This window comes from Mustela lutreola, chromosome X (genome assembly GCF_030435805.1).
Source record: "Mustela lutreola isolate mMusLut2 chromosome X, mMusLut2.pri, whole genome shotgun sequence".
Lineage (NCBI taxonomy): Eukaryota > Metazoa > Chordata > Mammalia > Carnivora > Mustelidae > Mustela > Mustela lutreola.
This window is the reverse complement of record NC_081308.1, coordinates 57454412-57598590: the sequence shown is the minus strand read 5'-3', so window position 1 is coordinate 57598590 and position 144179 is coordinate 57454412. Positions and strand designations below refer to the sequence as shown.

General features: G+C 39.6%; 1 protein-coding gene across 3 annotated transcripts; it reads left to right on the top strand.

The window, feature by feature from the left end:
- Positions 1-25957: 25957 nt before the first annotated feature.
- On the top strand, positions 25958-93609 carry ZC4H2 (zinc finger C4H2-type containing). Of its 3 annotated transcripts, XM_059157805.1 has the most exons (6): positions 26004-26139; positions 26977-27032; positions 88930-89101; positions 90997-91169; positions 92051-92213; positions 93348-93609. In XM_059157805.1, exons 3-6 carry the CDS (start codon positions 88946-88948, stop codon positions 93459-93461), a joined length of 606 nt encoding a protein of 201 aa, XP_059013788.1. In that variant the 5' UTR covers positions 26004-26139; positions 26977-27032; positions 88930-88945; the 3' UTR covers positions 93462-93609. The 3 variants fall into 3 exon arrangements, with proteins under 3 accessions (XP_059013790.1, XP_059013789.1, XP_059013788.1); XM_059157807.1 differs by lacking the exon at positions 26977-27032 and having other exon boundaries at positions 25958-26139; XM_059157806.1 differs by lacking the exons at positions 26977-27032; positions 92051-92213 and having other exon boundaries at positions 25967-26139.
- The last annotated feature ends 50570 nt before the right edge of the window (positions 93610-144179 follow it).

Here is a 144179-nt window from a genome sequence, read left to right as displayed (position 1 = left end):
CCATTCCATGGGTTGCCTCTTTGTTTTGTCAACTGTTTCTTTTGCTGTGCAGAAATTTTTTATCTTGATGAAGTCCCAAAAGTTCATTTTCACTTTTGTTTCCTTTGCCTTTGGAGATATGTCTTGAAAGAAGTTGCCATGGCCAATGTCAAAGAGGTTACTTCTTATGTCCTCCTCTAGGATTTTGACAGATTCCAGCCTCATGTTGAGGTCTTTCATCCATTTAGAGTTTATCTTTGTGTATGATGTAAGAGAATGGTCAAGTTTCATTCTCTTATACATAGCTGTCCAATTTTCCCAGCACCATTTATTGAAGAGACTGTCTATTTTCCACTGGATATTTTTTCATACTTTGTCGAAGATTATTTGACCATAGATTTGCGGATCTATATCTGGATCTACTCTGTTCTAGTGGTTTATGTGTCCATTTTTGCGCCAGTGTCATGATGTCTTGGTGATCACAGCTTTGTAATATAGCTTGAAATAAGAAAATATGATGCCCCCAGCTTTGTTTTACTTTTTCAACAATTTCTTGAAAATTCAGGGTCTTTTCTGTATCCATATAAGTTTTAAGATTGTTTGTTCCAGCACTTTGAAAAATGCCAGTTTAATTTTAATCGGGATGGCACTGAAATATAGATTGCTCTAGGCAGTATAGATATTTTAACAAGGATTGTCATTCTTTTTTAATTTCATTTTATTTTTTCAGTGTTCCAAGATTCATTGTTTATGCACCACATCTAGCGCTCCCTGCAATATATGCCCTACTTAACACCCACAACTAGATTCACTCAATGATTATTCTTCTGATCCATGAGCATGGAATACTTTTCCATCTTTTCCAGTTTCTTTCATGAGAGTTCTGTAGTTCCTTGAATACAGATCCTTTACCTCTTTGGTTAGGTTTATTCCCAAGTATCTTATGGTTCTTGGTGCTATAGTAAATGGAACTGATTCTCTAATTTCCATTTCTATATTTTTACTGTTAGTGTATAAGAAAGCCACTGATTTCTGTGCATTAATTTTGTATCCTCCCATATTACTGAATTGCTCTCTGAGTTGTAGTACTTTGGGGATGGAGTCTTTTGGGTTTTCTGTATAAAGTATCAAGTCATCTGTGAAGAGAGAGAGTTTGGCTTCTTCGTTGCCAATTTGAATACTTTTTATTTATTTTTATTGTCTGATTCCTGTTGCTAGGACTTCTAGCACTATGTTGAACAACAGTGGGGAGAGTGGACATCCTTGTGTGCCTGATCTCAAAGGGAAGGCTGTCAGCTTTTCCCCATTAAGAATGATATTTGCTGTGGGTTTTCCATCGACAGATTTTATGAAGTTGAGGGATGTTCCTTATATCCCTATATTTTGGAGAGTTTTAATCAGGAACAGATGCTGTATTTTGTCAAATGCATTTTCTGCATCAATTGCGAGGACCATGTGTTTCTTATCTCTTCTCTCATTGATTTGTTCTATCGCGTTGATTGATTTGTGAATGTTGAACCACTCTTGTCTTCCAAGGACAAATCCCACCTTGTCATGATGAACAATCTTTTTAATGTACTGTTGGATCCTAATAGCTAGGATCTTGTTGAGAATCTTGTCATGTATATTCATCAGGGATATAGGCCTGAAATTCTCCTTTTTGAGGGGATCATTGCCTGATATGGGATCAAGGTAATGCTGGCTTCATAGAAAGAGTTTGGAAGTTTTCCTTCTGTTTATATTTTCTATATTTGAAACAGCTTCAGGAGAATAGGTATTATTTATTCTTCAAATGTTTGGTAGAATTCCCCAGGGAATCTGTCAGGTCCTGGGCTCTTGTTTTTTGGGAGGGTTTTTTTTTTTTTTAATTTATTTATTTATTTTCAGAAAAAACAGTATTCATTATTTTTTCACCACACCCAGTGCTCCATGCAATCCATGCCCTCTATAATACCCACCACCTGGTACCCCAACCTCCCACCCCCCCCGTCACTTCAAACCCCTCAGATTGTTTTTCAGAGTCCATAGTCTCTCATGATTCACCTCCCCTTCCAATTTACCCCAACTCCCTTCTCCTCTCTAACACCCCTTGTCCTCCATGATATTTGTTATGCTCCACAAATAAGTGAAGCCATATGATAATTGACTCTCTCTGTTTGACTGATTTCACTCAGCATAATCTCTTCCAGTCCTGTCCATGTTGCTACAAAAGTTGGCTATTCATCCTTTCTGATGGAGGCATAATACTTCATAGTGTATATGGACCACATCTTCCTTATCCATTCGTCCGTTGAAGGGCATTTTGGGAGGTTTTTTATCACTGCTTCAATCTCATTACTAAACCTTGGTCTATTCATGTTGTCAGTTCTTTCTGTTTCAGTCTTGGAAGTTTATAGGTTTCCAGGAATGCATCCATTTCTTCTAGATTGCTTAACTTATTGGCATATAACTGTTTATAATAATTTCTGATGATTGTTTCTATTTCCTTGGTGTTATGATCTCTCCCTTTTCATTAATAATTTTATTAATTTGTGTCCTTTCTCTTTTCTTTTGGATTAGTCTGGCTGGTGATTTATCAATCTTATCGATTCCTTCAAAGAACCAGCTTCTTGGGGCACCTGGGTGGCTCAGTGGGTTAAGCCTCTGCCTTCGGCTCAGGTCATGATCCCAGGGTCCTGGGATCGAGCCCCGCATCTGGCTCTCTGCTCAGCAGGGAGCCTGCTTCCTCCTCTCTCTCTGCCTGCCTCTCTGCCTACTTGTGGTCTCTGTCTGTCAAATAAATAAATAAAATCTTTAAAAAAAAAAAAAAAAAAAAGAACCAGCTTCTTGTTTTGTTGATGTGTTCTACTGAATCTCTGCTTTCTAACTCATTGATCGCCATTCTAATCTTAATTATTTCCCTTCTTGTGCATGGGGAAGGCTTAATTTGTTGTTGATTCTCCAGTTCTTTAAGGTGTAAAGACAGTTGGCATATTCAGGATTTTTCAATTTCTTTCTTTCTTTCCTGTTCTTTTCTTTTTTTTTTTTTTTTTTTTTTTTTTTTTTTTTTTTTTTTTTTTTTGAGCGAGGCTTGAATGGCTATGTATTTCATCCATAGGACCACCTTTGCCATATCCCATAGGTTTTGGACTGATGTGTCTTCATTCTAATTGGTTTCCATAAATTGTTTAAGTTCTTCATTGATTTTCTTGTTTATCCAAACATTCTTGAGCAGGATTTTCTTTAGCTTCCAAGTGTTTGAACTTTTTCCAAACCTTTTCTTGTGATTCAGCTCCAGTTTCAAAACACAGTGGTCATAGAACATTCAGGGAATGATCTAAATCTTTCAGTATCAGTTGTGACCTAATTTATGTCCCAATAAGTGGTCTATTCTGGAGAAAGTCCATGTGCTTTCGAGAAGAATGAGTATTCTGTTGTCTTAGGGTGAAATGTTCTGTATATATCGATGAGGTCTATCCAGTCCAATGTGTCATTCAAAGCTCTTCTTTCTTTGTTGGTTTTCTGCTTAGATGATCTGTCTGTTGCTGATAGTGGCATTTAAGATCCCCTACAATTAATGTATTCTTATCAATATGTCTCTTTATTTTGATTAACATTTGGCTTGGGTAGTTGGCTGCTCCCATGTTAGGGGCATAAATATTTATAATTATTAGATATTCTTGGAGGATAGACCCTTTAAGAATGATGTGGTGCCCTCCTGTATCTCTAACTACAGTCTTTAGGTTAAAATCTGATTTATCTGATATGAGAATCACTACCCCAGTTTTCTTTAGTGGCCTATTGGCATGAAAGATGGTCTCCATCTCTTCACTTTCAGTCTGGGTGTGTATTTAGGCTCAAAATGAGTCTTTCGTAGACAGCATATGGATGGTTCCTGTCTTATTATCCAATCTGCAACCCTGTTCCATGTTATGGAAGCATTTAGGCCATTCTCAATTATCATATTGAGAGTGATAATTGAAATATATGTTTTTATTGTCATCATGTTGCCTGTGAGGAAATTGGTTCCATAGATTGTCTCTGTGAATTCCTGTTCTATATCACTCTAGGGGTCTTTCTTCTCTTATGAAACCCTCTTCCTATTTCTTGTTGTACAGGCTTGGTGGTCACATATTCTTTTAGTCTTTGCCAGTCTTGAAAGTTCTTTGTCTCTCCGTCCATTCTGAATGTCAGCATTCCCAAATAAAGTATTTTGGATGCATGTTTCTCTAATTTAGTGCCCTGAATATGTCTTTCCAGCCCTTTCTGGTTTGCCAGGTTTCTGTGCACAGGTCTGATGTTATCTTGAATTTCCTCCCTCTCTATGTTAGGAATCTCTTCCCCCTAGCTCCCCTTGTGACAATTTCTCTGAATTTGCAATTCAGGATTTTCACAATTACATGTCTGGAGGTCTTTCTATCCTTGTTGGTTTGGGGAGGGGTGTCCTCTCTGCCTCTAGGACATCAACACTTGTTCTATTCCCCAGATAATATTAATTCTCATCTATGATTTGCTCAACTATATCTTCTAGTCCTTTCTCTTCACCCACTCAGGGATCCCAATAATTCTGACATTGGAACATTTTATGGCATCATTTATTTCCTTAAGTCTGTTTTCATTGTATTTATGCTGTTTGTTCCAGGCCTCCTCCTGATCCTTCTTTTCTATCAGTTTTTCTTCTAGATCACTAATTCAATCTTCTGCCTCATTTACCCTAGCTGTTAGAATATTTAGATCAGATTGGATCTCACTGATAGCATTTTTAAATTCTGCAAGATCAGCTCTTACTTCTGCCCTTAGAGATTCTATGTTGCCACTAATGTTTTTCTCAAACTCACCAATGGTCGGAATAACTGTTACCCCAAATTCTATTTCCAACATCTTGCCTGTGTGCATATTTAATAGTTCTGTGGAAGAGGTCACAGTCTCTGAATTTTTCTCTGTTGGGGATTCCTTCTCTTAGTCATTCTGGTGAGAGGTGGTTGAGGGGATGTATCACTGAAAATAACAAATGTAATCCAGGCAAGCTGCGCCCTGGAAGGTTTTGGAGCATTCAGAAGTCACCACTAAAAAGAAATATGAAAAAGAAATTAAAAAAAAAAACAGCCAAAATGAGCCCCAAGAGTAACATTTATTAAGTACAAAAATGAGAACAAACAACAAGAACAACAAATAAAAAGAAAAAAGAAAAACCCAGCCAAAATGAACCCCAAGAATAAGATTTTTAAGGTACAAAAACAATACCAAACATACAGAAAGACAGTCAAAAGAGAAAGAAAAAAATAAAAACACAAAATAAAAAGGTAAGGGTGATGGGAAGCTGGTTATAATACCTTGACGTGAGTAAGGAATGGTATTTCAGTTCTTCCTGGGTCTTGCTATCTATATTTTGATATATAGTTATATCAATATCGATATATCTATATCTGTGTGTATATATATACATATTATATATATATATATATATATATAAAGAAAAAAGTATATGTATGAAAAAAGTTTAAGTTAAAAAGTTCTATGGAATATGTTGTATTAAACATCTTATTGAATAGGTAAGTAGATAAAAATTAATTAAATAAGTAAAAGAACAAGAATCATGAGAATAAATTTAAAAAAAAAAGAAAATTTGTATCTAAGAAATATGCAGACTGTGAGGCAATACCAGGAGCTTAATATATTGTTTTCCCCTGATGTTGAGGTTTTACAGTTTTATGGGGACCCTGTGGTTTTGTCCTCTTGTTCCTTTGATTTGTCTTCTGGCAGAGGGGGCTGTCCTATTGTTTTTCAGTCAATCCTGCTTAGCTGAGCTCTGTGGAAACTGGTTTTTCTGGGATTTTGCTCTCTGGAGGTTTTTATTTTCTCATAGCTTTTTGTGCCTTTGCAGAGGGTTAGAGCAATGTAAATGGTCTGCAACCAGACCACAACTTCAGAGAAAAGCCACAGTCTGCTACTCTCTGCATGGTCCAGAGCACACAGACACCCCCTGCAAATTCTGTTGAACACTGCAGCCTCCCACAGGCAGTGTGCACCCCAGCCACCATCTCAGTGGTTTCCCAAGGCCCCTGCTTGTCTCTGTACCCCCATGCCACCAAAACTGAAAGTGGTACTGGTCCAGGTGAGCCTGCTCCTGGCAGCTGCCTTTCCCAGGACCACTAACTCCAGCCCATGCCAGGTGCGTTTAGCCCCAGTGGTGGTGGAGGTAGTGGAGGTGGTTGTGGTGGTCACAGGCAGGCCCAGGGACCACTGACTGGAGCCCACAATGGGCCTGCTCAAGTATGGGCAGGTACCAGCTGCAGGAGGGTGCTTGGAGGAGGAGGGTACCAGGTGCAGGAGGCGGTCCTGGGACTGTGGACTTGGGTCTGTGCCTATGGCTGCCTGGTCCCAACAATTGTCCTGTAAGTCCCTTTGTTCTGTTTGAGTGTTGTTATCAGTCCCTTCCTGACTCACAGCCAGGTTATTACTTGTTTAAGTTATTACTTGTCCTCAAGTGCAGGCACTTTCGCATTGTTGTATTACTTTCTAAAGGCTCCCTTCTGGTGGCTCCTTCCCCCTTCTATTTATCCTCTGATATCTGCCTGCCCACTCCCAACCTCTCCATTGATGATTTTGTGACCCCATAAAGATCCAAAGGTGTGTAATCTAACATCTCAGGTTGAATACATGGGTGTTCAGAGTGCTCAAATAGATATCTACTTTAATTCAGGGGACTGGTTGAAATAAGGTCTCCTACTCCTCTGCCATCTTGCCCCTCCTCAATCTCTGTCCTTTTCTTATTTTATGCATTTATTTCCCATTATTTCTCTTTCTTTCTCCTCTTCATTTATCCAATTTTTTTTAAGATTTTATTTATTTATTTGACAGAGAGAGATCACAAGTAGGCAGAGAGGCAGGCAGAGAGAGAGGAAGGAAAGCAGGCTCCCTGCTAAGCAGAGAGCCTGATGCGGGACTCAATCTCAGGACCCTGAGATCATGACCTGAGCCGAAGGCAGCGGCTTAACCCACTGAGCCACCCAGGCGCCCCCATTTATCCAATTTTTTAACAATGTGTGTATCTCTGTAAACTTCATGAAATTCTTTTTGTGGAAGGAGGTGAGATATAAATAAGAGAATATGATTAAAATGCCAGTATTTTCACTTACTACCTATCCATCTTAAAACTGGGAAATAATTCATCTTAAGTATCTGTTAAGATCCTGTTGCTTTAACACTATTTAAGGGCATCAGTGAAAAAAGAAAGCCTAGAAGAACACAAAAAACATGGCTTAGCTAATAATTCATAATTGTGTTTCTGAACATGTCTTTCAACTAAATGTCCATAAGCTGGGATAGATGAAGATTACTGCAACAACTCAGCAATACAAGAGTACAAAGTTTCTGGACATTGACTAATATAAAGAAAAATGCATCTTGGATCCCTAAGAACACCCCGATTTTAAAAACACAGACATAAGAAACTAAAATTTTATATAACTTATTCATATAGAGTATTACATAGTGTTAAGTATATGAGCCCTTCACCCAGTTTGCCTCTGTTTGATCCTAGGGGTGTCACTTATCAACTAAGTGATCTTGGACTAGTTATATTATCTACCTCTCTCTGACTCTGTTTATGCAGCTATAACATGAGTATAATGGTAATGCATAGTTCATGAAGTTCTTTTAAGATAAATTTATTTATACATTGTGCCTAGAATAGTAAGTACTCAATAAATGTTATTATTCAATGATGAATCATCATGCAAAAAAAATGAAGTGATATTTCCATAACTAGCAAACAAAAAAGTTAATTTTTAAAACGAAAACACAAAATTTTAAAAATTCTGATGTAGACCCCTAGTAATGACCCAAGTAAAGGCACTGGTAAGCAATAAAAGCAGGGTGAAGAATAATGAACCCTGGTAGTGCTTTGTATCTGTGGGAGGAAAGGAAGGAGTGAAACTTGGCAGTATCAACCACAGCAACCATCAAATACAAATGGGAAAGTAGCAGAAACTTAGCTCTACAGATCTGAGCAAAAGTAGGGCAGAACCAGCAAGTTGGAGTTAGGGAATGAGATCAATGACATGACCAGGTCTGGTCCCTGAGGCCACTGGGTCATTAGTATACCTGGGAGAAAGAAGGCTTGGGACAGTCAGCTATTGTGAAGGAACACCCAAATTTGAGAATGTGAGTAATTCTAAACCCCACAGAGCAGTGGGCAGAGATATATGTCTTGCCAAGTGCTCAGAAACAGGCAGTTTGGAGCCTAGATAGCAGCATTAAAGGATTCAACTACAATTTTAACAGACATGTGGATGGCATACATGGAGGGATTCTCAATCACAGCCTAACATAGGACAGGGTCAGGAGGTATGGGGGATGAGAAGACCCATTTGGCCTATAAGTCACATTCATGTAAGGTCTTAAGTTGAGAATTTTGGCATTATCTCCAGATATGTTTAAATACTGTCGCTGGTACAAGACATGATTTGACAATGTTTTTTGAGATATAATTCACATAACATAAATTTCACCCTGATGACATTTAACAGGCTCTGGAAATCACTTAAATGGGTACAGAAATAAAAGAATTACAGAGGAAAAAAAAATTTCACCCTTCTTAAAATGTACAATTACTTTTTAAATTCAGTGGTTTTTATTACATCTACAGTGTTGTGCAACAATTTCCATTGTCTAATTCTACAACATTTTCATAACCACTGAAAGAAAACCCATACCCATCAAGAAGTCACTGTATTCCTCACTCCTCCTGGCAATCTACCTTCTGTCTACAGACTTGCTTATTCTGAATATTACATATAAGTAAAATCTTACAATCTGTGGCCTTTTCTAGTTGGCCTCTTTCACTTAGCATGTTTTCAAGGTTCATCCATGTTTTAGCAGGTTATAAGTATTTCATTCTTTAATGGATAAATAATATTTCATTTAAGGATAGACTATATTTTAGTTATCCATTTGTCAGTTGATGGACTTTGGGAGCATATTTCTACCTTTCAGGGTTTTATGAATAATGCTGCTATATTCATATACAAGTTTTTCTGTGGACATAGGAATAGGTTTTCATTTCTTTTCTTTTTCTTTTTTCCTTTTTTTTTAAATTTGGTTTTCTTTTCTCTTGGGTGTATGTCTAGGTGTGGAATTGATGGATTACATTGTAACTTTGACTTATTGAAGATCTATCAACTTTTCCTTTTTAATATTTCCAAGAGGCTTCAAAAATGGAATTAAATCTGAGACTCTTCACCACTGAGAAATCCTATCCTTAGTCAGTTTTCACTACTGGGATGATCTTCGGGTTCCAAAAGAAAGAACTATACCAATATAACACTGCCATGTGCAAATGGGGTCTTACTTTCCTTCTTCCCATACATTGTCTCGTGTATCTATTTACTTCACAGAGGTAGGGAGGTGTAAAATGGATTTTTACATGTCTTTTAGATACATTGTATTTTCAAGCTTACAAAACTTTTCTGACAAGAAGGTCTTATTATTCCCATTGGGCAGATGAGGAAACTGAGTCTCCTAGAGGTAAAGTGACTTGTCAAATGACCTAAAGTACTGAGTTTCTGGTCTTGCATTAGATGCTAAGAATTTCAACACTTGGTCGAGGTTCCTTTACACTAAAATGTATGCCTTTTAACACCTCTAGAAGAGGTGAAGATCACTGATAAATTTGGGCTCATAAACTGAATCCAGATTGCTTCAACAATGTTGAAAATTGATCTTTATGCCAAAAGGAAAATAAATAAACATGGACAGAAGGAGACAAGGAATTTTGTTTTTCCCTGTGAAGGTAGAATTACTAGGAATAATTTATCTGAAGGAAATTATTCACTCCCCACCTGTACAGTGTGAATCCACTGAAGGCCTGGTCTATGCTAGGCCATGGGATACAGAAAAGAAAGTAAAAGGCTGGCCATAAGGGGAAATGAATGAGGCTTTTGTTTTGGGAAGAATTTTAAGGGGATCCAACAAACAGAGTAATCAAGATAAACCATATTTTTTTCTTATTTTTTATTTTTAGATAATTGTAGATTCATATACATCTCTAAAAATAACACAGATAGATCCTGGGTACACTTTATTGTGTTTTCCCCAATGGTAACTCCTGCAAAATATATAATACAATATCACAAAGAGAATATTGATGATACAGTCAAGATACGGAACATTTTTACCAGTGCAAGGATTCCTCATGTTGCCCTTTTATAGTTACACCCACTTCCCTCTTTTAATCTTGGCAACCATTTATTTGTTCTGTTTCTATAGTTTTTTCATTTCAAGAATGTTACATAATAGAACCATATAGTATGTAACCTTTGGAGATTGGCCTTTTTTTCACTCTGCATAATTGTGTTTTTATTGCTTAGTAGTATTCCATGGTATGAATGTACCGTAGCTTGTTTAAACATTCATGTGTTGAATAGCATCTGGTTTATTTCCATGTTTTGGTTATTAAAAGTAAAATGGTTATAAACATATGGCTTTAGTGTAAATATAAATTTTCACTTTTCTAGGATAAATGCCCAAGAGTGCAATTACCATATTGTATGATAATTACATGTTCTTTTTTTAAAAGAGACTTCCAAACTGTTTTCCAGAGTGACCATATCATTTATATGCTCACTAGCAATAAATAAGTGATCCAATTTCTCTGACTCCTTGCCAGCATTTAGTACTATCACCATTTTTTAAAAATTTAGCCTTTATGATCAGTGTGTAACAGTATTTCATTGTGGTCTTAATTTTACTTCCTAAATGGCTAACGATGTTGAACATTTTTTCACTTACTTAGTTGTTATCTGCACATCCTCATCTGTGAAATATCTCTTCATATCTTTTGCCCATTTTCTAATCAGATTGGTTGTTTTTTACTGTTGAAATTTTTTAAAATTTCTTTTCAGCATAACAGAATTCATTGTTTTTGCACCACACCCAGTTCTCCATGCAATCCGTGTCCTCCTTGATACCCACAACCTGGCTCACCCAACCTCTCACCCCTCGCCCCTTCAAAACCCTCAGATTATTTTTCAGAGTCCATAGACTCTCATGGTTCCCCCCCCTTTCCAATTTCCCTCAACTCCCTTCACCTCTCCATCTCCCTATGTCCTCCATGTTATTTGTTATGCTCAACAAATAAGTGAAACCATATGATAATTGACTTTCTCTGCTTGAGGTATTTCACTCAGCATAATTTCTTCCAGTCCCGTCCATGTTGCTACAAAAGTTGGGTATTCATCCTTTCTGATGGAGGCATACTACTCCATAGTGTATATGGACCGCATCTTCCTTAACCATTTGTCCGTTTTTACTGTTGAAATTTGAGGGTTCTGTATATAGTCTAGATGCTAGTCCTTTGTTGAATATATCATTTTCATATATTTTCTTACAGCTTGCAGCTTGTCTTTTCATCTTCTCTTAGCAGAAGTTTTAAATCTTGATAAAGCCCAATTTATCAATTTCTCCTTTTATGGTTTATGCTTTTGGAATAAATATAAGAAGTATTTGCCTAGCCCTAAATTCCAAGGATTTTCTCCTGTTTTTCTTTCCTAAAATTTTTATACTTTTACATTTTGCATTTAAGTCCATCATCAATTTTGAGTTAATTTTTGCATAAGATGTGACGTTTAGGTCAAGATTAATTTATTGTTGTTGTTTTGCCATTGGATGGCCACTTGGTCCAGCATCGTTTATGGAAAAACCCATCCTTATTCCACTGAAATGCTTTTGTACCTTTGCCAAAAACCAGTTGGGTGTATTTGTCTGAATCTGTTTCTAGGCTTTCTATGTTTTTCCATTGATTTCTGTGTTTATTCCTCCACCAATACCACAGGGTACTAAAGACTGTAGCTATTTAATAAGAGTTGAAGTAGGTTATCATGATTTCTTTCACTTCATTCTTCTCTTTCAAAATTGTTTTTACTTCTTCCAGTTCCTCTACCTTTCCATACCAATTTTAGAATTATCTTGCCTCCAGCTACTCCTATTTTTGTGTATTTTTATATCAGTTACATTAAACTTATATATCAATTTGGAAAGTGTCAACATTTTGTCCCAGTGCTAATCATTAGGTTCTCACCTTTCTCCCTATGTCTTAATTTGTAGCTCAATTCTCCAATCCCTATACAATGGAGACCTGTTTTTATCTCACTGGACAGTGTGTCTACCTTCCTCCATTATTTTCATATCAGAGACTAACCGAAGTCTAGTGGCTAGAGCCCTTGTCTTTATGAACACACTACTTTGGAGGCAGCTACCTACTGGGATCTTCCAACTATGTTAGTCGTTCGGAGCCTTCTTGCTTTGCATCTAGCACTGGTGGGCATACTCCTGTTAATTCATATTACACTCCAACTAACTCTCTGGTCTGTGTCTTGTCAGGTAATATACCTAGTCCAGCTTTTTATGTAGGGCCTAGGTCTTCCCTAAACACTGATCTGACACCAACGTGCATTTGTTGTAACCAATGTGCATATGTGGAATGAGGAGAATTATTGGCCCTGGATTCTGGTCCTCTTCAGCTTTACTGGGTTTTCCACTGCTAATAAGGACACACTAAGCAGGGCTTCTTAAAATGCACATGCACACACACACGTGTGTGTGCACACACACACGTACACACACAGAAGAGTTTATTTATTCATTTGAGAGAGAAAGAGAGAGTATCTGAGAGAGGGAGCACAAGTTGGGTGAGGGGCAGAGGAAAAGAGAGGAGCAGACTTTCTGCTAAGCAAGGAGCCTGACCCAGGATTGCATCCCATTCCAGGACCCTGGATCATGACCTGAGCCAAAGGCAGATGCTTAACCAACTGAGCCACCCAGGCACTCCTAGGCAAGACTTCTGGCTTGGGACTGGAAGACTTAGAGCCTAAAAGGAACTTTGGCAAAGCTGTTTTTGACAAACAAAAGATAATCATGTTTGTTTCAATAGCATTTGTTTTCTTATTATATTTCTTTGGTCTTTGGCCAGGTCCTGCTTACTCTGATCCTCAGTTTACTTACCATTAAAATAAAGACAAGCAGGACTAAATTACTGTTTTTTTTAATCCAGTATGTTTATAAGCAACATAGCACTATGTTGAAAAATCTCTTTTATGAAAACCCCAAATATAAAAGCAATACTAGCTGCGCTCTAGTTGAACCAGGAATGGGGTGGCTTCCCTTTACTCTGAAGCTTTTGGAGCTTTCTCAAAACTAATTTGAAAACCATTGAGCTAGTTGACTTCTGAGAGGCCTTTCCTGAGCTGATATTCACTACCTTTGTGGCACTAAATATACCAAGAAGTAAGACTGTCACGAGGAGGAGAAATGTTGAGTCAGTCTTTATTCAAGATGTGTTGATTTAGAAGGGCTATGGTTCTAGGAATATGCATGCCTTTGCCTGTCATAGGGAAATTGATTCAAGGTTTTTAATGGAGACTGCAGAAGTCCCAGCTCTGATAATATCTGTCTGGGAACACCCTCCTGATTATCCAGTTTGGAGTTCCTTCATCTTTTCTATGTGACCCCAGAGCATGCTAACCACTTCTTCATGATAACACAACTCACAGTGTACTGCTATTGTTTGTTTACCAGGCCATATCAAACTAGGCTTTAAACATTCTGAAAGGAAGAACTGTTCTTATTTCTCTGGACCTCCAGCCCCTAGAATAACACCTAAAATAAACAGCTTATTCAATAAACATTTGTTGAAGTGAAATGTTGGATCAAGAAAAAAATATTTCTACAGTATAGAGATTCCTCAAAACGTTAAAAATAGAGCTGTCTTATCACCCAGCAATTGCACTACTAGTTATTTACCAAAAGGATACAAAGGAAGTGATCCAAAGGGGTGCAATCACCCTAATGTTTATAGCAGCAATGTGCACAATAGCCAAATTATGGAAAGAGAACAAATGTCCATTGACAGATGAATGGCCAAAGAAGATATGGTAAATATATATGTAACACACACACACACACACACACACACACACACTGGAATATTACTCAGCCACCAAAAAATGAAATCTTACCATGTCCAGTAACATGAAAGGAATTAGAGGGTATTATGCTAAACAAAAATTGACAATCAGAGAAAGACAATTATCATATGATTTCACTCAATGTGGAATTTAAGAAACAAAGCAGGATCATAGAGGAAGGGAGGGAAAAATAAGACAAAATCAGAGAGGGAGAAAAACAATAAGAGACTTTTAATTATAGGAAATAAATTGAGGGTTGCGGGACATGAGATGGGAGGATAGGATAAGTTGCTGATGGACATTAAGGAAGGCATGTGATGTAACGAGCATTGGGTGTTATATGCAACTGATGAATAACTGAACTCTACCTCTGAAACTAATGATACACTATATGTTAATTGAATTTAAATAAAATTAAATTAAAAGAAAAGAGAAGAAAAAATGTTTCTTAAATTCCTTTCTTCCTTCCTTGAATAATTTTGCCCAAGAAACCCAAATCATCCCAATTATTCTCCAAAAAGCTTACCTTAATTTAAAGAAGGCAAACATGTTAATTAAATTTTTAGCCTTCAATAAAGTTAGTGTATTGATTTTTATCTGATTTATGATAAAGTTGAGATGGATTTTTATGTGCCAATGTACTATCAGTAGGGTTTGTCTAAGATTATTAGATTAACATAAATAGCAGATCATGTGATCAATGTGTATAGTAAATTAATGGCCATTTTATAGGACCAAGAGTATGATTTCTCTATTTTGTTTATTTATTTGAGAGGGAGAGACATAGTGACAGGAGTGGGGCATGGGAGTGTGGAGAGGGAAAAGCAGACTCCCCACTAAGCAGGGAGCTTAATTCCAGGATGCCAGGATCATGACCTGAGCCAAAGACAGATGCTTAACCAACTGAGCTACCTAGGTGTCCTGTGATTTCTCTATTTTTAAAGGATGTCAGAAATTTTAATTTTTTGAATATTCAATTTTATGACAGATTGGCTGCCACATCATTGCTGTACTTATTTGGCATTTTTCATTTCTAAGCAGATAGGCTCAATCCTTCCTTTCAATCCTTAAGATCTAGAGGATAATGGGAACCTAACTGATGTTAGCTAGGCTGCCAATGGTGGTAAATAAGAAGGTGACAAGAAATTTATTGAACTATATCCATCTTGTAATAACAAATATTTCTATATTGCTTACTATGCTGGTAACTAGAACTGGGTTTTAGCCAGTTCCAAGTATTAACTCAAATTTCTTTGCAACTCTAAAAGGTAGTTATAATTGGTATTACCCAAATTTTCCAGATAAGAACAAAATTCAGAGAAAGCAAGTGATTTGTCCATAAGTCAAACAGTTAAACATATTGGGGCACCAACATGCAGCCTGACTACAGAGTCTGGGTGTCTCAGCACTCTGCATACTGCCACCTGTGCTAAAAAAGGAAGGACTATATGCAGCAGTCAACCTGTGTAATTATATGGGCTCCATGCAAGGGGATATTGAAAACTCAGGGAAAAGAGATTTGCCTTTTCACTTATCTTCCAATCAATTCACTTGAAGATGCCTGATGGTGTTTCATTAATTTAGATTTATTCCTTTCACTTAAGATTTGGTCTGCTGTTCATAATGCAACCAACACTTGGGTGAGGTAACACTAAGCCTTAAGAGTTTTGATTTCATAGTCTGTTTTTATTTTTATTTTATGAGTATCACTTTTTATTGTACAGTTTCAATCTTTACATAGTTGAATCTGTCCATATTTTCCCTTTGGGTTGTTTCTCTGTTTACAAGTTATCATCCCTCTAAGCTTCTACTATAATTAAAGCTGTTTTTGCCTTATATTCAGGGAGAGATGATGACTCCAACCTTCACACCATATACTGCCCGGTCTGAAGTGAAACTTCTATCATTGTCTTCTTATGCATAAATCAAGACAAACTATCATTTTTCATGATCTGCTCCTACTTCTATTCATTAAATTCTCTCTGAATTTTGGGGCACAAGAAACTCTGAGAATTAGGAGAGGTGGAGAGGACAGTAAGTGTATTAATAGGTACTGAATGACTACAGTATTTCAGCCATTGTGCTGGTGCTTTTCCACACCTTATATTTTTTCATTTAATCCTTAAACAGCTGTATGAGGGGGAGGAGGGACCTATGGGTAGTTCCAAGTTGCCCCAAACTGGGAAAAATATGAAAGGACCCTGATAACATTCAGCCCTTCTAGAATCCCAGCTCTATACTTAGCCTTGGAGATATAAAGCAGGCATTTTGCAATGATGGCCTGAAGGTCATTTGAGTTAGACATACAGCTTGGTCATCCTCAAAAAGGTAAGAATTGAAGGAAGAGGGAGGGCTGTTGTTACTTCCCTGAGGGAAAAAGCAGAAAAAAAAAAAAAGAGAAGAGATTTGATGTCAGTACCTTGAGGATTGTTTCTATTTTGAAGTCAGGAAGAAGAAAAGGAGAAAAGGAGGAGAAATGCACTCAAGAGAAAAGCCAAGGGAATGAATGCCATTTCAGTATGATGTCACTCCGAGAACATGGTTCTAACCATCTTCGTGGGCAGCAACATAGAGCCTAGAAACAAGCCTGCTGCTCCTCTACCATAGAAGCCAAATCAGAACTATGACAGATTGCAAAAAAAAAAAAAAAAAAAAAAAGAAAGAAAGAAACATATAGATGAAAGCATTTAGTAAAACAGCAAATGTATTCACACTCAAGTGAACACAAATCTTGGAAAATTCTGACCATTACCAGCTTATGTACTTGGGAGCAATATCCAAGGAGTAAGAAAAGTGATAAATGTAGTTATCCAACTATACAGCTCTCTTATCTACCTAGAAATCCTCAAAGATAAATCAATCTTCAAAGATCATAGAATCCAAAAGTGACTAAACTAGAATACCAGACCAACTAGTCTAACCCCATTGTGTTAAAAATGTTAGAACAGCACATAAATCAGTGGCATTTCTTTACACCAACACCAATATGGAAGAAGGATAAATTAAGGAGTCAACCCCATTTACAATTCCACCCAAAACCATAAGATACCTAGGAATAAATGTAACCAAAGATGCAAAGAATCTATACTCAGAAAACTATAAAGTACTCATGAAAGAAATTGAGGGAGACACAAAGAAATGGGAAAATGTTCCATGTTCATGGATTGGAAGAACAAATATTGTGAAAATGTTTATGCTAACTAAAGCAATCTATGCATTTAATGCAATCCCTATCAAAATCCCATCCAATTTTTTCGAAGAAATGAAACAAATAATCCTAAAATATATGTGGAACCAGAAAAGACCTCGAACAGCCAGAGAAATATGGAAAAAGAAAGCCAAAGTTGGTGGCATCACGATTCCAGACTTCAAGCTCTATTATAAAGCTGTCATCATCAAGACACTATGGTACTGGCACAAAAACAGACTCATAGCTCAATGGAACAGAAAAGAGAGCCCAGAAATAGATCCTCAACTCTATGGTCAACTAATCTTCAACAAAGCAGGAAAGAATGTCCAGTGGAAAAAAGGCAGTCTCTTCAACAAATGGTGATGAGAAAATTGGACAGCCACATGCAGAAAAATGAAACTGGATCATTTCGTTACACCACACACAAAAATAGACTCCAAATGGATGAAGGACCTCAATGTGAGACAGGAATCTATCAAAATCCTTGAGGAGAACACAAGCAACAACCTCTTTGACCTCAGCCACAGCAACTTCTTTCTAGGAACAACACCAAAGACAAGGGAAGCAAGGGAAAAAAATTAACTATTGGGACTTCATCAAGATCAAAAGCTTTTGCACAGCAAAGGAAACAGTTAACAAAACTAAAAGACATCTGACAGAATGGGAGAAGATATTTGCAAATGACGTATCAGATAAAGGGCTAGTATCCAAAATCTATAAAGAGCTTATCAAACTCAACACCCAAAGAACAAAGAATCCAATCAAGAAATGGGCAGAGGACATGAACAGACATTTCTGCAAAGAAATCATCCAAATGGCCACAGACACATGAAAAAGTACTCCACATCACTTGGCATCACAGAAATACAAATCAAAACCACAATGAGATACCACCTCACACCAGTCATAATGGCTAAAATCAACAAGTCAGGAAATGACAGATGCTGGCGAAGATGTGGAGAAAGAGGAACCCTCCTACACTGTTGGTGGGAATGCACGCTGGTGCAACCACTCTGGAAAACAGCATGGAGGTTCCTCAAAAAGTTGAAAATAGAGCTAACCTATGACCCAGCAATTGCACTACTAGGTATTTTCCCTAAAGATACAAATGTAGTGATCCAAAGGGGCACATGCACCTGAATGTTTATAGCAGCAATGTCCACAATAGCTAAACTATGGAAAGAACCTAGATGTCCATCAACAGTTGAATGGATAAAGAAGATATCATATATATATATTCCACGACATCGCAAATGGCAAGACTTCATTTCTTTTGATGGATGCATAGTATTCCATTGCAGCCATCAAAAGAAATAAAGTCTTGCCATTTGCGATGTCGTGGAACTAGAGGGTATTATGCTTAGCGAAATAAGTCAATCGGAGAAAGACAGCTATCATATGATTTCCCTGATATGACGAACTGGAGGCGCAACATGGGGGGCTTTGGGGGATGGGAAAGAAATAAATGAAACAAAATGGGATCAGGAGGGAGACAAACCATAAGAGACTCTTAATCTCACAAAACAGAGGGTTGCCGATGGAGGGGGGTCGGGAGAGGGTGGTGGGGTTATGGACATTCGGGAAGGTAAGTGCTATGGAAAGTGCTACAAAGTGTGTAATCCTGGCGATACACAGACCTGTACCCCTGGGGCTAATAATACATTACATGTTAATAAAAAAATAATAAAAAATGTTGGAACAGAGCACAGAGAAGGAAACAGACTTCCACAGGTCACACAGAGAGTTAATGGTAAAACTGGGCAGAGAAGCCAGGTCTCTTGCCTCTTCTCTCCTTTGCATGATTCAGAGTAAATGAGAAATGAACAAGGAAAGGAATGGTGGCAAATGTTCCCAGTAAGTTGATGAATTTAAAAAAAAAAAAAGTATATGTGTTAGAAAATAGAATCTGAGAAAGTTATTTATAGAGCAGGCCCTGGAGTTCATCATCTAGTGTGAGGTTATTTTACAAATAAAGGAAACTGTGGCCCAGGGAATTCTTGGCTAGTTAGTGGAGCAGCCAGCCCCTCAACACAACTCTCCTGCTTCCTTATCCTGCCCCTTCATGGAAGCTGATCTATACAGATTTAGAAAACCTGCATACATTTAAGAAATTAATACAAAAAAGCAAGTTGTTCTCATGATATCTCACCTGTGCTTGTCAGAATACAAGGGCTGTGGGAACAAGCACATAAGGAGGAAGTTCAAGGAAAGAGAGAATGACTGTATCCTTTAGAACAGGATAAACAGGAAAGAGCAAGGGCAGATGGCTTAAATGACTCACATCTACTGGGAGTTGGGGGAATGGAAGATGCAGGGAAACAAAGAAGAAAGGACCCTAGATTCACATCTTGTTGGTCTTAGAAAATGGAGCTTTTAAGCATGTATACTCTGTTAGATATTTTCTTTTATGTTCCAAGGTACATTAGAGAGTGCCATCCTATCATTTTAAAGATGGGAAGATTGAGACTCAGTAGGGGAAGGGAATTTTCCAAGACACAGGGAAGGAGTGTGAAAGTGGGATTTGAATCCCAGGTCATAGACTCAGTAGTCATTGTATCTTTTTCCTTGAGTTCTGGAGGAAGTTGATGAATGTTTACTGAGAAAATTCAGTAGAGGCATACTAGGCTACTTTTATAATATATTTCTTCACAATAGGGTTTATGGACTTGGAGTGGATCTTCCCTATTCTAACAGCATTGCTTTATGCTCTGGACTTTCATTGAGGTATTTAGGTCAGTGGCATTGGGTAAGTGAGAAAGAATAGAAGAGCAAGACAGTTCAGCGACAAAAGGTCATCAAAAATAGCAAGAATCTCAGCTGAAATATTGCCTGAAAATACCTAGCACAATCCATGCAGCAGGTGCAAATTACATGCTCATCACCCACAATTCCCATCTCCTAAGGTAATCTTGGGTAAGTCTTCAATTACCCCCTTCCATATGCATTATAAGAATTACTAGGCCAGATTAATTGAAGAGATAGAGAACATAAACTTATCTGGAAGACTGTGAAAATGGGATTGCCTGTCTCTGCTCCCAACTCACTGGTTGACCCCAGACAGATCAGTTACCATATCTGATCTTCAGTTTTTCCATATGCCACATGTGGGAGCTCTTCTAAATCTAATGTCCTATGGTTCTCTTCCATTCTTCACTATCTCAGTTAATGGCACTACCCTATTATCCACTCTATAAATCCAGGAGTCATTTTGGTTGCCCTATCTTCCCCTCTATACTTCTTTATCCAATCCATGAGCAAATCATACCAGTTCTGCATCCAATAATATGTTTCCAGTCAGTCTGTTTTTCTTCATACCCACTGTTACTACCCCAAACCATCACCTATTTCCTGGATAACTGCAATATCCCTTGGATGGTTTTTCTGCTTCCACTCTTGACCAGGTACAATCTATTATTTTCACATCAGTCAGAGTGATCTTTAAAACTTAGATGATGGGGCACCTGGGTGGCTCAGTCTGACTTTGGCTCAGGTCATGGTCTCATGGTCCTGGAGTAGAGCCCTAAATTGGGCTCTTCACCCTTGGAAGGTCTGCTTGTCCCTCTGCCCTTCCCCCTGCTGGTGCTCACACTCTTCCTCTCTCTCTCTCAAATAAATAAAATATTTAAAAAAAATAAAAATAGAAATAAAAATAAAACTAGATCATGTGACTCCATTACTTAAAATCTTCAATGGATACCATTGCAATTAGAATAAAATCCAAACTTCTCACTAGTGTTTAGAAGATATTATCTCTGCCTATCTCCTCAATCTAATACTGCTGCTCCCCTCAGTCAGTCAGAGTCCTGCCTACTTTCGTAAGTCAAACATGTTTCTGCCTCAGGACCATTACACTGGCTGTTCTCTCTGCCTGGAATACTCTTTCTCCAGATCATTGGATGACTGGTTCCTTTTCAGTGTCATCTCTGAAGAGAACCGTTCCTTGGCAATTCTTCCTAAATTATTACACTACTGTAATTCCGTTTTCTTCTTTTAGTTTGTTTATTGGCTTTATCTACACATAAAATTAATATATATTTTTTCTTCCATGATTATTGTCTTTTCCTTCCACTAGAATGTAAACTTCATGAGGACAGAAAACCTAGGGAAGCAATAGAACATAGTGGTTAGGAGCATGACTTCCAGAGCCAGACTGTTTAAATTCAAATCTCAGTTCTTATTAGCTGAGTGACTCTGGGAAAGTTACCTAAGTTCTCTATGCCTTAGCTTGCCTGTCTATAAAATGGGGATAATAACAGTAATACTTCTTTGAGTTCTTGCAAAAATTAATCTGAATTAATACATGCAAAACACTACATCCTCAATATCTACAAGAGCGTCTAGCATATAGTAGGTGCCCCCAAAATATTTGGAGGTTGACTGCAAGAATAAATCCTTGATGCCTCCTACTCCTTTTTTCCTTTCCTGCCTCGTTTCCTTTGGGAAGATTTCCTTTTACTATAACCCTGCCCTCTGTTCAGGACTTAGTTTGTTCTCCTGTTATGTGTACTCACAGAACCCAGACTTCTTCCAATCCCTAATTGCTGGTTATTGCTATATAATTTTGTGTGATATTTGTCATATAACTGGTCTCTCTCTCAAACAAACAAACAAACAAACCTGCAACTTGCTGAGGGCAGGGCCTATGTCTGTTATATCTATTATGGTATCTTGCCTGCCTACCATAGCGCCTGACATAATAGGTACACAATAAATGTTTTTTAGCTAAATGATCCCAAAACTTTGACTTATTTTTCTCTTAGAAATGTTACTTAATATGGGGTGCCTGGGTGGCTCAGTGGGTTAAGCCTCTGCCTTCAGCTCAGGTCATGATCCCAGGGTCCTGCCTACTTGTGATATCTCTCTGTCAAAAAAAAAAAAAAATTAAAAAGAAATGTTACTTTAAAAACATGATTTGAGAAACTTAATAAGCACTTTTTGAAAGGCATTTCAGATTTAAAGTTGTCACACCTCTGCCTCCTCTTTTGGCTCAGTTTGGTATTGAAGCACAGGAAAAGATACATGAATTCAAACATTTTGGCCTCTATTCTTAAATCTTGATCTATTTCCCGAAAGCAAAATGTAAACAAGCATCTGGCTGGCTTCTCCTTTGCTAACTTCTTGCATTTTAATGATACTTACCCCAACATTCCTTGTCCTTCTTACCTGTTTCTTATTAATAAGGACAATTTTGGACCTGATAGAACTAATTTTTCCCCCACTACCTCAAATCAATCAGTTTTTCTAAATAAAATAATGCATTAGAACACACTGTTAGTAGGGCTCCTAAATATTCTCTCATCCATTACAGACTTCTAATCAATTGAGAGTTATTAAACACTTACTGTAGGAAGGTTACCAGCTTGGCTTAAAGGTTTTGTTTTAAGTACTGCTTCAGGAGAAGGAGCAGAAAGCTATAATTTCTTTCTATTCCTCTCTCTTATCTTTAAAAATTCCCTTCCCTTCTTGCTAGCCTGGTTTCTTACAACTCAGTAAAGAGTAGATGAGATACCTGTTATTAAAGAGGTTAAGAAGCCAAGATAAACTCACAGATGTTAAGAGGCTTAAGAAACATTTCCTTAATTGGACAACTTGATTGTGACACATAGCATAAACCTTTCAAGCTTTAGGTGCTCCCAAGATCCCTACTCCTAGATTAACTTTTCATCTCCTTTTAATATCTATGGATTGGGAGCATAGTACATACTTGGTGCTCTGCAGGTTCCCCAATTGGAGAATACCACCTGGCTGAAGTAACAGAGACATTTGGATTCCTTGGAGACCACAGCAGCTTGATATTGACAGTATGGGGCTACAGAAAGAGCACAAGACCCTGAGTTAGGAGTCCTGTTTCTGTGTCAGACAGGGTGGGTGACTTTGGGCAAGTCTTTTGCCTCTCTTAGACTGTTCCCTTGTCTGTGAAATAGGGATTTAATGAGGCTTAAAAGGCAAGATATTTGCAAAATTACTTTCAAAATCAGTCTGTGAAGCTATTAATACATTTAATTTAAACAGATGCAAAGCCATATCTAGAACCTTACCAGATATATGAACAGAGCAAGACTAAGATTCTAAGAGTGAGTGGATAGTGAGATAAAGAAATATTCGTTTTAAAATCTCTAAGGAAATTCCTAAATTGCTTCCCACACATCACCATACACACCTTCCATTTCTCCTCAAACCATTGTTAACTTGTATTATAATGCAATTTATTTTTGACATAAATACATAATCTAAAACCCCAATTTTACTTTTGATCTCCATATTTTTTCATACATATTCCCTTTTTAATCTACAGCTAACTGGGTCCAACGTGAGCCCAGGCTCTAGTTTTGCAACTTAATGTGTGGCCCTGGGCCAAACCACTTTCTTTATATGAGTCAGTTTTCTTCCTTGTAAAAGGGGATGAATCTACTTACCACCTTCATAGAGGTTTTGAAGATGAAATAAGTGACTGCACGTGCGCCTCTCAGCACACTAGCTGATACAGGCCAGGCATTTACATGGACCTGTTCCCTTTACCTTCCTCTTATAAGACAGGGCTTGGGCCAATTCTTGACTCTGGACTCTATGGTAGGGTAGCTCAGACCCAGTCTTTGTGGTCAACTAACTGTAGAGTCTTCAAATGCTAGCTAGTAGCACTATATGACAAGGATCTTCAAGACCATAAAGAAAGTATCGGGTGACACTGCCAAGAATTTCTTTGTTGTGAAAGGTATGTCTAGGATTCAAAGAAGATAAGGGCATCCCCCCCCCCCAGAGATACCTTTAAATCAATGTGGACATTCAGGATGTACTGAGATTTATATTCCACTAACTTTTTTCTAGCACCTAAAAAATATCAGACCCTGTATTCTGTACCATTGGGGAAGTTTTCACTGCGTACTCACAACAAGCCTTTAAAGTAGGGCTAAATAGAGAGTTCTGATTCACCTTTAGTTGGGAGTGAACCAAAGTCCTCTTTTTGTCTGAAGCCCGGTTCTCTGGGCCTATGCTCTCAGAGTAACTCTTTCTCACATGCTCTCATCACCTCTAAACCATTTTTTTTCACTTTGCCTCTAGAGTCACCTCCCTAAGACATCCCTCCAATCTTATTATTCCCATGCTTTGAAACATAAAATCATTTGGCATTATTTGGCACACAAGTAAGCATTTAACAAATGTGTATTTAATAAATGTGTGCCTATATGATTAAGTCCAAATTCTTTAGTGTGACATTCAAGGTCTTTCACATTCTGGGTCCAGCCGACCTTTTCTAAATACTTTTCCCACTCCTCTTTCCCACCTCCACACCCCTTATGTGAACCTTATACTGTGACACTGCTTGTTCTTTCCTTTCTACATGTGTTGTGCCTTCTCCTGAAAAGCCCATCTTCCTCAATGGTCTGGCAAATTCTCAGTCACTTTTTTTAAAATTTATTTATTTGACAGACAGAGATCACAAGTAGGCAGAGAAGCAGGCAGAGAAAGAGAGGGGAAGCAGGCTCCCTGCTGAGCAGAGAGCCCTATGCAGGGCTCTATCCCAGGACCCTGAGATCATGACCTGAGACAAAGGCAGAGGCTTTAACCCACTGAGCCACCCAGATGCCCCTCTCAGTCACCTTTTAAAAACTATTTACATCTTCTCTGCTCAGGTTACACCATATCCATTCCTGTATTATGATAGAACACTGTACTATAATTAATGGGTCACTTTACAGTCTCCTTTTCCTCAAAGCTAAGGACTTGTTTTTATTTATTTTTGCCTCACCCAATGATCTCTCCCCACCACACCCCCCCACCAGTATCTCCTTCATTGACTGGCAAAATCTGTCTCCAACATCCAAACTGGAAGGAGCCAAGATATCCTTCAACAGATGAATGGATAAAGAAGATGTGGTTCATATGTACAATAAATATTCCTCAGTCATTAGAAAGGATGAATACTTACCATTTACACTGACATAGACAGAACTGGAGGGGATTATTGTAAATGAAATAAGTCAATCAGCGAAAGATAATCATATAGTTTCACTCATATGTGGAATATAAGAAATAAAACAGAGGATCATAGTGGAAGGGAAAGAAAACTAAATAGAAAGAAATCAGAGAGGGAGAAAAACCATGAGAGACTCTTGACTCTGGGAAATAAACTGAGGACTGTGGAAAAGGGAGGTGGGTGGGGGATGAGGTAACTGGGTAATGGGCATAAAGGAGGGCACCTGATCTTATGAGCATTGAGTTTACACACAACTAATGAATCATTGAACACTACACCAAATTGAATTTTAAAAAAGAAAAAGAAAAGAATAAAAAGATCTGAGCTCAGTAACTGTTTTTAGAATGGATGGAGGACTGAAAGGAACTAGGTCACTCCCCCATTCCCCCAGCTTTAGCAGCTGCTCCCTCCTCCCTCTCCCGCCTCTTCTCTAATCCCACCCCCCTCATCTCCATCTGAATGCCAAAGCTACTAATTCCCGGGCTGCAGCCAGTACATTCAACATCTCAAGAGAATTCTTCTGCAGGATTTCTTTGCAGACTGACAGCATCCACCAATTAGGGACTCCTGGTTACCTTTTGGGAGTGTGTAGGCATAGGGGCCCCAGGAAGGGTGTGAGTGAGTGTGTCTCTTATCTCTGCAGTTGTCTTCTGAGGTATTTTTTCCCATTTTTTCCGCAGGGGCCAGTCGAATAGCCTAATTCCCTTGAACACCTCACAACCTTTGACACAATTATCCGTGACAAATTAATCTAAAATGTGACTGCAGGAAGAGAAACTGGCATATCTCGCTTGGCCTTCTGGGATTTGTAGTCCCGCTCCTCCGTGGGCTGCCTGGCTAGTCCTGGAGCTGCGGACTACAGCTCCCAAGGCTGCTTTGAATCCCTACCGCACAGACTCAGAGCCCCATGCCCGAAGGCGTTGGTTGCGCCGTGTCTATTGTATCCCTGGTCGTGTGTGTTTGTACATTTCTCGGGACGTGAAATTGAGAGTGAGAAGCATGGCAGATGAGCAAGAAATCATGTGTAAATTGGAAAGCATTAAAGAGATCAGGTAAGCGGAACATTGCAGCGCCCCCTCAGACCCCTTGAGGCCCCCAGAATACCCCCGCTGCGGGAGGGATAGAGCGGAGTTACCAACAGAAAGTATCTATTGTTAAGCTACTTGTGGAGAGGGGCGGGAAAGGAACAGATTCACGGAATTCAAGGATGGGAGGGAGGGGGGAAAGTGTCGGAACTGAACCAAGCGGAGAGTCTGACCAAGAGAGACCATTTGCCAGATGTCAGAGAGAAAGCCAGATGGAGACACACGGGGGTTGGGGAGAACACGGTATGGGTGGAGTGGGAGTGGGCTGTGGGTGGTGGTAGTGGTGGTGGTGGTCGTTCCAAGACAGCATTTTTCATCTTGGAGTGGGAGTTGGGGGGACGGCATTCTTAGATCCATTTTTCAAAAATATTTATTTATTTATTTATTTATTTATTTAGTGTTTGTTGGCTCCGTGGTGTATGTGACTCCTTTCTCTTTCCGAGTAAAGAATTTTTTCAGCTTCATTAACTTCAGGACCTAGAGCTCAGCCTAGCCTTTTGAGAGCAACAGCGCATTTGGGCTGGTGGTGGCCGCCAGGGACTGAGAGCTGAGGATGCAGAAGTATCTGGCAGGCTGGGGCTAGTAGGACCGCTAGCACTTGCGCGTGATTATTTTTTGCATTCACACATTCACCACCTTCTTCCTCTCCTACCCGTTGCTCTGTAAGGGGGGTGGGAGCAATGGAGACGGAGGAGGTGGTTGCTGTGCCAGATGGTGGGAGCTCAGCTGCAGCTTTGGGGCGCCAGAGGTGAAGCGCAGGCCAACAAAGTGGGAGTTGCCTGCGTCCTGACCCTTTCCTTCCAGGCGCAGCTTGTGGCAAGGCGATGATGTTGTTCTTGCTCAGAACACAGTGTAGTCAGGTAAGTGAACTGTTTGGGCTGGTAGCAGGTTTTCCTTCACCTACTCTGCTTTGCCAGAACAAGTCCCCCATCCAGGACCCCAGCTTCCACCCTCATTCTGAGGGTGGACTGGGTTGGACAGTTTCCCTTTAGTGCTTTCATGGAACCTAGGGGAAATGATGTGGATATCAAGTGTGCCTCTTTAAGAAATAAGACCTTGGAACAAGAAGCTTAACCCTTGGAGTAAATGTCTTTGATGAGACTCACACATGTGAGTATAAGGAAGCATTTGAGCTTTTTTTTGTCCTTTGAAAGGTTGCATCTCTACTTTTACAAGGGTATAAAGGGAAGGGAACTATTATTTATTGAGCACCTGGTGTACACAGTTCATTGACCCACTATTGATTATTTCCGCAAATGTCCTGAGAAAGAATCAGGACTAGGAAGGTACTTAAAGAAATAGTGGCTAAAACTTCTCAAATTGAGCAAAGAACATGAACTCCAGATTCAACAAGCAAAGCAAACACTCTCAGGAAAATGTGAAAAAATTCACACCAAGACACATCATAATCAACCTTCTAAACAAAGGGCAAAGAAAAGATTTAGAAAGCAACAAAAAAGAAACAACACTTTATCTATACCTTCAGGGGAAAAATTTTATCAGTCAGTGATGAGGTCCTAGCAGAAAGTGACACAAATTTTCCAAGTATTGAAGGAAGAGAATCATGAACCCTGAATGAAATTCCAAATGAAACCCAACATCCTATATCCAGTGATAATGTCCTATATGAACAAAAGGATTAATCAAGACATTCTGAAATGAATTGAAGCAGGGAATTTATCAATAGGAGGTCTACTTTATAAGAATGTCTAAAGTAAGTTCCTCAAATACAAAATAAACAATAAAAGGACATTTACAAGGAAGAATACAGTGAGAAAAAGCATGGGTAAATACAAAAGAAGTCTTTTCCTCTTGAGTTGTCTGAATTATGCTTGATGACTGCATCAAAAGTTATCATACTGTCTCATGCGGTTCTCAGTGTATGTAAACATTTAAGATATTCATGTCACAAATAGAGGAGTGTAAAGGGAGGTGAGGTTTGTATATTTCACTTGAGCTGATACAATGATGACATTAGATGACTGTGATAAATTATGCATGCATAATGTAATAAGAAGAAACACTAAAAACTGTACAAAGAGATGCATGCATTCAAAAACATTATAGATAACTCAAAATGGAATTTTAAAAAGTGTTCAAGCTACCCACAGAAAAGCAGGGCACAAAACCAAAACAAACAAAAACAAAAACTAAAACTAAGAAGAACAAACAGGTAACTAAAATGGCAGGCTGAGCCTTAACATATCAATAATTATGTGCATATAAATGGTCTAAATACACTGATGTGAAAGAGTGGATTAAAAAAATTTAACCATATGTTATTTATAAAGAAATGCACTTCAGATATAATGATATAGGTAAGCTGAGAGTAAAAGTTGGGGAAAAATTACTATGGAAACTTTAATTAAAAGAAACCAGGAGCAGCTATGTTAATGTTAATGTTAATAAAGCAGATTTCAGAGCAAAGACAAATCCCAGGAACAGAGTGGGATATTACATAATGAGAAAGGGTCAAGCCACCAAGAAGACATAACAATTCTAAATATGTATGCCCAAAAGTCATTTAAATTAGTTTGCTTTAGACAATTTTGCAGTAATATACAGAGATTACATCAGTTGGTTTAAGAATTTAAAGTGGGGAAAGTACTATAAATACATATTTGATGTTCACACATGGGAAAGGTAAACATGTATGGGAGGGGGAAAGAAGTAGTGTAGGGGAAGGGGTAGAAGGAACTGGAGAAAGGAGCTCACATTTGTTATTGATCATCTAATTTCAGAGCTCTTGGCTCATTTATATTTATTCTTCCTAGTGAAAATCTGTGGTAGGAATTATTATCCCCATTATACAGTAAGGACACTGAGGTTCAGAGAAGTAATATAACCTATTTATGGTCATAGAGCTAGGAAAGGAAGAGAGAATATACTCTCCCATTCATGTGGCATACATATTTTAACAAATGCTGATACATTAACTATTATTTACAGTCTCAAATCCCTAGAAGTTATGATCAGAGCAGCCTATTTCTGTTAAAAAATAATAATAATGTCACTTCTGAGCTTAAGTAGCAGTGATTATGGCAACATCACCAAAAGAACTAATTAAGACAAGCTAGAAGCTAGACAGACCCTCAGACCAGGACCAGAAATAAACACATTCATACTCAGTGTTCATGCATACCGATGGTAGAATTTGAAATGGAAAATGTTTTAGGAATAGATTTTCCAACCACAGGCCATTCCCCACTCCTGACTCTGACCACATATCCAGCCCTGTCCTTCCTCCCAATCTCAACCACACTCCCAATACTGTGCTTCAGACCACAGGCCCCAAATCTCACACTGATCTGTTTTGCCAGCCCATTCATTAGGCTTTCAATTGGTGGTAAGGGAGCATGCAGATATGTAGAAAGGGGATGAGGAGATTAGAACAAAAGAAAGGAGATGGAGAAGAGGGAAGAAAATAAGCTATGAGGCAGACAAGGTGCAACCACCACTAGATGAAGTAGAGCCCTTCACCAGCTCCTCAAATGCATACTAATATCTCCTTATCCTGCACATGCCATTCATATGCACACATTCACCCAGGTCTTAGTGCATGCATATCTATACACAATAAGTTTTCCTCACTTAAGAAAGGAAAACACATTTTGGAAGTATAAACAGGGGTACCTTATTTTATTGTACTTTGCAGATAGTTTTGATTTGTTTTTACAGATTAAAGGTTTGTGTCAACTCTGCATCAAGCAAGATTTTGTGTGACATTTTTACTATAGCATTTGCTCACTTAAAGTCTCCATGTTATATTTTGGTAACTCTTGTAATATTTCTAACTTTTTTCATTATTATTATATTTGTTTTGGTGATCAGTGGTTAGTAATCTTTGATGTACTATTGTAATTGTTTCAGGTTGCCCTGAACTGCACCCATATAAAATGATGGACTTAATCAGTAAATGTCTGTTCTGACTGCTCAACTGCCCAATTGTTTTCCATCTTTCTCCAACTCCTTGAACTTTCCTGTTCCATGAGACATATCAATATTGAAATTAGGCCAATTAATAAGTCTACAGTGATATCTAAGTGTTCAAGAGAGAAATACATCTCTCACTTTAAATAAAAAACTAATTAATAAACTTATTGAAGGCAAGTCAAAAGCTGAGATAGACCAAAAGCTAGGCTTGTTGTGACAAACAGTAAATGAGGTTGGGAATGCAAAGGAAAAGTTCTTGAAGAAGTTGAAAATGCTGCTCCAGTGAATGATAAGGGAGCAAAACAACCTTATTTCTGATATGGAGAAAGTTTTAGTGGTCTGGATAGAACCTAAAATATGCCACAACATTCCCTCCAGCCAAATCCAAATCCAGAGCAAGACCCTAACCTTTTTCATTTCTGTGAAGGCTGAGAGAGGTGAGAAAACTACATAAGAAAAGTTTGAAGCTAGCAGAGGCTGGTTCATGAGGTTTAAGGAAAGAAGTCTTCTCCATAACAGAGAAGTATAAGGGGAAGCAGCTCAGGTACTGATGTGGAAGCTGCAACAAGTTATCCAGAAATGTAGCTAACATAATTAATGAATGTGAGCACACTAAACAACAGATTTTCAGTGTAAATTAAATAGCCTTATATTGGAAGTAGATGTCTTCTAAGACTTCTATAGCTAGAGAGAAGTCAGTGACTAGTTTGAAAGCTTCAAATAGGCTGACTCTCTTGTTAAGGGCTGATACAACTGGTGACTTTAAAGTTGAAGGCAAGGCTCATTTACTGTTCTGAAGATTCTAGTGCCCTTAAGAATTATTCTGAATCAGGGTGCCTGGGTGGCTCAGTCATTAAGCATCTGCCTTTGGCTCAGGTCATGATCTCAGGGTCCTGAGATCGAGCCCTGCATTAGCTCCCAGCTCAGTGGGAAGCTTGCTTCTCCCTCTCCCATTCCTCTTACTTGTGTTCCTGCTCTTGCTGTCTTTCTCTCTATCAAACCAATAAATGAAATCTTAAAAAAAAAAGGGGGGGGGCGCTTGGGTGGCTCTGTGGGTTAAAGCCTCTGCCTTCAGCTCCGGTCATGATCCCAGGGACCTGGAATCGAGCCCCACATTGGGCTCTCTGCTCAGTGGGGAGCCTGCTTCCTTCTCTCTCTCTGCCTGCCTCTCCGCCTCCTTGTGATTTCTGTCTGTCAAATAAATAAATAAATCTTTAAAAAAAAGAAAAAAAAAGAATTATTGTGAATCTATTCTGAATCTATTCTGCCTGTGGTCCATAAATGGAACAACAAGCCTTGATGAGAGCACATCTGTTAACAACATAGCTTACTGCATATTTTAACCCTACTGTTTTTTTAATTTAATTTTATTTTTTCAGTGTTCCAAGATTCATTGTTTATGCACCACAGCCAGTGCTCCCTGCAATATGTGCCCTTCTTAATACCCACCACCAGGCACACCCAATGATTATTCTTCTGATCCATGAGCATGTAATACGTTTCCATCTTTTTGTCTTTTTCAATTTCTTTCATTAGTGTTCTGTAGTTCCTCAAATACAGATCCCTTCTTTGAATGTTTGGTGGAATTCCCCAGGGAATCCGTCAGGTCCTCGGCTTTTGTTTTTTGAGATGTTTTTGATCACTGCTTCAATCTAAAAAAAAGAAACTAGTATTACTAGATATCAGTCTATTCATGTTGTCAATTTCTTCCTGTTTCAATCTTGGAAGTTTATAGGTTTCCAGAAATGCATCTATTTCTTCTAGGTTGTTTAACTTATTGGCATGTAATTGTTGATAATAATTTCTGATGATTGTTTCTGTTTCCTTGGTGTTAGTCGTGATCTCTCCCCTTTCATTCATAATTTTATTAATTTGTGTCCTGTCTCTTTCTTTTGACTTAGTCTGGCCAGTGGCTTATCAATCTTATTGATTCCTTCAAAGAACCAGCTTCTAGCTTCATTGATGTTTTCTACTGTATCTCTAGTTTCTTAATTTTTAAAAATTAAGTTAAATTATTCATTTAAGTCTAGTTTCTTAATTATTTCCCTTCTTGTGCATAGGGTTGGCTTAATTTGTGGTTGATTTTCCAGTTCTTTAATGTGTAAAGAGAGTTGGTGTAGTCAGAATTTTTCAGGTTTTTTTTTTTTTTTTTTTTTTTTTTTTGAGTGAGGCTTGTATGGCTATGTATTTACACTTAGGATTGCCTTTACTGTAAACCATAGGTTTTTGACCAATGTGTCTTCATTCCCTTTGGTTTCCATGACTTGTTTATGTTTTTATTTGATTTTCTGGACGATCCAAACATTCTTGAGCAGGATGGTCTTTAGCTTCCAAGTGTTTGAATTCCTTCCAAAACTTTTCTTGTGTTTCAAAGCGTTGTGGTCTGAGAATATGCATGGATTAATCTCAGTCTTTTGGTATAAGTTGAGCCCTGATTTTTGACCCAGTATGTGGTCTATTCTGGAGAAAGTTCCATGTGTGCTCAAGAAGAATGAGCATTGTGTTGTTTTAGGGTGAGCTGTTCTGTGTATATCTATGAGGTACATCTGGTCCAATGTGTCACTCAATGCTCTTGTTTCTTTATTGATTTTCTGCTTGGATGATCTGTGTGTTACTGAGAGTGGCATGTTAAGGTACCCCTACAATTAATGTATTCATGTAATTATGACTATTTTGGTTAACAGTTGGCTTCCATAGTTGGCTGCTCCTATTTTGGGGGTATAAATATTTACAATTGTTAAATCTTCTTAGTGGATAGACCCTTTAAGAATGATGTAGTCTCCTTTTGTATCTCTGACTACAGTCTTCAGCTTAAAATCTAATTTATCTAAGAATCACTACCCCAGCTTTCTTTTGAGGTGCATTGGCATGAAAGATGGTTCTCCATCCCTTCAATTTCAGTCTTGATGAATGGTTAGGTTCCAGATGTGTCTCTTGTAGACAGCATGTGGATGGGTCCTGTCGTTTTATCCAGTCTTCAACCATGTGCTGTTTTATGGGAGCATTTAGGCTGTTCACATTGAGAGTGATTATTGAAAGATAAGTTTTTATTGATATTGTGTTGCCTGTGAAGTCCTTGTTTCTATAGATTGTCTTTGTAAATTTCTGTTCTATGTCACTCTTGTATTCTTTCTTTTTTTATAGAACCCCTCTTAATAGTGCCGGCTTGGTGGTCACATACTCTTTTAACCATTGCCAGTCTTGGAAGCTCTTTATCTCAATCAATTTTGAATGTCAGCCTTGCTGGATAAAGTATTCTTGGCTGCATGTTCTTCTCATTTAGTGCCCTGAGTATGTCTTGCCAGCCCTTCCTGGCTTGTCAGGTTTCTGTGGACAGGTCTGACATTATTCTGATGGACCTTCCTCTGTACATAAGGAATCTCTTCCCTCTAGTTGCCCTTAGGACCTGTTTTCTAAAATTATGATTTGTGAACATCACAGTCAAGTTTCTGGAGGTCTTTCTAGATTTGTTGATCTTGGGAGGTGTTTCTGCCTCTAGGACATGAACATTTATTCCACTCCCCAGAATGGAGAAATTTTCATGTTCAGAATTTGTTCAACTATATCTTCTAGTCTTCTCTCTTTCTCCACCCCCTCAGGGAGCCTAATAATTCTGACATTGAAATGTTTCATGGCATCATTTATTTCCCTAATTCTGTTTTTGTGGCTTCTACACTGTTTGTTCTAGGCCTCCTTCTGATCCTTTTTCTCTATCAGTTTGTCCTTCTATCTTCTGATTCAGTTATCCCAGCTGTTAGAGTATTTAGATTAGATTGGATCTCATTGATAGCATTTTGAACTTCTGCCAGATCAGCTCTCACTTCTGCCCTTAGAGACTCTGTGTTATCACTCATGGTTTTCTCCAACCTAGCCATTGCCTGGATAATTGTTACCCTGAATTCCCTTTCCAACATACTGTTTATATCCATATCCAGTGGTTCTGTGGCAGAGGGCACAGTCTCTGAATTTTTCCTCTGTTGGGTGTTCATTTTGATGAGAGGTGGTTGAGGGGTTGTAAAGCTGAGTATATCAACCACGATCTAGGCAAGGTGCACCCTGGAAAGTTTCAGAGTAATCGGAAGTCATTACCAAGAAGGAAAAAAAAAATAGAGAGAGAAAGAGAAAAATCAGCCAAAATGAGCCCTAAAAGTATGATTTATAAGGTATATGAACAAAAACAAACAAACAAAAAGATGACAAAGGTAAATGACAAGAAAAAAAGAAGAACCCAGCCAACATGAACCCAAGAATAAGATTTATATAATACCAGAACAACAACAAATACACATAAACACTGACAGAAGAATAAAATGCAAGGGTGGTTATAAATCCTCGATGTGGGCAAGGAAGGTTATTTCATTTCTTCCTGGGTGTATCTTAATATCTTTGTCAAAGGACTCAACTTTCCAAAGATACAGGGAAATTGAAACTGGTTTATATATAGTGGTAGTATTGAATAGGGAAAAATGATTACCTTGAAGCTTATATCTATATGTATATTTTTAAAAAGAAAAAGATACATAGGTATATGTATGAAAAAGTTCAACTTAAAAAGTTATTAAGGAATATGTTGTATTAAACCTCTAGCTTTAATGGTAAGTAGGTTAAAAAAATTAAAAGAACAAGAATTGTGAGATTAAAAAATATATAAGTTGTATCTATGAAATATACAGATTTTAGGGCGATACTAGAGCTTAATATGTTGTTTCCTCCTGATGTTGGGGTTTATGCTTTATGGGTACCCTGTGGTGGTTGCCTTCTTGTTCTTTTGGCTTGTCTTCTGGGGGAGGTACCTGCTGCTTCATTCTCCTGTCAGTCTTGCTTGGTTGAGTTACCCTGCAGGTTATCAAAGGGCTGGGCTCTGTAGAAAACGGTTTTTCAGGTTTTTGTTCTTTGTTTTGTGGCTTTTCCGAGGATCAAAGCAAAGAAAGAATCTGTCTGCACCCAGACCTCTGCCTCCAAGAAAATCCTCAGAATGTTCCCCTCTGGGTGATCCAGAACACACAGACTCCCCCTCTGCAAAGTCCACTGAACAATGCAACCTCCCACAGATGGTGTGAACCCCCAGCCACCATCCCAGTGGTCACCTGAAGGCCCCCAGTTGTCTCTGCACCCCCATGCCACTAAAACCAGGAGCAATATTGGTCCAGGGAGCCTGTTTCTGGTTGCTGCCTTTGCTGGAACTGCTGTCTGGAGTCCAGGCCCACACCGAGCTTGCTCAGACCCAGTAGTTGCACGAGTCAGGGAAGGCTGTCGGCTGAGGGATCCAGACTGGAGATACTGCTGGGTTCTCTCAGGCACAGCTAGTCATCGAAGGCTGCCATCCTAGAGAGTGCCAGCCGGCCCTCACATCAGGCTCTCTTAGGCATGGGTGGGAGTGCACCCAGCTGAGCAGTGGTGTAAGCAGCAGAAAGTCTCAGGCTCAGGGCCCAGGGACTGGAGGCCCTGCCGGACTCTCTCTGGCACAGGTGGTCTCCATTGGTGACCATCTTGGGATCATTGGCTAAGGCACGTGCCCATGACCATCTGATTCCACCAGGTGCCCCTTAAGATCTTTTGCTCTTTTTGAGTGCTTTTAACTAGACTCCAAGTTAATGCTGCTCCCCAGTCACTGGGCACTTTCTTATTGGGGTATTACTTTCCAATGGGTCACTTCTGGTGGCTCCCTCCCCCTTCTGTTTATCCTCCAATATCTGTCTGAGTGTTCTCATTCCCCTTTACTTCTCCACTCATGTCTTCTGCGCCCTTAGAGATCCAGAAGATAATCTTACATCTCAAGCTGATTTCATGGGTCTTCAGAGAGTTCTGGTAGATATTTAGTTCACGTTAGGGGACCTGTTGAAACAGGGTCTGCTACTTCTCTGTCATCTTGCCCCTCCTCCCAGGCTTACTGTTGAGACCTAATATTAAGGAAAAAATAATGATTCCTTCCAAAATTTTGCTACTCATTGGCACCTGGCCATCCAAGAGCTTAGATGGAAACAAACATCAAAATTAATGTTGTTTCTATTTCTGAAAACACTGCATCCATTATGCAGCCTATGGATTAAGGAGTAATTCCACCTTTAAGAAATACATTTTCTAAGGGTATAGCTGCCATATGATGATTCCTTTGATGTATCTGGGCAAAGTAAATCGAAACCTTCTGGAAAATGTTCGTTCTAGATGTCATTAAGAACACTCATGGTTCATGGAAAGTAGTCAAAATATCAACATTGACAAGTGTTTATGAAATTAATTGCACCCTCCTGAATGACTTTGAGGGGTACAAGCCTTCAATGAAGGAAGTAACTGCAGATGTAGTAGAAATAACAGAACTGAAATTAGAAGTAGAATCTGAAGATTTTACTGGATTGCTGCAATCTCTTGATAAAACCTTAACAGATGAGGAGTTGCTTCTCTTGGATGAGCAAGGAAAATGGTTTCTTGAGATAGAATCTACTCCTGGTGAAGATGCTGTAAAGATTGTTGAGATAACAACAAAAGATTTAGAATAATATATAAATATTAGTTGTTAAAGTAACAGCAGTGTTTGAGAGGATTCACTCCAATTCTGAAAGAACGTCTGTGGGTAAAATGGTATCAAACAGCATTACATACCACAGAGACATCTTTCAAGAAAGGAAGAGTCAATTGATATGACAAATGTCATTGTCTTATTTTAAGAAATCAGTTGAGTATAACACTCAGTGCTCATCAAATCATGTGCCTTCCTTAATGTCCATCACTCAACTGAACCTTCCCCTTACCAACCTCCCTTTCACCAAACCTCACTTTCTTTCGTGTAGTTAAGTCTCTCATGATTTTTCTCCCTCTCTGTTGACTTCCCATTCAGTTTTCCCTCCCTTCCCCTACAACCCTGTGTGCCATTTTTTATAATCCACATATGAGTGAAGCCATATGATAATTATCTGTCTCTGATCAACTTAACTTTGCTCAGCATAATACCACCTAGTTCCATCCACATCCATGTAAATTGTAAGTATTCATCCTTTCTGATGGCTGAGTAATAGTCCGTTGTATATGTATGTCACTGCTCTATCCATTCATCTGTCAACATCTCGGTTCTTTGCACAATTTGGCTATTGTGGATATTGCTGTTATAAACATTGAGGTACAGGTGCCCCCACTACATTTCTATCTTTGGTGTAAGTACCTAGTAGTACAATTACTGGATAATAGGGTAGTTCTATTTTTTACTTCACGAGGAACATCCATACTGTTTTCCAGAGTAGCTGTACTAGCTTACATTCCCACCAACAGTGTAAGAGGGCTCCCCTTTCTCTGCATCCTCGCCAATATTTGTTCTTTCCTATATTGTTAATTTTAGCCATTCTGACTAGTGTGAAGTGCTAACTCATTTAGTGTGAGGTGGTAACTCATTACAGTTTTGATTTGTACTTTCCTGATGACAAGTGATCTTGAGCATTTTTCAGGTCTTTGTTTGTTATTTTTGTCTTTTTTGGAGAAATGTCTGTTCATGTCTTCTGCCCTTTTCTAGACTGGATTATTTGTTTTTTGGTGTTGAGTTTGATAAGTTGTTTATAGATCTTGGATATCAGCCCTCTATGTGATGTGTCATATTCAAATATCTTCTCCCATTCTATAGATTGCTTTTTAGTTTTGTTGACTCTTTCTTTGCTGTGCAGAAAAGTTTTATCTTGGTGAAGTCCCAATAGTTCATTTTTGGTTTTGTTTCCTTTGCCTTTAGAGACGTGTCTTGCAAGAAGTTGCTGTGGCCAAGGTCGAAGAGGTTGCTGCCTGTGTTCTTCTCTAGGATTTTGATGTATTCCTGTTTCACATTTAGGTCTTTCATCCATATTGAGTTTTACCTTTGTGTATGTTGTAAGAGAATGGTCAGTTTCATTCTTCTGCATGTGGCTGTCCAATTTTCCCAGCACCATTTATTGGAGAAACTGTCCCTTTCCATTGGATATTCTTTCCTGCCTTGTTGAAGATTAGTTGACCATAGACTAAAGGTTCCATTTCTGATCTCTCTTCTGTTCCTTTAACCTATGTGTTTGTTTTTCTGTGACAGTACCATGCTGTCTTGATGGTCACAGCTTTGTAATATAGCTTGAAGTCAGGCATTGTGATGCCCCCCAGCTTTGGTTTTATTTTTCAAACTTCCCCTGGTGATTCAGGGTCTTTTCTGGTTCCATTAAAATTTTAGATTTGTTGTTCTACCTCTGTGAAAATGGTACATGGTATTTTGACAGGGAATGCTTTGAATGTGTAGATTACGCCAGGCAGCATAGACATTTTAATAACATTAGTTCTTCCAACCCATGAGCATGGAATGTTTCTCTGTCTCTTTGTGTATTCCTCAATTTATTTCATAAACAATCTGTAGTTTTTATCTCTCTGGTTACTTTTATTCCTAGGTATCTTACAGTCTTTGGTGCAATTGTAAATGGAATCAATTCTTTGATTTCTCTCTCTTCGATCACGTTGTTATTATATAGCTATGCAATTGGTTTGTGTGCATTGATTTTATATCCTGCACCTGTTCTTCCAGTTGATCTTCTCGGGGGGGGGGGGTGTCCTTCTGTGGTACTTCTCACGTATCTTTCCCTGGACAGCTCTGTACCATCCCTTTGCCAGGGGGATGGGCTAAATATGATCTGGTCCTCTGTGTGGCTTTTGTTTCCTGAAGGCTTTCCTCACCTGTTTAGAGGATAAAAACGAAAATGGCCGTGACCCATTCTCCAGCTCCAGAGTTGAGAGATTGCAGTCTCCTTTATTTAGTAAACCCTCTGGGATAAAATGTCTTCACTTTTTTGCATGTCAAACTCTGCAGAATGTGTGGTGCATGCCCACAGCAGTCCTCCCAGGGGGAGTCTGAGGGTCTTACGTTACTGCCTTTTGTAAGATCCTGGCACTAAGAGTGGTCCTGGGATTGTGCCTGTTCCCACTTCACACCACCCCAATGGAGGACAACTGAGTGCCTCCATACTGTTTTTTTACAGGGATCTATCTATCTATCTAACTAGATAATTTGAATACGTTGAAAGGAAGCAAAAAATGAAGACTATATCTATAAAATGTAAAGGTAAAACTGAAATTAAAAAAAGACTTAAAAAACAAAGTGTTGATAAAATAACAAACTAATTAGAAAGGAAAAAAGAATAGGAAAATTTAAACTTTAAAACAATCATGAAGGGAAAACCTCAAATTCTATGTACTATTTTCCCCTAATGCTGGAGTGTTGCAGTTCTGTGTGTTCTGGAACCTTGGTATTTGCCTGATGTTCCTGCTGGTCTTCTGGGAGGGACCCGCTGCACTGAATTTCAGGTGTGTTTGCCTGGGTGGAGTTGCACTGCTCCTTTCCAGGGGGCTGGGCTCAGTGTAAGCTGCTCCAGGTTGCTTTATGTGGCTTTGTTCCCTGAAGGCTTTCTGAGCTGCTTTAGGGATGAAAACAAAAATGGTGGTGCCCCAATCTCTAGCCCCAGAGCCGAAAGATCAGGGCCCCGTCTCGCCAGTCTGGCCCACATCCACATTTCCAATCTTATCTGCTACTACTTCCTTTCATTCAACCTATCTTTTATCTATATGAACTATCCTTGCTCTCTTACACACTTTCACTCCCCCAGGCCTTTGCCATTGTAAATCCCTCCTTTTCGAATGCCCTTCCCTCATTCCAACCCTGTAATTCCTACTCATTCTTCAATGTAGACCTAGAATAGGTCTTGTCCAAAACCTTCCAAATTTGGCAGTCCAAATGGATCACCACCTTTTTGGGCTCCCATAGGGAGATTTATTGTTGCACACAAGTTATTCTGTTACCAAGTTTTGAATTGGCATGTATATCCTTTCATTCCTTCCTTCATTCAGTCATTGCTGTGGCAGTTTCAGCAGGCTCCTCTGTCACCTGGCTAGAGAACTGACACAACCTTAGTGCTCACTCAATAGCCAGTTACAGGAGATCTGGTACCTCTGGAATTTAGGAATGGACAAGTCAAGCCAAGGGAATGGGAAAGAGTTGACATTTGTTAGTGAGCTGTAAGAAAGTCTTCAAACTCAACTGTTCTAAGGTATTTGCTTTTCTCACAGTAGCTGTTTTCCCAGATGAGCAAATAAATATTAAATGGAAGAACATTTGATGCTTAAGGAGTATTCTAGCTAGACTAGAGAAGGCAGGAAAAGCTTGCTCCCCTTTCTTCATTCAGTGACATTTATCTACCACTTGTTCTGGGTCATACACTAGACTGGTATATTCTGTGGGGACCATTAAGGTGAATTAGACTTGTTCTCAAGGATCTTAGAATTAAGGTGAATAGCTGTGAACTCTCCCCTGAGTTCCGGACTCATATATCCAACTTCCCACTTAACCAACCCCATTGGATGTGTCACTGCCATCTCAAATATTCTCCAACAGAATTTTCAGTTTCACTCCCACTGCAACATTGTCCTTTCCTAGTCTGCTCCATCAGTAGTAAATGTCTCCCCACCCCCAAATCTGGTATCATTCTTCATCTGTCCCTCTCTCTGACCCCCTACATTGAAACATTAGCATAGTGATTATCAAACATTAACACACTGGTTTTGCATCAGACTCTACCTGGAGGACCATTGAAATAGATTGCTGGGTCCCATCCCCAGAGTCTCTGATTCAGTAGATCAGGGTGGAGCCTAAGCATATGCATTTCTAACAAGTTCCCAGGCAATAGTGTTACTGCTGTTTCAGGGATCACACTTGAAAACCACTGCATTAGTAAGACCTGGTAGGATATACCTACATAATATATTCTGAGTCTCCACTTCTCACCATTTTTGTAGCTCATCAACAAATCTGTGCAGTTTTCTGTGTGAGTAAGGGCTAAGGTTTGCAAGTAAGTAAGCACTGTAAGTAAGAGTGAATAAGGGTTTTGTGAGGACTAAGTCACCTCTAAAGCTGGATGACACATGAGCCTGCCAAGTTTGGCCCAGGAATGGATATTCCATTAACCTCTCTATACTTCCTACTCCATGTTAGCCAGCGAAAAGCCATTGGAAAGAAGTCAGCCAGATGACTGGTTTTTGTTTTGACTCAGGATTCTGTTTGGATAGCTGTGGGAGCTCAGGTATCTTGGTTCAACAGTTAGGTAAGACTATGACCCCAGTGATTGTGGATTAAAAATAAAAGAAGTATATTGTGGATTTCCTGTGATTTTGCAGCCACATCTGGTGCACTTTATCCTCTTTGGAGGATTTCATTACAATACTTTCCACATAAAATCACATCTTTAATGACTTGGATGCTTTCCTCTCTTCGTAAAGCCAAATATGTTACAGATTCTACCTCACAGAGTCTTCTGAGATCTCTGTGTGAGGCTACACGGAGTTCTACTTCTCAGGCAGAATTTCCAAGGTTCCAGGAGGTTCCATGATATTCCCTATTTCACCCTGAAAACTGCTGTCTAAACCAGGACAAGATTTACTTCCATTGCCTTATTTTCTATCACTTGAGATCTATCATATGAGGAAAGTTCCTTGGTATGGTGGAAAAGCTGATTAGGCTCACAAGTCTCCACTTCCTGGCTTTGTGATCTTTGACAAGCCACTTTAGTTCTCTCAACCTCAGAATTTTCATCTGTAAAAATGAAGCTAAACATACCTATCCATTTTATCATGATGGGGAAATTAGATGACATATAAAATGCTTAGCACCATTGCTGGTACATAATACACACACGCACACACACACACACCCCTACTATTATTAAACAGAACTTTAATGAACACCCAATTGCTTCTCAGTTCCTGGCACTTATAGACTCCTAATAAATATTGACTGAATGAATCAAATCTTCCCCCACCCACAGTAATATCTTTCTTTCTTTGAGACTACTTAAATTTCAGTCAATACCCTAAACTTACTACCTATTTGGTTTCATTTTGTCACTCCAAATATAATTGCTGAACCCTGCTCATGGCCAAAGCACTATGATGGAGAAAAGTATGAAACTGTGCCAGTCTCCAGAAAGCTCTTGTGTATATAATTATCTGAATCTTAAATTGCTTCATGTGTAACTCTACATTTAGAGGACCCAGAAGGCCATAGCTGCATTCTCTTGGGCTACTTCTTTGCCTTTTTTGGACATTTGTTTCTTCATCTCTGAAATGAAGAGGATAAATTTTATTGGTGGCTTTGAAATATGTTCTGAGGAGTCCTGGGATTTCCATGGAGGTATATGATGAACCACTAATAGAGTCATAGTTGGATTTGAAGAGAGAATAAGGACTCTGGTGGTCCCGCTTCCATTTTAGCCATAATGGTTACATTTTTTTTTTTTCTATTTTCTACATTGGATCACACTTTTATATTTTATTTCTGTTCATCAGTCACCCACAGGATCCAGCACACAGTTGGAACAACTGGTACTTGATTAATAAACTTTCTTTGTCCACTTGATTGATAGAATATGTGAATAGAAGGAAATTAGCATGATGTCTATTCTGTAGATTTGGGAAATTTAATCTTAGCCCAAACTACCCAGTTACTGGACAGAGCATGGAAAGTGGGGCATTAGATACTAAGCCTGAAGAGCATAGTAAAGACAATTGTGTACAAGGGTAACATGTCTGCATTCTTTGTTTCATCGTTAACCCCATCCTTAGTCCTCCTGGGTACCTCAATTGACAAACTCCATAAAAAAATCTATTTCTTTTACACAAGGGTTTTGACATGTCATTTATTTCCTGGAGAAACAGGAACAGAGTAGAAACAGCTTAGACTTTGTCTCAGACGGTGTTGTGAATTTAGATTTAATTCTGAGTACAGTAAAAATTCATTGGAGGATATATGTTTAACAGACCTATTGAGTTGTAATTTACATACAGTAGAAAACATCCATTTTTGGTGGCCACAATTCAGTGCTTTTACTTTACAGAGCTGTACAACTATCACCCCAATACAATTTGGGAACATTTCCTCATCCCACAAAGAGCTCTTATGCCCAATTTAGATTGATCTGCATTCTCACCCACAGCTTTAGGCAACAAGTAATCCACTTTCTGTTTCTATAGATTTGCCATTATAAGACTTTGCATATAACTTAGCATGATGGTTTTGAGGCTTTGTACACATTGTAACATATGCTACTGTTTCTTTCCCTTTTATAGACAAATAGTTTTTCATTGTGTGGGTGTACCACATTTTGTTCATTTGCTGAACAATTAATGAACATTTAGGTTGTGTTCACTTTTCAGCTTCTATGAATGTTTCTTTGAACATAGGCATATAAGTCATTGTATGGAACTATATTTTATTTTTAGGTTTTTATTCAAATTCCAGTTAGTTAACATACAGTATAACACTAGTTTTAGGTGTACAATATAGTGATTCAACATTTCCATACAACACCTAGTGTTCATTACAAGTGCCTTCCTTAATCCCCATCACTTATTTAACCCATCCCTCCCATTCACTTCCCCTCTGGTAACCATCACTTTGTCCTTTATGGTTAAGAGTATCATCCTTGGTTTGTCTCTCTCTTTTTTCCTCTTTCTTCTTTTGTTTTGTTTCTTAAATTCCACATATGAGTGAAATCATTACGTATACATCTTTCTCTGACTGACTTATTTCACTGAGCATAATATTCTCTAGCTCCATCCATATCATTGCAAATAGCAAGATTTCATTCTTTTTATGCATGAGCAATATTCCATTGCCTATATATACCATAACTTATTTATCCATTCATCAGTCAGTGGGCACTTGACCTGTCTCTATAATTTGGCTATTGTAGGTAATGTTACTAAAACATCAGGGTGCAAGTATCCCTTTGAATTAGTATTTTTATCTAATTAAATACTAAATACCTAGTATTGCAATTGCTTGTTTATAGGGTAGCTCCATTTTTCACTTTTTGAGGAACCTCCATATGTTCTTCCAGAGTGGCTGCACCACTTTGCATTTTCATCAACAGTTTTTCCACATTCTTGTCCCTGTTTTTTCTTCTTTTGTTAATTTTAGCCATTCTGACATGTGTGAGATGATATGTCATTGTAGTTTTGATTTGTATTTTTCTGATAGTGAGTAATGTGTTGAGCATCTTTGCATGTGTCTATTGGCCATCTGGATGTCTTCTTTGGAAAAATGTCTTCGCTTTTCCATTCCTTAACTGGGTTATTTGTTTCTTGGGTGTTTGATAAATTCTTTATAGATTTTGAATAATAACCCTTTATCAGATATGTCACTTGAAAATATCTTCTCCCATTCTGAAAGTCACCTTTTAGTTTTGTTGATTGTTTCCTTCACTGGGCAGAAGCTTTTTATCATGGTGAAGTCTCATTGGTTAATTTTTTTTTTGTTCCCCTTGCATCAGGAGACATGTCTAGTAAGAAGTTGTGACAGCCAATGTCAAAGAGTTTGCTACCTGTGTTCTCCTCTAGGATTTTGATGGATTCCTGTCTTACATTTATGTCTTTCATTCATTTTGAATTTATTTTTATGTATGGTAAAAGATGGTGGTCCAGTTTCATTTTTCTGCATATGGCTGTCCCATTTTCCTAACACCATTTGTTGAAGAAATTGTCATTTTTTTCCATTGGATATTCTTTCCTGATTTGTCAAAGATTAGTTGACCACATTGTTGTGGGTCCATTTCTGGGTGTTCTGTTCCATTGATCTATGTGTCTCTTTTTGTGTCAATACCATAATGTCTTGATGACTGTACCTTTATAATATAGCTTGAAGTCGAATTGTGATGCTTCCAGCTTGCTTTTATTTTTCAAGATTTCTTTGGCTATTCAGGGTCTTTTGCTGTTACATACAAATTTTAGGATTATTTGTTCTAACTGAAAAATGCTGTGATATTTTGATAGGGATTACATCGAATGTGTAGATTGCTTTGGGTAGTATAGATATTTGAACAGAATTTATTCTTCCAGTCCATGAGCATGGAATGTTTTTCCATTTCTTTGTGTTACCTTCATTTTTTTCCATAAGTGTTATATAGTTTTCAGAGTAGAAATCTTTTTACCTCCTTGCTTGGGTTTATTCCTAGGTATCTTATGGTTTGTGTTGCAATTGTAAATGGGTTTCTCTTTCTGCTGCTTCATTATTGGTGTATAGAAATGCAACAGATTTATGTACCTTGATTTTGTATCCTTCAGCTTTACTTAATTCGTGTATCCGTCCTAGCAATTTTGGAGTGGAGGCTTTTTGTTTTCCACACAAATTATCACATCATCTGTGAAGACTGAGAATTTGACTTCTTTTCCAACTTGAATGCCTTTTATTTTTGTGTCTGATTGCTGAAACTAGGATTTATAGTACCATGTTAAATTAACAGTGGTGATAGTGGATGTCCTGTCTTGTTCCTGACCAAAGGAAAAGCTCTCAGTTTTCTCCATTAAGAACGATATTAGCTGTGGGTCCTTCATATATGGACTTTATGATGTGGAGATATGTTTCTTCTATCCCTACTTTGTTGAGGATTTTTATCAAGAATGGATGTTATACTTTGTCAAATGCTTTTTCTACATCTGTTGATTGAGATTGTTCTTATCCTTTCTTTTTTTAATGTGTTATATCACATTGATTGGTTGGCAAATATTGAACTGTCCCTGTAGCCCATGAATAAATCCCACTTGGTCATAGTGAATAATTCTTTCAATGTACTGTTGTATTTGATTTGCTAGTATTTTGTTTGTATTTTGTTGAGAAATTTTATATCCATATTCATAGGGGATATTGGTCTGTGATACTCTTTTTTAGTGAGGTCTTTGTCACATTTTGGAATCAAGGCAATACTGGCCTCATAGAATGAATTTAGAAGTTTTACTTCCATTCTATGTTTTGAAACAGTTTCAGAAGAATGAGTATTAATTTTTCTTTAAATGTTTGGTAGAAGGGGCCCTTGGGTAGAAGATGCAGTTAAGCATCTGCCTTTGGCAGAGGTCATGATCTCAGGGTCCTGGGATCCAGCCAGGTGTCTCTCTGCTCACTGGGGAGTCTGCTTCTCCCTCTCTCTATGTCCATCTCCATTGCTCATACTTTCTCCCTCACTCTCTTTCTCTCTTGCTCTCCCTGTCTCAAATAAACAAATAAAATCTTTAAAAATAATAACTGTTTGGTAGAATTCACCAGAGAAGTCATGTGGCCACAAATCAGTATCTTCATGGGGAGATACTGATTTGTGATTCAAATTCTTTGCTGGTTGTCTTTTCAGTTTTTCTATTGCTTCCTGTTTCCGTTTTGGTGGTTTATATGTTTCTTGTAATTTATTTGCTTCTTCCCAATTGCCCAATTTGCTGACATAAAGTTTTCATAATATACTCTTATAATTGTTTGTATTTCTGTGATGTTGGTTTTGATCTCCTTTTTCATTCATGATTTTATTTGTTTGGTCCTTTCCCTTTTCTTTTTGATAGGTCTGGCTAAGGGTTTATCAATTTCATTAATTTTGTTAAAGAAGCAGCTCCTGGTTTTGTTGATCTGTTTTACTGGTTTCTGTTGTTGTTGTTTCTACATATTTTATTTCTGCTCCAGTCATTATTAATTCCCTTCCCTGCTTGGTTTAGACCTCATTTTCTCTTCTCTTTCTAGCTCCTTTAGGTGTAGGGTTAGGTTGCATATTTGATATTTACCTTACTTTTTGAGGTAGACCTATATTACTGTATAGTTCGCCCTTATTACCACCTTGGCTGCATCCAAAATATTTTAGAACTTCCTGTTTTTACTTTCATTTATTTCCATGTATTTTTAAAATTTCTTCTTTAATTTCCTATTTTTTGAATGACCTTCACATTCTCTAGTAAGGTGTTCTTTATCCTCCACATATTTGTGGTCTTTCTAAATATTTCCTTGTGGTTGATTTCCAAGTTTCATAGTATTGTGGTCTGAAAACATACATGTTACGATGTCAGTTTTTTATACTTGTTGAGGCCTAATTCATGACCTAGTAGTTGATCTATTCTAAAGAATGTCCTATGTGCACTTTACAAATATGCATCCTGCTGCTTTAGGATGAAATGTTTTGAATATATTTTTTCTGCCCATTTGGTCCAGTGTGTGTTTCAAAGTCATTGTTTCTTTGCTGATTTCCTGCTTAGATGACCTGTCCATTGATGTAAGTGGCTATTAAATTCCCCTAGAATAATTTCATTATTACCAATGAGTTCCTTTATGTTTGTTATTAATTGCTTTGTATATTGGATGCTCCCAATTCAGGAGGATAACAATTTATAATTGTTAGATCTTGTTGCATAGACCCCTTTATTATGATGTAGTGCCCTTCTTGATCTCTGTTTGAAAAGATTTATTCATTTGTCTGTTTGAGAGACAGTGAAAGTGCAAGGGGGGAGAGAGCAGAGTGAAAGGGAGACAATCTCAAGCATATTCCCCACTCAGCTCAGAACCTGCAGCTTGATCTCACATCCCTGTGATCATGACCTGAGCCAAAATCAAGAGCCAGATGCCAAACCCACTGAGCCACCCAGATGCCCCCCCTTCTTCATCTTTTGTCACAGTCTTCAGTTTAAAATCTAGTTCATCTGATGTAAGTGTAGCTACTCCAGCTTTCTTTTGATGTCCATTAACATGATAAGTATTTCTCCATCCCCTCACTTTTAATCTGCGGGTGTCTTTAGGTCTAAAATGAGTCTCTTGTAGGCAACATGTAAAATGTGTCTTGGTTTTGTATCCATTCTGACACCTTATGTCTTTTGATTAGAGCACTTGTTTCATTTACACTCAGGGTAATTAGTGATATATGTAAATTTAGTGCCATCTTATCGCTTGTTCTGTCATTATTTCTGGAGATTTTCTCTGTCCCCTTCTAGTCTTTTTCCCACTCAGCAAGTCTCCATTAATATTTCTTGAAGGGCTGTTTTAGTGGTCATAAACTCCTTTAGTTTTTGTTTGGGAAAATCATTATCTCTCCTTTTATTGTTAATGACAGGCTTGCGGGATAGCTTTCTTCTGGTCTGCCATGTTTTTATGAAGAGGTGTGCTGTTAACCTTATTTGTCTTCTCTTGTAAGTTAGGGACTTGTTTTCCCTTGTTGCTTTTAGTCTTGATTTTTTGCTTGTTCGTTTATTTGTTTTTAATCTCTATATTTTGCAAATTTAACTAAAGACATATTGGTGTTGGCCTGCTTTTCTTGATTTTGATGAGAGTTCTGTATGCTTCCTGGATTTGGAATTCTGTTCATTCTCCAGATTAGGGAAATGTTCAGCTATAACTTCCTCAAATAAACCTGCCCCCCTTTCTCTCTCTCCTCATTTTCTGAGATTCCTATGATATGATTGCTATTACATTTCATGTAGTTCTGGGGTTCCCTAAGTCTACTTTCCTGATGCAAGATTTTTATTTCCCACTTTTGATCAGCTTCATTATTTTCCATAATTCTATTTTCTGTATCATTTATTTGGAAGAAGTCTTCTATCCTTGAGTTCATTATAGCCAGTTGGTTTTGAATCTTGGTTATTGCATTTTTCGTTTCAACCTGATTCATTTTTTGCTCCTTTATCTCTATGGCATTGATCTCCCTGATGTCATCTATGCTTTTCTGAAGTCCAGCTAGTATCCTTAAAATTGTTGCTTTAAATTCTGAATCAGGAATATCACCTATATCTGTTTCAATTAGGTCCCTGGAGATTATGTTTTCCTTTTCTTGCTTTTGGGATGAATTTCTCCATTTGGCATTTTGTCTAGGTCTTTGTCATCTTCTCTATGCTAGGAAAGCCTGCTATGCTTCCTGCTCCTGCGAATAATGACTTTATGAAGAAGAGGTCATATAATGTCCAGAGCCTTGTTCTTCAGAAATTGTCTCTTGTGTATGTTGCATGTACTCTGCTGCTGTGTTATGACTGCTTTATCAGGTCAGTCCTCTACACATTTTTTTCTTACCTGCAGTGGGGAGTGTTTGCACCTTGACCAGAGTGTGGTGAGTCTTAAATGAAGTGTGCTCTGGTCTTCTTGTTATAAAAAACCCGATACTATTTCCAGTGCTGAAGATTTGCAGAACTTTATGGCCAGTAGACATGGTGTGTAATGGGCTGTGTGGTGGAGTTTTTGCTGGTCTTCTGGGAGAGGGTCCCAGTGCACTGGTTCTCAGCCACACTTGCTTGAGAAAAGCAGTACCAGCAAAGAACAGGTGAGACAAGGTTCAGACCTCCAGTGTTGACCCTGTGCTATTTATTGAAGTTAGATTATGCTAAGGGACAGGAGAAAGAAGTGGTGCCAGCCAGCTTGTTTTCAGAGAGGTTAATTCATGTTCACTTTTGTCAGGGAAGCCCTCCTAGAAGAGTGAATAAATTTGCCTCAAGTATCCTAAGCATTTTTCAGGTCACTGCTTATACACTCTGTATCTAGGTCACTTGCTTGTCTGGAGAAGTGCAGCGCACTTTGGGTTATCCCATCCAGGCCAGCTGAGTTTTAAAACTCCAAAGTTTAAAGACCTGGCATGGAGGGGACCTATGCTGGTCTTCTGCGGGAGGGTCTTACTATCCTGGGATTGATGCAGATTTGACCCAAAAAGGCAGTTGTGCCAGAGCTCAGGCACATGGAATTTGGAGCAAAGAAAATGGCTTTGCTAAGCGGCTAGTGTCTGGGTTAGCCACCCTCAGCAGATGTCTCTCTGCTATGCTGAGGTGCAGGGGAGGGTAATGTCCCCCACCAGCTCCTTTGTCCCCAGAGAGGCACTTTCTCATATGTGCTCCAAGAAGGGGGAACTGTCTCTCCCAGTGTGTCTTGGGAAATCCTGAGATGCTGCCATCTGCCTGACTGCCTTCTCTGCAGGAGCACTGATGTGTCCTCAATGCTATATACCAGCTACACCATGCACCACTAAAACTCTGGTCTTTGAGCTCTGCTGGTTGGGAAAAGAAAAAACAAAACAAAACAAAACAAAAAACAAAAAACACTAAAAAAATCAGCCCCTCTTGTTTTCCCAGTCATTGTCTTTGGACATGTGTTTTCCTTGTGTGATGCCCTGTGCTCCTCTCTTCTTTCTCTTTCTAATCTCCACAAAGTCTGTTTCTTGATTTGCCTCTCTCTTTTTCCCCTTCGTTTTGTTTATTAAATTCCACATATTAGTGAAATTATGTAGTATTTGTCTTTCTCTGACTACTTATTTCATTAGCATAATACACTCTAGCTCCATCCATGTTCTTACAAAGAGCAAGATCTGATTCTTTTTTTAAATTTATTTTTTATTTTCAGCATAACAGTATTCATTATTTTTGCACCACACCCAGTGCTCCGATTCTTTTATATGGATAAGTAATATTCCTCTGTGTGTGTGTGTGTGTATGTGTGTGTGTGTGTGTGTGTGTGTGTGTATCCATTCATCAGTTGATGGACACTTGGGATGTTCCCATTATTTGGCTATTGTACATAATGCTTCTATAAACATGGGGGTGCATCATTCCTTCGAATTAGTATTTTTTAAAGATTTTATTTATTCATTTGAAAGAGACAGAGAAAGTAGAGGGGGAGGGAAAGGGAGAGGGAAAGCAGACTCCCTGCTGAGCTGGGAACCTGACATGGGGCTTGATCCCAGGACCCTGAGATCATGACCTGAGCTGAAAGCAGATGCTTAACCATCTGAGACACCCAGGTGCCCCTGAATTAGTATTTTTATATTCTTTTGGTAAATACCTAGTAGTGTAATTGCTGGATCATAGGGTAGTTATATTTTTCACTATTTTTTTTGAATTTTTTTATTTTTTATAAACTTATATTTTTATCCCCAGGGGTACAGGTCTGTGAATCGCCAGGATTACACACTTCACAGCACTCACCAAAGCACATACCCTCCCCAATGTCCATAACCCCACTCCCCTTCTTTCAACCCTCCTCCCCCCAGCAACCCTCAGTTTGTTTTTGAGGCACCTCCATATTGTTTTCTGGAGTGGCTACACTACTTTGCATTCCCATCAACAGTGCAAAGGTGCTCCCATTTCTCCACATCCTCTCCAACACCTGTTGTTTCTTGCGTTGTTGATTTTAGTCATTCTGACAGGTGCAAGGTCATATCTTATTGTAGTTTTGATTTGTATTTCCCTAATAATGAGTGATGTGTTGAGCATCTTTTCATGTGTCTATTGGCCATTCTTTTTTTAAAATTTTTTATTTTTTATAAACATATATTTTTATCCCCAGGGGTATTGGCCATTCTAATATCTTCTTTAGAAAGATATCTATTCATGTCCTATGCCCATTTTTAAATTGGTTTATTTGCTTTTTTGGGTACTGAGATTTATAATTATATATCTGATACTTCCCCTTATTAGTTATGTCATTTGCAAATATCTTCTCTCATTCCATATGTTGCCTTTTAGCTTTGTTGATTATTTGCATGGAAATACATTTTAATTTCTCCTGATTAGATTCCTAGGAGTGGAATTTCTAGGTCATACTATAAGCATACATATAACATTTAATGGCATTGGAAACTGTCTCCAAAGTGCTGTGGCAAATTCCATCACTAGAAGTAGTGTATGAAGATTGCACTTGTTCTACCTCCCTGACACTTGTTAATTGGGTGTCTAAAAAAGGACATTTTAGCCATCATAGTGGTGTGAAGTAGTAATTCTTTGTAGTTTACACCACTATGATGACTAAAATGTAATCTTTGCCCAAGAAAAATTCACAAAACCTTTCTCTATGTTTGTGTCACAAATATTTTCTTCTGAGTTTTCTTCCAGGAAGCTTATTTTTTTAGGTTTCACACATTGTCCTATGATCCACTTTAATTGTTGTATATGATGCAGAATATAAGTAAAGTTTGTTTGTTTGTTTGTTTATATTCTGCATGTGCATATACAGTTGTATCAGGACCAGTTGTTGAAAAGGACATTCTTTCTCCATGGCATTGTTGTTATACCTTTGTCAGAAATCAGTTGTCCATATATTTATGGGTTTACTTCTGGACTTTCTTTTTTGCTTCATAGTTCCATTTGTGTATCTTTATGACATTATGTCACTGTTACTTTTTTAACTTATTATTGAAGTATAATGGACATATAATGTTATATTAGTCTCAAGTATGTAACAGAGTAATTCAACCATCTGTACATTACTAGTTGTTCACTACTATAATTTTTGTCATGATCTGTCACCTTTCTACATCATTACAATATTATTGATTATATTTTTGTGCTGTACTTTTTACCTCCATGACTTATTTATTTTATAACTAGACTTTATACTTTTTAAAACCTCTTATCTCTTTCACCCAGCTTCCCCTGTCCATCTTTTCAGTGGTACACACCAGTTTGTTCTCCATTTTTAATACTTACTGTTTTTTTGTTTATTTATTTTTTGATCCCACAATATGAGTGAAATCATATGGTATTTGTCTTTGTCTGAGTTATTCCACTTAGCTGAATGCCCTCTAGGTCCATTAATGTTGTCACAATGACAAGATCTCCTTCTTTTTATGACTGATATATATTCCATTATATATTTATATACCACATTTTCTTTATGCATTCATCTATTGGTACACACTTGCATTGCTCTCACTTCTTGATGTTGTAAATAAAACTCAATAAATGCCAGGGTTCATACATCTTTTTGAATTAATGATTCTTTTCTTTGTGGAAATACCCTGTAGTCGAATTATTGGGTCATTTGGTATTTCTATTTTTAATTTTTTGAGGAAACTACAAATTTTTTCACAGTGAGTGTACCAATTTACATTGCCAATAACAATATATGTATTTTAGAAGGACACAATGCATTCCTTACTTCCCACTCTGTGCCCCCCCCAGACACTTCCTTCTCACATGTAAAAGTTGTTCATTCCTTCTCATAACCCCAACTCTCTTAGTCCATTGAAGCATATATTCTGAGCATATAATCTCATCTAAATATCATCTAAATTATGTTTGGGTAAGTCTTGTGGTATGATTCATCCAGAGTCAAAATTCCTCTCCATCTGTGAAAACAAAGTATCTGTTTCCCAAGTATAGTAGTAGGACAGGTATAGGATAGACATTCCCTTCTTAAAAAGGAGAAATCCAAAAGATCGGATTGATGGTTCCCAATGAAGTACAAAACCTAGCATGTTAAGTTCCATTAAGGCTCAAGAAGCAACTTCTTTGGCTAGATAATTTGAACAGCATCACCCCTACAGCTGCTTGTGGCAGCCACATCTTGACAGCTCTTTGCAGTCACCTTTTCCCTGAAACACTAGTCAGAGGTATCCTGGCCTCTGAGACTGAGGAGAGGAGCCCACCCTTTGAAACTTAGGAAAAAACAGCTTTACACCTGGGTCTGTTCTGGGCCTGTGGTGCAAGTGGCAGCCCTGATGATCTTTGAATTATGTTCAGTATAATTCTTTCCTTTACTTGAAAGATAAAGCATGTTTGAGTCAAATAAGTCTATTGTCCTTTCCTGTAGAATCCTGGAGTTCCAAAAACTTTATTTTATATTTCTCCTTTCCTTGGTCCATACTGACAGTGTCTGTGCTTGTGTAATCTCATTTCTGTTCCTGAAGTCTACTGAGATACCTGATTAAAATGATAAGTAATCTCCTCATAGAGCGATTTCCAGGCACATCCTTAGTGTTCTTTCCATAGCATGTTTTATCATATTTTGCAATACAGATAGAATTAGAGTTTTCTAAATCTTCAAGTTCTGGTTCCTTTTTGCTTAATGATTCTTTCAGTTTCTCCTTCTCCTCTTGCATTTAACTATAAGCAACAAGGAGAAGCCAAACCTCACCTTCAACATTTTCCTTAAAAATCTCTTCAGCTAAAAATCCAATGTCATTCCTCACATTTACTACCTTTCACAAAACACTAGAAAAAAATTCAAATTCTTTGCCACTTTCTAACAGATCACCTTTCCTCCAGTTTCCAAAAGCATGGTCTTCTTTTCTCTATGACAACTCATGAGAAATACCTTTAATGTCCATATTTCTAGCAACAGTCCCTTCAGTGCAATCTGGGCTTTTTTAACATGCACCCCAAACATGTCCAGCCTCTACTCATACCCCAGTTCCAAAGCCACTTCCACATTTTTAGGTATTTTTAAAAGTAACACCCCACTTCACAGTACCAAAAGCTGCTCAGTCTTCTACAACAAAATATCACAAACTGGGTGACTTATACAAAAGACATTTATTTTCTCACTTATGGAGGCAGTTATGGTCAAATGTAGCAAACTAGCTTTGTGTGAAGGCTATCTTTGTGACTGTCAGTCTGCCACCTTGTTGCTGTGTCTTCATATGGCCTTTCCTTGGTGCATTTAGAGAAACAGCAATTTTTGGTATCTCTTTTCTTATAAGAGGACCAATCCAATTGAATTAGGGTACCACATTTATGACTTCATGTAACCTTAATTTCTTAAGGACCTCAGAGTAAATGCATTCACATTGGGAGTTAGGACTTCAACATGGGAATTTTTGAGAGACACAATGCAGTCCATAACCAAACCCTAAATTTTATATGTAGCAAAAATATCCATATCTACCCTAAAATAAAGGGAATTTTTAAAAGGAAAAAGAAGAACAAAACATGAAATATGAGAAAGAAAAAAAATGAAAAAATAATATGTGATTAAAATACAATACATTTTCCTCCTCCTGTTTAGTTTTCTGAATTATTTCTGGTAGTGGAAGCAATAATGTATGTATGTAGAAGAAATGTATGTAGAAGAAATACTTCAGATAGTTATAAACAGTGGAAGGCAAAGGGGCATAAAGGTAGATAATATTTCTACTATCATACCAATAAAATGATGACACAGGGGTGCCTGGGTGGCTCAGTGGGTTAAGCCTCTGCCTTTGGCTCAGGTCATGGTCTCAGGGTCCTGGGATCAAGCCCCAGGTTGGGCTCTTTGCTCAGCAGGGGGTCTGCTTCTCCCTCTCTCTCTGCCTGCCTCTCTGACTACTTGTGATCTCACTCTGTGTCAAATAAATAAATAAAGTATTTTATTTAAAAAAATGATGACACAACAGAATACAAAATTATGAAATGTAATACCTAGAGGAACCACTAAAAAACTATAGAAAGAGATAAACTTAAAAACGCTATAGAGAGATAGCACCTTACACCAGTTAGAATGGCTAAAATTAACAAGAGAGTAAACAACATGTGTTGGAGAGGATGGGGAAAAAGGGGAACCCTCTTACACTGTTGGTGGGAATGCAAGTTGGTGCAGCCACTTTGGAAAACAGTGTGGAGATTCCTTAGGAAATTAGAAATAGAGTTTCCCTATGACCCTGCAATTGCACTACTGGGTATTTACCCTACAGATGTAGTGAAAAGAAGGGTCATCTGTACCCCAATGTTCATAGCTCCAATGGCCACAGTCGCCAAACTGTGGAGAGAACCAAGACACCCTTCAACGGAGGAATGGATAAGAAGATGTGGTCCATATATACTATGGAGTATTATGCCTCCATCAGAAAGGATGAATACCCAACTTTTGTATCAACATGGACAGGACTGGAAGAGATTATGTTGAGTGAAATAAGTCAAGCAGAGAGAGTCAATTATCATATGGTTTCACTTATTTGTGGCGCATAAGGAATAACATGGAGGACATGGTGAGCTGGAGAGGAGAAGGGAGTTGGGGGCAATTGGAGGGGGAGATGAGCCATGAGAGACTGTGACTCTGAGAAACAAACTGAGGGTTTTGGAGGGGAGGAGGGGAGGAGGTTGGGTGAGCCTGGTGGTCGGTGTTATGGAGGGCACATATTGCATGGAGCACTGGGAGTGGTGCATAAACAACGAATTCTGGAACACTGAAAAGAAATTTAAAAAATAAATAAAAATTTTAGTAGAAACACTATAGACAAAATATGACTCTGAAATAAAATTAATTAAACACAGGACAATAGCTAAAAAAGACTGACTCAAATAAAAGATCAAGTGATAAACAAAAATGGATTGATACAACTTAAGTTTTAACTTGTCAATAAGTACACTATATAATGACCTAAATACAGCAATTAGATACTGATTAGCCAAGATAATTTAAAAAAGTGACGCATTTATATGCTATCTACAGGAAACTCACTTCAAGTATATAGATGTATGTATGTTGAAAGTACAGATAGTGGAAGAAGATACACAATGTGCTCATTAATCAGGAAAACAGGACTGGAAACACTAATATCAGATAAAGTAGATTTCAGAGCAAAGAATTTTTTTTCATTTATTTATTTTCAGCGTAATAGTATCATTATTATTTCACCACACTCAGTGCTCCATGCAATCCGTGCCCTCTATAATACCCACCACCTGGTACCCCAACCTCCCACCCCCCCACCACTTCAAACCCCTCAGATTGTTTTTCAGAGTGCATAGTCTCTCATGATTCACCTCCCCTTCCAATTTCCCCCAACCCCCTTCTCTAACTCCCCATGTCCTCCATGCTATTTGTTATGCTCCACAAATAAGTGAAACCATAAGATAATTGACTCTCTCTACTTGACTTATTTCACTCAGCATAATCTCTTCCAGTCCCGTCCATGTTGCTGCAAAAGTTGGGTATTCATCCTTTCTGATGGAGGCATAATACTCTATAGTGTATATGGACCACATTTTCCTTATCCATTCATCCGCTGAAGGGCATCTTGGTTCTTTCCACAGTTTGGCGACCGTGGCCATTGCTGCTATAAACATTGGGGTACAGATGGCCCTTCTTTTCACTACATCTGTATCTTTGGGGTAAATACCCAGGAGTACAATGGCAGGGTCATAGGGAAGTTCTATTTTTAATTCCTTGAGGAATCTCCACACTGTTCTCCAAAGAGGCTGCACCGACTTGCATTCCCACCAACAGTGTAAGAGGGTTCCCCTTTCTCCACATCCTCTCCAACACATGTTGTTTCCTGTCTTGCTAATTTTGGCCATTCTAACTGCTGTAAGGTGATATCTCAATGTGGTTTTAATTTGAATCTCCCTGATGGCTAGTGATGATGAACATTTTTTCATGTGTCTGATAGCCATTTGTATGTCTTCATTGGAGAAGTGTCTATCCATATCTTCTGCCCATTTTTTGATATGCTTGTCTGTTTTGTGTGTGTTGAGTTTGAGGAGTTCATTATAGATCCTGGATATCAACCTTTTGTCTGTACTGTCATTTGCAAATATCTTCTCCCATTCCGTGGGTTGCCTCTTTGTTTTCTTGACTGTTTCCTTTGCTGTGCAGAAGCTTTTGATTTTGATGAAGTCCCAAAAGTTTATTTTCACTTTTGTTTCCTTTGCTTTGGAGACATATCTTGAAAGAAGTTGCTGTGGCTGATATTGAAGAGATTACTGCCTACGTTCTCCTCTAGGATTCTGATGGATTCCTGTCTCACATTGAGGTCCATTATCCATTTTGAGTTTATCTTTGTGTACGGTGTAAGAGAATGGTCAAGTTTCATTCTTCTACATATAGCTGCCCAGTTTTCCCAGCACCATTTATTGAAGAGACTGTCCTTTTTCCACTTATATTTTTTTCTGATTTGTCGAAGATTATTTGCCCATAGAGTTGAGGGTCCATATCTGGGCTCTCTACTCTGTTCCACTGGTCTATGTGTCTGTTTTTGTGCCAGTACCATGCTGTCTTGGTGATCATATCTTTGTAGTAAAGGTTGAAATCAGGTAATGTGATGACCCAGTTTTGCATACATAGAGGTGGATCACATAATGATAAAAATGTCAATTCACCAAAAAGACATAGTAGTCCTAAGTGGGTGTACACCAGACAAAAGAATTGCCAAAGGCATGAAGGAAATCTCACAGAACCAAAGAAAAAAAAATAGATAAATCCAATTATAGTTGAAAATTTAGCATTCCTCTATCATTTGGTAGAACTAGACAGAAAATCAGCAAGGTTATAAAATGCCACAATACCGTCAGCAACAGGATCTACTTAACATTCATAGAACACTTAGCCCAAAGACAAGTTATATATGCAAGTGCCCATGGAATATGTGCCAAGACACATAGGCCATATACTGGGATACAGAATAATGTCCCCCAAATTCAAAAGAATGGAAAACAGAGTGTTCTCTGACATTAATAAAAACATACATATGATCTCCCTGATATGAGGAAGTGGTGATGCAACATGGAGGCTTAAGTGGGTAGAAGAATAAATGAAACAAGATGGGATTGGGAGGGAGACAAACCATAAGTGACTCTTAATCTCACAAAACAAACTGAGGGTTGCCGGGGGGAGGGGGTTGGGGAGAAGGGGGTGGGATTATGGACATTGGGGAGGGTATGTGATTTGGTGAGTGCTGTGAAGTGTGTAAACCTGGTGATTCACAGACCTGGGGATAAAAATATATGTATATAAAAAATATATGTTTATAAAAAATAAAAATAAAAAAAAAAAAAAGAAAAAGAAAAAAAAAAAAAAAAAACATACTCAAGAATAAAGACATAAAAACCTTTATAAAATATTAACAAATAGATTTTATCATATATAAAAAGAATTATATAACATAATTAACTGGGATTTATTCCAGAGTTGTAAGGCTGGTTTGCTACTAAAAAAGTCAATGTTACTTGTCATATTAACAGACTAAAAAAGAACAGTCACATGATTATGTCAATTAACACAGATAACTGCATTTGATAAGACTCAACACATTTATGATAATATAGCTTAGAAAGCTAAGAATAAGGGAGAATTTTCTCAACTTGATAAAGTGTACCTATAAAAGCTTTCCAGATAGCTAACATTATACTTCATTGTGAAAGAAGTATAATGCTATCCCTCCAAGGCCAAGAAGAAAGTAGGGATGTCCATTCTCAGCACTGCTAGTCAGTATAGTACTAGAGGCTTTACACAGGACAATTAGTCAAAAAATTAAAAAAAAAAAAACTTACAAATGAAAAGGAAGAAATGGAATTGTCCTTGTTTGCAGATAATATAATTGTCTATGCAAGAAATCTCAATAAGTTCAAAACAACAGAAATGTAAAAAAAAGTCCAAATCTAATAGCTACAATAATCAAGGCTATGTAGTATTGGCAAAGGGATAGATGAACAACACTGAGGACTGAGAATTTGAGCCACACAGTGTGGCTAACTGATTTGTTTTTAATTTTTTAATTTTTATAAACATATATTTTTACCCCCAGGGGTACAGGTCTATGAATCACCAGGTTTACACACTTCACAGCACTCACCAAATCACATAACCTCCCCAATGTCCATAATCCCACCCCCTTCTCCCAAACCCCCTCCACCCAGCAACCCTCAGTTTGTTTTGTGAGATTAAGAGTCACTTATGGTTTGTCTCCCTCCCAATCCCATCTTGTTTCATTGATTCTTCTCCTACCCACTTAAGCCCCCATGTTGCATCACCACTTCCTCATATCAGGGAGATCATATGATAGTTGTCTTTCTCTGCTTGACTTATTTCGCTAAGCATGATACGCTCTAGTTCCATCCATGTTGTCGCAAATGGCAAGATTTCATTTCTTTTGATGGCTGCATAGTATTCCATTGTGTATATTTACCACATCTTCTTGATCCATTCATCTGTTGATGGACATCTAGGTTCTTTCCATAGGTTGGCTATTGTGGACATTGCTGCTATAAACATTTGGGTGCACGTGCCCCTTTGGATCACTACGTTTGTATCTTTAGGGTAAATACCCAGTAGTGCAATTGCTGGGTCATAGGGCAGTTCTATTTTCAACATTTTGAGGAACCTCCATGCTGTTTTCCAGAGTGGCTGCACCAGCTTGCATTCCCACCAACAGTGTAGGAGGGTTCCCCTTTCTCCGCATCCTCGCCAGCATCTGTCATTTCCTGACTTGTTGATTTTAGCCATTCTGACTGGTGTGAGGTGATATCGCATTGTGGTTTTGATTTGTATTTCCCTGATGCCGAGTGATATGGAGCACTTTTTCATGTGTCTGTTGGCCATCTGGATGTCTTCTTTGCAGAAATGTCTGTTCATGTCCTCTGCCCATTTCTTGATTGGATTATTTGTTCTTTGGGTGTTGAGTTTGCTAAGTTCTTTATAGATTCTGGACACTAGTCCTTTATCTGATATGTCGTTTGCAAATATCTTCTCCCATTCTGTCAGTTGTCTTTTGATTTTGTTAACTGTTTCCTTTGCTGTGCAAAAGCTTTTGATCTTGATGAAATCACAATAGTTCCTTTTTGCCCTTGCTTCCCTTGCCTTTGGCGTTGTTCCTAGGAAGATGTTGCTGCGGCTGAGGTCGAAGAGGTTGCTGCCTGTGTTCTCCTCAAGGATTTTGATGGATTCCTTTCGCACATTGAGGTCCTTCACCCATTTTGAGTCTATTTTTGTGTGTGGTGTAAGGAAATGGTCCAATTTCATTTTTCTGCATGTGGCTGTCCAATTTCCCCAGCATCATTTATTGAAGAGGCTGTCTTTTTTCCATTGGACAGTCTTTCCTGCTTTGTCGAAGATTAGTTGACTGTAGAGTTGAGGGTCTATTTCTGGGCTCTCTATTCTGTTCCATTGATCTATGTGTCTGTTTTTGTGCCAGTACCATGCTGTCTTGATGATGACAGCTTTGTAATAGAGCTTGAAGTACGGAATTGTGATGCCACCAACGTTGGCTTTCTTTTTCAATATCCCTTTGGCTATTCGAGGTCTTTTCTGGTTCCATATAAATTTTAGAATTATTTGTTCCATTTCTTTGAAAAAGATGGATGGTACTTTGATAGGAATTGCATTAAATGTGTAGATTGCTTTAGGTAGCATAGACATTTTCACAATATTTATTCTTCCAATCCAGGAGCATGGAACATTTTTCCATTTCTTTGTGTCTTCCTCAATTTCTTTCATGAGTACTTTATAGTTTTCTGAGTATAGATTCTGTGCCTCTTTGGTTACGTTTATTCCTAGGTATCTTATGGTTTTGGGTGCTATTGTAAATGGGATTGACTGCTTAACTTCTCTTTCTTCTGTCTTGTTGTTGGTGTAGAGAAATGCAACTGATTTCTGTGCATTGATTTTATATCCTGACACTTTACTGAATTCCTGTATAAGTTCTAGCAGTTTTGGAGTGGAGTCTTTTGGGTTTCCACATATAGTATCATATCATCTGTGAAGAGTGATAATTTGACTTCTTCTTTGCTGATTTGGATGCCTTTAATTTCCTTTTGTTGTCTGATTGCTGAGGCTAGGACCTCTAGTACTATGTTGAATAGCAGTGGTGATAATGGACATCCCTGGCGTGTTCGTGACCTTAGCGGAAAAGCTTTCAGTTTTTCTCCATTGAGAATGATATTTGTGGTGGGTTTTTCATAGATGGCTTTGATGATATTGAGGTATGTGCCCTCTATCCCTATACTTTGAAGAGTTTTGATCAGGAAGGGATGCTGTACTTTGTCAAATGGTTCTTGTTCTTTCTTGTTCTTTCTTTTATTGATGTGTTGTATCACATTGACTGATTTGTGGATGTTGAACCAACCTTGCAACCCTGGAATAAATCCCACTTGGTCGTGGTGAATAATCTTTTTAATGTACTGTTGAATCCTATTAGCTAGTATTGTGTTGAGTATTTTCGCATCTGTGTTCATCAAGGATATTGGTCTATAGCTCTCTTTTTTGATGGGATCCTTGTCTGGTTTTGGGATCAAGGTGATGCTGACCTCATAAAATGAGTTTGGAAGTTTTCCTTCCATTTATATTTTTTGGAACAGTTTCAGGAGAAAAGGAATTAGTTCTTCTTTACATGTTTGGTAGAATTCCCCCGGGAAGCCGTCTGGCCCTGGGCTTTTGTTTGTTTGGAGATTTTTAATGACTGTTTCAATCTCCTTACTGGTTATGGGTCTGTTCAGGCTTTCTATTTCTTCCTGGTTCAGTTATGGTAGTTTATATGTTTCTAGGAATGCATCCATTTCTTCGAGATTGTCAAATTTATTGGCATAGAGTTGCTCATAGTATGTTCTTATAATAGTTTATATTTCTTTGGTATTAGTTGTGACCTCTCCTCTTTCGTTCATGATTTTATTTATTTGGGTCCTTTCTCTTTTTTTTTTTTTGATAAGTCGGACCAGGGGTTTATCAATTTTTTTAATTCTTTCAAAGAACCAGCTCCTACTTTCCTTGATTTGTTCTACTCTTTTTTTGGTTTCTATTTCATTGATTTCTGCTCTGATCCTTATGATTTCTCTTCTCCTGCTGGGCTTAGGGTTTCTTTCTTGTTCTTTCTCTAGCTCCTTTAGGTGTAGGGTTAGGTTGTGTACCTGAGACCTTTCTTGTTTCTTGAGAAAGGCTTGTACCACTATATATTTTCCTCTCAGGACTGCCTTTGTTGTGTCCCACAGATTTTGAACCGTTGTATTTTCATTATCATTTGTTTCCATGATTTTTTTCAATTCTTTAATTTCCCTGTTGACCCATTCATTCTTTAGAAGGATGCTGTTTAGTTTCCATGTATTTGGGTTCTTTTCAAACTTCCTTTTGTGGTTCGGTTCTAGCTTTAGAGCATTGTGGTCTGAAAATATGCAGGGAATGATCCCAATCTTTTGATACCGGTTGAGTCCTGATTTAGGACCGAGGATGTGATCTATTCTTGAGAAAGTTCCATGTGCACTAAAGAAGAATGTGTATTCTGTTGCTTTGGGATGAAATATTCTGAATATATCTGTGATGTCCATCTGGTCCAGTGTGTCGTATAAGGCCTTTATTTTCTTGCTGATCTTTTGCTTGGATGAAATGTCCATTTCAGTGATGGGAGTGTTAAAGTCCCCTACTATTCTTGTATTATTGTTGATGTGTTTCTTTGATTTTGTTATTAATTGGTTTATATAGTTGGCTGCTCCCACGTTGGGGGCATAGATATTTAAAATTGTTAAATCTTCTTGTTAGACAGACCCTTTGAGTATGATATAATGTCCTTCCTCATCTCCTATTATAGTCTTTGGCTTAAAATCTAATTGATCTGATATAAGGATTGCCACTCCTGCTTTCTTCTGATGTCCATTAGCATGGTAAATTCTTTTCCACCCCCTCACTTTAAATCTGGAGGTGTCTTCGGGCTTAAAATGAGTTTCTTGGAGGCAACATATAGATGGGTTTTGTTTTTTTATCCATTCTGATAGCCTGTGTCTTTTGACAGGGTCATTTAGCCCATTAACATTCAGGGTAACTATTGAGAGATATGAATTTAGTGCCACTGTATTGCCTGTAAGGTGACTGTTACTGTATATGGTCTCTGTTCCTAGCTGATCTACCACTTGTAGGCTCTCTCTTTGCCTAGAGGACCCCTTTCAGCATTTCCTGTAGAGCTGGTTTGGTGTTTGCAAATTCTTTCAGTTGTTGTTTGTCTTGGAAGCTTTTAATCTCTCCTTCTATTTTCAATGATAGCCTAGCTGGATATAGTACTCTGGGCTGCATGTTTTTCTCGTTTACTGCTCTGAAAATATCATGCCAGCTCTTTCTGGGCTGCCAGGTCTCTGTGGATAAGTCAGCTGCCAATCTAATATTTTTACCATTGTATGTTACAGACTTCTTTTCCCGGGCTGCTGTCAGGATTTTCTCTTTGTCACTGAGACTTGTAAATTTTACTATTAGGTGACGGGGTGTGGGCCTATTCTTATTGATTTTGAGGGGCATTCTCTGAACCTCCTCAATTTTGATGCTCGTTCCCTTTGCCTATTGGGGAAATTCTCCCCAATAATTCTCTCCAGTATACCTTCTGCTCCCCTCTCTCTTTCTTCTTCTTCTGGAATCCCAATTATTCTATTGTTGTTTCGTCTTATGGTGTCACTTATCTCTCGTATTCTCCCCTCGTGGTCCAGTAGCTGTTTGTCCCTCTTTTGCTCAGCTTCTTTATTCTCTGTCATTTGGTCTTCTAAATCACTAATTCTTTCTTCTGCCTCATTTATCCTTGCAGTGAGAGTCTCCATTTTTTATTGCACCTCATTAATAGCTTTTTTGATTTCAACTTGATTAGATTTTAGTTCTTTTATTTCTCCAGAAAGGGCTTTTGTATCCCTCGAGTGGGTTTCTCTAATATCTTCCATGCCTTTTTCGAGCCCGGCTAGAACCTTGAGAATTGTTATTCTGAACTCTAGATCTGACATATTACCAATGTCTGTATTGATTAGGTCCCTAGCCTTCGGTACTGCCTCTTGTTCTTTTTTTTGTGTTGAATTTTTCCGTCTTGTCATTTTGTCCAGATAAGACTATATGAAAGAGCAAGTAAAATACTAAAAGTGTGGCAACAACCCCAGGAAAATATGCTTTATCCAAATTAGAAGAGATCCCAAACTGTGAGGGGGGAGAAAGGGGATAAAAAGAGGTTCAAAAAGGAAGAAAGAAAAAAAAAGAAAAAAGAAAAAAACAAAAGAATTTAAAAAAAGAAAACACATATGAAAATTATAAAAAAGAAAAAATATATATATTAGATAAACTAGTTAAAAAACGTTAAAAAAGAAAAAGATAAAAGTTAAAAAAAAATTTTACCAGAAGGCGAGAAAAAAAAACAAAAAATGAAAAAGAAAAAAATTAAATTAACTGCAAGACTAAAAAAAATCACAGGGAAAAAGCCATGAGTTCCGTGCTTGGCTTTCTCCTCCTCTGGAATTCTGCTGCTCTCCTTGGTATTGAAACCGCACTCCTTGGTAGGTGAACTTGGTCTTGGCTGGATTTCTTGTTGATCTTCTGGGGGAGGGGCCTGGTGTAGTGATTCTCAAGTGTCTTTGCCCCAGGCAGAATTACACTGCACTTACCAGTGGCCGGGGTGAGTAATCCACTCGGGTTTGCTTTCAGGAGCTTTTGTTCACTGAGCGCTTTCCGTAGAGTTCCGGAGGACGGGAATACAAATGGCGGCCTCCTGGTCTCTGGCCCAGAGGAGCCAAGAGCCCAGGGCCCCACTCCTCAGTGCGCCCTCAGAGAACAGCGCCCAGTTACTCCCGTCTGCCTGACTTCCGGCCCCGCTCTGAGCTCACCGAGCCTGCGACCGGTTCAAGGTAACACCGAGCTGTGAGCTTACTGTCGGCTCTGTCTCTGTAGCCGACTTTCCCCTTCCAATACCCGCAAGCTCTGCGACACTCAGACACCCCCGATCCTTCTGTGACCCTGCGGGACCTGAGGCCACGCTGACCCTGCGTGGGCTTCGCCCCGGGTAGCCTCTGGAGCGATGTCCTTCAGCGGAACAGACTTTTAAAAGTTCTGATTTTGTGCGCGGTTGCTCTCCCGCTTGCCGGGAGCCGGCCCCTCCCCCCGGGGTCTATCTTCCCTTCGCTTTGGATTCACTTCTCCGCCGGTCCTACCTTTCAGAAATTGGTTGTTTTTCTGTTTCCAGAATTGCTGTTCTTCTCTTCGATCTGCCGATGGATTTTCAGGTGTTTGCAATCTTTAGATAAGCTATCTACCTGATCTCCGGCTAGCTGAAGTAGTCTCAGCCTGCTACTTTTCCGCCATCTTGACTCCTCCTGGCTAACTGATTTTTGACAGAGATGCAAAATAATCCAACATAGGAAGAACATCTTTATAACAAATGGCGCTGGCGCAATTGCATATCCATAAGCAAGGAAAAAAAAGGGGGGATCACAGCCTAAACTTCACACTTTATACTAAATTAACTCAAAGTGGCTCATAGATATAAATGTAACTATATAAAATTTAAAAGATAATATAAGGGAAAATCTGCAGAACCTGGAGGTTGGTGATGAGCCTTAGACCTGACACCAAAGCATTATCTATAAGAGAAAAATTTGATAAATTGGACTTCAAATTTTTTTTAATATTCTGCTAAAAACCTGGTTAAGATGTGGAACATAAGCTACTGACTGGGAGAACATATTTGCAAACCACATATATGACAAAGTACTTATGTCTAGAATATATATGGACTCTCAAGACTCAACTGTTAGAAAATAAGTAATCCAATTAAAAATGGAATAAACAATAGCCATTTTATGGAAAAAGATATACAGTTGACAAATAACTACATGAAAGGACATTCAACATCACTAGCCATTAGGGAACTGCAAATTAAGATCACTTTGAGGGGGGCACCTGGATGACTCAGTTGTTAAGTGTCTGCCCTCAGCTCAGGTCATGATCCCAGGGCCCTGGTATTAAACCTTGAATCAGGCTCCCTGCTCAGTGGGAAGCCTGCTTCTCCCTCTCCCACCCCCCAACTTGTGTTCCCTCTCTCCCTGTCAAATAAATAAACAAAATCTTAAAAAAAAAAAAAAAAGATCACTTTGAGGTATCACCACATGCCTACTGAAACAACTCAAGTAAAATGGCTGACCAGGTAGAGGAACTGGATCACTCATGCATGATTGGTGAGCATGTGAAATGGTACAGCCACTCTGGAAGACAGATTAGAAGTTACTAGAAAAAATAAACATGTAATTACCATACAATCCCGCAATTTCAGTCTTGGTCGTTTATTCTAAAGAATTGAAAAATATGGTCACACTAAAACTTCTACATTGATATTCATAGCAGCTTTGTTCATAATTTACAATTTACAATAACTAAAATCAGCACAGATGTCCTTTTGTGGGCATTGTTTAGAATTGTCCATTGTGATAATAAAGAGCAGATCCGCTTTAGTTGGTTCTATGAGTACATTTAAATCTCTACACACAATGTACCTTCTATTATCTACACCCAGGAAGGACTGCTTCCACTTTCCTGCCCTTGGTATATCACAGCTGAGAGGTAACGATAGTATACCAGCAAAGCCACATGACACTGCTGTCCCTCCACTAAAGCCTGGGCTAGATTCCTCCCACAGAAACAGACTTTAGAAATAGCATTAAAGAGCGGTGCCTGGGTGGCTCAGTTAAATGTCTGCCTTCGGCTCAGATCATGACCTCAGGGTCCTGGGATCAGGCTGAGATGAGCTCGCCACAGTCTGCTTCTCCCTCTCTCTCTCCCTCTCTACTCTCTCTCTCTTGCTCTTTCTCAAGTAATAAATAGATAGATGACAAAATAAAACTGGGGACATCACGCTACCTGATTTCAAGCTTTACTACAAAGCTGTGATCACCAAGACAGCATGGTACTGGCACAAAAACAGACACATAGACCAGTGGAACAGAGTAGAGAGCCCAGATATGGACCCTCAACACTATGGGCAAATAATCTTAAACAAAACAGGAAAAAATATCCAGTGGAAAAAGGACAGTCTCTTCAATAAATGGTGCTGGGAAAACTGGGCAGCTATATGTAGAAGAATGAAACTTGACCATTCTCTTACACCGTACACAAAGATAAACTCAAAATGGATAAAAGACCTCAACGTGAGACAGGAATCCATCAGAATCCTAGAGGAGAACATAGGCAGTAATCTCTTCAATATCAGCCACAGCAACTTCTTTCAAGATATGTCTCCAAAGCAAAGGAAACAAAAGTGAAAATAAACTTTTGGGACTTCATCAAAATCAAAAGCATCTGCACAGCAAAGGAAACAGTCAAGAAAACAAAGAGGCAACCCACGGAATGGGAGAAGATATTTGCAAATGACAGTACAGACAAAAGGTTGATATCCAGGATCTATAATGAACTCCTCAAACTCAACACACACAAAACAGACAAGCATATCAAAAAATGGGCAGAAGATATGGACAGACACTTCTCCAATGAAGACATACAAATGGCTATCAGACACATGAAAAAATGTTCATCATCACTAGCCATCAGGGAGATTCAAATTAAAACCACATGGAGATATCACCTTACAGCAGTTAGAATGGCCAAAATTAGCAAGACAGGAAACAACATGTGTTGTAGGGGATGTGGAGAAAGGGGAACCCTTTTCCACTGTTGGTGGGAATGCAAGTTGGTACAGCCTCTTTGGAGAACAGTGTGGAGATTCCTCAAGGAATTAAAAATAGAACTTCCCTATGACCCTGCCATTGTACTCCTGGGTATTTACCCCAAAGATACAGATGTAGTGAAAAGAAGGGCCAACTGTACCCCAATGTTTATAGCAGCAATGGCCACAGTCGCCAAACTGTGGAAAGAACCAAGATGCCCTTCAGTGGACGAATGGATAAAGAAAATGTGGTCCATATACACTATGGAGTATTATGCCTCCATCAGAAAGGATGAATACCAAACTTTTGTAGCAACATGGACGGGACTGGAAGAGATTATGCTGAGTGAAATCAGTCAAGCAGAGAGTCAATTATCATATGGTTTTACTTATTTGTGGAGTATAACAAATAGCATGGAGGACATGGGGAGTTAGAGAGGAGAAGGGAGTTGGGGGAAATTGGAAGGGGAGTTGAACCATGAGAGACTATGGACTCTAAAAAACAATCTGAGGTGTTTGAATTGACGGGTGGGTGGGAGGTTGGGGTACCAGGTGGTGGGTATTATAGAGAGCACAGATTGCATGGAGCACTGGGTGTGGTGAAAAAATAATGAATACTGTTATGCTGAAAATAAATTAAAAAATTAAAATAAATAAATATATAGATAGATGATGATAGATAGATAGATGATAGATAGAAGATGATAGATAGATGATAGATGATAGATAGATAGATAGATAGACAGATAGATAATCTAAAAAAAAAAAAGAAACAGCATTAAAGAGAGGCTGTTTCTGAAACCAATTTTCATAACTCTGTTTCCTTTCTCTAAATAGGAGACTTGGCCCTTTGCCCCTTAATCAAGGTTTCTAGTCCTTGCTATTTCTTGCAAGGCATTGACAATTACAAAATGCTCCAAAACACCATGGATAGAGGCCGACATCATGGTTACCCTGGGCCTCATACCCAATGGATGGAGCTGCCATTTTGCTGGGGACAGCCCTCTTTCTCCGAAAAAGGAAATAACACTGATACTTTAAGGAAGACTTTCTGCCTTTGATTTTCCAATTCCAGGGAGCACTTGACTAAGAACCAATCAGGTGAAAAGTCTTTAGTTTATTTTGATTTAATCTGGGACTGTAGTGTCTTTCCTGCCTTAAAACACGAGGTTCCATAAGCAGAATTAAGCGTGGAGGAAAGGAGGGAAGATAACATGAAAGGCGCTCATCCAAACAGGGGAAGATGTACCATGCTGGTTTCTATGAAGCATTAGTGGGAGAGATCTCTCAGCCTGATTTCATTTAGTAGTAGTTGACATCTTAACTGAGTTGTTTACAAATTAGGAAGGATCACCCCAGTTCTATAAAATTATTTATGTTGAAGTTAGGAGGTGGCTTATGATAATGATTATTATTATAATCTTAGCAAGTGTTAAGATATCTTGCTTCGCATGCTAGTACATGTACACACATGCACATGCACACAAATGCACACATGCACATGCACACACACAGACCCTATTCATTGTAGGCTTTTTAGAATAAAGTTAAAACCACTGTGGGAGATAACCATAGCAGAAGAGTTGGGCAGAGAGGGAAGAGAAGGGCACTATAATTTGTTCACTCCTCACCAAGTGCCACACACTCTGCTTGGGAACTTTACATGTTTTGGCTCATTTAACCCTCACCACATAACCAGTGAAGTAGGTGCTATTATTATTCCTGTGTTACTAATGAGGAAATTAAGTCTGCAAGAAGTAAAGTGAGATAATTAGATTTATATCACTCTTCTGATGCTTGAAATATTACAATTATTCTCCCTCTTCCAAAAAATAAAAGTCCCAAATCCTCAATCTCCAGGCCACGTTCTGGCATCCATCCTAGTTCTATCTCAGACCCCCTCCCTCTTATAGTAAAACTCCACCCACACTGACCTTTGTTTAATTCCTCTAGTGTGCCATATTCTTTTGTGCTCCAAGGACATTGCCCGTGCTGTTTTTTCTGCCTGGACTGCTTTCCTCTGTGACAACCTGCACTCACCAGCTACCTCCAACTCATTTTCCGGGTCTTAGCTTAATGTCACATCCACAGATTCCCAGGAAAGCGTCCCCTGACTGCCCTCTTGACTCTGCAGTGTCCCTTTGTTGTGTTTTTCCATTGAATTCTGCATCTCATCCCATAGTTTTTCATGAGACAGTGTGTTCAGGAATTTAAATTAAAAAAAAAAAAAACTGTTAAGGGTCCCCTTTTTTTTTTGCCATTATAATTTTACTGTAGAGGAAATTCTGAGATCACACTTTTTCACTCTGTGTCTGCCATTCCTTCCTGCATTACTACCTTAAATGCTCTTCCTGATCATCTACTACTTATTCTAAATTTAAATTCCATTAGCCAACTTATACTACATTAACAGTTTCAGATATAGTGTTCAATAATTCATCAGTTGTGTACAACACCTAGAACTCATCACATTACATGCCCTCCTTAATGCCCATCACCCAGTTGTCCTATTTCCCCACCCACCTCCCCTTCCTCTACCCTCAGTTTTTTACCGAGAGTCAAGAGACTCCCATGGTTTGTCCCACTTTATGATTTCTTCCATTCAATTTTCCCTCCCGTCCCCTATTATCCTCTGTGCTACTTCTAATACTCCACATATGAGTGAAACCATATGGTAATTGTCTTTCTCTGATTGACTTATTCACTTAGTATAATCAACTTCAGTTCCATCCACGTTGATGTAAATCGTAGGTACTCATCCTTTCTGATGGCTGAGTAATATCCCATGGTATATATAAACCATATGTTCTGTATCCTTTCATCTGCTGAAGGACATCTTGTCTTTTTTCCACAGTTTGGCTATTGTAGACATTGCTGCTATGAACATTGGGGTGCAGGTGCCCCTTCTTTTCACTACATTTATGTCTTTGGGGTAAATAAAAAGTAGTGCAATTCCTGGGTCATGTGGTAGCTCTACTTTTAACATCCTGAGAAACCTCCATACTGTTTTCCAAAGTGGCTCTACCAGCTTGCATTCTTACCAACAGTGTAAGAGGGTCCCCCTTTCTCCACAACCTCTCCAACATTTGTTGTTCCCTGTCTTATTAAATTTAACATTCTAACTGGTATAAAGTGATATCTCACTGTGGTTTTGATTTGTACTTCCCTGATGACAAGTGATGTGGAGCATTTTTTCATGGTTCTTTGAGCTATTTGTATGTATTATTTGGAGAAGTGTCTATTCATGTCTTCTACCCATTTCATAATCTGATTATTTGTTTTCTGGGTGTTGAGTTTGAGACATTCTTTATAAATCTTGGATATCAGTCCTTTATCTGTTATGTCATTTACAAATGTCTTCGCTTGTTCTGTAGGTTGCCTTTTAGTTGTGTTGACTGTTTCCTTTGCCGTGCAGAAGACTTTTATCTTGATGAAGTTCCAATAATTCATTTATGCTTTTGCTTCTCTTGCTTTTAGAGACATATCTTGCAAGAAGTTGCTGTTGCTGATGCTGAAGAGGTGATTGCCTGTGTTCTCCTCTAAGCTTTTGATGGATTCCTTTCTCACATTTACATCTTCCATCAATTTTGATTTTACATTTGTGTTTGGTGCAAGAAATGGACAAGTTTAATTCTTCTGCATGAGGCTATCCAATTTTCCCAGCATCATTTATTGAAGAGACTATCCTTTTCCATTGGATATTCTTTCCTGATTTGCCAAAGATTAGTTGACCATAGATTTGTGGGTCTATTTCTGGGTTCTCTATTTTATTCTACTGATTGATGTGTTTCTTTTTATGTCAGTACATGCTGTCTTAATTATCACAGCTTTATAATATAGCTTGAAGTCAAGCATTGTGATGCCCCAGCTTTATTTTTCTTTTTCAACATTCATTTCTAGTTCTATATAAATTTTAGGATTGTTTCTTCCAGGTCTGCAAAAAATGTCAATGGTATTTTGATAGGTATTGCATTTAAAGTGTAGATTCTTTCAGCAACATAGACCTTTTCACAATGTTTTTCCTTCCAATCCATGAGAATGGAATGTTTTTCCATCTCTTTGTATTCCTCAATTTCTTCATAAGTCTTCTGTAGTTCTTAGAATATAGATACATTACCTCTTTGGTTAGGTTTATTCTTGGCTATCTAATAGTTTTGGTGCAATTATAAAGGAGTAAATTCCTTAATTTATCTTTCTTCAGTCACATTGTTCATATATAGAAGTGGAACTGATTTCTGTGCATTGATTTTATATCCAGCCACGTTGCTGAATTGCTGTATAAGTTCTAATAATTTGGGGGGTGTAGTCTTTGGGGTTCTCCACATAAAGTATCATGTCATCTGTGAAGAGAGAGAGTTTGACCTTTGCTTTGCCAATTTGAGAGCCTTTTATTTATTTTTGTTGTCTGATTGCTTAAGCTAGAACATTTGGCACTATGGTGAACAGTAGTGGTGAGAGTGGGCATCCCTGTCATGTTCCTAACCTTAAAGAAAAGGTCTCAGTTTTTCCTCTTTGAGAATGATATTTGCTATGGGCTTTTCATAGATGCCTTTTGTGATATTGAGGTATGTTCTCTCTATCCCTATATTTTGAAGAATTTAAATCAGGAGACGATGCTGTATTTTGTCACATACTTTTCCTGCATCAAATTAGAGATTCATATGCCTCTTGTCTCTTCTTTTGTTAATCTATCTTGTTGATTGTTTTGCAAATGTTGAACCACCCTTCATCCCTGGAATAAATCCCACCTGGTCGTGGTGAATAATCTCCTTAATGTACTGTTGGATCCTGTTGGCTAGGATCTTGTTGAGTATTTTAGCATCCAGGTACATTAGGCGTATTTGTCTGTAATTCTCCTTTCTGATGTGGTCTTTGTCTGGTTTTGGGATCAAGGTAATGCTGGCCTCATAAATGAGTTTGGAAGTTTTATTTCTATTTTTTGGAACAGCTTCAGTAGAAAAGGTATAATTTCTACTTTAAGTGTTTGGCTGAACTTTCCTTGGAAGCCATCTGGCCTTGGATTCTTGTTTCTTGGAAAGTTTTTGATTACTGCCTCAATTTCATTACTGGTTCTGGTCTATTTAGATTGTCTAATTTTTTCTGTTTCAGTCTTGGTAGTTTATACATTTCCAGGATTATATCCATTTCTTCCAGATTGCCTAGTTAGTTGGCATATAGCTGTTGGTAATAATTTCTACTAATTGCCTCCATTTCTTTGATATTAGTCATGATCTCTCCTCCTTCATTCATGATTTTACTAATTTAGGTCCTTTCTCTTTCTTTTGGATAATTCTGGCCAGAGTTTTATCGATCTTATTAATTGTTTCAAAGAACCAGCTTCTAGTTTTGTTTTTCTGTTACACTATTCTTCCAGTTTCTAGTTCATTGATTTCTGTTCTTTATTACTTCTCATTGACTGTTTGGTATAGGCTTTATTTGCTGTTTTTTTCCCAAACCCTTTAGGTGTAATGTTAGACTGTGCATTTGGAATTTTTCTAATGTTTTGAGAGAGGCTTGGATGGCTATGTATTTCCCTCTAAGGACTGCCTTTGCATTATCCCTTAGGTTCTGAAGTTATGTGTTTTCATTCTCATGTGTTTGCATCAAATTTCCTGATTGACCCACACATTCTTTAGCAGGATGCTTTCTGACCTCCAAGTGTTTGTGTTCCTTCCAATGTTTTCCTTGTGCTTGAGTTCCAGTTTCAATGCATTGTGGTCTGAAAATATGTAGGGAATAATCTCAATCTTTTGGTATTGGTTGAGACCTAATTTGTGACACAGTGTGTGATCTATTCTGGAGAAGGTTCCATGTGCACCCGAGAGGAATGAGTAGTCTCTTGTTTTAGAATGAAATGTACTATATATATCTACAAAGTCCATCTTGCCCAATGTGTCCTTCAAAGGTCTTGTTTCTTCATTGATCTTTTGCCTACATGATCTATCCATTGCTGTGAGTAGAGTGTTGAACTCTCCTACTATTAATGTATTATTAAATATGATTATTCCAGTTAACAGTTTGTATTGGCTGCTCCCATATTGGGGGCATAGATATTTACAACTGTTAGATTTTTTTATTGGATAAAGCCTTTAAATATGATATAGTGTACTTTTACATCTCTTACTACTGCCTTTCGTTTAATATCTAATTTGTCTGATAAATGGATTGCTACCCCAGGTCTCTTTTGAGGTCAGTTGGCATGATAAATGGTTTACCATCTCCTTATTTTCAATCTGGAGTTTTCTTTAGGCTCAAAGTGAGTCTCTTGTAGACAACATATGGATGGGTCCTGCTTTTTTTTTTTTTTTTTAATTTGTTTTCAGTGTTCCAGAATTCATTGTTTATGCACCAAACCCAGTGCTCCATGCAACATAAGCCCTCATAGTACTCACCACCAGGCTCACCCAGTCCCCCACCCCATGCCCCTCCAAAACCCGCAGTTTATTTCTCAGAGTCCACAGTCTCTCATGGTTCTTCTCCCCCTCCATTTTCCTCAACTCCCTTCTCCTCTCCATCTCCCCATGTCCTCCATGTTATTTCTTATGCTCCACAAATAAGTGAAACCATATGATAATTGACTTTCTCTGCTTGACTTATTTCACTCAGCATAATCTCTTCCAGTCCTGTTCATGTTGATACAAGAGTTGGATATTCATCCATTCTGATGGAGGCATAATATTCCATAGTATATATGGGCCACATCTTCTTTATTCATTTGTCCATTGAAGGGCATCCTGGCTCTTTCCACAGTTTGGCAACTGCAGCATTGCAGCTATGAACATTGGGGTACAGATGGCCCTTCTGTTCACTGCATCTGTATCTTTGGGGTAAATACCCTGTAGTGCAATTACAGAGTCATACAGAAGCTCTATTTTTAATTTCTTAAGGAATCTCCACACTGTTTTTCAAAATGGCTGCACCAACTTGCATTCTCACCAGTAGTATAAGAGGGTTCCCCTTTCTCCATATCCTCTCCAACACATGTTGTTTACTGTCTTGTTAATTTTGGCCATTCTAAGTGGTGTAAGGTGATATCTCAATATCATTTTGATTTAAATCTCCCTGATGGCTAATGATGAGGAACACTTTTTCATATGTCTGTTAGCCATTTGTCTGTCTTCTTTGAAGAAGTGTCTGCTCATGTCTTCTGCCCATTGTGCAACGTGATCTTCAGTTTTGTGTGTGTTGAGTTTGACGAGTTTGTATAGATCTTGGATATCAGCCCTTTGTAGTCCCATTTGCAAAAATCTTCTCCCATTCCGTGGGTTACCTTTTTGTTTTTTTGACTGCTTCCTTTGTTGTGTAGAAGCTTTTGATCTTGATGAAGTCCCAAAAGTTCATTTTCGCTTTTGTTTCCTTTCCTTTGGAGACATATCTTGAAAGAAGTTGCTGTGGCTGATGTTGAAGAGGTTACTGCTTATGTTCTCCTCTAGGATTCTGATGGATTCCTGCCTCACATTCATGTCTTTTATCCATTTTGAGTTTATCTTTGTGAACGGTGTAAGAGAATGGTCAAGTTTCATTCTTCTACACATAGCTGTCCAATTTTCCCAGCACCATTTATTGAAGGGACTGTCTTTTTTCCACTGGATATTTTTTCCTGCTTTGTCAAAGATTATTTGACCATAAAGTTGAAGGTCTGTATCTGGGCTCTCTACTCTGCTCCACTGGTCTATGTGTCTGTTTTTGTACCAGTACCATGCTGTCTTGGTGCTCACAGTTTGTAGTAAAGCTTGAAATCAGACAATGTGATGCACCCAGTTTTGTTTTCCTTTTCCACAATTTCCTTAGCAATTCAGGATCTCTTCTGGTTCCATACAAATTTTAGGACTGTTTGTTCCAGCTCTTTGAAAAATGCTGGTGGAATTTTGATTGGAATGCCATTGAAAGTATAGATTGCTCTAGGCAGTATAAACTTCTTAACGATGTTTATGTTTTTGATCCATCAGCATGGAATCATATTTCATCTTTTTATGTCTTTTTCAATTTCTTTCATGAGTGTTCTGTAGTTCCTCGAGTACAGATCCTTTACCTCTTTGGTTAGGTTTATTCCTAGGTATCTTATGGTTCTTGGTGCTATAGTAAATGGAATCAATTCTCTAATTCCCCTTCCTATTATTAGAGTACAAGAAAGCAACTGATTTCTTTGCATTTATTTTGCATCCTGCCACATTACTGTATTGGTCTATGAGTTCTAGTAGTTTGTGGGTGGTGTCTTTTGGGTTTTCCATATAAAGTATCATGTCATCTGTGAAAAGAGAAAGTTTGACTTCTTTACCAATTTGAATAATGTTTATTCCTTTTTGTTGTCTGAATGCTGTTGCTAGAACTTCTAGTACTACATTGAACAAGAGTGGTGAGAGTGGGAATCCTTGTTATGTTTCTGATCTCAAAGGGAAGGCTGTCCGCTTTTCCCTATTGAAAATAATATTAACTGTGGGCCTTTCATAGTTGGATTTTATGAAGTTGAGGAATGTTCCCTCTATACCTATACCTTGAAGATTTTTAATCAGGAACAGATGCTGTAACTTGTCAAATGCTTTTTTTGCATCAATTGAGAGGACCATGTCGTTCTTCTCTCTTCTCTTATTGTTTTGTTCTATCACACTGATTGATCTGGAAATGTTGAACAACCCCTGCCTCCCATTAATAAATCCTACCTGGTCATGGAGGATAATATTATTAATGTACTGTTGGATCCCATTAGCTAAGATCTTGTTGAGAATCATAGCATCCATATTCATCAGATATTAGTTTGAAATTCTCCTTTTTGGTGGGTTATTTTCCTGGTTTAGGGCTCAGGGTAATGCTGGCTTCATAAAAAGAGTCTGGAAGTATTCCTTCTGTTTCTATTTTTTGAAACAGCTTCAAAAGAATAGGTATTATTTCTTCTTTGAATGTTTGTTAGAATTCCCCAGGGAATCTTTCAGGTCCTGAGCTCTTGTTTTTAGGGAGGTTTTTGATCACTGATTCAGTCTTGTTACTAGATATTGGTCTATTCAATTGTCAGTATCTTCTTAATTCAGTTTTGGAACTTTGTGTGTTTCCAGGAATGCATCCATGTCTTCTAAGTTTCTTAATTTATTGACATATAATTCTTGAAAATAATTTATGATGATTCTTTCTATTTCTTGGTGTTAGTCATGATCTCTCACCTTTCATTTATAATTTTAATAATTTGGGTTCTTTCTCTTCTTTTGGATCAATTTGGTCAGTAGTTTATAGATCTTATTGATTCTTTCAAAGAACCACCTTCTAGTTTCATTGACATGCTCATGGATCAGAAGAATCAACATTGTTAAAATGTCTATACTGCCTAAAGCAAACTATACTTCAAGGCCATCCTGATCAAAAATCCACTGGCATTTTTCCAAGTGCTGGAACAAACAATCCTAAAATTTGTATGGAACCAGCAGATACCCCCAAAAAGAAAAACAAAACTGGGTGCATCACGTTGTCTGATTTCAAGCTTTACTACAAAGCTGTGAGCACCAAGACAGCATGGTACTGGCACAAAAACAGACACATAGACCAATGGAGGAGAGTAGAGAGCCCAGATACAGACCTTCAACTTTATGGTCAAATAATCTTTGACAAAGCAGGAAAAAATATCCAGTGGAAAAAAGACAGTCTCTTCAATAAATGGTGCTGGGAAATTTGGACAGCTATGTGTAGAAGAATGAAACTTGACCTTTCTCTTACACCATTCATAAAGATAAACTCGAAATGGATAAAAGACTTCAATGTGTGGCAGCAATCTATCAAAACTCCTAGAGGAGACCATAAGCAGTAACCTCTTCAACATCGGCCACAGCAACTTCTTTCAAGATATGTCTCCAAAGGCAAAGGAAACAAGCAAAAATGAACTTTTGGGACTTCATCAAGATCAAAAGCTTCTGCACAGCAAAGGAAACAGTCAACAGGAGGAAACCCATGGAATGGGAGAAGATATTTACAAATGACACTATAAACAAGGATTGATATCCAGGATCTATAAAGAACTCCACAAACTCAACAGGCAAGAAACAGATAATCACGTCACACAATAGGCAGAAGACATGAACAGACACTTATCCAAGGAAGACATACAAATGGCTAACAGATATATGAAAAAATACTCATTATCATTAGCCATCAGGGAGATTCAAATCAAAACCATCTTATGCCAGTAAGAATGGCCAAAATTAACAAGACAGTCAACAACATGTATTGCAGAGGATGTGGAGAAAGGGGAACCCTCTTACACTGTTGCAGGGAATGCAAGTTGTTGCAGTCACTTTGGAAAACAGTGTGGAGATTCCTTAAGAAATTGAAAATAGGGATGGGGGCAAGATGGCAGAGAAGTAGGAGATGCTGTCTCAACTTTTCCCCTAAAGTGAGCTGATTATCTACCAGAATACTCTGAACATCCATGAAATCAGCCTGAGATGTAGGATTATACACTTCTGGATCTCTACAGGGGAAGAAGATGCCAGTCATGAGTTAAAGCAGTGGAGTTTGAACAATCAGGCTTATATTTGAGAATAAACAGAAGGGGGAGGCAGACACCAGAGGCCATCCATTGGAAAGTAATACCCCAATATGACAGTGCCCTATGACTGGGGACCAGCATTATCTTGAAGTCTGGTTAAAAAGCACTCAAAAAGAGCAAAAGGTCTTAAGGGGCAACTGGAAGAATCAGACAGTTATGACCACAGGCTTAAGCCCATGGACCTAGCACAGCTATTGCCAGTGACCACTCATGCCAGAGAGAGTGCAGCAAAGCCTCCAGGCCATGGGCCCTGAGCCCCAGGTGGGCATGAGAGAGTCTGAGTGGACACCAGTCAGCGCTCTCTAGAATCACAACCTTTTTCACTGTGCATGTCTGCTGTGTGACCGACCAGGGCCTGGGCCATGCTCCACACACTCCCCTGAGAGAGGTCTGTGTGGGCACGGTGATCTCTAGGACTGGCCGGTGGTCTCTAGGATTGGCCAAGAGTCTGAACACTCCCAGCTAGGGCCAGAATGAAGATCTCACTGCTATCTCTGGTTGGGATCTTTCTGACGGCCTAGACCTGCCCAGAGAGCAGCCCAGCAAAGGCAGCCACTGGAAGCAGGCTCTCTGTACCAATATTGCTTGCAGCTTTGGTGGCACAGGGGTACAGAGACAAGTAGGAGATCCTGAGACCCCTGAGACAGTGGCTATGGATGTGCTCTGCCGGTGGGAGGTGGCAGAGGGGGAGTCTGTGTGCTGTGAATCATCCAGAGGGGAACATACTGAGGCTTTCTGAAATGGAGGTCTGGGTGCAGTTTGCTTAACTCTAATCCTCCAAAGAACTGACAACAGCCACCAATGGGGGGGGGGGGAAAGGAAAAAACAAAAAAACAAAAACAAAGACAAAAAACAGGTACAGGGAATGTCCAGAAAACAAAAGCCTGAAAGGACGGTTTCCTCAGAGCTCAGCCCCTTCTTAGAGGGCAGGAGAACTCAACCCAAGCAAGGATGCCTGAAAAACAATGCAGCAGGCCCCTCCCCCCAGAAAACCAGCCAAAGAAAACGAAAGGACAACCACCATAGGGTCCCCATAAAACTGTAAAACCCCAATATTAAGGGGAAAGAAGATATTAAACTCCGAGTATTGCCCTAAAACCTGTATATTTCTCAGATACAACTTTTAATCCATTAACATTATTCTTATTTTCTTTTTTTTATTTTTAGCCTATTTACCATCATAATGAGAGGTTCAATGCAACAAATTCCATAATAACCTTTGAACTTGAACTTTTTTGAGACATATATCTGTGTTTTTCTTTTGCTTTTCTATTTTTCTTAATATTCATTTAGAGAAAAACTTAAAAGTAATCCTCTTTCCCTAATCAATACTACCCCTATATATAAACCAGTTTTAATACCCCTTTAGTTCTGGAAATTTGAGTCCTTTAACAAAGATCTCAAGATACACCCAGGAAGAATCAAAATAACCTTCCTTGCCCACACAGAGGATTTATAACCACCCTCCCATCTTTTTCTTCTATCTGTGTTTCTGTGTATTTGTTTTTGTTCTGGTATGATATAAATCTTATACTTGGGCTTCATTTTGGCTGGGTTCTTTTTTTCTTGTCATTTAATATTGTTGGTCTTTCTTTGTCTGTTTCAGTTCATATGCCTTATAAATTCTACCTTTGCGGCCCATTCTGGCTGGATCTTCTCTCTTTTTTTTTTCTTTTCTTTTTCTTTTCTCTCTCTCTCTCTCTTTTTCTTTTTCCTTTCTTTTTGGCAGGGACTCCTGATTGTTCAAAGCATTCCAGAGTTCATCTTGCCTGGATCATGGTTGATACATTCAGCTACACATACCCTCAGCCCTCTCTCACCAAAATGACTAAGAGGAGGAATGCCCAACAGAGGAAAAATTCAGAGACTGTGCTCTCTCCATCAGCTATTGGATATGGACATAAACAGTATGTTGGAAAGGGAATTCAGGTTAACAATTATCCAGGCAATGGCTAGGTTGGAGAAAACCATTAATGACAACATGGACTCGATTAGGGCAGAAATGAAAGCCACCAGGGAGGAAGTTAAAATTGCTGTCAACGAGTTCCAATCTAATCTAAATTCTCTAACAGCTAGGATAACTGAAGCAGAAGATAGAATTAGTGATCTAGAGGACAAACTGATAGAGAAAAGGGATCAGGAGAGGCCTGGAACAAATAGCTGAGAAGCCATGAAAACAGAATTAGGGAAATAAATGATGCCATGAAATGTTCCAAATTCAGAATTATTGGAATCCCTGAGGAGGAGGAGAAAGAAAGAAGACTAGAGGATAGAGTTGAACAAATTCTCCATGAAAATTGTCCCAATATGGGGAATGTTCCAGAACCAGCATTCATGTCCTAGAGGCAGAAAGGTCTACCCCCCCAAGATCATAGAATCTTGAAAGACCTCGGGACACCTGATTATGAAACTGATGAATCATAATTTTAGACAGGAGCTCTTGAGAGCAGCTAGGGGGAAGAGATTCCTTATGTACAGAGGAAGGCCCATCAGAATAACATCAGACCTGTCCACAGAAATCTGGCAAGTCAGAAAGGGCTGACAAGACGTATTCAGGGCACTAAATGAGAAGAACATGTAGCCAAGAATACTTATCCAGCAAGGCTGACATTCAAAATGGATGGAGAGATAAAGAGCCTCCAAGACTGGCAAGGATTAAAAGAGTATGTGACCACCATGCTGGCACTACAAGAAATATTAAGGGGGGAGAGGTTTATAGAAGAAGAACCCAAGAGAGTCATAGAACAGAAATTTACAGGGACAATCTTTAGAAACAAGGACTTTACAGGCAACATGATGTCAATAAAAACGTATCTCTCAAAAAAAAAAAAAAAAAAGTATCTCTCAATAATCACTCTGTATGTGAATCGCCTAAACACTCCCATAAAACAGCATAGGGTTGCAGATTGGATAAAACGATAAGACCCATCCATATGTTGTCTACATGAGACCCATTTTGAACCTAAGGATACATCCAGACTGAAAGTGAAGGGATGGAGAACCATCTTTCATGCCAATGGGCCTGCAAAGAAGGCTTGGGTAGCGATTCTCATATCAGATAAATTAGATTTTAAACTAAAGACTGTAGTCAGAGATACAAAAGGACACTACATCATTCTTAAAGGGACTATCCACCAAGAAGATCTAACAATTGTAAATATTTATGCTCCCAATACAGAGCAGCCAACTACATAAGCCAACTAGTAATCAAGATAAAGACTCATATTGATATAAATACATTAATAGATGGGGATTTTAACACACCACTCCCAGTAATAGATCATCCAAAGATAAAATCAATAAGGAAACAACAGCATTTATGGGTCCTGTTTTTTTATCTGATCTGAAACCCTGTGCTGTTTGATGGGAGCTTTCAGTCTGTTCATGTTGACAATAACTATTAAAAGATGAATTTAGTGCCATAATATTGCTTATAAAGTTCCTGTTTCTGTAGATTGTCTCTGTAAATTTTTGGTCTATATTCTTCTTTTACAGACTCCCCACTATATTTCTTGCAGGGCCGGCTTGGTGGTCACATATTCTTTCAGTTTCTCCCTGCCCTGGAAGCTCTTTATCTCTCCGTCCATTATGAATCACAGCCTTGCTAGATAGAGTATTCTTGGCTGCACGTTCTTCTCATTTAGTACCCTGATTATGTCTTGCCAGCCCTTTCCGGCTTGCCAGGTCTCTGTGGATATGTCTGATGTTATTTCAATGTTCCTCCTTCTGTATATCATAAATCTCTTACCCCTAACTGCTCTCCAGATAGCTTCTGTCCCTATAAGATTTGCAAGTTTCTCTGTTATATACTGGGGTGTTGGTCTGTTTTTATTGATTTGGAAGGGGTCCTTTCTGCCTCTTGGACAAGAATGCTTGTTTCCTTCCCCAAATTAAGGAAGTTCTGAGCTATGATTTGCTCATATATATCTTCTAGCCCTCTCTCTCTCCACCCCCTTAGCGGTCCCAATAATTCTGACATTGCAATGTTTCATGGTGCCATTGATCTCTCTAAGTCTTTTCTCATGGGCTTCTAGCTATCTATCCCTATCTTCCTCAGCTTCCTTCTTTTCTATCAGCTTATCTTCTAGATCAGTTATTTGTTCTTCTGTGTCATTTACGCTGGCTGTTAGAGTATCCAGTTTAGTCTGCATCTCATTCATAGGATTTTTTTAATTTGGCCTGATTCGATTTCATTTATGCCCTTAGAGATTATTTCTTGCTGCTAATGCTTTTATCAGGCCTAGCTGTTGACTTCATAATTGGTACCCTGAAGTCTATCTCTGACATCTTGCTTGTATCCATATCCCTTAGATCTGTAGCAGAGCATGTCGTCTCTGGCTCTTTTCTTTTTTGGGAGTTCCTTCTCCTAGTTATTCTGTTGAGGGATGGTTGAGAGAATTTACAGAGTCCCAAATATCAACCACAGCCAAGGCAAAATGCACCTACAAAAAAAATCTGAAGTGGTAGAAACTATCACAGATATGCCACCAAAGCCAAGATGATCCAAAACAATAAAAAAGAAAAGAGATAAGAGAAAAAAATAAAGAGGGGATCAGGAGAAAGATTATAATCTCTCAATGTGAACCGAGCAGGGGGTGTGGCTGTTCCTGCTTGATTTTTGTTCAGTGTGTTAGAAGACACTATTTCCCAAAATTGCAAAGAAATCAGAACTTACATGCATACCAAGATAAAATTGAATAGAGTGAAAAATGGGCTTATATGGGGCATAAATCTATAAAAATATATAGAAAATAGAAATAAGAGTTATAGAAATAAAAATAAAAATAGAAACAAATATAGAGAAGGAAAATTAAAGTTAAGTGACTTAAAAATATAGGCTGGAAAATACAAATCTTTTTGAAATGGAAGTGGGGTTAAAAAAAGGAAAGAAAAAATAAGAAAAGAAACTAAAAATGAAATGTAAAATTTTTATCTGAAATATGAGCGAGCCAGGAGGAAACACCTGGACCTCCCTGTATGATTTTCCTCTGGCACTGGAATTTTACAGTATTGTGGCAAGTAAGCTCATCATTCATAATCTGCCTTCTGGGTGAGGGGTATGCTTCTTAGCTTCTCAGGAGTCTTTTCCTGGGTGAAGTTGTCCCATCCCTTATCAGGGGGATGGGCTTAATGTGAGTGGATTGGCTGCATAGCGTTCATTCCTTGTCATCTTTCTGCTTCTCTTTAGAGGGTCACAACAAATGTGGCCTTTCAGGAATCTCTGGCCCAGAGCTGCAATGTTGAGGTCCACCCCTCACCCCCATAAAATTCTACAGGCCAGTCCTTCTCCACCGCTGCATGTACCAGACTCTACACACTCATGCAATTCGTGCCTCCCCCACCTCTCCCAGGGGAGTCATGGGGACCTGCAAGTATCTGCTTTGTGATTCTGCAATTGGTAACATCCATTGGCTCATACGTGCACCCTCTTCCACATCTCCCAGGTTATATTGTGTGCTGCCCCAGTGTTCCTTGGGGGTGACACTGCCCTGAATGCTGTTGCCCAGTCATGGGAGCAGGTCTTTATGTACCAAACTGATGAATCCCGTGATTCCCACCAGGTGCTCTTCTCCCAAGGGAGCCATGGGAACCCGTGAGCACCTCTGCACCATGTGACTCCACAACTGCCAGCAGCTGTGGGCTCGCATGTGCACCCTCCTCTGCAGCTCCTAGATGACACTGTGTGCTGCCCCACCCCTGGGTGGCCCCAGCGTCTCCTCATAGGCCACTCTGCCCTGAAATCTGTCCTTGTCATGGGTGCAAGCAGTTCTATATCTCCCCTAAGATGTTTGACAGCCCGCACCTTTTAGTCTTTTTCAGGATGGTCAGGCAGAGGGCGGCCTTCCTAACAGGTTGGCCCCACAGTTTATGGTGTTCAGAGCTGAAAGCCCCCTCTGGGCTTCCTGAACACAACCAGTCCCCCTATTCCATTGCTTAAGCACTCCATTGGTTTAGGCTCTCCCATTCTTCCTGAGTCTTCTGGAACCCCAAAACCACAATGGTCCACCTAGAATTTGGCCCTACTCACTCCCTGTGCCCTTTTCAGAAGAGGGTGCCTCTCACTAGGATGGATTTCCAAGGGTTTCATTTTTTTTTGGCTCCAGTGTTATATCAATTTCCAGTGGCAGGCTTGTGGAGGCTTCCTCCCCACTATGCTTCTCTTCAGATATTTTTCCCAAACATTCGAGATCCCACACCTCCTACTTCAAAAAAAGTAGTCATTTTTCTGCTTGTGGAGATCCAGATAAATCTACTTACATCTCAGGTTGAATTCATGTATATTCAGAATGGTTTGATAGATATCCAGCTATACTTGAGGAACTAGATTAAATGAAGTCCTCCACTCAGTCACCATCATGCCCCCCTCTCCCAAAGTCCCTGTTTCTGTGTAAATTTCTGGTCTATATTACTCATGGGTTGTGTCTTCACTTATAGGGTCCCTCTTCCTATTTCTTGCAGGGCTGGCTTGGTTGTCACATATTCTCTTAATTTCTGAGTGTTCTGGAAACTCGTTATCTCTCCTTCCATTCTGAATGAGAGCCTTGCTGGATAAAGTATTCTTGGTTGCATGTTCTTCTCATTTAGTACCCTGAATATGTCTTTCCAGCTCTTTCTGTCTTGCCAGGTTTCTGTGGTTAGGTCTGATGTTATTCTGATGTTCCTCTCTCCATACATAAGAAATCTCTCCCTAGCTACTCTCAGCATAGCTTCTTTGGTTTAAGATTTGCAAGCTTCACTATTATATGTCAGAGTGTTCATCTATTTTTATTGATTTTGAGAGGGGTCCTCTCTGCCTCATGGACATGAATGCTTGTTTCCTTCCCAAGATTAGGGAAGTTTTCAGTAATAATTTGCTTGAATAGACCTTCTAGAGTCTCTCTCCACCTCCTCTGAGATCCCTGTAATTTGGACATTGGTTTGTTTCAAGGCATTATGAAATTCCTGAAGCCTTCCTTCATGGGCAATTAGTTGTCTTTCTCTATTTTCCTCCACTTCATTCCTTTCTATTAGCCTGTCCTCTAGATCACTTATTCTCTCTTCTGTCCCATTTACCCTAGCTGTTAGAGCATTCAGTTTAAACTGCATCTCATTCATAGCATAGTTTGGCCTCTTTAGATCTTATTTCCACCCTTAGAGATTCTGTATTTTCATTTACACTTTTTAAAGCCTAGCTATTAACTTTTTGATTGCTATCCTGAATTTTATCTCTGACATCTTGCTTATATCCGTATCGATTAGCTCTGTTGCAGAGAACACTGCCTTTGGTTCTTTCCTTTATTCTGCCCAGGAAAGGATGGCTGAGTGAATGAACAGAGTCCAAAATATCAACCATGAGCCAAGACATATTCATCCTGGAAAAAATGTGGAGTGGTTTGAAGCCATCAAAGAAAAGGAAATAAACCCAAGATGAGCCAAAACAATAAAAAGGGGGGGTAGATACTATAATCTCATAGGGTAGACAAAGCAGTGTGATCTTGTTCCTGATTGAATTTTGGCTCTAGTGAAAAAAGGACTTGAGTAAGGCATAAATCTATAAAATGTGGATGTGAGGGGGGAAAAGTAAAAAGGTAATTTAAAAATATAAGTTGGTAAAATAAAACTCTAGTTGCAATGGGGAAAATGTTCATAAAAATAAGAAATATAAAATTTTAGACTAAGGGATAAATGATTTGGGAGAAAACACCTGGAACTCAATATTTTGTTTTCCCCTGGTGCTGGAGTTTTACAGTCCTGTCAGATATATAAGCCTGTCATTCACCAGTTCTTCCTGTCTGTCTTCAAGGGGAGGGGCCTGCTGTTTTGGCTTTCTAGTGTCTTGCTTGGGTGGAGTTACCCCACCCCTTGTCAGGGGGATGGGCTTAAGGTTAGCTGGTCTTCTGTGTGGCTTTTATTCCCTGGTGGCTTTCTTCACCTCTTCAGAAGGTCAGAACAAAACCAGCTGTGCCAGGATCTCTGGCCCAGAGCTGCAAGATCATGGTCCCCCTTCTTCAGTAAACTCTCCAAGTCAACCATACTTCTTTAGTAAGCCCTCCAAGTCAAACCATCTCCACTTCCGTGTTCACCAAACCCACAGACTCTCATCGTTTGCCCCCACTGCAATTATCCTGGGGGAGCCCCCAGGGTCCATGAGCAACACTTCACTTTGTGTCTGCAACTGGGAGCTACTGGGAGCTTGCATGCATGTCCTGCTTCACTGCTCCCAGGTCACAGCTGGATGCCATCCTACTATCCTTTCTGGGACCACCACTGCCCTGAGAGCTGTTGCTCAGTCATAGGCTCAGCTGTTTTGTCACTCCCAGGGATGTTAAATGGCCTACATGTCCCAGTCTTTTTCAGGGTGCTTAGGAAGAGAACAGCCTCCCTACTGGTCTGCCTTGCAGTTTATGGTAACTGGAGCTGAGAGTTCCTTCTGGGCTCACTGACCATAACCAGTTTTCCCACTCCACTGCTTGGACACTCTTTCAGATCAGGCAGCCCTGTTTTTCTTTGTTTCTGGTATCCTGAGACCACAGTGATGCACGTAAAATTCTGCTCTTTTAATCCCTGTTCCCTTTTCAGAAAGGGATGTCTCTCCCTGGAGAAGGTTTCTAATGGTTCTGATTTTTGCACTTCTGGTAACCAGCTTATGGAGGCTCCATCCCCTGTCTTTTTATCTTCCAACATTTCCTGAAGATTCATGATTCTGCACTTCCTACCTTGCAAAAAGCTGTTGTTTTTCCATTTGTAGAGTTCCAGATGTATTTTCTTACATCTCAGGCTGAATTTATGTGTGTTTAGAATGGTTTTATAGATATACAGCTAAATATGAGGGACTAGATGAACTGAGGTCCCTTACTCTCCCACCATCTTGCCTCCCCCCTTTTTTTAATTTAAAGTCAATTAACCAACATGTAGTATATCATGAGTTTCAGTTGTAGTGTTCAAGAAATCATCAGTTGCATATAACAACTGTTATTATTGTTGTCTAAAAACAAATAACCAATCAAGGGCAGAACACAGATTTATATCCAGGCCTGAATCTAAAGCTTGTGTTCCCTTCCTAATATTGCTGTGCTTAATACAGAAAAAGGTTGTAGGGTGAGCACTGCCACAAACTGGCTCTACGACTTAGTGTGATATACTGTATAACTTTGAATCTCATTAGTTTCTTATCTGTAAATTGGGATAAGGATAGATGAAATTCAGATTGTTCTGCATGTAATCTAGAGGAAGAAATTGAATGTCTAGATAGGAGGGACTCTAAATAGTTAGTTGATTGACCAATACAAATCAGTTTCATCCTTTGCAAGACAGTTGAACAGGTATACCAAGAACCCTCAATATGTAGTAATATGAAAAAAAGTTTTGAATAAAGAAAAAATTTTCTCCCATTGCTCTATCCACATAATACAGTACTCTTTGTGGTTCTGTACCACTGATGGTCACCTCTTAAGGCAGTATCCACAGGAGAGAGAAACTAAAGACAAAAACAGGCTAAAGCCAGAGGCCAGTGTGTAGAGCAAGAGCACCCATGGGATGGGCTGGAGCAAAGATGAAAGCCAAGTACCAATGCAGAGGACAGGAGATGCTAAACCTGAGTGATGAATAACAGCTAGGCAGTACCTAAAAACCAGAGAGCACAGAGAGCCAGTGGGAGGAAAACAATGTGCTCTATAGGAGCCTCCATCCAAAGCTTTGTGGCTCTTTCATTTAGGCAGGCTTCAAATGGTGTTAAAAGTCTTTGAAACTGTGCCAGTATACTTTGTGCATGTATACTTTGAAAAATTCAACCTAACTGTATATACTTTTTAATTGAGTATATCTTCAACATTTTCCATGTCACAAGTCTTCATAATGATTCTTTTAATGGCTTCCTACATATTGCAATTTTGCTCATAGTCCAGAATGAGTATTCCTGCATATTAACTTTTTGTTTCCTCTAATTATTTCCTTAGAATAAATTCACAGGTGTGCACTTACTGAACCATAGAGTATACAATTGGGATTTAACAACCATATATAGGTTTTTTTTTTTTTTTAGGAAAAGAAATGAACTATAGTTCTTCCATTACCCTTCCTCTTCTGGAAGAGAGGAGTAGACCCTGTAGAGTAGTGCTGTTCAATTAACCACATGTGATGGTTTAAAGTTACATTAATTAAAATTAAATAAAATTCAAAATTCAATTCTTCAGCTGATTTAGCCACATTTCAAGTACCCTGTATCTACATGTGCCTAGTGTATGGGAAAGTATAGATATAGAACATTTCCGTCATTGTAGAAAATTTAATGGACAATGCTCCTTTAAAAGTTTCTCAAGGGTCATGTTTAGCATCTCGGGTGGGAGTTATTTGTGGTGTGGGACTTTCCTGTGCACTGAGAGTCTATTTAGCATCTCTGGCCCTTGCCCACTACATGCCAATAGTGCTCTTTCTTGAATCAGTCTAATAACAAAAACCATAACATTATCCCCTTTTGAGACCCACTGACCTTCAATCATAGAATAAAGGATCTTCTACTTTTGGGGGAGGCTGGAGAAAAAAAGGCTTAGAAAGATGGCTTAGAAAAATAGACTTGGCTGAGGGCCTAAGTCCATACTCCATTCCCATTTTCCTCTCTTTTCCTGCTCGTCTGTTTCTTGCTTTTGGTAATTGTAGGAACAAGACTCTGCAGATGGAGAAGATCAAGTCACGTTTGAAGGCTGAGTTTGAGGCCCTTGAATCAGAGGAGAGGCACCTGAAGGAATATAAGCAGGAGATGGACCTGCTGCTACAGGAGAAGATGGCCCATGTGGAGGAACTCCGACTGATCCATGCTGATATCAACGTGGTATGTGGATGGCTTCCCGAAGCCTACCTCTGGGCCCTTTGAGGAATAGACAGTAGTGAGTACTATGGCCTCTTCTTGAGATGTGGCTGAGGCCAACTTGGGGAAGTAAGCATCAGTTGTGATGGAATGGAAGAATCCAGGAGTTCGAGATCTAGCTCTGGCTCTGTCACTGACTGACCATATATCACTGGACAAGTCCCTCTTTCTCCTGGGCCCCATTTTCTCACTTTACTATGACAGGGATTCAGTCACCTGTAAGGTCTCTTTCAGCACTACTGTGTTCTTATCCTGGGAGTCTGGGAGTTGAGAGATAGCCTTGGAGTAATGCAGAGCAGGCAGCTGCCTCTGAGGTCTAGCTCAAAGGGCTCCAAATCTTCCAAGTAAGCTAAACAATCCTTGTCAGCCTACTAAAGTGTAGCCCCCTCATTAGAGTTTCTCTTTTGGAGATACCTGAAACAGGGGAATAAACTGCCTGCTAAGGTGATAAAGTTCCCCAATTTTTGGAGTTATTCAAGGATAGTCTGAATGATCACCTGTCTGGACTACAGAATTGATGAACCAGGAGGAAAAATGGAAGTGTTGACTTATAAAGTCCTCTCCAATCCTTAGAGCCTAGGACAATGAGAAACATTTTTCTTTTTCTTTTTTTTTTAGAAATTACATTTGAGGGGTGCCTGGGTGGCTTAGTGGGTTAAAGCCTCTGCCTTCAGCTCAGGTCATGATCCCAGGGTCTTGGGATCGAGCCCCACATTGGGCTCTCTGCTCAGCAGGGAGCCTGCTTCCTCTTCTCTCTCTCTCTGCCTGCCTCTCAGCCTACTTGTAATCTCTGACTGTCAAATAAATAAATAAAATCTTTAAAACAAAAAAGAAATTACATTTGAAGGAGTTTTTATTATTCTTGGAAAACTTATTTCTATGGCAATACTTATTTCCTCACATTGCCAAGCCTGGGATCTTAAAGGAAATAGGACTATGATTTGGATAGTAGGTACTTGGTATTTTCTATCATAAGATCACAGGATTCCAGGGTTTCATGAGCTGCTGCCAGCGAACAGAGTATACAAATCCAATACAAATAAAAAAGTATTAGTCACAAAGGGGCTGAAAATCTAAGCCAGTGGAAGTCAAACTTAAGCATGAATCCAGTTCACCTGAAAAGGTTCCTGAAACATAGATTATTGGACTCTACCCCAGGATTTCTGATTTCTATATGTCTGGGGCCATGCTTAAGAATTTGCATTCCTAATGAGTTTCCAGATGATGCTAATGCTGCTGATTTGGTGATTACATTTTGAAAACCAGCCTTGGAAGCTTAAGCCCTGTGTCTTTGTCTATGCTTTCCCCCTAAGAAGCATTTCTCTGGGGAAGTTTCTTAAGTTTCTTCTTTCTGAGTCTCAATTCTCTGATCAGTAAAATGATGGTGGGATGAACTAAATGAACTCTTAAGTGCTCATTTAAGGTGCTATATTTGAATAATAACTAACATTTATTGAGAGTTTACTCTGCAGTAGCCCCTTTACTGAGAGCTTTATATAAATTCAATCACTGAATCTTTATAAGATTTATATGAGGTAGATACTGTTATTCTTTTTCCAATCCAGGCAGTGAGTTTTCTCAAGTTTATTGTTTCTCAGATCACAGAGACAATGGAGAATATTCCCTGTTTACTCAAATCAGTCTGGATTAGAGATGTAGAAACTATTGTTATCATCTTATAAAAATGGAAAAAAACCAAGGCTTGACAAGAGCCACATAGAATAAATATATGGTAAATGAAGGACTTAACCATAGATTGGTCTGGATCTGGGGCCTGGGCTATTTTATTCACTTAGCTGTAGATCCTTGCAGAGAATGATAGTGTCTTTTCTCTGTACCTACCTCACTCTGTGTTCCAGATGGAAAACACCATCAAACAGTCTGAGAATGACCTAAATAAGTTGCTAGAGTCTACCCGGCGGCTACATGATGAGTATAAGCCACTGAAGGAACATGTCGATGCCCTACGCATGACTCTAGGCCTGCAGAGGCTCCCTGACCTATGTGAAGAGGAGGAGAAGCTCTCCTTGGAGTAAGCTGCCTATTTCCTGTCCCTGTAACTTACACACAACACATACACATACAAACACATACACACACAAAAATACAGAGGTGCATAGGTACACATAAAGCCTTATTTAAAAGTCATGTAACACAGTCCTAGCTTCAGGCCTGTTAGTTACGGACTCATTTTATGACCTTGGGCAAGTCTCTGTGTATCAAAGTTAGGATGATTAGACTAGTATTACCAAGTAATTTTTAAAATTCTTTGTGCAATTTTGATAACACAAGACTGTGTCTATGACTGTGTGTGTGTGTGTGTGTGTGTGTGTGTGCGCGCGCGTGCGCGCGCGTGTGACTCAGGTCACCTCACAAGTCAAGGTCTAACAGGGGCATCTAGAAACCTTTGAAAACATAGAAGCCTGGGCATTTATGGTCTTCAGGGGCTAGCCTGCAGCTTCATCTTAAGACCCAGAATTAAGAACTACACTAATCTTACAGAGAGAGTTCAATTCAGTAGAAGGAAGCACACTTCCTTAAAGTAGGGCAGGCTGTCTGTGAAAGTGGTGAGCATCATATTCCTAGAAGTATGTCAACAAAGGCCTGAGGATACTTAATGAGACTATTGTAAGGGTTCATGGGATGAACAATAGGCAAATGCCCTTTAAGGACTTTGATAGCCCTGGTAGTCTTTATTTTCTGGATCTGTCAAAACCAAGGAGGAGGAAGATTACCCTTCCCAGCAGACAATGGCCCAGATACCCAATGAGAAGAATCTTTCCTGGGGAGTGTGCAGAAACTCTATAGTGAGCCACAGCCCAACCCCTTTGGTTCTGTGGCATGGAGTCTTTAAGAGGGGCAAGGTTATCCTTGCTTTCAGAATGATCCAGCTAATGTCTTTCATCTCCAAAGTTACTTTGAGAAGCAGAAAGCGGAGTGGCAGACGGAGCCTCAGGAGCCCCCCATCCCTGAGTCTCTGGCCGCTGCAGCCGCTGCTGCCCAGCAACTCCAAGTGGCTAGAAAGCAGGACACTCGGCAGACAGCCACCTTTAGGCAGCAGCCCCCACCTATGAAGGTAAGTGATCTGGCTAGGGGTTGTGGAGGAAGCAAAGTATCTTCATGGAGCCCCATGGAAGGCTAGGACTGGGGCTTTGTGGTTACCAATTTGGTGCCTTTCTAAAGTAGCCTTTGCTTGGGACACAGAGGAAGGGTTGGTGTTTACGTGCTATAGCAGACCATCTCGTTTTATTGTTTCATATTCCCTAAGGGGCTACAATGCAGGAAAGTTGGTGGCTCTCCTAAGCATAATTTTTAAAAGTTAGAAATAAGACCTGTGCAAATATATAGTGACAATGTGTTGTTAATGAGGTAGTCATCAGGATTACAAAACTGGTTCCAAAAGCATTTGAGAAACAGATAACTATATAGTAAAAAAAGGAAAGGAATGCTGAACTAATTTTGCAAAATTAAATATAGAACTGGTTGATGTCCTACAGGGCAATACACTATAACCTTTGTGATTATCTTTTCTTTGGAACAGAAATATTCTGCATTTCTACTGGGCAAAAACCATTTGTAGCTTATTAGCATAAGTCACAGTTTGGGCCCTGATCAATAGTAAATAGTCAAACAAAGGGACAGTCTCCTAGAGCAGGGGTCAGCAAACTAGAACCCACAGGCCAAGTCTGACTTGCTCCCAGTTTTTGTAAATAAAGGTTTACTGGCATACACATATGTTTTTTTGTGTGTTTATGTATTATCTGTAACTTCTTTCATGTAAAACAATTATAGTTGAGTAGTTGCAGCTAACACAATGTAATCTGAAAAGTCTAAAATATTTACTCTCCTGGCATTTGCAGAGAAAGTTTACTGATACCTATCCTAGAGAATTAAATAATCCTTAATAGGGCCTGTTGGTCCATGTTCCAATATAATGTTAAAATGCTATGTAATTCTCATTTTGCCTTATTTCCAAATTCTGGATATTTTACCTCAATAACTCTCTTTGACCCTCATCTCCTTATAACCTTTACTTCCCTTACATCTGGCACTGACCTCTTTACTTGGGTCTCACTTGTTGAGAAGTAGTAGTAATCTCTTCCTGTTGGGAAGTTATAATTTCTTTCTGGACCCTTGGGGATCAGAAGGCTGAACCATTGTCTAGAAGAATCTAATTACTAACTTTCTTTATCCTGTGTTCTTCCACCAGGCCTGCTTGTCATGTCATCAACAAATTCATCGAAATGCACCTATATGTCCTCTGTGCAAAGCCAAGAGCCGGTCCCGGAACCCCAAAAAGCCAAAACGGAAGCAGGACGAATGAAGAGATGGAGAACACATAGAGCTCTGCTACCATAACCCTTCCTCTTGGCCAGAGTGATTAATGTCCTTATTTGAAACCACCCTACCCCAACTCTACTGAGTTTTCTATTTGATGTGATGGAAACATGACCCCTCTCACTTTGTTCTTATTTCTTTCTTCTCTTGGGGTTTCTGACTTAAGAAGAGATATGGTTCAGGTGCCAATGACAGTGTATCTGATAAGCCCTTCTCTCCCACCCACATTTTAATCCCTGCCCTTGTTCGAAGCTGAGGGCCAGATATGATTCTCTCCTCTTGTGTCTGAGGCCTGGGGCCTAAGGGTTGAGGGCTGGAGGAGGACCTTGTTTCAGGTGAAGGCTCCAGTGTGCCCCCTCCCTGTACTTTTGCCTTAGGCTCTGAAGGGACAACAGTCTTCTTGCTGGACTTTCCAGAAGACTTGGTGTATATATCTTCCTCATATGCCCCCTAATTTAATCTCATCTAAGCAAGGCCCAGAGGAAAGTTGGACAAGCCCTCCTTTCCATTCATTTGGGAGGCTTGGCTGCTATTATGGAGTTCACTTCCATGCCAGTCCCCCAGATATGCTGAAGTTCTCAAACACAGGTTGTGTGTCCAGAGATCTTTCCCATTACCTTCATTTTTCAAATAAGTCACAGAAATTCCCTCTGCAAGTCCTAAATAACTTGCTGCCTAAATCATTGGGCTCTACCATAGGGAAACCTTAGGATGAGAAGGGCCCAGCACATCTGTTTTACCAAATGTTCAAAACCACTTTTGTTCAAAACCATTATTCTGGCATTTACTCAATGATATATCCTAGGGGTTAGAGGCATGAGTTGAGATTCAAGTGAGTGCTGACCATTTTACATATGTAAAAGGGTGGGACTTCCCTTCCATTCATCTCTCCCTCTCTTGAGTCTGCCCTCTTATGTAAGGTAAGGTAGCCTCAGCTCAGGTCAGCTGCAGGCTATCCCCTTTCCAATAGATTCTGTTGGTGGCCTTCTCTTACAAAAGAAAAGGCACTGGACTCCCCAAGCCTTCAGTTCTCCTCTCTACCAAAATCAGATTGCTAGTCAAGTCACTCTCAGACTTAAAGGACAGAGATAGGGGTTGTCTTTAGATCCAAGTCTCAGTCCCTGACTGGGTAAAGGGGGTATTTTCCCTTCCTTTCTTAACTGTAATTTTAAGTTGCCCCAGTGGTTTTTGTTTTTTTATTCATACTATAAAAAGTTCCTCCACTCTTTGAAAGTAAGAGTGTTATGTCTGTACAAATTCTTTTAAATAAACATTTGTTCATTGAAGTGAATGCTGACAATTGTAAGTACCACGTAATAGAAAAGATACAGTGACTTTTCCCTTTCTGGGTAGCTCTTAACTTTTACTCACTCAACCCTGTAAGTAAAGGAACCAAACATACCAGTGCACAATAATTTATTATTGTTATAATTCTCATTTATTCACTATTTACACTGTGCCAGATCTCTGCAAGATGTTTTATGTACATGATTGTATTTAATTTTTAAAACAATCTTTCAAGCTAAGTATTTTTATTACCATTTTCCAAAAAGGTAAACCAAAGCACAGAGAAATTAAATAACTTGCCCAGAGTTGAATAACTGGTAAGATACTAAATAACTTAAATACATACATACATACATACATAACTTAAATAAATAAATAAATAAATGAGTTAAATAACTGGTTAAGTAACTGGGCTTTAAAGAACTAAAGAGAAATTTCAAGATTTGAATCCAGATTTGATTCTAGAGCCCATATGTTTCTACTCTTCTCTATGATCATTTTATTTCTTTAAGCCATTCTCCCTTTGGGTTGGCTTGATGATAGGAGTAGTTGAAATAACTCTAAACTAGAAATTAAGGTCTAGGAATCCAGTGATCGATGCAAGAATACAATGGCCTGGTTCCCCATAGAGATATAATAGGGAACAACAGTGAAAGACCATTGTAGTTTCAGAGCAAGACCATCCTAGTTTCAGAGTTCTCCATAGGGTGTACTGAGGTTTCCATTAAGACTGGACTGTAGTTCATCAGCACCCTCTGCTTAACCTTGCCTTCTCTAATGTTTCTCCTCTACAAGTGTTAATTCCAAGGCCTCCCTAATTAACATCCTGTACATTAAGTAATCCCATAGCTTCCCAGTAACCCATTAGCTGACCAAAATGCCTCTGTGCCTCAGTGTCCTCAGAATATAATAATACCCACTTCTGGGGCTGTTGTAAGAGATGTTAGGTACATAGTAAGTACTCAATAAGTGTTAATTTCCTTCAGATAGATTGAATGACTAGTCAAAGAAATACTATTTTTCTTACCTGATATTATGTCATCACCCCAGATTTTGTTCATCTATGAGCATGCTTTTGAGGTGGCCTGGGCTCACTGTGGGCAAAGGGAGGACACTCAGCTGTGTGACTGGGGGTATATCCTAACCTGTATAGGCCTCAGTAGGTCCCTATAAGTATATGAGAGGTGGTTAATTGCTCTGCATCCTTGGACACTGGAGGTCAGATGTGTTAATTCTAAAAGTCAATTTTCACACCACTAAATAGATAGCCATTTCCCAGAGATGCTTCTGAATGGGAAGGAACAATCACGTGTTGAGCATCTATACCTGTTAGCCACCGAGTGGGGTTCTATTACCTTACTTAGTTTCCTTGGTTCATTTATCAACTGTTGTGAAACAAACCAAAACTTAGTGGTTTTAAAGCTACTCATGATCTGCAATTTATACAAGACTTGCTGGGAATAGCTTATTTATATTGCATGTGATGTTGCCTCAGACAGCTTGGCTAGGTCTGAAAGATCCATCATGTCGACACTCTCATGTCTGGCACCTCAGCTGGGCTGCCCAGTCTTCCCACATGCCTTATTAGTATTTTATCCTCCACAGCCTCCCCTCCTTTTGGCCTCTCTTCTAAGTAGATTAGTCATATATTTTTCATGTGGTGCCAGGCTTCCAAAGGGTAAAAAACAAAGCCTTTTGTGGCATAAGACCAGAAAGTGATATAGCAATACTGCTGCTGCACTATAGCAGTCTAAACAAGTCACACAGCTAACCCAGATTTAAGAAGTGGGGAATATCCTAACGGGAAGGGCGACATGCTTGTCAGAGATGGGAGAGATTGCTGGCCATATCTGCAGACAATCCATCACAATTCCCAACAACCTTGCAAGGAAGGTGTTATTTGTGCCCATTTTATAAATGATGAAACTGTGGCTCAAAGAGGTAAATTAATTGCCCAACAACTAAGAAAAATGCACAGCCCAGGTCCCTCTTACTCTAAGGCTGTGTTGCTTCTACCTAACTACACTACTGGCAGGAAGTCTGAGACCTGCTTAAAGCAAAATGGAATTAAAAGAGAGAAGGAATTAAAAATAGAATGAAATAAGAAAACAATGGGGATGGACAAGAGAGAAAATTTGAGGGGCACCTGAGTGGCTCAGTCGGTTAAGTGTTTGCCTTCAGCTCAGGTCATGATCCCAGAGTCCTGGAATAAAGTCCCACATCAGGCTCCCTGCTCCCCCTACCCTTCCCCCTGCTCATGATCTCTCCCTCTAAGGCTCAGATAAATAAAGTCTTTGAAAAATGAAAAAAAGATAGAGAAAAGGTTGAGAAGGTGGAGAGTAAAGGAAGTTAATTGCATGGTAGAATTATTTACACTTCAAGCACCTTTTCAACATTCTCTTTTGATGCTTATATACTTATGTTAATACCCTGTACTGCTAGTACAGCGTGTATTATTATCATCCATATTTTAAAGATGAGACCCAGAGAGGGGAATGGACTTGACCAAAGTCACAAAGCAAGTTAAGAGCAACTAAAACCACAACTAGAACTCTGGTCTTCCAGTCTTGGAATAACCCAGTCTGAGGACTTCTTTACATTTTTGACACAGTGGGGATGATTTTTTTTTAACTTGAAGTTTTGTGTTTTCTTACCATATTTCATTTTTTTTTAATTCAAAATTTGACTTAAAATTCAAGTTAACACATAATGTAGTATTAGTTTCAGGGGTAGAATTTAGTAATTTATCGTTTACATTTAACACCCAATGCTCATTACAAGTGCCCTCCTTAATGCCTAAAACCCATTTACCACATCCCCCCACCCACAACCCCTCCAGAAATCATGAGTTTTTCCCCTATACTTACGAGTCTCTTAGTATTTGCCTCCCTCTCTAATTTTATCTTATTTTATTTTTCCTTCCTTTTCTATTTTGATCTGTTTTGTTTCTTGAATTCCATATATGAGTTAAATCATAGTATTTTTCTTTCTCTGACTCATTTTTATTAGCATAATACACTCTAGTTCCATGCATGTAATTGTAAATGGCAATATTTCCTTTTTTATGGCTAATATTCCATTAAATGTATATACCACATCATCTTTATCCATTCAACCATTGGTGGATATTTGTGCTGTTTCCATATTTGGGCTACTGTGGATAGTGTTGTTGTAAACATTGTGGTGAATTTACCTCTTTGAATCACTATTTTTGTATCCTTTGGTTAAATACCAGGTAGGGCAACTTGTGGGTCACATGGTAGTTCCAATTTACCTTTCTGAGGAATCTCCATACTGCACCAGTTTGCATTACCCCCTCCAAACAGTGTAAGAGGGCTCTCCATTCTCTGCATCCTTGCCAAAATCTGTTGTTTCTTCAGTTGTTAATTTTAGCTATCTTTTTTAAAAAATAAATTTTATTTTATTTTTTTTTTAAATTTTTTTTTTTAGAGATTTTATTTATTTATTTGACAGAGAGAGATGACAAGCAGGCAGAGAGGCAGGCAGAGAGAGATTTATATTTAAATGTAAATTTTTAAATATAAACTATTTATTTAAATTCAATTTAGTTAACATATACTATATTCTTGGTTTAGAATTTAGTGATTGGGTAGAATTTACTGATTCATCAGATGCATATAACTCCAAGGGTTCATTACATTAATGCCCTCCTTAATGCCCATCACCAATTTTGCCTTCTGCCCACCAATCTCCCCTCCAGCAACCCTCAGTCTGTTTCCTAGAGTTCAGCATCTCTTACAGTTTGCCTTGCTCTCTATTTCCTGTTATTTTATTTTTCCTTCCCTTCCCCTGTGTTGAGCTGTTTTGTTTCTGAAATTTCACATATGAGTGAAATTGTGTGGTATTTGTCTTTCTCTGACTGACTTATTTCGCTTAGCACTTCACCTTCTACTTCAACTGATGTCCATGCAAATGGCATGATTTCGTTTTTTGATTTCTGAGTGACATCCCATTACATATATATGTATATATATGTATATATACACACATACACATATACAAACACACATATATGTATATATATGTACAAATATACACACACATACGTATATATGAGTGTGTGTGTGTATATATATATATGAATGACATCCCATTTTATATATATATATATATGAAATTCATATATATATATGAATGACATCTTTATCCATTCATCTTCTGATAGACAACTGGGCTATTTCCATATTTTGGCTATTGTGGGCATTGCTGCTATAAACATTGGGATGCCACTTCAAATTACTGATTCTACCTTGTGGATAAATACCTAGTACTTCAGGTGCTGTGTCATGGTGTAGCTCTATTTTTAACTTTTTGAGGAACATCCATTCTGTTTTACAGAGTGGCTGTGCCAGTTTGCATTCCCAAAAACACTGTAAGAGGGATCTCCTACCTCCCCATCCTCACAAGCATCTGTTTTTTCCTAAATTCTTAATTTTAGCAATTCTGATCGGTGTGAGTAGTATCTCATTGTGTTTTTTTGTTTTTTTGTTTTTTTTGTATGTCCCTGATGCCAAGAGATGTTGACCATTTTTTCATATGTCTGTTGGCTTCTTTGGAAAATGTCTGTTCGTGTCTTCTGTTCATTTTTTGACCGGATTACTTATTTTTGGGGTGTTGGGTTTCATAAGTTCTTTACAGATCTTGAATACTAGCCCTTTATCTGATATATCACTTGTAAATATCTTCTCCTATTACATAGGTTGCCTTTTAGACTTTTTATTGTTTCTTTGCTCTGCAAAAGCTTTTTATTTAGATGAGGTCCCAATAGTTCATTTTTCCTTTTGTTTCTCTTGAATTTTGAGCCATGTCTCACAAAAAAATTGTTCCACTGTAGGTCAAGGAGGTTGCTGCCCATGTTCTCCTCTAGGATTTTGATGGATTGCTGTCTCACAGTTAGGTCTTTAATCCATTTTGTGTTTATTTTTGTGTATGGTGTACAGTGGTCTAGTTTCATTCTTCAGCATGTGGCTGTCCAATTTTCACAGCACCATTTGTTGAAGAGACTCTATTTTTTATATTGGATATTTTTTCCTGCTCTGTTGAAGCTTAGTTGACCATAGAGTTGAGGGTCCTTTTTTGGGCTCTCTCTTCTGTTCATTAATCTGTATGTCTGGTTTTGTGCCAGTACCATGCTGTCTGGATTACAGCTTTGTAACATAGCTTGAAGTCAGGCACTGTGATGTCCCCAGGTTCGATTTTCTTTTTCAATATTCTCCTGGCTATTTGGTTTCTTTTCTGGTTCTATACAAAGTTTAGGTTTGTTTCCTGTAGCTCTGTGAAAAATGTCAGTGTTTTTTTTGATAGAGATTGCATTGAATGTGTAGATTGCTCTGGGAAGAATAGACATTTTAACAATAGTTACTCTCCCAATCCAAGAGTGGAATGGTTTTCTATTTTTTTTTTCTTCTTCAATTTTTTTCATAACTGTTTTGTAGTTTCTAGAGTACAGATCTTTTATCTCTTTGGTTAGGTTTATTCCTAAGGGTCTAATGGTTTTTGGTGCAACTGTAAATGGGACAAATTCCTTAATTTCTCTTTCTTCTGCCTCATTGTTCCACTGTAGGTCAAGGAGGTTGCTGCCCATGTTCTCCTCTAGGATTTTGATGGATTACTGTCTCACAGTTAGGTCTTTGATCCATTTTGTGTTTGTTTTTGTGTATGGTATACAGTGGTCTAGTTTCATTCTTCAGCATGTGGCTGTCCAATTTTCACAGCACCATTTGTTGAAGAGACTTTCATTCTGCCAATGGATATTCTTTCCTGCTTTGTTGAAGATCAGTTCACCATAGAGTTCAGGGTCCATTTCTGGGTTCTCAATTATATTCTATTGATCTGTGGGTTGGTATTTGTCCTAGTACCATATACTCATTATGATTACAGTTTTGAAATACAACTTGAAGTGGGGAATTCTGATGCCTCCAGCTTTAGTTTTCCTTTTCAGCTTTACTTTTCTTATTCAATCTTTTCTATTTCCATACAAATTATAGGATTGTTGTTTCCAGTTCTGTGAAAAAATAACAATGGTATTTGGGTTTTTTTTTTATTTAAATTCAAGTAACCAACATCTAGAACATCATTAGTTTTGATATAATGTCCAATGATTCATCAGTTGCATGAAAAACCCATTGCTAATCACCTCACATGCCCTTAATTCCCATCACCCAGTTACCCCAATCTGCCACCCACCTACATTTCCACAACCCTCAGTTTTGTTCCCAGACTCAAGAGTCTCCCATTGTTTGTTTCCTTCTCTGATTTTTCCCATTCAGTTTTCCCTCCCTTCTCCTATTCTCCTCTGCCCTATTTCTTTTTTTTTATTTCTTTTCAGCATAACAGTATTCATTGTTTTTGCACCACACCCAGCGCTCCATGCAATATGTGCCCTCCCTAATACCCACCACCTGGTTCCCCCAACCTCCCAACCCCCGCCCCTTCAAAACCCTCAGGTTGTTTTTCAGAGTCCATAGTCTCTCATGGTTCACCTCCCCTTCCAATTTCCCTCAGCTCCCTTCTCCTCTACATCTCCCCATGTCCTCCATGTTATTTGTTATGCTCCACAAATAAGTGAAACCATATGATAATTGGTTGATAATTGATAATAATATCTCTGCTTGACTTATTTCACTCAGCATAATCTCCTCTGCCCTATTTCTTATATTCAACATATGAATGAGACCATATGATAATTGTCTTTCTCTGCTTGACTTGTTTCACTTAGCATAATACCCTTCAGTTCCATCAATATCTATGCAAATGGTAGGTATTCATCCTTTCTGATGGCTGAGTAATATTCCATTGCATATATGAACCACATATTCTTTATCCATTCATATGTTGAAAGGCATCTTGGCTTCTTTCACTGTTTGGCTACTGTGGACATTGCTGCTATAAACATTGAGATGCAGGTGCCCGTTCTTTTCACTACATCTGTATCCTTGGGGTAAATACCCAGTAGTGCAATTGCTGGGTCATATGGTAGCTCTACTTTTAACATCCTGAGGGACCTCTATACTGTTTTTCTGAGTACCAGCTTACATTCCCACCAACAGTGTAAGAGGGTTACCCTTTCTCCACAACCTCTCCAACATTTGTTTTTTTCTTGCCTTGGTAATTTTTGCCATTCTAACTGATGTGAGGTGGTATCTCATTGTGCCTTAGATTTGTATTTCCCTGATGGAAAATTATGTGAAACATTTTTTCATGTGTTTGTTGGAGACACTTCTCTGGAGAAGTGTCTGTTCATGTCTTCTGGCCATTTCATGACTGGATTATTTGGGGTTCTTTTGGTGTTGAGTTTGAGAAGTTCTTTATAGATCTAGCCCTTTAACTGTAAATTTGTCATTTGCAAACATCTTCTCTAGTTCCATACATTGCTTTTACTTTTGTTGACTATTTCCTTTGCTGTACAGAAGGTTTTTAACTTGATGAAGTCCCAATAGTTCATTTTTGCTTCTTTTCCCTTGCTTTTAGATAGTGTCTTGAGAGAAGTTGCTGCAGCGGATGTCGAAGAGGTTACTGCTTATGTTCTCCTCTAGGATTTTGGTGGATTCCTGTCTCACATTCAGGTCTTTCATCCATTTAGAGTTTATCTTTTTGTATGATGTAAGAGAATGGTCCAGTTTTATTCTTCTGCATTCCAACTTTCCCAGTGTCATTTATTGAAGACACTGTCTTTTTTTTTTTTTTTCCATTTAATATTCTTTCCTGCTTTGTCAAAATCAGTTAACCATAGAGCTGAGAGTCCATATCTGGGCTTTCTATTCTTTTTCATTGATATATGTTTCTCTTTCTATGCCAGTACCATGCTGTCTTGATGACCACAGCTTTGTAATGTAGTTTACAGTCAGGCATTGTGATGCCGCCAGCATTGGCTTTCTTTTCAACATGCTTTTGGCTATTCTGGTCTTTTTGGTTCCATACAAAAATTTAAGATAATTTGCCCCAGCTCTGTGAAAAAATATGTTGATGTTATTTCAATAAGGATTTCATTGGATATGTAAATTGCTTTGGGTAGCATAGAAATTTTTTTTTATAATTTTTTATTTTTTATAAACATATATATTTATCCCCAGGGGTACAGGTCTGTGAATCACCAGGTTTACACACTTCACAGCACTCACCAAAGCACATACCCTCCCCAATGTCCATATTCCCACCCCCTTTTCCCAAACCCCCTCCACCCAGCAACCCACAGTTTGTTTTGTGAGATTAAGAGTAACTTATGGTTTATCTCCCTCCCAATCCCATCTTATTTCATTTATTCTTCTCCTACCCACTTAAGCCCCCATGTTGCATTACCACTTCCTCCTATCAGGGAGATCATATGATAGTTGTCTTTCTCTGCTTGACTTATTTCGCTAAGCATGATACGCTCTAGTTCCATCCATGTTGTCGCAAATGGCAAGATTTCATTTCTTTTGATGGCTGCATAGTATTCCATTGTGTATATATACCACATCTTCTTGATCCATTCATCTGTTGATGGACATCTAGGTTCTTTCCATAGTTTGGCTATTGTGGACATTGCTGCTATAAACATTCGGGTGCACGTGCCCCTTTGGATCACTACGTTTGTATCTTTAGGGAAAATACTCAATAGTGCAATTGCTGGGTCATAGGGCAGTTCTATTTACAACATTTTGAGGAACCTCCATGCTGTTTTCCAGACTGGCTGCACCAGCTTGCATTCCCACCAACAGTGTAGGAGGGTTCCCCTTTCTCCGCATCCTCACCAGCATCTGTCATTTCCTGACTTGTTGATTTTAGCCATTCTGACTGGTGTGAGGTGATATTGCATTGTGGTTTTGATTTGTATTTCCCTGATGCCGAGTGATATGGAGCACTTTTTCATGTGTCTGTTGACCATCTGGATGTCTTCTTTGCAGAAATGTCTGTTCATGTCCTCTGCCCATTTCTTGATTGGATTATTTGTTCTTTGGGTGTTGAGTTTGCTAAGTTCTTTATAGATTCTGGACACTAGTCCTTTATCTGGTATGTCATTTGCAAATATCGTCTCCCATTCTGTCAGTTGTCTTTTGATTTTGTTAACTGTTTCCTTTGCTGTGCAAAAGCTTTTGATCTTGATGAAATCCCAATAGTTCATTTTTGCCCTTGCTTCCCTTGCCTTTGGCGTTGTTCCTAGGAAGATGTTGCTGCGGCTGAGGTCGAAGAGGTTGCTGCCTGTGTTCTCCTCAAGGATTTTGATGGATTCCTTTCGCACATTGAGGTCCTTCATCCATTTTGAGTCTATTTTTGTGTGTGGTGTAAGGAAATGGTCCAATTTCATTTTTCTGCATATAGCTGTCCAATTTTCCCAGCACCATTTATTGAAGAGGCTGTCTTTTTTTCGTTGGACATTCTTTCCTGCTTTGGCGAAGATTAGTTGACTGTAGAGTTGAGGGTCTATTTCTGGGCTCTCTATTCTGTTCCATTGATCTATGTGTCTGTTTTTGTGCCATTACCATGCTGTCCTGATGGTGACAGCTTTGTAATAGAGCTTGAAGTCCGGAATTATGATGCCACCAACGTTGGCTTTCTTTTTCAATATCCCTTTGGCTATTCGAGGTCTTTTCTGGTTCCATATAAATTTTAGAATTATTTGTTCCATTTCTTTGAAAAAGATGGATGGTACTTTGATAGGAATTGCATTAAATGTGTAGATTGCTTTAGGTAGCATAGACATTTTCACAATATTTATTCTTCCAATCCAGGAGCATGGAACATTTTTCCATTTCTTTGTGTCTTCCTCAATTTCTTTCATGAGTACTTTATAGTTTTCTGAGTATAGATTCTGTGCCTCTTTGGTTAGGTTTATTCCTAGGTATCTTATGGTTTTGGGTGCAATTGTAAATGGGATTGACTCCTTAATTTCTCTTTCTTCTGTCTTGCTGTTGGTGTAGAGAAATGCAACTGATTTCTGTGCATTGATTTTATATCCTGACACTTTACTGAATTCCTGTACAAGTTCTAGCAGTTTTGGAGTGGAGTCTTTTGGGTTTTCCACATATAGTATCATATCATCTGCGAAGAGTGATAATTTGACTTCTTCTTTGCCGATTTGGATGCCTTTAATTTCCTTTTGTTGTCTGATTGCTGAGGCTAGGACCTCTAGTACTATGTTGAATAGCAGTGGTGATAATGGACATCCCTGCCGTGTTCCTGACCTTAGCGGAAAAGCTTTCAGTTTTTCTCCATTGAGAATGATATTTGCGGTGGGTTTTTCATAGATGGCTTTGATGATATTGAGGTATGTGCCCTCTATCCCTACATTTTGAAGAGTTTTGATCAGGAAGGGATGCTGTACTTTGTCAAATGCTTTTTCCGCATCTATTGAGAGTATCATATGGTTCTTGTTCTTTCTTTTATTGATGTGTTGTGTCACATTGACTGATTTGCGGATGTTGAACCAACCTTGCAGCCCTGGAATAAATCCCACTTGGTCGTGGTGAATAATCCTTTTAATATACTGTTGAATCCTATTGGCTAGTATTTTGTTGAGTATTTTCGCTTCTGTGTTCATCAAGGATATTGGTCTATAGCTCTCTTTTTTGATGGGATCCTTGTCTGGTTTTGGGATCAAGGTGATGCTGGCCTCATAAAATGAGTTTGAAAGTTTTCCTTCCATTTCTATTTTTGGAACAGGTTCAGGAGAATAGCAATTAGTTCTTCTTTAAATGTTTGGTAGATATTTAAAATTGTTAAATCTTCTTGTTGGACAGACCCTTTGAGTATGATATAATGTCCTTCCTCATCTCTTATTATAGTCTTTGGCTTAAAATCTAATTGATCTGATATAAGGATTGCCACTCCTGCTTTCTTCTGATGTCCATTAGCATGGTAAATTCTTTTCCACCCCCTCACTTTAAATCTGGAGGTGTCTTCGGGCTTAAAATGTGTTTCTTGGAGGCAACATATAGATGGGTTTTGTTTTTTTATCCATTCTGATAGCCTGTGTCTTTTGACAGGGGCATTTAGCCCATTAACATTCAGGATAACTATTGAGAGATATGAATTTAGTACCACTGTATTGCCTGTAAGGTGACTGTTACTGTATATGGTCTCTGTTCCTTTCTGATCTACCACTTGTAGGCTCTCTCTTTGCTTAGAGGACCCCTTTCAAGATTTCCTGTAGAGCTGGTTTGGTGTTTGCAAATTCTTTCAGTTGTTGTTTGTCCTGGAAGCTTTTAATCTCTCCTTCTATTTTCAATGATAGCCTAGCTGGATATAGTATTCTTGGCTGCATGTTTTTCTCAGTTAGTGCTCTGAAAATATCATGCCAGCTCTTTCTGGCCTGCCAGGTCTCTGTGGATAAGTCAGCTGCCAATCTAATATTTTTACCATTGTATGTTACAGACTTCTTTTCCCGGGCTGCTGTCAGGATTTTCTCTTTGTCACTGAGACTTGTAAATTTTACTATTAGGTGACGGGGTGTGGGCCTATTCTTATTGATTTTGAGGGGCATTCTCTGAACCTCCTCAATTTTGATGCTCATTCCCTTTGCCACATTGGAGAAATTCTCCCCAATAATTCTCTCCAGTATACCTTCTGCTCCCCTCTCTCATTCTTCTTCTTCTGGAATCCCAATTATTCTAATGTTGTTTCGTCTTATGGTTTCACTTATCTCTCGAATTCTCCCCTCGTGGTCCAGTAGCTGTTTGTCCCTCTTTTGCTCAGCTTCTTTATTCTCTGTCATTTGGTCTTCTATATCACTAATTCTTTCTTCTGCCTCATTTATCCTAGCAGTGAGAGCCTCCATTTTTTATTGCACCTCAGTAATACCTTTTTTGATTTCAACTTGGTTATATTTTAGTTCTTTTATTTCTCCAGAAAGGGCTTTTATATCTCTCGAGAGGGTTTCTCTAATATCTTCCATGCCTTTTTCGAGCCCAGCTAGAACCTTGAGAATTGTTATTTTGAACTCTAGATCTGACATATTACCAATGTCTGTATTGATTAGGTCCCTAGCCTTCGGTACTGCCTCTTGTTCTTTTTTTTGTGTTGAATTTTTCCGTCTTGTCATTTTGTCCAGATAAGAGTATATGAAGGAGCAAAAAAAATACTAAAAGGGTGGCAACAAACCCAGGAATATATGCTTTAACCAAATTAGAAGACATCCCAAATCGTGATGGAGGAGCAAGGGGATAAAAAGAGGTTCAAAAGGGAAGAAAGAAAAAAAAAAAAAAGAAAAAAGAAAAAAAAGAATTAAAAAAAGAAAACAAATGTGAAAAATATAAAAAAGAAATATATATATATTAGATAAACTAGTTAAAAAACTTTAAAAAAGAAAAAGGTAAAAGTTAAAAAAAAATTTAACCAGAAGGCAAGAAAAAAAAACAAAAAATGAAAAAGAAAAAAATTAAATTAACTGCAAGACTAAAAAAAATCACACGGAAAAAGCCATGAGTTCCGTGCTTTGCTTTCTCCTCCTCTGGAATTCTGCTGCTCTCCTTGGTATTGAAACCGCACTCCTTGGTAGGTGAACTTGGTCTTGGCTGGATTTCTTGTTGATCATCTGGGGGAGGGGCCTGGTGTAGTGATTCTCAAGTGTCTTTGCCCCAGGCGGAATTGCACCGCCCTTATCAGGGGCCGGGGTGAGTAATCCCTTCGGGTTTGCTTTCAGGAGCTTTTGTTCCCTGAGCACTTTCGGTAGAGTTCCGGAGGACGAGGAATACAAATGTTGGCCTCCTGGTCTCTGGCCCGGAGGAACCGAGAGCCCGGGGCCCCACTCTTCAGTGCGTCCTCAGAGAACAGCGCCCAGTTACTCCCGTCTGCCTGACCTCCGGCCACGCTCCGAGCTCACCGAGCCTGCGACCGGTTCAAGGTAACACCGAGCTGTTAGTTTACTGTCGGCTCTGTCTCTTTAGCCGGTTTTCCTGTTCCAATACCCGCAAGCTCTGCGACACTCAGACACCACCGATCCTTCTGTGACCCTGCGGGACCTGAGGCCACATTGACCCCGCGTGGGCTTCGCCCTCCTTTAGCCTCTGGAGCGATGTCCCTCAGTGGAACAGACTTTTAAAAGTCCTGATTTTGTGCTCCGTTGCTCCACTGCTTGCTGGGAGCCGGCCCCTCCCCCCGGGATCTATCTTCCCGTCGCTTTGGATTCACGTCTCCGCCGGTCCTACCTTTCAGAAAGTGGTTGTTTTTCTGTTTCCAGAATTGCTGTTCTTCTCTTCGATCTGCCGATGGATTTTCAGGTGTTTGCAATCTTTAGATAAGCTATCTAGCGATCTCCGGCTAGCTGAAGTAGTCTCAGCCTGCTACTTCTCCGCCATCTTGACTCCCCCCCACCCCCGGTAGCATAGAAATTTTAACAATATTTTTTCCCAGTCCCTTAACATGTAGTGTTTTTCCATTTCTTTGTTTCTTCCTGAATTTCTCTCATAAGTGTTCTGTAGTTTATAGAGCACATATCTTTTACCTCTTTGGTTAGGTTTATTCCTAGGTATCTTAAAGTTTTTGGTTCAGTTGTAAATGAGACCGGTTCCTTAATTTCTCTTTCTTCTGTTTCATTGTAGTACATAGAAATGCAACTTATTTTTGTTCCTTGGTTTTATATCCTGCCACTCTGCTGGATTTTTGTATGAGTTACAGAAATTTTGTGGTGGATTGTTTTGGGTTTTCCACATAAAATATCATGTCATCTGTAAAGAGAGTTCGACTTCTTTGAAAATTTGAATGCCTTTTATTTCTCTTTGTTGTATGATTGCTTAGGCTAGGGCATCTAGTACTATGTTGAACAGTAATGGTGAGAGTGAGTATCCCTGTTCTATTCTTGACCTTAAGGGAAAAGCTCTCAGTTTTTCCCCATTGAGAATGATATTTGCTGTGGGCTTTTTATAGATGGCTTTTATGATATTGAGATATGTTCCCTCTATCCCTACACTGGAGAGAGTTTTAATTAAGAAAGAATAGTGTATTTTGTCAAATGCTTTCTCTGCATCAATTGCGAGATTCATATGCTTCTTGTTCTTTCTTTATTAATGTGATGTATTACGTTGATTGATTTGCAAATTTGAACCACCCTTTCATCCCAGGAATACATCCCATTTGGTTGTGTTGAATAGTCCTTTTAATGTACTGATGTATCCTATTGGCTAATAATTTGATGAGAATTTTGGCATCCATTTTCATCATGGTTATTGGTCTGTAATTCTTTTTGAGGGGTCTTGGTGTGGTTTTGGGATTAGGGTAATTCTGGCCTCTTAGACGTCTTTGGAAGTTTTGCTTACATTTCTATTTTTGGAAACAGCTTCAATAGAATAGGTATTATTTCTGCTTTAAATGCTTGGTAGAATTCCTCTGTGAAGCCATCTGGCCCTGCACTCTTGTTTTTTGGTAAGTTTTTAATTACTGCTTCAATTCATTTGCTGGTTATGGGTCTGTTCAGATCTTCTATTTCTTCCTGTTTCAGAGTTGGTAGTTTGTAAGTTTTCAGAAATGCGTCCATTTCTTCCAAATTGCCTAATCTGTTGGCATATATTTGCTTATAATATGTTCTTAAAATTGTTTCTATTTCTTTGGTGTTGGTTGTGATCTCTCCTTTTCCATTCATGATTGTATTAATTTGGGTCCTTTCTCTTTTCCTTCTGAAAATTTTGTCTATGGGCTTATCAATCTTATTAATTCTTTCAGAGAACCAGCTTTTAGTTTCCTTATTCTGTTCTACTGTTCTCGTTTCCATTCCATTGATTTCTGCTCTAATTATTATACTTTCATTTTTTTATGCTTGACTTAGGCTTTATTTGTTGTTCTTGCTCCAATTCCTTAGGTTTAAGTTTAGTTTGTGTATTTGAGAGTTCTCTAATTTTTTGAGAGAGGCTGTTTTTGCAAAATACTTCCTTCTTATGACTGCATTTTCTCTAGACTAAAGGTTTTTGAACAGCTATATTTTCATTTTTTTCCATGAATTTTTTAAGTTCTTTAATTTCCTGGCTGACCCATCTTTTCTTTAGTAGGATGCTTTTTAGCCTCCAAGTGCTTGTGTTCTTTCCAATTTCCTCTTGTGATTGAGTTCAATTTTAAAGCATTGTGGTCTGAAAAATATGCAGGGAATTATCTCAATCTTTTAGTATTGGTTGAGACCTGATTTATGACCTAGTATGTGATCTATTCTCCAGCATGTTCCTGTGCTCTCAAGACAAATGTGTATTCTGTTGCTTTAGGATCAAATTCTCTGTATGAATCTGTGAAGTCCATCTGGTCCAATGTGTCATTCAAATCCTTTGTTTCTTTGTTGAACTTCTTAGATTACCTGTCCTTTTTTCTGAGTGGGGTGTTCATGTCCCCTACTAATATTGTATTTTTATCAATATGTTTCTTTAACTTGCTTATTAATTAGTTGATATAATTGGCTGCATCCATGTTAGGAGCATAAATAGGTATAATTTGTTTGATCTTGTTGGATAGACCTTTAAGTATGATATAATGGCCCACTTCAACCCTTACCACAGTCTTTTGTTTAAAACCTAATTTGTCTGATATGAGGATTGCTACCTCAGCTTTCTTTTGAAGTCCATTTGCACTTTTATTTGTTCTCCTCACCCTCACTTTAAATCTGGTGGTGTCTTTTATCTAAACTGTGTATCTTCTATATAGTATATTGATTAGTCTTGCTTCTTTATCCAATCTGATACCCTGTATCATTCATTCATTCATTCATTCATTATTTTTATGTGTATTTTTTAAAGATTTACTTATTTATTTGAGTGAAAGACAGAGGTAGTGAGAGAGAGCATGAGAAGGGAGAAGAGGGAGAAGCAGTCTCCCCACCAAGCAAGGAGCTCAAAGTGGGGCTTAATTCAGGACCTTGGGATTCCTACCTGACTCAAATACAGAAGCTTAACTAACTGAGCACTATCCAGGTACCCCAACACCCTATATCTTTTGACTGGAGAATTTAGTCCATTTACATTCAGAGTGATTATTGAATAATATTAATTCAGTTCCATTGTGTTACCTGTAAAGTTGCTCTTTCCTTATACTTTCTCTTTTCCTTTCTGATCTTTGTTCCTTTGGAGCTCTCTCTCTGTTCAAATGATCCCCTGTAATATTTCTTGTTAATATTTACTGTTCACAAATTCCTTGAGTTTTTATTTATTCTGGAAACTCTTATCTCTCCTATTTTGAATGACAGCCTTGCTGGATAAAGTCTTCTTAACTGCATATGTTTCCAATTTCTTATGTTGAATATATCATGCCAGTTTTTTCTGGCCTGCCATGTCTCTATGGACAGGTCTGATGCCAGCATTCTGTTTCTACACTTGTAAGTTTAGGACCTCTTGTCCCAAGGTACTTTTAGGATTTTCATTTTATCTTTGAAATTTGCATGTTTCACTACTATATGTTGAGATGTTGATTTATTTTTATTTATTTTTGAAGGAGGGTTTCTGTGCCTGTTGTACTGGAATGCCTGTTTCCTTCCCCAAATTAGGGAACGTCTTATCTATAAAATATTAAAAATAAATCTTCTGTCCCTCTCTCTCACTCTATCTCCTGAGACCCCTATTATCCAAGTATTGTTTTGCTTTATGGAATTGCTGAGTTCTTGAAGTCTACCTTCATGATCCATTAGTTGTCTGTCTCTGTTCTTTATAGATTCTTTATTTTCCACCATATTATCTTCTATATCAATGACTCTCTCTTCTGCCTTTCCTCTTCTTCCTATTAGAGCCTTTATTTGTGATTGAATTTTGGTAATATCATTTTTAATATTGGCCTGGTTAGATTTTAGTTATTTTCTTTCTACATAAAGGATTCTCCGGTGTCTTCTATGCCTTTTCAAGCCCAGCTAGTGTCTTTATAAACTTTTTAAAAAATTCTAATTCAGACACTTTTTATCTGTGTTGATTAAATCCTTGGCAGTGAGTATGACCTCCTGTTCTTTCTTTTTTGGTAAGTTTTTCCATCTTATTATGTCCAGAAATGAATAAATGAAGGAGAGAGAAAAGACAAAAATAACAAGAACAACAGAAAAGTAGGAACAAAACAAACCAAAAGGAAACAAAAATTTTTAAAGTCAAACAAAAAGTAAAACAGAACAAAACAACAAACTAGATCCTGAGTTCACTCCCCTCACTCTTCAGTGAGCCCTCAGAGAGAAGCAATTGTCTTGTCTATCAGGTTTCCATCTTAACTCTGTTTTCATCCAGCCTATGACTGAATATTTTTATCTCAGGCACACAAACAGCCCAGTTTCCATTCTGCAGACTTTTCAGACTCCTGTGGCCTGGACTCATTTCATTTCTCCCTAGGGATGGAGGAGGTTCTCACCACACTTCTGAATTTGGCTGGACCCATGCTGGGAGAGTGGTTGCATGACTGTGCAGCAGTTTGCAGTTTATGGGAATACCAAGCAGAAAGTCTGCATCTAGACTAGCTCTTTTCAGCTGGCTCATCCAATCTGATGCCTGAAACTCTGCTGCACTTGGGCTCCCCCATTCTTTTTGTGACCCCATGGATCTTGAGTCCATACTGTCCCACGTGGGATTTTGGCCCACTTTGCCACCCAAGGACCTTTATGCCAGGGACATCTCCAACTGTAGCAGACTTCTAAAAGTTCTGATTTTGCTTCTTCTGCTTATAATACTTTCTGGGAATCTCCTTAAGCAGGCTCCCTTCCCTCCATGGTTTATCTTCTGAATATCATCCTGGATTCACATCTCTGCACTTCCTATCTTGGAAAAAGTGGTCACTTTCTTATTTGTAGAATGTACCAATTTATTTCTTAGATATCCAACTGATTTTTCAGGTGTTCAGAATAATTTGATAAATATCTAGTTGAATTCCAGGAACCAGACAAAATTAAGATCACCTGCACCTCTGCTATCTAAACTCCCCCAAAAGCCATATTTTTAAAATTTTTATTTATTTTAAAATTTTTTTTCAGTGTTCCGGAATTCATTGTTTATGCATCACACCCAGTGCTCCATGCAATACATGCCCTCCATAATACCCACCACCAGCCTCACCCAACCTCCCACCCCACCCCATCCCTCCAAAACCTTCAGATGGTTTCTCAGATTCCACAGTTTCTCATGGTTCATCTCCCCTTCCAATTTCCCCCAACTCCCTTCTCCTCTCCATCTCCCCATGTCCTTCATGTTATTTCTTATGCTCCACAAATAAGCAAAACAATATGATAATTTACTCTCTCTGCTTGACTTATTCCACTCAGCATAATCTTTTCCAGTCCCATCCATGATGATACAAGAGTTGGGTATTCACCCGTTCTGACGGAGACATAATACTCCATTGTATATATGGACCACATCTTCCTTATCCATTCATCTGTTGAAGGGCATCTTGGTTCTTTTGACACTTTGGCGACTGTGGCCATTGCTGCTATGAACATTGGGGTACAGATGGCCCTTCTTTTCACTACATCTGTATACGTGGGGTAAATACCCAGTAGTGCAATTGCAGGGTCATAAGGAAGCTCTATTTTTAATTTCTTAAGCAATCTCCATACTGTTTCCCAAAGTGGCTGCACCAACTTGCATTCCCACTAACAGCACAAGAGGATTCCCCTTTCTCTACATCCTCTCCAACACACGTTTACTGTCTTGTTAATTTTGGCTTTCTAACTGGTGTAATGTGGTATCTCAATGTGGTTTTGATTTGAATCTCCCTGATGCAAAAGCCATATTCTTTTTTTTTTTTAAAGATTTTATTTATTTATTTGTCAGAGAGAGAGTGAGTGAGAGCGAGCACAGGTAGACAGAGTGGAAGGAAGAGTCAGAGGGAGAAGCAGGCTCCCTGTGGAGCAAGGAGCCCGATGTGGGACTCGATCCCAGGACGCTGGGATCATGACCTGAGCCGAAGGCAGCTGCTTAACCAACTGAGCCACCCAGGCGTCCCGCAAAAGCCATATTCTTAATATGAACTGATATCTGTTCCTGGTAGCTTTTTTCTGAGTTTGTTATGAGCCTTTCTTTTTCTGCTCTCTGAAACTATATAGAATCCATCAACAACCTCTTTGATGTAGCAGCCTTCCTTATCTGAAAACAACTTCTGCCGCTCCTGCCTATCACTTACATCACTGACTTGTGCCAAAGAAAAATTAAATATTAACTTTTATTTTGCCAAATGACAACAAAATACAGGCTGAATTTCCTATGGAAACAATTGCATACTTACCCAACAATAATTTCATCTGAAAATTTTGCTTGAAGATATACACACACTGCACACATAACTCATGGTTATCATACACTCATGAGTGAATTGGTGAAAGGGAGAGTGATTGGGTTGTATTTTCAATGGGAAATTCCATTTCTGTGAGCCCTCCTTTAGGAAGCCTCCTGTATGTAGAGCTGCTGTGTGGATCTCTGATCCCTTCTTTGGTAGAGTTTGGTGCATGTCTGATTTTGTTGGAATATTCCAAGTATCTCACCATTTCTGAGAAAGTGGATAAGTCAATTATGGCCTTGATGTTCCCATAAGCTTTGGTGAAGTTCTACCAACCTTTCTGTGGATTAAAGTTTTTTTTAATGATTTTATGTATTTGCTCTTGAAAGAGAGAGCAAGCACATATGGGGAGGAGGGGAAGAGGGAGAAGCAGACTCCCTGCTGAGTGGGGGGGCAGGATACCTGACTCAACCCCAGGACCCTGGGATCATGACCTGAGCCAAAGGCAGACACTTAACTGACTGAGCCACTCACACAGCCTGGATTAAAGTTCTTTAAGAAACAAATCTTTTGAGGGGCACCTGGGCACCTTGGTTAAGCAGCCAGCTCTTGATTTTATCTCAGTTCTTAATCTCAGTGTAATGAGTTTGTGCCGTGGGTTGTGCTCCATGCTGGGCATAGAGCCCACTTTTTAAAAAAGATAAAAAGAAGCAAGTTTTTAAAATCCTTATTTGACCAGGCTATTCCATTTCCAGGCCACAGTCAGTCATGTTCTCTGTGGTAGCCTTGAGAACTAGTAGCATCACAAACTTGGTAGCTATGAAAGCAAACAATTTAGTAGAATGAGTTTAAAATTCCTCCAAAAGACCCATCCTCAGAAAGTTGTCATTTTATGTGTCAGGAATTTCCCTACAAAATCACCATTCAGGGACGCCTGGGTGCCTCAGTAGGTTAAGCCTATGCCTTCAGCTCAGGTCATGGTCTCGGGGTCCTGGGATCAAGTCCTGCATCTGGCTCTCTGCTTGGCAGGGAGCCTGCTTCTTCCTCTCTCTCTGCCTGCCTCTCTGCCTACTTGTGATCTCTCTCTGTCAAATAAGTAATTAAAATCTTAAAAAAAAAAAAGGAAGGGATCCTTTCATTTAAAAAAGGAAAGAAAGGAAGAAAAAAAAAAAAAGAAAATCACCATTCATAGGGCTTGTCATTACTTGACCTGACTCAGACCCTCTGCTCATTAGGCAAAGTTACACCCCCAAGACATTTGTTCGAACCAATCACTGCATTTTTTTTAATATTGCAGATGCCTGAGGCAGTGATACTAGTTGGATCAAATAAAAAGTTGTCCTAAATGAGAAATTTTGTGTAATGAGATGCCTGTAGTGAGCGTTGAAAAATTCCAGTATATTCCTAGGCATTTAGAAGGACATGTGCATGTGCAGGCCTGTATGTTTGTCCAGGAAATAAGAGACCAGAAGCTGTCATCATTGGTTGTCCTCGAGGCTCTGCACAAGCAAAAAGCTGAGCTAAGACTGAGTTGTGATTTGCTTGCCAGAACATTTAAGGTGTACATCAAGGCACACACAGAGGTCCACAATAAAGGATGACAGGCTTACTGGTTCAGAGAATTTAAGGAAATCTCTGTTCAATCATTAGCTGACCATTAAGCTAACTGAGCAGGGTTACAGTGCCTTCATATAACAGCGAATGCAAAATGTACAGAATTAGTCAAGGAAACTCACTAAACAGAACAATTATAACATCAGTAGCAATGACAACAGAATAGCAACAACAACAAATCCTGAGGGGTGAAAGGATTCTGATATCTAGAGTTGCCATTTTGTATCATGCAAAATGGTCAATTTTCAACAACAACAACAAAAAGTGATAAAAGCAAAGAACAGGAAAAGTATAGCCCATACATAGGGGAAAAAAGAAGTTAATACAAATTGTCCCTGAGGATAATTCTCTGAGATTGGGTTTAATAGGCAAAGACTAAATAGGCTATATGTTCAAAATACTGCAGGAAGCCATAAGTAAAGAATTAAAGGAAATTATGTGAAGAGTGTTTCCCCAAATAGAGAATATCAATAAGGACACCAAAAAATTTTAAGGTGCAAAATATATATTCTGGAGTTGAAAAGTGCAACAACCAAAATGAAAAATTCAATAAAGGGGTTCAATAACAGACTTGAGCTGGCAAAGAAAAGAATCAGTGAATTTGAATATTGAGATGTATTGTTAATGGCTCCAAAGATATGTCCCTGTTCTTATCACTGGAACCTATAACTTTTAAATTATTTGGAAAATTAGTTTTTGCAGATGTGATTAAGTTTGGTATCTTGAGATAAGAATATCTTGTTGGGCTCTAAATGTTATTGCAATGTTCTTATAAGAGAGATTCTAGAAGGAGATTGCACACAAACACCAACACACTCATGCACACATACACAGGAGAAGATGTGAAAAGGAAAGCAGAGATTACAGTGCTACAATCTGAAGCCAAAGAATGCTGCCACCAGAAGCTGAAAGGGACAAAAATAGGTGTTCCCATAGAACTTCCAGAAGGAGCATGGCACTGATAGTACCCTTATTTCAGCTTTTGGCCAAAACTGTTAAACAGTGAATTTTTGTAATTAAGTCACAAAATTTGTGGTAATTTGTTACAACAGCCATAGGAAACCAATATATAGGTCAATTGAAATTACTCAGTCTGAGAAACAAAAAGAAAAACCACTGATGAAAAATGAATAGAGCTTCATAGACCTCATCAAACATACAATTATGCTTATAAGGGGAAGACTCCGAAGGAAAGAATGGGACAGAAAGAATATTTGATTAAAAGTGATAAAAGACTTTCCATATTTCCTGAAAAACAATCTAAAACTAAGAAACACAACAAACTCCAAGTAGAATAAACTCTAAAGGATTCAGAGTGAAGCAAATCATATTAAAACTATCAGAAGATAAAGACAAAGAGAGCATCTTCTTGAAAGCAGTAAGAAAAAAAGTAAAGAACTTGTGATATACAAGGAATCTATAAAAAAAATAGCACTTGACTCTCTTGAAAAGCCATTGAAACCAGAAGGCAGTGAGATTACATATTCCAAGTGCTAAAAGAAAATATATATCAACCAAGAATTCTATTTCAGGGCAAAATATCCTTCAAAACCAAGGAGAAATTAAGACTTCCCCCAATGAAAAAAATTAAGAGAGTTTGTCTTTATCTCATCTTCCCTATGAAAAAACTAAAAGAAATTCTATAGGTTGAGATAAGTAGACACAGAGAGTAATGCAATTCCACATGAAAAAATAAATATCACTAATAAATAAAATATATACATAGGCATATGTATATATACATATAGGCATAATAAATAAATGTATACATATAGGTATAATAAATATTATATAGGGGCGCCTGGGTGGCTCAGTGGGTTAAGGCCTCTGTCTTCGACTCAGGTCATGATCCCAGGGTCCTGGGACTGAGCCCTGCATCAGGCTCTGTGCTCGACAGGCAGCCTGTTTCCTCTTCTCTCTCTGCCTGCTTCTCTGTGATCTCCATCTGTCAAACAAATAAAGAAAATCTTAAAACAAATAAATATATATATATGTATATATATATTATATACACACATATATATATGTGTGTGTGTATATATGCATATATATGTATATATGTATATATACACACACACATAGGTATATATATATAAAAGGCAGTAGAATGTATTTTTATTTGTAACATTTTCCTTCTCCAAATGGTGTAAAATACAACTACACAAAGCAGTAGTTATAAAACTGTGCTCATGGCAGATAATTTTTTCAAGTTTTTATTTATATTCAAGTTAAGTTCAATACCAGTTTCAGGTGTAAAATTAGTGATTTATCATTCACATTCAACACCTGTGATGGCATGACAGTAACAATACAAAAGAGAAGGGAAGAATTGGAGTTTTATTGGAGGAAAATATTCTGTGGAAATGAAGTAGGTATTAATCCATTTTAGATTGTTTAAAGTTAAGATGTTAATGTAATTGGGGGAGACAGGATGGCGGGAAGTAGGAGGAGGCGCCCTTTCAACCTGTACCCTAAAGTGAGTTGATTACCTTCCAAAGAACTCCGCGATCACCCACAAAATCAGCCCGATATCAGAATTATACACGTCTGGATCTCTATTGGAGCAGAGGACGCCAGTGGGCAGGTAAAGCGAAGTGGGAAAGTTGGACTGATATGGGAAGATAAACAAAAGAGGGAGGGAGCCACCAGAGGCGACCTGTTGGAAAGTAATATCCAAATACGAGAGTGTCCTGCGCCTGGGGACCAACATTAACTCAGGAGTCTGGTAGAAAGCACCCAAATAGAGCAAAGGCTCACGGGGGGGGGGGGGGGTGGAATTGCGGGAATCGGGGTGTTAATGTCGGGGCTTAAGTCCCCAGACCCAGGACAGCCACCCCTGGCGCAGAGCCAGAGAGAGTGCGGCAGAGAAACCAGGTCTCGGTCCCTGAACCACCAGCGCGCCTAAAAGTGCGTGGCGCCCAGCTCCCTGAGGGGCTGAGAGCCTTGCCAGCCAACAGAAGCACAGCCTTTTTGCAGTCCCCATGAGAGTGCCCTGCCGTGCCATCAGAGTCCGAGTCATGCCCCGCGCCCTCCCCTGAGAGAGGTGCACATAGGTGCCAGCTGGGTCCTCTCGGGAATATCTCAGAGTGCAATCGCTGCTTGGAACTTCTCTGGCAGTCTGGAGCTGCCCAGACAGCCGCTGCTGCCGTGGTTTTGGGTACAAGCAAAAAATCCTGAGTCCCCAGGGACCGCGACTGGGAACCAGCTCTGCCAACGGCAAAGGGGGGATTTATTTGGGCTCTGCAGCCAGACTGAGGCTTCTCTCTGAGAGGGAGGTCAGGGTGCAGTTTGCTTTCCTCTAAACCTACAAAAACCATCAAAAGCGGTCAAGGCGAGAGAGAAAAACAAAAGTGAACAAATATAAAAACCTCCAGAGAACAAAAGCCTGAAAAAAACAGTTTCCTCAGAGCCCACCCCCTTGAGGGCGGCGGGGGACTTAACTGAGAGAACATCATTGACTGAAAACCCACGTGGCAGGCCCCTCCCCTAGAAAACCAACCGGGAAAGGACAAAAAAAAAAAAAAAAAAAAAAAAGACAAGAGAACAACCACCACTATTTCATAGGACAATTTTTATTATTAATTCGATCCTACTATTCTGGCTCATTTTTTTATATAGGTAATTTTTTTATTATATAGATAAGTTTTTAACCTATTTACCATCACAGTGAGATGTCCAGTACATCAAATTCCATAATAACCTTCTAAGCTGAACTTTTTGATACATACACCTGTGTTTTCCTTTTGCATTTCTATTTTTTAAATTTCTTTTTTTTAGTTTAGTTTAGTTTAGTCTAGTTTATTCCTTTTTTTAATTTTTATTTTCTAATATTCATATAGAGTTAAACTTCAAGGTAATCCCCTTTCCTCAATCAATGCCACCTCTATAGGTAAACCAATTTCTAATCCCCCCTTATCTTAGGAAAGTGGAGTCCTTTAACAACGATATCAAGATACATCCAGGAAGAATCAAAACAACCTTCCTCACCCACACTGAGAATTTACAACCACTCTCCCATCTTTTTCTTCCACCAGTATTTCTGTGTTTTTGTGTTTGTCCTGATAGTATATAACTCTTACACTCGGGGTTCTTTTTGACGAGGTTCTTCATATATATATATATATATATATATATATATATGCAAATATATATATATTTTTTCTCTTGTAATATACTTTTATCAGTCCTTTTGTTTGTCTGTGTCTATTTGTATACTTCATAAATCTTACCTTGGGGCCCATTTGGGCTGAACCTTCTCTTTTATCTCACCTTTCTTTCCTCTCTCTCTCCCTCTCTCATTTTTTCTTTTCCTTTTCTTTTTCCTCTCATTTGGGTGGGGAACCCTGAATGCTCAGAAGCATTCCAGGGTGCACTTGGACTGCACCACAGTCGATACACCCAGCTACACCCGTTCAGCCATCTCTCACCAAAATGACTAGGAGAGGAATGCCCAACCGAAGAAAAATACAGAGGATGGACCTTCTGCAACAGAGCTAATGGCTATCAACATAGACAATATATCGGAAAGAGAATTCAGGCTAACAATTATCCAAGCAATAGCTAGGTTGAAGAAAGCCATGGGTGACCAAACGGAATTGATTAGGGCCGAACTGAAAACGACCAGAAATCATGTTTTCAATGTTAGGAAAGAGCTGAAATCTACCTGGGATGAACTTCACAATACTCTGAATGAGTTCCAATCTAATCTAAATTCTCTCAACGCTAGAGTAACTGAGACAGAAGATAGAATTAGTGATCCGGAGGACAAAAAGATAGAGAGAAAGGGTCAGGAGGAAGCCTGGAACAAACAGCTTAGAAGCCACGAAAACAGAATCAGGGAAATAAATGATGCCATGAAACGTTCCAACGTCAGAATTATTGGAAACCCTGAGAAAGAAAGAAATCTAGAAGATACAGTGGAACAAGTTCTTCATGAAAATTTTCCAAATCTCATGAATGGAACCAGAGTTCATGTACTAGAGGCCAAAAGGTTTCCCCCCAAGATTACAGATTCTCGAAAGTCCTTGAGACACCTAATAGTAAGAATGAAGAATTATAATTGTAGTAAGAACCTCTTGAAAGCAGCTAGGACAAAGAAGATCCTTACATGCAGAGGAAAGCCCATGAGAATAATGTCAGACCTGTCCACAGAGACCTGATAAGCCAGAAAGGGCTGGCAAGATATATTCAAGGTACTGAATGAGAAGAACATGCAGCCAATAATACTTTATCCAGCAAGACTGATTTTCAAAATAGAGGGAGAGATAAAGAGTCTCCAGGACCGGTAAGGATTAAAAGACTATGCAACCACCAAGCCGATACTGCAGGAAATATTAAGGGGGCCTCTTTAAAGGAGGAAAAGGCCCAAGAATAGTATTGAACAGAAGTATAGAGACAATCTACAGAAAGAAAGACTTCAAAGGTAACACAATGTCAATAAAAACGTATCTATCAATAATCACCCTCAATGTGAATGGCCTAAATGTACCCATAAAATGGCACAGGGTGGCAGACTGGATAAAACGACAGGACCCATCCATATGTTGTCTACAAGAGACCCATTTTGAACCTAAAGATACACCCAGACTGAAAGTAAAGGGATGGAGAAGCATTTTTCATGCCAATGGGCCTCAAAAGAAGGCTGGGGTAGCTAATCTCATATCAGATAAGTTAGATTTTAAACTAAAGACTTTAGTCAGAGATACGGAAGGACACTACATCATTCTTAAAGGGACTATCAACCAAAATGATCTAACAATTGTAAATATCTATGCCCCCAATATGAGAGCAGCCAATTACATAAGAAAACTGTTAATCAAGATAAAGAGTCATATTGATATGAATACACTAATCGTTGGAGATCTTAACACGCCTCTCTCAGAAATAGACAGATCATTGAGGCAGAAAATCAATAAAGAAACAAGAGCATTGAATGACACATTGGACCAGATGGAACTCATAGATATATACAAAACATTCCACCCTAAAACAACAGAATACTCATTCTTCTCAAGTGCACATGGAACCTTCTCCAGAATAGACCACATATCAGGACACATAGGTCACAAATCGGGACTCAACCAATATCAAAAGACTGGGATTATTCCCTGCACATTCTCAGATCACAATGCTTTGAAACTGGAGCTCAATCACAAGGAAAAGTTCCGAAGGAACTCAAACACCTGGAAGCTAAAGACCAACTTGCTTAAGAATGCTTGGATCAACCAGGAGATCAAGGAAGAACTGAAACAATTCATGGAAACCAATGACAATGAAGACACTTAGATCCAAAACCTATGGGATACAGCAAAGGTGGTCCTAAGGGGAAAATACATAGCCATCCAAGCCCCCCCTCAAAAAAATTGAAAAATCCAGAACACAGCAGCTGAGAACTGGAGGTGGTCCTAAGGGGGAAATACATAGCCATCCAAGCCTCCTTCAAAAAAATTGAAAAATCCAGAACACACCTTAAAAAACTGGAGAATCAACAACAAATCAAACCAACTCCACACATAAGAAGGGAAATAAGATTAGAGCTGAGATCGATGAAGTAGAAATCAGAGATACAGTAGAACATATCAATGAAACTAGAAGCTGGCTTTTTTGAAAGAATCAATAAGATCGATAAACCATCGGCGACACTAATCCAAAAGAAAAGAGAGAAAGCTCAAATACATAAAATTATGAATGAAAAGGGAGAGATGACAACGAACACCAAGTAAGTAGAAACAATCATCAGAAGTTATTATCAACATTTATATGCCAATAAGCTAAGCAACCTAGATGAAATGGATGCATTCCTGGAAAACTATAAACTCCCAAAATTGAACCAGGAAGAAACTGACAACCTGAATAGACCAACATCTAGTAACGAGATTGAAGCGGTGATCAAAAATCTCCCAAAAAACAAGAGCCCAGGACCTGATGGATTCCCTGGGGAATTCTAAGAAACTTTCAAAGAAGAAATAAATAACACCTATTCTCCTGAAGCTGTTTCAAAAAATTGAAGCAGAAGGAAAACTTCCTGACTTTTACTATGAAGCGAGCATTACCCTGATCCCCAAACCAGGCAAAGACCCTACCAAAAAGGAGAATTTTAGATGAATATCAGTGATGAATATGGATGCTAAGATTCTCAACAAGATCCTAGCCAACAGGATCCAATAGCACATAATAAAGATTATCCACCATGATCAGGTGGGATTCATCCCTGGGCTACAAGGATGGTTCAACATCCTTCTTGAACCTTGTTGAACCATCCTTCAATCAATCAATGTGATACAACAAATTAATATGAGAAGAGAGAAGAACCATATGGTCCTTTCAATTGATGCAGAAAAAGCAGTTGACAAAATCTAGCATCCGTTCCTGATTAAAACGCTTCAAAGTATATGGACAGAGGGAACATTCCTGAACCTCATCAAATCTATCTATGAAAGACCCGCAGCAAATATCATCCTCAATGGGAAAAAGCTTGCAACCTTCCCTTTGAGATCAGGAACAAGACAAGGATGCCCACTTTCACCACTCTTCTTCAACATAGTATTAGAAGTCCTAGCAACAGCAGTCAGACAACAAAGGGAAATAAAAGGTATCCAAAATGGTAATGAAGAAGTCAAACTCTCTCTGTTTGCAGATGACATGATTCTTTATATGGAAAACCCAAAAGACTCCACCCCCAAACTACTAGAACTCATACAGCAATTCAGCAATGTGGCAGGATACAAAGTCAGTGTGCAGAAATCAGTGGCTTTCTTATACACTAATAATGAAAATACAAAAAGGGAAATTAGAGAATCGCTTCCATTTACTGTAGCACCAAGAACCATAAGATACCTGGGAATCAACCTAACCAAAGAGATAAAGGATCTGTACTCGGGGAACTACAGAACACTCATGAAAGAAATTGAAGAAGACACAAAAAGATGGAAGACCATTCCATGCTCTTGGATCGGAAGAATAAATATTGTTAAAATGCCTACACTCCCTAGAACAATCTATACTTTTAATGCTATTTTGATCAAAATTCCACCGGTATTCTTCAAAGAGCTGGAGCAAAGAATCCTAAAATTTGAATGGAATGAGAAGAGACCCCGAATCGCTAAGAAAATGTTGAAAAACAAAAATAAAGCTGGGGGCATCACATTACCTGATTTCAAGCTTTCTTAAAAAGCTGTGATCACCAAGACAGCATGGTACTGGCATAAAAACAGACACATATACCAGTGGAACAGAGCAGAGAGCCCAGATATGGACCCTCAACTCTATGGTCAATTAATCTTCGACTAAACAGGAAAAAATATACAGTGGAATAAAGACAGTCTCTTCAATAAATGGTGCTGGGAAAACTGGACAGCTATATTTAGAAGAATGAAACTCGACCATTCTCTTACACCGTACACAAAGATAAACTCAAAATGGATAAAAGACCTCAACGTGAGACAGGAATCCATCAGAATGCTAGAGGAGAACATAGGCAGTAATCTCCTTGATATCAGCCACAGCAACTTCTTTCAAGATATGTCTCCAAAGGCAAAGGAAACAAAAGCGAAAATAAACTTTGGGGACTTCATCAAAATCAGAAACTTCTGCACAGCAAAGGAAACAGTCAAAAAAACAAAGAGGCAACCCACGGAATGGGAGAGGATATTTGCAAATGACAGTACAGACAAAAGGTTGATATCCAGGATCTATAATGAACTCCTCACACTCAACACACACAAAACAGACAAGCATATCAAAAAATGGGCAGAAGATATGGACAGACACTTCTCCAATAAAGACATACAAATGGCTATCAGACACATGAAAAAAATGTTCATCATCCCTAGCCATCAGGGAGATTCAAATTAAAACTACATTGAGATATCACCTTACACCATTTAGAATGGCCAAAATTAACAAAACAGGGAACAACATGTGTTGGAGGGGATGTGGAGAAAGGGGAACCCTCTTCCACTGTTGGTGGGAATGCAAGTTGGTACAGCCTCTTTGGAGAACAGTGTAGAGATTCCTCAAGAAATTAAAAATAGAACTTCCCTATGACCCTGCAATTGCACTCCTGGGTATTTACTGCAATGATACAGATGTAGTGAAAAGAAGGACCATCTGTACCCCAATGTTTATAGCTGCAATGGCCACGGTCGCCAAACTATGGAAAGAACCAAGATGCCCTTCAATGGACAAGTGGATAAGGAAAATGTGGTCCATATACACTATGGAGTATTATGCCTCCATCAGAAAGGATGAATACCCAACTTTTTTAGCACATGGACGGGACTCGAAGAGGTTATGCTGAGTGAAATAAGTCAAACAGAGAGAATCAATTATCCTATGGTTTCACTTATTTGTGGACCATAACAAAAATCATAAAGGACATGGGGAGGTAGAGAGGAGAAGGGAGTTGGGGGAAATTGGAAGGGGAGGTGAATCATGAGAGAATATGTACTCTGAAAAGCAATCTGAGGCGTTTGAAGTGGCAGGGGGTGGGTATTATAGAGGGCACGGATTGCATGGAGCACTGGGTGTGGTGCAAAAATAATGAATACTGTTATGCTGAAATTAAATAAATTAATTAAAAAAAGATGTTAATATAATCCTCACAGAAACAATAAAAATATGCTAAAAAATAGTGTAAGAAAAGGGATTAAAACTGTTCACTAGAAAATATTTAACACACCCCAAAAACAGTAATGGAGAAATAGAGGAACAAAAACGACCTGACACAAAGAAAAAAAATAGCAAAATGGCAATTGTAAGTCTTAGTTTATCAGTGGTTACATTAAATGTAAATGGATTAGAACCTCCAAGTGAAAGGCAAGGAAAACAGAATCCAAGAATCCAATGATAAGCTGTCTAGAAGAAACACAATTTAGATTCAAAGACATTAATAAATTGAAAAATGGTGGAAAACAGACATAACATGCACAGAGTGACATGGGAACTGGGATGCCTGCACTCATCAGACAAAATAGACTTTAAGGCAAAAGCAGTTATTAGAGACAAAATGGATATTTTATGATAAAATGTTCAATTCATCAAAAAGATAACAATTGGAAACATATATGCACCTCAGAAGAGTCTCAAAATACGTGAGACAAAAAAAGAATTGAAAAGAGAGATAGACCATCCAACAATAATAGATTCTTTAGTATCCCATTTTCTCTAATGTATAGCACAACTAGGCAGATCAACACGTAAAGAGAAGACTTGAACAACACTATAAATCAACTAGCCCTACAGAAATCTATAGGATCCTTTTCCCAATAATGCAGAAAACACATTCTTCTCAGGGGTCCATGACACATTCATCATGATAGATCATATGTTAGACCACAAAAAGCCTTAATAATTTCAAAGAATTGAAATAATACCATGTATGTTTTATGACCACAATGGATTTTAATTAGAATTAACTTCACACTTTTGAAAAACCAAAGGATCAAAGAATAAATCACAATAAAAATTAGAAAAATACTTTCATATCAATGTAAATGAAAACACAACACACTAAAACATATGGGATACAGAAAAGCAGGGCATAGAAGGAAAGTTGTAATTGTAAGTACTCATATTAATAGATAAAGGCCTAAGATCAACAACCTCTAGACAAAGGCCTTTGGTCAACAGCCTATCTTTTCACCTTAAAAAAAAAAGAAAAAGAAAAAGAAAAGCACAATAAACCCAAAGTAAGAGAAGGAAGGAAATAAAAGACTAGAGTAGAAATAAATGAGATAGAGAACATAAAATGTATGGAGAAAATTAATGAACTCAAATGTTGATTCTTTGAAAAGATCAGCAAAATTGACAAACCCTGAGCAACCAAGGGAAAGAAAAAGATTCTAATCACTAAAATCGAGAATGAAAGAACAGGTGTTACTATAGACTTTACAGAAATATAAAGAATGAGAAAGGAATACTATAAACAACACATGCATGCCAACAAATTAGATAAAACCCATATGAAATGGAGATTCCTAGAAAGACTAAATTAATTGCAGATAGGAATAAAAAATGGTGCACCCACTTTGGAAAGAAGTCTGGCAGTTTCTCAAAATGTTAAACATAAAGTTACCATGTGAACTTGCATTTCACTTTTAAGTATATACAGAAGAGAAATTAAAATGTGTCCTCACAAAAATAATTCATAATAGTTAAAAAGTTTAAACAACCCAACTATCCATAAGCTGATAAATGTATAAATCAAATATGGCATGTCCATAAAATGGAATATTTTTTTGGCAGTAAAAGTGATGAAGCTATATATGCAATAATATGGATGAACCTTGTAAATATGCTAAGTGAAAAAAGCAAGTCACAAAAGGCCATTGTATGGTTCAATTTATATGAAATGTGCAGAATAGGCAAATATATAGAGATAGAAAGTATATTATTGGTTAGGCAGGGTTTGGAGGAAGGAATTGAGAATGATTTCTAATGTGTACCAGGTTTCCTTTTGTGGTAATGAAAATTTTCTAAAATTAGGTAGTAGTAGTGGTTATATAACTGTGAATATACTATACACCACTTAATATACTAAATAATATTTCAAAAGACTTAAATATATGGTATGCATACTATATTTCAAAGTAAAATGAAAAATATTTATATTAAGAACAGAGAGGCAAAAGATAGGTGTTAGAACTGGATAGTAATGGCACATGCACAGAGGAAGGGCTAGGGCAATCAGGACAATAAGCTCAGGAGAAAACACTTACCTTGGCCCTTCCTGAAGTTTGATCAGCAGTAGCTGAAGCTTTCCTTGTAATTATTGTTGAAATCAGTTAGGAAAAGACAGATAAGCTCCACCTCACCTCAATGGTCTTTGGGAAGTCTGACTGTGAGCTCAAGGGAAAACAGGCAGAGGTTGAGAAGGAACAGATTTAAGTGTGGCTACTCTTAGTTATTCCCATTGGCTCTTACTGCTGCATCCCAAATGGGTGGGGGCAGGATGGGGAATGTTGGGGTAGGTAGGAAACAGGGATTAAATGAAGGAAGGAAGGATGTTGTTGGAGAAAATTACCCTAAACTGCATTACTGGAGCCTCTGAAAACATTTCTAGAACTATGGTAGTGTTGTGGAATGGTTAGGGATGAGGTTCAGACAGATTAGTTCTTGCCATTCTGATCCTAAGGTGCATAACTAACTCCAAATGCCTCCTAGATCATACTTTTCCTCTCACATGCATATTTTGCTTAGTTTGGAAGCAACAGCTACCTGCCAGTGTCCATCCTGCCCTGCAGAAGACACTGTCAAATGTCAATAACATTTGACTTCTCAGGGTGAGGACTTTGACTTTTTACATAAAAAATTATTGAACTCCAGGAGAGGAGTTAAGATAGTAAAGGAGTGGGGAACCCTAAGTTTGTCTCATCCGACAAACACAGATGGATAGTTATCAAATCTGTCTGAGCACCAAAGAGATCAATTGGAGGTCCGAGAGAACAAAAACTACAAGTCTACAAGTAGAAAAGAAACCACTCTATGGAAGGTAAGAGGTGCAGAAGTTGATTGGGGCAGACATAGCTGTGTATATGGCAACAGGGAGGAAAGGTGATTATGGAGGCTGTACAAAGTATTATAAGCAAAAGAGTGCAAAATCCAAACTTTTAGAAGTCTGCTGTTATGGGGGACATGCCTGGCTTGGGGGCGCTTAGGTGGCAAACTGGAGTGAAATCCCAGGTGTAACAGGATGGGCTGAAGATCCCCTGGGTCAAAATAAGAATGTGGTATGAAAGTGCTGCAGTGTTCCCAGTAATAGTGGCAGGGAGGCATGCAGAGAGAAGCAGGTCTTGGTGCCAGGACCCCGAACTCTTTTGCAATGGACAGCAAACCTCTGTGTGGTCCTGTGAACTTTGCCTGGGATGGGCTGGCCAGTGAGAAAAGCATGGCAAGACCCTCCCCTGGGGGGAGGCAGCATGGGTCTGTGCCCTGGGAGTCCATAAAATGTAGAGTTTTGGAGTTCAGTCACACACCTGAAATGGATGGGATCAGACATGGGCAGGGTGAATATGGTGTTCATGGAGAATAGGGACACAAGAGTGATTAATTGCTCTTCTAAGAGAGTGCACTGAAGAGCTTGGTCAAGAAATTTCAGCTCCAGGGATAGAGAGCTAGATAAACCCATATTCATCATGCCATCATCCCTGAAAGAATTCAGGCAAGGAAAGAGTGCCCACATTGTGAAGGAAAGAGATCCTTATATTAAACGAGCACCCTGGGCTTTGAGTCACATTTCCACTAAAACAACTCCACCTGAGAATCAGCACAACAGTCCCCTAACCCAGAAGGCTAACATAACCAACTCCCTCACACCAAGTATACTAATCACAGAGTGCTGTGAGCTTCAGTTCTAGGGGAAATAAGATCCAGCTTTCTTTAACTTAGTTCTTTCTTATTTTCTTAATTTTTCCAACTGTATTTTAAAATTTTATTATTTCTAAAACTTTTATTTATATATACTTTCTATATTTGTTACATTTTTGGTAACTTTATTTAAAACTAATTTATTTAGTTAGTTTCTTAGGTTGTAAAATTTTGTTTCATTTTTTTTTCTTTATGTTATGTTAGTCACGATATAGTATATCAGTAGTTTTTGATGTAGTGTTCCATGATTCATCGCTTGTGTATAATACCCAGTGCTCCATGCGATATTTGCCTTCCTTAATACCCATCACTGGCATAACCCATTCCCCCCTGCTCTCCCCTCTAAAACTCCATTTGTTTCCCAGAGTCCATAGTTTCTCATGGCTTTCACTGCCCCTTATTTCACCCCTTTCCATTTTTCCCTTCCTTCACCTAATGTCCTCCATGGTATTCCTTATGTTCCACAAATAAGTAAAACCATATGATAATTGAAAGTATTTGCTTGATTTATTTCACTTAGCATAATCTCCTCCAGTTCCATCCATGTTGATGCAAAAGTTGGGTATTCATCCTTTCTGATGGCTGAGTAATATTCCATTGTATATATGGACCACATCTTCTTTATCCATTCATCTGTTGATGGACATCTCAGCTCTTTACATACTTTGGCTATTGTGGACATTGCTGCTATAAATATTGTATTCATGTGCCCCTTATTTTCACTATATCTGTGTCATTGGGGTAAATACCCCATAGTGCAATTGCTGGGTCATAGGGTAGCTCCATTTTTGACTTTTCGAGGAACCGCCACACTGTTTTCCAAAGTGGCTATACCACCTTGCATTCCCATCAACAGTGTAAGGGTGTTCACCTTTCTTCAGAACCTCTCCAACATTTGTGGTTTCTTGCATTGTCAATTTTGGCCATTCTAACTCCTGTAAGGTGGTATCTCAATGTGGTTTTGAATGAAATCTCCCTGATGGCTAACGATGATGAACATTTTTTCATGTGTCTGTTATCCATTTGTATGTCTTCTTTGGAGAAGTGTCTGTTCATGTCATCTGCCCATTGTTGGACTTCATTATTTGCTTTTTAGGTTTTGAGTTTGAGGAGTTCTTTATAATCTTGGATATCAACCCTTAGTCTGTAGTGTCATTTGTAAATATCTTCTCCCATTCTATGGGTTGCCTCTTTGTCTTTTTTTTTTTTTTTACTGTTTTCTTAGATGTGCAGAAGCTTTTGATCTTGAAGTCCCAAAAGTTCATTTTTGCTTTTGTTCCCCTTGCCTTTGGAGACATGTCTTTTTTTAGGATTTTATTTATTTATTTGAGAGAGAGACACTGAGAGAGAGCATGAGAGGGGAGAAGGTCAGAGGGAAGAGCAGACTCCCTGTGGAGCTTGGAGCCCTATGTGGGACTTGATCCCGGGATCATGACCTGAGCCAAAGGCAGTCGGTCAACCAACTGAGCAACCCAGGTGCCCTGGAGATGCGTCTTGAAAGAAGTTACTGTGGCCCATGTCAAAGAAGTTAGTGCCTATGTTCTCTTCTAAGATTTTGGTGGATCCCTATTTCACATTGAGGCCTTTCATTCATTTGGAGTTTATCTTTGTGTATGATGTAAGAGAATGAGAGAATTTCATTCTTCTGTTTATAGATGCCCGATTTTCCCAGGACCATTTATTGAAGAGACTTTTTTCCACTGGAAATTTTTTTCTGCTTTGTTGAAGATTAGTTGACCACAGAGTTGAGAGTCCCTACATGGGCTCTCTATTCTGTTCATTTGATCTATGTGTGTGTTTTGTGCCAGTCCCATGCTGTCTTTGTGATAACATGTTTGTTTTATACCTTGAAATCAGGCAAGGTGATGCTCCTAGCTTTGGTTTTTTTTTTTTCTTTTCAGCAGTCCCTTGGTGATTCATGGTGTTTTCTGGTCCTATAAATATTTTAGGATCATTTGTTCCAGCACTTTGAAAAAGGGTGTTGGTATTTTGATCAGGATGGCATTGAAAGTATAGACTGCTCAGGGAAACAGTGTTTATTCTTCTGATCCATTATCACGGAGTGCTTTCCCATCTTTCTGTGTCTTGAATTTCATTCATGAGTGTTCTGTAGTTTCTAGAGTATAGAACATTTACCTTTTTTGTTAGGTTTATTCCAAGGTGTCTTATGATTTTTGGTGCTATTGTAAATGGAGTCTATTCCATAATTTCTCTTTCTACAGTTAAAATATTAGTGTACAGAAAAGTAACTGATTGCAGTACATTGATTTTGTATCCTGCCACATTACTTAATTGCTGTGTAAGTTCTAGAAATTTGGAGGGTGGAGTCTTTTGGGTTTTCCAAAACAAGTATCATATCATCTACAACTTCCTTCTTTGACAGACTCAACACTGCCACAAATCACTCCAAAAGCACACTTCCCTCACAATGGTTGAAGCGTTTTGACACAGAAAGATAGTGTGGATGACCACAAGTCGTGCTCATCCAATATGTTTTTTGGATAGCCTTCACTTCACTCACAGTTCCCAAAGTGCCCATTTCCATCTTGTTCTATCTTCATTCATCCACGAAGAAGACAGTGTTATGAATGAGTATCCAAATGAAGAAGTTTCCCTGAACAGATCCCTTTCTATGAATCACCTTTTAGGGCCCTGTAGCATCACTTCATGATTTCAACACAGAGAGATGCCACAGAATCCAACATCCAACAGACTAAACCGTGTTGAGAGTACATTCTATAGCACAGTTTCCTCACGACATTTGAAGTGTTTTGAGTAGAGGGAGACACTGTGGAACATCACAGGAGGTGTACTTGCAGTATGTGTCTTAGAGGCCTAAGTGTCCCACCCTGCCCTTCATTCAAAGTATGCAACCTGCCCTCTGTCCATCCTTGTTCTGTCTTCTTTCCTAGACAGGAAGGACACTGTCAGAAATGAGAATCCACCTGAATGAGTTTCCCTGAAACAGAACTTCCTATGGTCAAGGGGATGGACGTCTTAGACTAGATTTCTATACACGCCCATTCCAGTTTACCACACACTTAGTCCCAACACTACCTTCTTTGACAGACTCAACACGGCCCCGAATCCCTCCTAAAGCACACTTCCCTCAAAATGTTTAAAGCGTTTTCGACAAAGAAATACAGTGTGGATGGCCACAAGTAAGGACCAAACAAATGTGTTTTGGATGCCTATGCGCCTTAACTTACACAGGTAAGGACCATTCAAATGTGTTTTGGATGCTAAGCGCCTTAACTTGCACTTCACTCAGAGTATGCAAACTGCCAAGAGAACGACCTTGTTCTATCTTCTTTCCTCATTGGAGAAGATACTGTCATCAATTAGTATTTACCTGCAAGAGTATCCCCGAAGAGAGAGTTCCTATGTTCACCAGCAATGGCCCTGTATCGACACTTCATGATTTCCACACAGACAGGTCCCACAGCTTCCAACCTTCCACAGACACATCCCTGTCTTGAGTTTGTCCTACAGCAGCGTTCCCTCACAGCATTAAAAGTGTTTTGAGCAGAGGGAGACACTGTGGAACATCACAGGTGTATACTTGCAGTATGTGTCTTAGAGACCTGAGTGTCTCACCCTGCCCTTCACTCACAGTATGCAACCTGCCCTCTGTCCGTCCTTGCTCTATCTTCTTTCCTCCACTGGAAAGACACTGTCAGAAATTAAAATCCTCCTGAAGGAATTTCTATGAAACAGAAGTTCCTGTGGTCAAGTAGATGGACATCTGAGACTAGACTCCTATACGTGCCTATTCCAGTTTACCACACAGTCAGTCCCAACAGCTTCCTTCTTTGACAGACTCAACACGGCCACAAATCCCTCCTAAAGCACACTTCCCTCCCAATGTTTGAAGCGTTTTCAAAACAGAAAGACAGTGTGGATGACTACAGGTCGTGCTCATCCAATATGTGTTTTGGATGCCTAAACGCCATAGCCTGCATGTCACTCACAGTTACTAAAGTGCCCAGAGTCTGTCCTTGTTCTATCTTCATTCCTCAATGGAGAAGACACTGTTATGAAAGAGTAGCCACTTGAAGTAGTTTCCCTGAACAGATCTCTTTCTATGAATCACCCGTTAGGGCCCTGTTGCGTCACTTCATTATTTCATCCCAGAAACGTCCCACAGCTTCCAGCCTTCCAAGGACACATCACTGTCATGTGTACATCCTATAGCACAGTTACCTCACGGCATTTGAACTGTTTTGAGCAGAAGGAGACACTCTGGAACATCACAGCTGGAGTATTTGCAGTATATGTCTTAGAGGCCTAAGTGTCTCACCCTGCCCTTCACTCACAGTATGCAACCTGCCCTCCGTCCCTCCTTGTTCTGTCTTCTTTCCTCCACAGGAAAGACTCTGTCAGAAATGAGAATCCGCCTGAAGGAGTTTCACTGAAACAGAACTTCCAATGGTCAAGGGAATGGATGTCTGAGAAGAGATTCCTATACACGCCCATTCCAGTTTACCACACACTTAGTCCCAACAACTTCCTTCTTTGACAACCTCAAAACGGCGACAAATCCCTCCTAAAGCACACTTCCCTCAAAATGTTTAAAGCGTTTTTGACAAAGAAATAGAGTGTGGATGACTACAGGTAAGGACCATCGAAATGTGTTTTGGATGCCTAAGCGCCTTAACATGCACTTCACACACAGTATGCAAACTGCCAAGAGAACGTCCTTGTCTATCTTCTTTCCTCAGTGGAGAAGATATTGTCCTCAATTAGTATTTGCCTGCAAGAGTGTCCCTGAACAGAGAACTTCCTATGTTCACCAGCAATGGCCCTGTATCGACACTTCATGATTTCCACTCAGACAGGTCCCACAGCTTCCAAACTTCCAAAGACACATCTCTGTCGTGAGTTCGTCCTACAGCAGCGTTCCTCACGGAATTTGAAGTGTTTTGAGCAGAGGGAGACACTGTGGATCATCACAGGTGGTGTACTTGCGGTATGTGTCTTAGAGGGCTAAGTGTCTCACACTGCCCTTCACTCACAGTATGCAACCTGCCCTCTGTCCATCCTTGTTCTTTCATCTTTCCTACACTGGGGAGAAACTGTCAGAAATGAGAATCCTCCTTAAGGAATTTCTATGAAACAGAAATTCCTGTGGTTAAGGGGATGGACGTCTGAGACTAGACTCCTATACCCGCCTATTCCAGTTTACCACACAGTCAGTCCCAACATCTTCCTTCTTTGACAGACTCAACACGGCCACAAATCGCTCCTAAAGCACACTTCCCTCATAATGTTTGAAGCGTTTTCGAAACAGAAAGACAGTGTGGATGACTACAGGTCGTGCTAATCCAATATGTGTTTTGGATAGGTGCAGTTCACTCACAGTTCCTAAAGTGCCCATAGTCAGTCCTTGTTCTATCTTCATTCCTCAATGGAGAAGACACTCTTATGAATGAGTATCCACCTGAAGTAGTTTCCCTGAACAGATCCCTCTCTGTGAATCACCTTTTAAGGCTCTGTAGCGTCACTTCATGATTTCAACACAGAGAGATTCCACAGAATCCAACATTCAACAGACACAACCCTGTCGTGAGTACGTTCTATAGCACAGTTTCCTCATGACTTTTAAAGTGTTTTGAGTAGAGGGATACACTGTGGAACATCAAAGTTGGTGTTCTTGCAGTATGTGTCTTAGAGGCCTAAGTGTCTCACCCTGTCCTTCACTCACAGTATGCATCCTGTCCTCTATCCGTCCATGTTCTGTCTTCTTTCCTCCATAGGAAAGACACTGTCAGACATGAGAATCCACCTGAAGGAGTTTCCCTGAAACAGAACTTATGGTCAAAGGGATGGACGTCTGAGACCAGACTCCTAAACGCGCCTATTCCCATTTACCACACACTTAGTCCCAACAACTTCCTTCTTTGACAGACTCAACACGGCCACGAATCCCTCCTAAAGCACACTTCCCTCAAAATGTTTAAAGTGGTTTTGAACAAGAAATAGAGTGTGGATGGCCACAAGTAAGGACCAAACAAATGTGTTTTGGATGCCTAAGCACATTACCTTGCGCTTCACTCACATTATGCAAACTGCCAAGAGAACGTCCTTGTTCTATCTTCTTTCCTCAGCGGAGAAGATACTGTCATCAATTATTATTTGCCTGCAAGAGTTTCCCTGAACAGAGAACTTCCTATGTTCACTGGCAATGTCCCTGTATTGACACTTCATGATTTCCACACAGACAGGTCCCACAGCTTCCAACCTTGCACTGACACATCCCTGCCGTGTGTACATCCTACAGCAGCATTCCCTCATGTCATTTGAAGTGTTTTGAGGAGAGGGAGACACTTTGGAAGATCAAAGGTGGTGTACTTGCAGTATGTGTCTTAGAGGCATAAGTGTCTCACCCTGCCCTTCACTCAAAGTATGCAACCTGCCCTCTGTCTGGCCTTGTTCTGTCTTCATTCCTCCACAAGAAATACACTGTCTGAAATGAGAATCTGCCTGAAGGAGTTTCCCTGAAACAGAACTTCCTATGGTCAAGGGGATGGACGTCTGAGACTAGACTCCTATACGTGCCCATTCCAGTTTACAACATAGTCAGTCCCAACAGCTCCCTTATTTTACAGACCCAACACGGCCACAAATCCTTCTGAAAGCACACTTCCCTCTCATAGTTTGAAAAGTTTTGACACAGAAAGACAGTGTGGATGACGACAAGTCGTGCTCATCCAATATGTTTTTTGGATAGGTGCACTTCACTCACAGTTCCTAAAGTGCCCATAGTCCGTCCTTGTTCTATCTTCATTCATCCAAGAAGAAGACACTGTTATGAATGAATATCCTAATGAAGAAGTTTCCCTGGACAGATCCCTTTCTATGAAACACCTTTTAGGGCCCTGTAGCGTCATCTTGATTTCAACACAGAGATTCCACAGAATCCAACATTCAACAGTCTCAACCCTGTCGAGAGTACGTTCTATAGCAGAGATTCCTCATGACATTTGAAGTGTTTTGAGTAGAGGGAGACACTGTGGAACATCAAAGGTGGTGTACTTGCAGTATGTGTCTTAGAGGCATAAGTGTCTCACCCTGCCCTTCAATCACAGTATGCAACCAGCCCTCTGTCCGTCCTTGTTTTGTCTTCTTTCCTCCACAGGAAAGACACTGTCAGAAATGAGAATCCAACTGAATGAGTTTCCCTGAAACAGAACTTCCTATGGTCAAGGGGATGGACATCTGAGACTAGACTCCTATACATGCCCATTCCAGTTTAGCACATGCTTAGTCCCAACAACTTCCTTCTTTGACAGACTCAACAGGGCCACGAATCTCTCCTAAAGCACAATTTCCTCAAAATGTTTAAAGTGTTTTCGACAAAGAAATAGAGTGTTGATGACCACAGGTAGGACCATCCAAATGTGTTTTGGATCCCTATGTGCCTTAACTGGCACTTCACTGACAGTATGCAATCTTCCATGAGAACGTCCTTGTTCTATCTTCTTTCCTCAGCCTAGAAGATACTGTTATCAATTACTATTTGCCTGCAAGAGTTTCCCTGAACAGAGAACTTCCTATGTTCACCGGCAATGGCCCTGTATCGACACTTCATGATTTCCACTCAGACAGGTCCCAAAGCTTCCAACCTTCCACAGTCACATCCCTGTTGTGAGTACGTCCGACAGCAGCGTTCCCTCACGGCATGAAGTGATTTGAGCAGAGGGAAACACTTTGGAACATCACAGGTGGTGTACATGCAGAATGTGTCTTAGAGGACTAAGTGTCTCACCCTGCCCTTCACTCACAGTATGCAACCTTCCCTCTGTCCATCCTTGTTCTATCTTCTTTCCTCCACTGGAAAGACACTGTGAGAAATGAGAATCATCCTGAAGGAATTTCTATGAAACAGAACTTCCTGTGGTTAAGGGGATGGACATCTGAGACTAGACTCCTATACGTGCCTATTCCAGTTTACCACACAGTCAGTCCCAACAGCTTCCTTCTTTGACAGACTCAACACAGCCACAAATCCCTCCTAAAGCACACTTCCCTCCCAATGTTTGAAGCGTTTTCAAAACAGAAAGACAGTGTGGATGACTACAGGTCGTGCTCATCCAATATGTGTTTTGGATGCCTAAACGCCATAGCCTGCATGTCACTCACAGTTACTAAAGTGCCCAGAGTCTGTCCTTGTTCTATCTTCATTACTCAATGGAGAAGACACTGTTATGAATGAGTAGCCACCTGAAGTAGATTCCCTGAACAGATTCCTTTCTATGAATCACCTGTTAGGGCCCTGTTACATCACTTCATGATTTCATCCCAGAAAGGTCCCACAGCTTCCAGCCTTTCAAGGACATATCCCTGTCATGTGTCTGTCCTATAGCACAGTTCCCTCATGACATTTGAACAGTTTTGAGCAGAGGGAGACACTGTGGAACATCACCGGTGGTGTACTTGCAGTATGTGTCTTAGAAGCCTAAGTGTCTCATCCTGCCCTTCACTCACAGTATGCAACCTGCCCTCTGTCCGTCCTTGCTCTATCTTCTTTCCTCCACTGGAAAGAGACTGTCAGAAATGAGAATCCTCCTGAAGGAATTTCTATGAAACAGAACTTCCTGTGGTCAAGGGGATGGACGTCTGAGACTAGACTCCTATACGCACCAATTCCAGTTTACAACACAGTCAGTCCCAACAGCTTCCTTCTTTGACAGACTCAACACGGCCACAAATCTCTCCTAAAGCACACTTCCCTCACAATGTTTGAAGCGATTTCGAAACAGAAAGACAGTGTTGATCACTACAGGTCCTGCTCTTCCAATATGTGTTTTGGATGCCTAAGCACCATAGCCTGCATTTCACTCACAGTTACTAAAATGCCCAGAGACCGTCCTTGTTCGATCTTCATTCCTCAATGTAGAAGACACTGTTATGAAGGAATAACCACCTGAAGTAGTTTCCCTGAACAGATCCCTTTCTGTACTTCACCTTTAAGGGCCCTGTAGCTTCACTTCATGATTTCAACACAGAGAGATTCCACAGAATCCAACATTCAACAGACTCAACCCTGTCGAGAGTATGTTCTATAGAACAGTTTCCTCACGACATTTGAAGTGTTTTGAGTAGAGGGAGACACTGTGGAACATCAAAGGTGGTGTACTTGCAGTATGTGTCTTAGAGGCATAAGTGTCTCACCCTGCCCTTCAATCACAGTATGCAACCTGCCCTCTGGCCGTCCTTGTTCTGTCTTCTTTCCTCCACAGGAAAGACACTGTCAGAAATGAGAATCCGACTGAAGGAGTTTCTCTGAAACAGAATTTCCTATGGTCAAGGGGATGGACGTCTGAGACTAGACTCCTATATGCGCCCATTCCAGTTTAGCCCACACTTAGTCCCAACAACTTCCTTCTTTGACAGACTCAATACAGCCACGAATCTCTCCTAAAGCACAATTCCCTCAAAATGTTTAAAGCGTTTTTGACAAAGAAATAGAGTGTGGAAGACCACAGGTAGGACCATCCAAATGTGTTTTGGATGCCTAACCGCCTTAACTGGCACTTCAATCACAGTATGCAAACTGCCATGAGAACGTCCTTGTTCTATCTTCTTTCCTCAGCCTAGAAGATACTTTCATCAATTAATATTTGCCTGCAAGAGTTTCCCTGAACAGAGAACTTCCTATGTTCACCGGCAATAGCCTTGTATCGACACTTTATGATTTGTACACAGACAGGTCCCAAAGCTTCCAACCTTCCACAGTTACATCCCTGTCGTGAGTAAGTCCTACAGCAGCGTTCCCTCACGGCTTTTGAAGTGTTTTGATCAGAGGGAGACACTGTGGAACATCACCGGTGGTGTACTTGCAGTATATGTCTTAGAGGCCTAAGTGTCTCACCCTGACATTCATTCACAGTATGCAACCTGCCCTCTGTCCGTCCTTGTTCTGTCTTCTTTCCTCCACTGGAAAGAAACTGTCAGAAATGAGAATCCTCCTTAAGGAATTTCTATGAAACAGAACTTCCTGTTGTCAAGGTGATGGACGTCTGAGACTAGACTCCTATACCCGCCTATTCCAGTTTACCACACAGTCAGTCCCAACATCCTCCTTCTTTGACAGACTCAACACAGCCACAAATCCCTCCTAAAGCACACTTCCCTCACAATGTTGGAAGCGTTTCCAAAACAGAAAGACAGTGTGGATGACTACAGGTCGTGCTCATCCAATATGTGTTTTGGATGCCTCAGCGCCATAGCATGCACTTGACTCACAGTTACTAAAGTTCCCAGAGTCCGTCCTTGCTCTATCTTCATTCCTCAGTGGAGAAGACACTGTTATGGGGCTCTAGTCTCAGACATCAATCCCCTTGACATAGGAAGTTCTGTTTCAGGAAAACTCCTTCAGGCAGATTCTGACTTCTGACAGGGTATTTCCAGTGGAGGAAAGAAGATTGAACAAGGATGGACATAGAGCTGGTTGGACTCTGGGAGTTAAGGGCAGGGTAAGGCTTAGGCCTCTAAGACACATACTGGAAGTTCACCACCAGTGATGTTCCACATTGCCTACCTCTGCTCAAAACCCTTCAAATGTCGTGAGGGTAATGTGCTATATGACGTACTCACTACAGGGTTGAATCTGCGAAATGTTGGATTCTGTGGAACCTGTCTTGTTGAAATTATGAAGTGACCCATACAGGGCCCTAACAGGTCATTCCTAGAAAGGGATCTATTCAGGGAAAATGCTTCAGGTCGATACTCATTCATAACAGTGTCTTCCCCTTTGAGGAATGAAGATAGAACAAGGACGGACTATGGGCACTTTAGGTACTGTGAGGGAAGTGCAGGCTATGGCGCTTAGGCATCCAAAACACATTGGATGTTCATGACCTGTGGTCATCCACACGGTTTCTCTGTCGAACACACTACAAATATTGTGAAGGAAGTGTGCTTAAGGAGGTATTTGTGGCATGTTGAGTCTGTCAAAGAAGGAAGCTGTTAGGATTGACTGTGTGGTAAACAGCTATAGTCATGTACAAGGCTCTAGTCTCAGCGTCCATCCCCTTGACCATAGGAAGTTCTGTTTCAGGGAAACTCCTTCAGACAGATTCTGATTTCTGACAGGGTCTTTCCAGTGGAGGAAAGAAGACAAAACAAGGACGGACAGAGAGCAGGTTGGATCCTGTGAGTTAAGGGCAGGGTAAGACTCTTAGGCCTCTAAGACACATACTGGAGGTATAGAACCTGTGGTGTTCCACAGTGTCTACCTCTGCTCAAAGACTTCAAATGTCGTGAGTGAACTGTGCTATAGGACGTACTCACTACAGGGTTGAATGTGCGAAATGTTGGATTCTGTGGAACCTGTCTTGTTGAAATCATGAAGTGACGCATACAGGTCCCTAACAGGTGATTCATAGAAAGGGATCTATTCAGGGAAAATACTTCAGGTGGATCCTCATTCATAAGAGTGTCTTCCCTGTTGAGAAATGAAGATAGAACAAGGACGGACGATGGGCACTTTAGGTACGGTGAGTGAAGTGCAGGCTATGGCGCTTAGGCATCCACAACACATTGGATGTTCAGGACCTGTGGTCATCCACACTTTCTGTGTCAAAAACTCTTCAAGCATTGTGAGGGAAGTTTGCTTTGGGAGGGATTCGTGGCAGTGATGATTCTGTCAAAGAAGGAAGCTTTTGGGACTGACTGTGTGGTGAACTGGAATAGGCGTGTATAAGGCTCTAGTCAGATGTCCATCCCCTTGCCAATAGGAAGTTCTGTTTCAGGGAATCTCCTTAAGGCAGATTCTGACTTCTGACAGTGTCTTTCCAGTAGAGGAAAGAAGATTGAATGAGGACGGACAGAGGGCAGGTTGGATTCTGGGAGTTAAGGGCAGGGTAAGGCTCTTAGGCCTCTAAGACACTGGAAGTTCACCACTGGTGATGTTCCACAGTGTCTACCTCTGCTCAAAACCCTTCAAATGCAGTGAGGGAACTGTGCTATAGGACGTATTCATGACAGGCTTGAGCTAGGAAATGTTGGTTTCTGTGGAACCTGTGTTGAAATCATGAAGTGACATATACAGGTCCCCTACAGGTGATTCACAGGAAGGTATCTGTTCAGGGAAACTACTTCAGATGGATACTCATTCATAACAGTGTCTTCTCCTTTGAGGAATGAAGATAGAACAAGGACAGACTATGGGCACCCTGTCTCTCCACACAGGGTGTGGGTGACACTTGTCTTGCAACCGGCCCGCTGTGCTCTCATGCTTAATGTCAGTTTTCCGACAGCAATGCCAAGGTCTCCTCTCTTCTCCCAGGGCAGAGTGCTGTGCCTTCCCCAGACATGCTCTGGGAGAGCGTGGTGACTGGCGTGTCCCTCTCCTTAAAGCTCTTCCCACAGGCGCAACCACACTTCTCTCTTGGGCAGAGGGGATGTCTTCACCAAGAGTGTTTCGCCCAATGCGGGTTTCTCCCACCGTGCCGCCCAGACTAGGCTCAGGCAAGCAGAAGCAGCACACAGAATCAACTCTGATATCCCAGAGAATGCTAAGCTTTCACTGAGCGGTTCAGTGCGGCGGACACCGCACTTTGCTGCCGCTTCCTCAACATGGGTTTGGGCGTTCGCCCTCTCGCATCAGGGAAGAAGAGTTGTGGGAGAGTTGGTGCCTCTTGGGCTTTGTTTTCCCGGACACTGGGTTCCCACCCTGGGTTCACAATGCCTCGCCTAAATCAGCAGACACAGCCTTGACCCTGCAGCAGCGTGCATTGCCCAGGATGGCACTCTGCACAGACTGCCATCTACCAGCTTAGCCAGGGTCTGGCCTTTCCCTCTGCCCTTCAGTCGAACTTGGAAAAGGCCTGTGCCTTCCCCAGACGAAACGAGAGGCGACAGCAGCACAGCACAGCGCCTGCTCCCTGGGTTGGGAAGCCGCCTGTTTGGCAATATCCCCTCTTCTTGACCGGACACTCATGCCTGCGCAAACGCTACCACATCCTGGGGGATGTCGGGTGCTGACCGCCCGTTCCTCCAGGGAGCTGTTTCTGCGGGTTCAGGGTCAGGAGTCTCGTGGCAACCTAAGGTCAGCCCTACGGACAGGCGGGCGGCCAAAAGCTGCTCTCCCCTTGAGCCCAAGGCACAGGACAGGCCTGCCTTCTGCCCAGACTCCTTTCTCAGAGTGGAGCACGCACCCCTGTCCTAGTCGTCCCCTCTGGTCTCCATAGCAGCCAGGCTTCTGTCTCTCCACACAGGGTGTGGGTGAGACTTGTCTTGCCACTGGCCTGCTCTGCCTCAGATGGCAGCCTCTCCTGCTTAGCATCAGTTTACTGACAGCAATACCAAGGGCTCCTCTCTTCTCCTGGGGTGGCGTGGTGCGCCTTACCCAGACATGCTCCTGGGGAATGCAGTGACAGGCTTGTACTTCTCCTTCAGTCTGTTACAACAGGCGCGACCACGCTTCTCTCTTGGGCAGAGGGGTTGTCCGCCCAAAGACGGTTTCGCTAGATGTGGGTTTGTCCCTCCACACTTCCCACACTAGGCTCAGGCAAGCAGCAGCAGCACACTGAACCGACTCTGATTTCCCAGTGAATGCTGAGTGTTTGCAGAGGTTTACGGCTTGGCGTGAATGGCACTTCACTGCTGCTTCCTCTACAAGGCTTTGGGCGATTGCACTCTTGCGTAATGGAAGAATAGTAGTGGGAGAGTTGTTGCCTCTTGGGCATTGCTTTCCCAAGCACCAGGTTTGTGCCCTGGGTTCACACTGCCTTGCCACGTCAGCAGACACAGACTCGACCCTGTCTCCGGGTGCGTCGCCCCGGTTCGTACTCTGCGCAGACAGCCATCTCCCGGCTTAGCCGGGGCCTGGCCTTTTCCTCTGGCGTTCAGGCGAACTCAGGAACAGGCCTGTACCTTCCCTAGACGACGGGAGAGGAGACAGCAGCACTGCACACCTCCTGAGCCCTGGGATGGGAAGCAGCCTGTGGGGGAATATCCCCTCTTCTTGCCCGAACACTCATGCTTGCGCAGACGCTACCACATCCTGGAAGAAGTCGGTAGCTGACAGCCCGTTCCTCCAATGAGCTGTTTCTGCGAGTTCACATGCAGGAGTCTCGTGGCAACCTGAGGTCAGCCCTAGGGACAGGCGGCCAAAACTGCTGTCCCCTTGGGCCCCAGGTATAGGACAGATATGCCTTCTGCCCAGACTCCTTTCTCAGAGTGGAGCACGCACCCCTGCCTTAGTCGTCCCCTCGTCTCTCTTTAGCAGCCAGGCTTCTGTCAAATGCGTAGGGAGCGGGTGACCCTTGTCTTGCCACCAGCCCACTCTTCTCAGAGGGGAGACTCTCTACTTCACGTCAGTCTCCCAACTGCAATGCCAAGGGCTTTTCTCTTCTCCCCGGGGGTGTGCTGCGCCTTCCCCAGACATGCTCCAGGAGAGCGTTGTGACTGGCGTGTCCCTCTCCTTAAAGCTCTTTCCACATGCGCGACCACGCTTCTCTCTTGGGCAGAGGGGATGTCTTCGCCAAGAGTGTTTCACCCAATGCGTGTTTCTCCTACCGAGCTGCCCAGACTAGGCTCAGGCAAGCCGAAGCAGCACACAGAACCAACTCTGATATCTCAGAGAATGCTGAGCTTTCACATAGGTTTTCAGTGCGGCGTGAACCGCACTTTGCTGCCGCTTTCTCAACATGGGTTTGGGCGTTCGCTGTCTCGGGCCAGGGAACAAAGTTGTGGGAGAGTTGGTGCCTCCTGGACCTTACTTTTCCGGGCACCAGGTTCCCACCCTGGGTTCACACTGCCTCGCCGCTATCAGCAGACACAGCCTCAACCCTGCAGCAGCGTGCGTCACCCAGGGTGGCACTCTGTGCAGACTGCCATCTCCGGCTTAGCCAGGGTCTGATCTTTTCCTCTGGCTTTCAGTCAGACTCAGAACAGGCCTTGCCTTCCACAGACAAGAGGAGAAGCCACAGCAGCACTGCACATCGCCCGCACCCTGGGATGGGAAGACGCCTGTTGGGGAATGTCCCCTCCTCTTGCCCAGACACTCATGCCTGCGAAAATGCTACCACATCCTGGAGGAAGATGGTAGCTGTCTGCCCATTCCTCCAGGGAGCTGTTTCTGCGAATTCAGGTTCGGGAGTCGGTGGCAACTTGAAGTCAGCCTGAGGGACAGGTGGCCAAAAGCTGCTCTCCCCTTGGGCGCAAGGCATAGGACAGGCCTGCCCTCTACCCAGACTCCTTTCTCAGAGTAGATCAAGCGTCCCCGTCCTAGTCGTCCCCTTCTCTCCTTAGCAGCCAGGCTTCTGTCTCTCCCCGTAGA

Excerpts from the sequence above, each read along its gene's own strand:
- ZC4H2 (XM_059157807.1), top strand. The coding sequence starts at position 26,087 with ATGGCAGATGAGCAAGAAATCATGTGTAAATTGGAAAGCATTAAAGAG. Across the intron at positions 89,102-90,996 it reads TCCATGCTGATATCAACGTG|ATGGAAAACACCATCAAACA; the intron begins GTATGTGGATGG and ends TCTGTGTTCCAG. Across the intron at positions 92,214-93,347 it reads AGCAGCCCCCACCTATGAAG|GCCTGCTTGTCATGTCATCA; the intron begins GTAAGTGATCTG and ends TTCTTCCACCAG.